The following is a 136,410-nucleotide window of genomic DNA, read 5'->3' as shown; positions in this document are numbered from 1 at the left end:
GGGAGGCGCGGCAGGTGTGTTTCGCCAAAAGGGTGTGAACCCTAGGGCGCCCCCACCCCTCTATTTATAGAGGTTCCTGACGGGCCTCTAGGTCCGAGGCCCATTAGTACTTCTAAACCTAATCCAACTCGGATCAGATCCGAATTGGGCTTCCAGCCCCTTAAGTGTGTGACCCTATGGGTTCGGATACATACAGACATGGCCCGAGTACTCCTACTCGGCCCAATAGTCAGTAGCGGCCTCTAGCAAGACGTGCCAACTCCTATACGTACACGAAGATCATATCAGACGAACCATCACAACATAATATACATTCTATTCCCTTTGCCTCATGATATTTGGTCTAGCTTCACGCCGACCGCTCTTTCTCGATCCTGTGATTCGGAATCCCTTTGTAGGTTAACTCTTAACCGTACGTAGCATGGCCATGCATTTTCGGATCCGATCACTCGAGGGGCCCAGAGATATCACTCTCAATCAGAGAGGGGCAAATCCCATCTTGATTGACCATGTCTCATAGCATGCTTCTTGACAAACCCGAAAGCTACCTTTATAACTACCCTGTTACGGCGTAGCGTTTGATAGCCCCTAAGTAGGTCGATCCACATCTAGAATACATGCGACAATCTCAGGTCTAAGGACAAAGCGTATATGTTGTTTAAAGAGAGAACTACTTCTCGTGTTGGGTCAGTCCTAGCACATGTCTCCACATGTGTCCACATTATTAGTTCAACATCTCCATGTCCATGACTTGTGAAACATAGTCATCAACTAATACATGTGCTAGTCTAATATTCATGTGTGCCCTCACATGAACTCCGACTAGGGACAACTTTAGAATAACCATACAAGTAAAGAGTTTCACATACAATTCACATAATTGCAAATCAATTCAAGTAGCCTTTAATGGATATTCAATGAACACAATATACAAATCATGGATACAAATGGAATATCATCATCTCTATGATTGCCTCTAGGGCATACCTCCAACACTTTCTTCTCTAGGAATGCATCTTCTCAACACTTCGTCTACTCCATACCTATATAGAAAAGGAGTAGACCAATAGCATTTCTTACTTTCAGCAATAACTTTTCTTCTTTTCATTACTATCCAAGTGATACAAAGGCGCCCTTTTGATTGCTCTTATGATGTCATGCATCCAATCATCCTTGTCAAGTATTATGTATAAATGGTTATCTCTCATTCGGTCTTCAATCAGCTCCTTCCCATCATATTGTTGGTACATCCTTGATAAGTGGTCAGCTACCAAATTTTCTGACCCCTTTTTATCTCTAATTTCCATATCAAACTCTTGTAGTAACCATATCCAACGAATCAGATGTGGTTTAGAATCTTTCTTGGATAAAAGATATTTAATTGCAGCATGGTCGGTGTACACAATCACTTTAGAATTCACAATATATTATCTGAATTTTTCAAAAGCAAATACTACATCAAGCGATTCCTTCTCTGTAGTTGCATAATTCATTTGAGCCTCATTTAAAGTCTTGCTAGCATAGTAAATTATGTGTACCTTTCCTTCTTTTCTTTGTCCAAGGGCTGCTCCAACAGCGTAATCACTCACATCACACATTATCTCAAAAGGTAGATTCCAATCCGAAGGTTGAATGATGGGTGCGCTGATAAGTGATTGATTTAAAGTTCCGAAAGCATGGAGGCAGTCTTCATTAAATTTAAAGCCCACGTCTTTCTGCAGAAGTTGTGTTAATGGTTTTGTTATCTTCAAGAAATCCTAAATAAATCTTCTGTAGAATCCGACGTGTTCGAGAAAGCTTCTCAATGACTTGATATCTATTGGAGGAGGTAACTTTTCCACAGTTTCAATCTTCGTTTTATCAACTTGTATCCCCCTTTCTAAGATGACATGCACTAGCACTATTCCTTGCTTCACCATAAAGTGGCACTTCTCCTAGTTTAGGACTATATCAACTTCTCCACATCGTTAAGAACTTTATCAAGATTCTCCAAGCAATTATCAAAACTAGTGCCGTGTACAGAGAAGTCATCCATAAATACCTCCATAATGTTTTCAATAAAATCCGAGAATATAGCCATCATGCAGCGTTGAAATGATGCCGGCTCATTGTATAGACCAAAAGGTATTCTTCTATAAGCGAAAGTTCCATAGAGACAGGTGAACATGATCTTATTTTGATCATACGGATGTATAGGAATTTGAAAGAACCTGGAATATCCATCAAGATAGCAAAAGTGAGAATGTTTTACTAACCTTTCAAACATTTCATCAATGAAAGGTAAAGGGAAGTGATCCTTCCTAGTTGCCTTGTTCAACTTCCAATAGTCAATACACATCCTCCATCCCGTCACTGTCCTCTGGGGAATTAGCTCATTCTTATCATTTGTCACAACGGTTAATCCTTCTTTATTTGGCATGCAATGCACTAGGCTCACCCATTCACTATGTGGTACTGGATAGATTATTCCATCATTAAGCAATTTGATCACCTCCTTCTTTACTACATCACGCATAACATGGCTCAATCTTCTCTGCTTCTCCATAACTAGTTTGTATTGATCTTCTAATTGTATACGATGAGTGTAGAAGGCTGGACTGATTCCTTTCAATTCTTTGATCGTATATTCAATCACTTTCTGATGCTTTCTTAATAAAAATTCAGCAGCTTCTCAGTTTCTTGCTTGCTCAACTCGTCGCTAACAATGACTGGATACGTCTTATTGTTCCCCAAATATTTATATTTTAATCCCTTGGGTAATGTCTTCTACTCAACATTTGGTGCTTCAGGCTCTTGCTACTCTAAATCTCCAATGTCTTCAAATTTTTTTCTTCTAAAGTTCCACATTGCGGTGATAATGCTTCAATTGCTTCTCCCAGTTCATTATCCTAACCATCCTTGTTGTTTTCCATCGCTCTTAGTAGAGAATCCCTAAAAGTTTTAGCAAAACATACACTTTCTACTTCCTCGTTATGAGGAAGTAGAGGCAAGATTTGTCAAGAAGCAGGTAGAAAATTATAAGTGTAGTTGGCACCATCAAGATTAATCGTTACTTTGCCCTTCCCAGCATCAAGCACAACATTAACCAACTCAAGTAAAGGTCTACCATGGATAATATCATCATGTTCCTCATGGCAACCATCAATAACAAAGAAGTCGGTTGGTATTAGTTTTCACGAGATAGCAACATCTAGATTTCTAAGCACACCTAGAGGTTTGATTGTTCTACCATCTCCTATGATAAAATTTACCGGGGTTGGAGCAAGCTGTAAAGTTTTACTATAAAGCTCAGGACAAAGTTTCGAAGACATAACACTAACATGTGCTCTGATGTCGCAAAACGCTTTGTATATGATCTTCCTATTAATCATGCAATTGATATGTGGTGTAAGCAAAGATTCTCCTTAATCTTGATCAGCCCCAATCGTGTATACTTTTCCCAGTCTAGCAAATGGTGAGGTCTCCAGCTTCACTCCCATGATTCTCTTCACTTCGGTGACATAGTATGGGTCTACTTATTATTCAGAGTTTTTGAATTATCTCTCCAGTTATCTCCTTATCAAGCACATAGCCAGTGTTTCTCTCCGGTGGAAAATCTATTTCAATAGCTCTAGCCTAGCCTTTTTTATTTGGATATGGTCTATGCTTATCAAATATTTCACTGAAGTCAATAGGAATACAATCCATTTGTTCAAACTCCCGCAAGGGCTTTGCATTCGCCACGCTTCGATCTTCTGATGTTTCTTGTTTGTCATATTTGACGCACCGAGTAGGTTCCTCTTTTATGTGTGTCGGTTCTTCTTCTTTTTGCACCACAAGTTCTTCTTTTGCATCATCATGGAGTTCTTTTATAAAAATCCCAGCAAGCTTATGTTCTTGATTTTCTTCCTCCTGCGCTCCAGGTTGATAACTATCCCATTCTCTGTTTATGGCTGCTCCTTTCCTGATCTTCTGTAACAATTGAGCTGCCTCCTTAAGTGTTTTCTCCATAAGATCTCTTTCTGTGCACATGTGAACAAACTCCCGGCATTTTTGAGTTAGTGAAAAATAGAATGTATGCAACAACACATCACCTGAGAATACAAGCTTAGGTCCTTGTTCAAGTAGTCTATTAAATCTATTCCAAGCTTGATCTATTCCTTCATCATCTTCTTACACGAACATGATCACTTCCTTCCGAACGTTTCGAACTTTGCTCACAGAGAAAAATCTTCCACATAACTTTTTCCTTAACATCTCCCAATTCCCCTTCGCATCAAAAAAAAAGCTTCTGCATACCATCGTTTTGCTTTACCTGCAACTGAAAACGGGAACACATTCTACCTAAACCAAGCTGGTGGAATTCTTTCTTGTTGCAGTGTGTTGCAAAGCGTCGTGAATCGCTCAATGTGTCTGTTTGGATTATCAATCTCTACTCCTTGGAAAGGACTGCTCTTAACCATGTCGATTATTCCTTTATTCGGATCGTACTCCTTAGCTGCAAGCCCTGAATTGGATTTCTGCATGTCGAATCGATTGGTTAATGGAATTGCATAGTCCCTCAGTGACTTTTCTCCTTCCTCCTTGTAGTGATTGATCAAATCCATCTAGACACTAAAAACAAAAACAAAGATTTTCTTTTCTAGAGAAAAAGTTAGATATTAGAGGTTAACAAAAATTAAGTCGAAGTTAAATGTAGCAAAACTGACTTGTTCCCCGGCAATGGCGCCAGAAAAGCTTGTTGAGAGCAGTTAGCACACCAAATTATGAATCGCAAGTGCACGGATCGGTTGTAGCTTTTCCCTTAAAGATTCCCCCAAGGTTTATCAATCCACGGAACAAGGGATTTGCACGCTTAACTAAGCACTAATTGATGTAACCGAAAGTTCTTTGAATAGGATATGATTATGCTAACAAAAGAACTAAGCAATCTAGATTAAGATGAATAGAGAGTAAAGGTTGTGAACAAGATAGATTAAACGCTTGTCCTAGTGATCTAGAATCACTTGTAGATGCAATCGTCATGCATGAACGAATTAGATCTAGGTGTTATCGTGAGTGGTTGTGAACCATGCCCAACACTTTCCCACCCAGAATAATGTCACTACACAGGGATACTCAACTATCAAAACATAAGAACACATCAAGATAATCATTCTAGGTAAGCAAATAAGCAACCCAAAGTAGTATTGGCCAACCTTTTCATGAAAGAGCATCATCAAGATAAGATTGATAACAAAATAGATCTCAACCAAAGGTTTGGCGATTACAAATCAAGATCTCCATACAACCCCGAGGACAAACAGAGGTATTACCCCATGATTTTACACATGTTGACGAATTTTGGGGTAAAGACGCCATGTAGATCAACTGGACCGAAGATGATGACGAACGGGGGCAGGGAAGACCTAGACTGATCGGCCCGGGCACCTCTGAGCCGATCGGCTCAGGGGGTTTCCTCCTCCCCTAATGCTCCTCTTCGCATGGCCTCCTTTGGATCCAATCTTCTCTCCGTTTTTCCTACTTGTAGCGGTAGTGGATGGTGTTTGCGTGGTGATTTCCTCTTCTCTCCAACTCTTCTTCCTTGAAGTCCATGAGGGGTATTTATAGTCTCCAATAGGCGGTGGCTCTGGGTCAATGTCGGTGAAAAAATTCTAGAGATCATCGTAGAATTCATGCTGAAGAAATTGAAGGTCAAACGGGCCCTTGAATGGGCCAGGCTGATCGGCCCAAAGGGTCCCAGGCCGATTGGCATGGGCCCTTCCTGGTCCTTCTGGTTCTCTCCTTCCTCGTGTTAGCTTCCCTTGATGACCCATGTCCAAATATGTATTAAGATCTTTATACAAACCTCCTTGATTATGTCATATTTTCTGCCAAAATACAACACATGCAAAAATAGGGTTATTTCAGGTGCCAAGTGGCGGGTTAGTATAAGAATAAGCATGAAAACACTAGTTAAATAGCACAAAAAGTGTCAATAATGAGTGTCAACAGCTACCCACCGCTAATGCCTATGTACGTGCTTGAGGGGAAAAAACGTGTGGATCTGGTCTGGCGCGGGCGCTCCTATACATCGCACAGAAGGTGTGAATCTTTACCTCACATAGCCCATCAGGGCCACGATGGAGGGTGGACCTTTCTTCTTCCTCTTGATGCTGCTTTTCTCCATAGGCAGAGCAAAGTCCCATTCCTTCCTCGTTCATCTTCGGCCACAAGCCCCTGCCTCATTCACTGTCCCACCCGGATTCGACGTCGCTGCCGTCGCCGGAGCCACCGGCCACAACCAGCACCTCCCCTAGCCTCAAGAGAACATGATGCCCCCTCCAACCCTTCCCAACCGGACTGCACCACCACCGCGGCAGGCAGCACCCTCACCGCCCCGACATCCCACCCCCACACCGCCACCACCGCCTAGCTGGCGGCCTCCCCAAGCCATGATTTTAATCCCGACACACCTAAACCTCCCAAATAATAAACCCTAACCCAAACCCCAACCTGTAACCTGAACCTTGTAGGAATAGCTCTGATCTCGTCGAACTTTGTCTGCCTGAATGCAAAGCAGTGGAATGACAGTCGGAAGGAGCGGCGGCAGCGTGACGACGAGCAAGAGTATCTGCACCGCATGTTGATGATAGGTGGAGGAGAAGGCTCAGCAGCAGTCAAATTTAACTGCTAAGATGAATCTTAAAGTGAAAGTTATCTAGCATTCCCACCATCCCGAAGATGCATAGGATTTCAAGTCTGGCACCTCCATCTCATGTTCAAAACGATAGGGTAATCTGGCCCATGACCGATTTCCGCACGGGCTTCTTGCCTAGGTGAAAGGCTGGGATGGCCCCATGGCCTGTGGGGAGGTTTCTGTACTAGCCTAACTCGATGCTTCTGCCTAGCCTAAATCCTGTCCATCCTGTACTGATCCCGGTGGATGCGATTTGCTCATAGCATGGCAGCCCCTAGTAGCACTGGATATTGTTGTCCGTTGTCGTCCCCTTCTCCTCTGCTGAACATTGACAGATCAATCGTGCATGTACACAAATGTAAAGTAGTGGTACAAAACCAAGGATGAAATTGACATACGTAGGTACATGGTCCAACATTCAGAGATGGGAGTGAATTCATGGTCCAACAGAAGTTACTCTCTCTCTCTCTCTCTATCTCTCTCTCATAGCCGGGCGTTCTCACTATGATTTTTGCGCCGCCTTGCCCTACCCCTCACGTGATTCCCCTCTTCACGATGACGCCGACTCCCGCTGCTTCCACCGCACCTAGCCAGTGACCATCCATGACTCTCTCCCTCTCCTCCCCCCTCTCCCGCTCGCATTCAGCTCCACCCAACCTTTCCCCCGAACCCTAACCATGTCTTTGTGTTCTTGATTTTGATAGGATTCTCGGTGCAAGGCAGGACCGAGGGCGAAGACGACCTGCATCTGTCGGATCGGAAAGGAGACTCCCGCTGCTTCGGCTGTATCTCGCTGGTCACCATCCACCCCTCTCCCTCTCCCGCATGTTTGATTTGCAATTGTCATTTTTCAGTTCTGTTTTATCCTATAAAAAAAACTTTGTCAAATCGTCCAGCCTGGGAAATATACAGTTTCTTTTAATTTCCGCAAACTGGTTTTAATTTCCATTGATGTGATGTATCTGTTTGCCTAGAATTTTCAAACAGCTTAATGTTTGCACGCATCACTTCAAGATTATATGTGTTTAAGTGCCTTCATTTTTATTTGCACGAGTATATGATGTCATGATTTTTATGTTACATCGATAATCCTTTCATGTTTCCTCTAGTGCTTTCCATTGTAATCAATTTCTTTTAAACAAAATGATATTCGGCATAGTTGCAATCAGAGGCAAATATCATGGGATTAGTCGAGACCCTTGATGCCTAAAAATAATGGAAATGCATTGATAACGTGGTGGTAAGTCAACTAGTTGTGGACTTGTACTGCCGGTTGCTCGAAACCCTGGTTTAAGAGATATACATTCTTAATCGTGATTACGTCTATATATCCTCGAACTCAAGCCCTTATGATTGCATTGTCCTGTGGGACATCTCTTCCAATAGGTTGAATTTTGTATGCTAAACATATTAATAATATAATATTGTGCAGAACTTTCATACTCCTTCTGTTTGGTGGTTTATATTTGTCGAGAAAGAGCTCTAGCTTCTCCCCTACTGGTTGACATTACTAATGCATTCAAATGGTGCGCATGAAAGGGCATCCAACACATTAGTAGCTCATGATAAAGCTAGAAAATCCGTGGTGGTTGTATCGAACAAGAGAAATGGAGAAGGTGATGCGTACTGTAGCGACTAGGTTATAGTCAAGAGCAGGAATCACCCAGGATCATAAAGAAAATAACACTGGTGATATCTTCATCTAACTTTGTGAGGGGGCGAGAGGATGGGTTTTTCTGACAAGAGAGTCAAATACTACTGTTCTTGCTGTATATGATGGATTCTATTTAGTGCGTACTAATTTCAACAGTATCTGCGAGACTAGAGAATTGTTGGAAGATGAAGTTAACTTGACTCGTTCGCGCACGTTCATGCTGACTCCACTATCTCAGACCACTAGCAAATTAACAGACACTTATAATACTGTAGAGTCAGTTGAGTCCTATCTAATGTTTGATCCGGCAGTTATGGTACCTAATTCAAGTAACTATTAAGTTGTTGCTCCTTTGAGAAGACGAACAGTGGAGAGAATAAATTGACTAGTGCACCTGTTTTTTCTTTATGGGAGGTGTTTTTTCTTTATGGGAGGTAGGACAATGGAATGTCTTGCAGGATTGTCGGTATTTATTATATACTAATATTTTTCTTTATTTTTTTACCCTCACCAATATTATTGCTCAATAAAAAATTTTACGCACACCAACTTTTTTTTTTGCATTCACCAACTTTTTTTTACTTAAAAATATGTTGAGATAGTTTATCTAAAATGTTGATTTTTAAAAATATAACAAAACATAATCATATTGCATCTCATTTCTTTGTAATAGTAATTCCAGCAAAGATCACGGTTAATCGGATTTTAAATTGGATGCAGGATTTAAGAGAAAAAAGATCATTCAAAGATTAGAGTTTGCTTAGATTTTCATCCTCCTCCCTCCACTCACGTCGTGACACATGTCCTCATCATGTGCTATTGGCTCCTCCATGGGGGTGCGGCTGCCGATCCAATTATTATCCAGATACAATATCAACGTAGTGTTGCACGAATCTCAAACGGTGCAAGGTGGGTAAGAAAAATAAATAGGATTTCCATGGTGTTCTGGGCCTGTAGGTAAGCCGCGGCGCCTACAGAAAGAAGAAGCCCACAGCGCTGCCACGGCCCGCGTCGTCTCTTGTTCGTCCGGCCCGTGTGCCCGAGTCCTGCGCAGACACTGCCATCCGTGTTCATCACGCGCCTCTGCCACTCGTACTCGGTACTCGTCACCGGCTGCCCAAGCCAGTTTCGACAATTATTGGGTTCCGTTAGTACGAAGACCATGAACAGAAAGTGTTGAAGCTTTTGAACTACCTGTACCCTTCAGGTCGTCAGGTGCGTGCTCACGGCTCCGCTCAGGCATCTTTTTGTGCAGCCATGCACGGTTTCACACAATCACATGGCAATGAACAAGAGAGGGAGAAGGCCGCGTGCTACGATCTTGGTGCGAAATCACGCGCCATGCATGCTGCTAGCTGCTCCAATCCAAGCACAGCGCCGCCTCCGCTCGAGCTCTGCTGTAGTGCCATATATCACGCTCGCCACGGGTTGCGCAACGGCGGGCAGAGCGGATCAAGGCCAAGGCAATGTCGCCGCGCATGTCGCTTCCCCTGCTCATCCTCCTCCTGCTGTCGGGCTACACCGCCCCCTCCCACGCCGTGATGGCCTGCCACCCCGCCGATCGCGCGGCGCTGCTGCGGGTCAGGGCGCAGCTGGGCGACCCGGCCCGGCTCTCCGCGTGGCGGCCCTCCGCCGCCAACTGCTGCGCGTGGGACCCCGCCGTGGTCTGCGGTGCGGCGGGCCGCGTCGTGTCGCTGTCCCTCTGCTCCCTCTCCGACGTCTCGGCGCGCGTGCCGCCAGCGCTCGGCGACCTCGCGGCACTCGAGATCCTCCAGGTCGTCTCCGTCCCGGGCATGTCGGGCCCCGTCCCGGCGTCCTTCGCCAACCTCACGCGCCTCCGCGACCTCGACATCAACGGCACCTCCATCTCCGGTCCCGTCCCGGCCACCCTCCTCGCCGGCGCCGCCAACCTCAGCACGCTCGCCATCGCCAACAGCAAGCTCGCGGGGCCCATCCCGGCGTCCCTCGCCGCGCTACCCAACCTCAGGTACCTGGACCTCAGCGGCAACCTGCTCACCGGCGCCATCCCGCCGGGGCTCCTGCACGGGAGCTTCCGGTTCCTGCTCCTCTCCAACAACCGGCTCACGGGGGAGGTACCCAGCGGCTACGGCGACGGCATTGACACCATCGACCTCTCGCGCAACCAGCTCACCGGCGACCCGTCGCCGTTCCTGTCCGGCATCACGAAGCCGGCGGCCAAGATCGACCTGTCGTGGAACGGGCTGGAGTTCGACATGACGGGGGTCAGGTTCCCGCACCACCTCCGGTTCCTGGACCTGAGCCACAACAGGATCACGGGTAGGGTGGCCAAGTCGCTCATGGACGTGAGGCTGGAGCACTTCGACGTCAGCTACAACGAACTCTGCGGCGAGATCCCCGCGGGGAGGTTCATGTCGGGGCACGGGGCCGAGTGCTACGCGCACAACAAGTGCCTGTGCGGCACGCCGCTGCCTCCCTGCAATACGAGTATGTAGGGGTGATAGTTCGTAGTTCAGCTTTCTGCACGGATGATCATAGTCATAGCAGTGATCATCTACGTCTTTCTCTCTTTTCCTTCGCGACGAAGTGACCGTCGTTATCTCTGAATCATGAATTCCTAGTTTCCTACAGCGATCAGTTGGAAAGATCATCACGAGCGGCTTGGGGTGTGTGGAGTGGCATACTACCTTTGGCTGAAAGTGAAAGTGAAACTGCTGTCAGCTAGTACCTCCAGTTTTTTTTTTTTTTTGAAAAGGAGAAACCTCCAGGTTTTTCGTCAGTGGAATCCACTGTTTGTTACCGACTGACATTTTGACCGAAGAAATTGGTCGCACATCTTTCCCTGGATGGGCTTTTATTACTTGCTGGCTGCAACGGACCAACGATAACCCAATAAGTGGGCTTTCTCTCATTTTGAGTATACGATCCGGTCCATGGGCTTTTCTGCGGTATACAAGATGGGCCTATAGCTCAAAGCGCACTACGACGTAGTCCAGAAAAAATTCAAACAGACGAGAAATCTAGCGATGCATCCTCTAAAAGAAATCAAATAAACATGTACATTATTTTAAGTTCCGTCTTTATCCCAAATAATAAAAAACACAAGGAAAAATAGGCGCCTCTCTCTCTCTCTCTGTCAAGAAAAGGGAGGGGAAAAATAAAATAAAGAGAGGTCATCAAGGCAGCAACACGGCAGCACGCTTCTGGCTTCCCCTGAGTTGCCCCTCCCCTGCATCGCGTCGTGGCGACCAAGGGATCATTGGAGCCTTGACCCCGCGCGCGTGTGTGCACGCGCGACGCGTCTGCCTGCCCGGCTGGCGTCTCCCGTTCTCCCTCCCTCTCCTGTTTGAACACGGACGGGCACGGGTCTGAAGTCTGAACCCGGCAAACGGGGCGCGGGAGCGGGGCAGGCGGGGCACGAGCGCTGCTGCAGGGCTTGGCACGAGGCTGTCGGCCAGCGCGCGCACCCGCGGGCCGCGGCCGGCAGACACCACCAACGCCGCTGCTGCCGTGCTGCGCCCACTCGCCGTACTCCCTTGTCTCCCGATCAACGCCAGCCGCCCGCTACCGTGTCCTGAGTCCTGACCAAAGAGATAAGAAAAGGCAAAAAAAAATCACACGAATTCCTCTCACCAAAGAATACCACACCGACGGCGAGCTGTGACTTTCGCTGCTTCCATGATGCGGTAGGCGACGGGCGGATACCGGACAGGTAGAGTGACGGGGAAGCCGCCGGCGCGCGGCTTTTCGTGTGCCGGACGCGACCGCCGCCGCGGCCGCGCGCGTGGCGCCTTCCGTTCCACGGCTCCCTCCGGGCTTCCTTTTCACGAGATCTCGACTTGTCCGAGTGCGCGCGTTTGGTCGGACGTACGTCGCTCGCCGGGATTTGCCGCCCAAAAGACAGTAGCATCACGCATGACACGATCAGAACACCGATGCCCGCCGTCGTGCGTTGCAAGCTTCGTCCAGCACGGCGGCGGCGGCCTCCGTCCTCAACGCCGGCGCTGCTCCCGCCGCAGCTAGCCCTGCTGCACCACACACAGGACCGCCGCCGTCTCGCGACGTACACGCCATCGCCCCCGTCTCGCACAGGATAACAGAAGGCAGAGGCAGAGACCCGGCCGGTCCTGTCCGAGCAATCAGATTGGAACGCGTGGCCCCGATCCGCGAGCCGATCGATACGGCCGGTTTCGTGGGCACACGGTTTTGGCTCAAACCCGTCGACGGAGCCCAGCCGGCTGATTATTCGCCCGCCGTGCTGCAGTGCCGGAGAGGTGGGGGGAGGAGGTCCCGTTCCCCTTCCCGTGTCTGGTGTCTCTTCGCCAGCCGTTTAGTGGGGTGTGCCCTGCTCGCTTCCTTCCTCCTCCGTTTCGTCTCGTCGCCTCCCTCCGTACGGGGAGGAGCAGTGCGCGTACTGAGACAGCAAGGGGACATTGCACATTGGCGTGTCGCAGGTTACGACCGATCGAGCTCCCAGGTCCCCGTCGCGTTTCCTTTGGCTCTCTGTGTTACCACGGCCGGCTGCAAGAGCGGGAGCAGTGCGCGGAACGGCTTTTACTGTGACGCTTGTCGATGGGGCCCCTGGTACGTTCGTCCGCCGCGTTGGTGCTCGTACGGGTCAGGGAGTAGTGTATTTCTGGCGGCCAAGCCAAGCATCCTCCGTCCCCTCCCCTCTATCTTTCTGTCTGCAGAACAGTGTGACCAGTCAGCTCTTCCTTCTTCCGGCCTCCTCCTCTGCTCAGATAAGCCCGTGGAAGTCTTGCGGCGGGCGAAACCTCGATCGGACGCTCGCCGGTCGCCGCTCTCTACAATCCGTCGCCATCTGCAGCATCTTCGCGTGCGTCCTCCGTGCTTCGCCTTGTTCTTGCCCCCCGGTTGGTTGCTAGTTTCGTTTGCTCAACCTTGAAGATCTCTCATGATTTTTGTAGTGCTATGATATGCAGGTAGAAATCTCTTATCCACGGATTCTCTTGATCACGGGCTTCTATTCAGAGAGAAGTCGACAGATCGCCGGCCTCTCTGCATGATACCGCGGGCCCACAGCAGGTCAGTTCCGTGCGTGTTCTTGCTAGCTCTCCTCATGTCTGTGTTCTTCTTCAGTATACGTATCGATCTTGTGCCTCGGAGCTTATTGTGTTGGTCAATGTCTTGGAGAGGTCGATGCAGGCGATGTGAGACTAGCTCCGGACACATTTCTTGCCTTTGTTTCAGGTTTTTTCCATTGGATGGTAGTATGGTACAGTCTCAGTTGTACTTGGTTCTACTTCGGTGTTCATCGCTTCATCAGTAATAGATTTATGGTTGCAATCTTCCTCCCCCAATATCTGAATGTCATTATTTCAAAAAAAATATCTGAATGTCATTTTCAACAGCATATCACAAATAATCACAGAATAGTTGATTGTCTCCTATTAACCACTTCTAGCTTCAGATTCTTCCTGTTACCTCTTCCCCACTGTTTTTCCTTCCCACCTTTTCAAAAACATATTGAAAATGCGTGTGAATGAAAACGGCCTGAACCAGTTCTTTTCTATTCCGTGCCTATTTGCAGGTGTGGGATCGACCGAGTAGTGGCACCAGGGCAACAAGCTCGCAACTCCCTTGTTGGTTGAGGGCGCGGTTTGAGGGTGTTTCTCCATTCCTAGATGGGCAGGCCTAGAGGAGGAAAGGTTAAACGGCCGACGCCCCAAGCTACCAAGAGCGAGGACACCGACGCCGCCAGCGGCGACGAGGAGACCGTGATGCCAGCGTACAAGAGGAGGGGGCGGCCGCAGAAGCACCTCAAGGCTGACGACACCGACGAGGAGGAGCAAGACAGTGCCAAGGTCGAGCCCATGGAGGACAGTGACGGCGTCAAACCGGCCGTGCCGGGCAAGGGCTCGGCTGAGAACGGAGGGAAGAAGCGGAGGCGTCGGCAACCGAGGAAGCGAGGCTGCGACCCGGCGGCGGAGGAGAAGGACGAGGCCGTCAAGCAGAGCGGGTTCCGGCACCACGGGAGCCGGCGGAAGAGCACCCCGCGGCGAGCAGCCGAGGCAGGGGTGGAGTGCAAGTGAGGCTCCTGATTGGATTGGATTAGCCATGCCACTATGCGAGCCATGACGGATTGCATTTTCGTTTCCTTTTCATTTTTGTCATGCTTCCTGTTGTATAGATCAAGCGTCAAGGAGTTGCTGATTCGGCATGAGCATGCTGTGACTCTGCTTCCATCTTATTGTCCAGGACTCTGCTTGGATCATTAGTTGTGCCATTCCTTGATGTTTGGATATGTGGTGCTAAACTTTAGCAAGGTCACCTCGGATGTTCAGTAATCATTTGCTAATGATGGATTAATTAGTCTTAATAGATTTGTCTCGCGAATCAGACTCCATCGGTGCAATTAATTTTATAATTAGATTATTTAATACTTGTAATTAGTATTCAAACATCTGATGTGAGTATAACTAAAAAAGTTTAGCGAGGGGTGTACCCTAAGGTCCTGTTTGTTTCCACCCTCCTAAAATTTTAGCTCCTAAAAAGTGACTAAAAGGGAGCTAAAGAGTCAAACACTATGACTAAAAGTGACTAAAAAACTTTTAGGAGGCTTCAATTTCTTTAGAAGCTCCACCCCTTCTAAAACCTCCTAAACCTCATCCTAGACCCCCCACTGCCCCTCATTTATTGCCCTCCCTCTCTCTCTCACCCTCCCTCCCGCCCAGCCCCTCGCCGCCATTCCGCCCGCCGCCGGCGTCCCTCTCCGCGCCGGGCCCCACCGGCGGCGTCCTTCCCGCCGCCCGCCACCGCCGCACGGCAACCCCACCCCCGCGCGCCCCGCTCCCTTGCGCCGCCGCACGGGCCGGCTGGGCGCTTCCCCACCGAATCCCCACCGCCGCCGGATCCGAGCGAGGCAGGACCGGGAGGGGGGCGGCGGTGCCGGGGAAGAAGAGGAGGGGAGGGGTGCGGCGGCCGGGATTCGAGGGGAGGGGGTGGCGTCGCCAGGAGGAGGGCGCCGGTTGCGGCCGGCGGGGGCAGCGAGAGGGAGGGGCGCTGGCGGGAGGAGGGTGCGTGTGTGCGGGGAAGTGGAAGGAGGGGAGATGCGGGCAAAGAATGAGCAGGGGCATGAGGGCAGTATGGTCATTTTGCCATAATATTTATTGCTTTTAGTCAGTTTTAGGAGGTGGAACTAAGGGCCTGTTTGGCTCCAACATGTTAAAGTTTAACATCCGTCACATCGGATGTTTGGATGCTAATTAGAAGTATTAAATATAGACTAATTACAAAACTAATTGCACAGTTGGAGTGTAATTCGCGAGACGAATCTATTAAGCCTAATTAGTCCATGATTTGACAATGTGGTGCTACAGTAACCATTTGCTAATGGTGGATTAAATAGGCTTAATAGATTCGTCTCGCGAATTAGCACAGGGTTCTGCAATTAATTTTATAATTAGCTCATGTTTAGTTCTCCTAATTAGCATCCAAACATCCGATATGACACTGTTAAAGTTTAGCACCTCGTATCCAAACACCCCCTAAACATGCATGCTTTAGATCATGGACTAAAAACTGACTAAAACTTTTTATAGAAGTTAAAATTTTAGGAGGTGGCCTAAGCTTTCGGTTCCCACAACTGGGGCTTTACTTGGCTAGCGTCCGATTCTCGGAAGGACGCTCTCCTAAACATCGCACGGAAAGGTGGATAGCGTTTACACCGCACGGTCCACCAGACCCACGACGAAACTACTTCCTCCTCCCTATCGTCCCGTGCCGCCACGCCGCCGCACTTTTTTCTTTCTTGCTACAGATTAGGGAATTTTCTTTCTTGCTACAGAAAAAATTTACAATCCATGTACACCGATGTATCTATGGCATGTGAGACCCCATAGTCATTGACGGCAGCATAGGAGGGATTTAGAGTTTAACCCGCGGCGTGTAAGGAATTATTCCTTTTCTTTTTCATCTCCATCCAGAGTTCACATCCTCCACCGCCACCAGAGCTGCCGCCTGCAACTATGGCCATCTCTGGGCCTGTTCGCTTCAGCTTATAAGCCGGCTGAAAAGTTGAAACGGCTGATTTGTTGTGAGAGGAAAATACTGTTTGGTGGCTGATAAGCCGGCTGAATAAGCTGAAGCGAACAGACCTAACTATTGTGAGTATCACGTCCTCCGTCTCCTGCTCTGCACAACCGCCCTCCCCCTCCACCACCATCACGCCTGGAGGTGCCCTCGCCACCTCACCATCCCTCCCACCCACTGCCAGACCGACGACCATCCCCGGCCATCCTTTTTATATATCTGAGGACATGGACCCACCGAGCAGCCTAACCCGAACCCTGACAGGTTGCACGGCAACGCAAGGGGTGGCGGCTCATCAGGAGAGGCGATGCTCGCATGACGCGGCGGCAGCAGCTCCCAAGGTGGAGCGGCGCGAGCGGAGTCAGACGGGCCGCGGCGGCAGCGACGACATCGTCAGAAGGTCGTGCGGGTAGAAGATAGGAGGAAAGACATAATCTGCACCTTCGGTTGCGAGCTCTTGCAGAAATCTTATATCTTAAAGTGGAAGGTAAATAAGATCTTATATTTCGGAAGATAACAAGCAACCTGGCGGTGATAACAACCCTTTATATTTCGGTTTATACAGACATCACTTGTTTTTTTGGGACACCACCACCCTTTAGTAATCAACTCGGGGTACAGAGTTACAGATGCCTTCTCGCGGTGATAACAAGCAAACTTGTCTACAGACATCACTTGTGGCTTCATACGCTTGTGGCCCTTTACATTGTTGAAGCCCAAATGGACCAAAATCAATCCAAACACATTGCGACAGATATGATAAATGGGCCTTTGAGATTTTCTAGTAATTATTAATGGGCCAAAATTGGTAAGAAACATAATGGACCGTGTAACTCAGGGCCTAGTGGGTTTGTTCGAACTTCGATGGGTGATGCAATATCATCCAAAACTCTCTTTGGGTACTCTGTTTCCGACGACTAATTACACGAAGGATTTGTATTCTCGTCGACCCACAGCTTCCAGATCACGATCCTCCTCCTGTCCTCCACCTCTCAACGTGTGAGTGACTGTCTTCGTTCCTGTTGACGCTTTTTTTTTCCCAACACACAAACGCACACGACCGTACGGCGTGTCGAGGGACTCGCTGTAGCACCTCGGCGTTGGCCGGTCTGACCGGTTGTCGGGCAAGCCAGCGGTAGACCTTCGAACACTTGCTTGGAAAGGATTCCATCACGGCAGGCGCACGCAGGGTTGCTATAGGATCGGCAGGTCACCTAGAGTGCCTTCAAACGTTGTCGAGATGAAGGAAGAACAAGTAGTAGATTGGAAAAGCTTGAGCAAAAAATAAAGGAAAAGATACAAAATAGTAGATTGGTTTTTGTCGATTGGGTTCTCCCTTCAATCGTCGAATCCCTTCATGATTATAGGGAGGGAAGATCTTCCCCAAGTAGGAGTCGAAACCCTAATACAAACTGTGCTAAATTACAACTTCTACTCGTATTACACAGAGCCATACCGGTCAAACCAGCCAGGGCAACCAGTCTGACCGGTCTGCCCGGGTGCAGATCTTGCAAAAGGTCGTATCTCCCTCATCGGAACTCCAAATCGGATGTTCTATATTTGAATCTTGATCTACTCAACGAGATCTACGCAAGGGTGAAGTCCAATATTCATTTGAAGCACTTTTATCCAACCGGTGGGGTCAGCCGGTCTGACGTGTCTGCACGGGGTGCTGATCTTCCCGATGGCATAACTCTCTCATCCGAAGTTCAAATCGGATGTTCCATATATACATTTCTATCGTCTCAACGAGAACTACGCCATGGTGCAATCCAATTTGCACTTTGGGAACTTTTCCCAAACTGATCTGACCAGTTGAAAAACCGGTCTAAACAGGACTGACTATATTTTCCCAGACCTGTCACTTTTGAGCTCCAACAGTTTCAAAGAAAAAGGAGATGTGACTGACCGATGAATTGTGATTCGTAGGCTGATAGAACCATATATTGCGTTTGGGGCAGTGACTCGGCCAGCGAGGTAGCATCAGCTGTTTTTGCGTCGAACTTCTACATTCTGTAGCCTGTAGGCACATCTGGTCAGGCACATGCTGAATTCTTGGAAGATCATCATCTATAGCGCATTTGCCTTATACTTTCATGTACTGGTATGCGTAAAAAAGTGAAGAGAAGGGAATGTAGGTGGGCGCTAGATGTTTCGTCTGCCGACGATTCGATGGCGACGGTGGACATCCGTTCTTTCAAGCAGCGCAAAATCTGTGAAGAAGTATGGACGTGCTTGGTGCTTTTGATGCCAACAGCAATGCAGGTTCCAGGGGAGCACGCCACATCACTCGAGCGCTTTGCTGCCGTTGTTGCACCCATGGGGAAGGCAACAGTAAAGATCACGTCGGGAAAAGGGCCGCAGTGTCGCAGCAGGCAAGCACGTCGAATCGAGCCAGAAAGGCGTCTCGTCCTCGGCGGCGGGCAGCGGCTCAGGCTTTTTTCTGGTGTGCGTACGCTACTGGCTCTCCCCCGTGCCGTCCAATCCGAGGTGTACCGCCGCCTCGCGCTCCCGGGCCGCTGCGTCGGGGAGAACGAACCTGCGCCGGGTACGCGTACGGGACTCTGCGAGTTCGGGTTGGGGCTTGCTGGCGGCACGCAAGATGGGATGGCAATGGCATGGCAGCAGTGATGAGTGTCGCGGTCGGACTCCCGCACGGGCTGCTCCACCGTCGGGCCAGCCCAATCAGACGGGGGCGCCCGAGCGAGCGACAGAGAGACAAAGCCGAAAGCGACCTCTCCTTCCTCTCGGCGCGCAGCTATCGCACGCAGCCCACGCGCTGGTCGCCTGTTCCCCGTCCGGCCGGGCTGGCTGAGCGACATGATGCACAGCGCGGGGCCAATCCGCGGGCCTGTCCGCCTGGATCCGCATCGCGCTCTGCCTGTACGTATGGCACGGGCCGGGAAGCGGTGGCACCGCTTAATCCAAAATCACACCGCCAACACATGCCATACCTCGCGAATTTCCATGACTGTTGAGCCCTGCACGACGGAGCCATGCTGACGTCGAAGGTTGGCTCATCCCTCTTGCGTGTACGTACTTTTTTGCCAAGAGAACTGCACCTGGATTGTATTTTTCTACAGCTAGCTCGTACAAGGGGTTGGACCGCACCCGCCTGCAAATATTGGACCGTAGCTCAGTAGCTGGCCACTCCTGCGACGCAATACGCATCCGGACGGGACGGATAGGCTCCGGCGCGGCCAATAGCCACACCACTACCAGATCACCAAGCAAGCAGGCGGACTGGCGGAGCGCCATCGCTGCGCCGGCCCATCCCGCGCGACACGCGCCGCACAGTTCACAGGCACACAGTGACCAACCCCGCCCAAGCGCGCCGGGGCCCGGCACGGCGCCCGGAGGCGAGGCGGCCCACGTGCGCCAGCGACCCGGCGCCCCGCCGCGCAGTCACCGGTACGCGTCAGCAACAGTGCCGGCGCCAGCGGCCAGCGGTAGCAGCTAGCCAGCATCGGCCCGGCCGGCCGTCCGGCCCCTCTCCCGCCTCGTGCCACGGCCGCGCGCGCGCCACTGGCCTGATGGCTCTCTCTGTTGATCCGGATCCCCCCCGCGCGCGCACCATCACCGTCGGGTCTCTGTAGCTGAGGCAAAGGCGTCCAGCGCGCGCGGCCGCGGCCGCTGCCGGCCGGGTACCCGCGGCAGCTAGGCATCCGGCCGCAAGATTCGGTGTTTGCTTTGCTTGCTTGCTGGCTGCCCGTGGCGGTGTAGACGACGTCACGCCGATGGGAAAGGAAACCCGGGCACTTGCCGAATGCGACGCGCGCATGGGCGCTCGTGAAGCCATCGCCGTGCGATCGAGACGGCAGCCGAGACTCGACGGTGACAGTGAGAAAGCAAACGGCATTAAGCCATGGTCAAGGAGTAGGGGCACATCAGGTTAACGTTGTACGACGTGTTGTACCATGGCGTCCACCTACCGTAGCCGAATTCACCACCGAATAACACTCGAGTCGTTCTCACGCTAAACTGGGGGACGACGACGTACTGTGGATCTCCAAGTTCTAAAAGGATTTGCTGCTGGCTCGAGCACGATCCTAACTTGTACGGGCAGGCAAGCAACAAACCGGCTCAGCGCCGGTCGCCGGAAACAAAAACGACCGACCCGAGGGACAAAAGGCGAAGGACGACGCCACTGCCAAAGAACCGTGTTTGTTGTGTCGCCAATCCATAGACACGATGCCGGCCGGGCGAGTACTACCGCTGCTTTTCTCTTCTGCTCCTGATTGAGAATCATTTCTTTCCGGAAAATCATCGCAGCGCGCTGCCGCCGAGCACGCACATGGCCAGTACTTGCTCGGATAAAAAGCTGGATAAGGCTCCATGACTTGCGTGCTCCTGTATTTTACAGAGAACTCAACTGATGGTAACTGATAGTCTGATACACTCTCGGCTTTGCACGGGCAGGGGACCTAGCTCTCACTAACAGTACAAGGCAATGGCTTTTTCAAGAAACCCAGCAGATTCCAGCAGCTAAGCAAGGACAGCCACCGTTACTACTTACTAGCTAGCTGTGCAAGCAGCAAGCATACAGTCATTGCGCCGAGTGGCTCCGATCTTAGTCCTGAGACTGTACTTCCATCCAATAATATTAATCATTAATCTACCATGCATTCCCGTCCTAGTTAAATACAATCCCCTAACCCCTCCTACTGTTCTAATTCTTCCTTCTGTGCATATGGTCCCTGCACTTTTGTTTAGCTGCACGAGTGCACTCATCATGTGTACTTGGCAGCTCTTAGTATATACTCGGGGCGTGCTCCTGTGCATGAATACCCCCTGTTGCCAACTCCAGTCTTCAGAAAGGTGGCATGCATGGGCACCAGCAGCAGCTAGCGGTTCAGGCTTTCAAAGAGGCAAGCAAGTTGCATAAAATAGTGCCCCCGCCTACTGCCGCTACGGGAGAGTAGTGAGCGAGCACGGAGCCCCATGCCAATCAGTTGGGGCATTTTGAGGCAAATCCAAAGCTCCCTGCTGCGAGCTTTTGAGCCCTAAAAAAAGGAGCTCGCGCGGGCGCTCAGAGAGAGATTCTCCACCAATCCGAACACGCCAAGGCACGCCCTGACCCGGGGGCTAGACCAGCGGTTAAACTATGGCAAGAGACGTCTTGTCGAGCTCAAAAGCGGGGGGAGGCTAGAGGCCAAGAACGTCCATCGACCCATGCCCCCATGTAACCCTTCCGTTTTGTTATGTCTCGCCGAAGACTGTGCTAATGGTACCTGCTCCTTTATATTTTTGTGGACGAGGCTGCGTGCACATGATATGAAAAACCAACGGCATGCATGGATGAAGGGGACGGAATTGGGGACTTTTGTATTGCCATCGGACAAATTCGAATTCATAAGTTTTCAGTTGAACGAACTCCAAATCCGAATCAAGGTTCAAAAGCTACCAGTGACATGTTGCCAGTGAAATATACAAGATTTTCACGTCCATGATATGAGGAATACAAACAAGTAACTACTTGACAAAAAATAGAGATTTTTTTTAAAAACAAGTTGGAAATTTTCTAATCGAAAATGTATCAGATCACAGTAGGCTTCATCTCATCTTTCCTCTGTTCGCATCATGTGATGCGGCAGTCTGCGGTCACTGTTACGTGTAAATAGTTTGTGGATGTGTCTTCTAGACCACTAAGCTAGAACAGTTGTATTAGATACGGTTACACCAATGCTACACTAAAAGGAGTAATGCTTGTATTCGAAGTCCAAATAGGTATTTTACCACGTTTGAAGAAAAAGAACTCGCATGTGAAAAGTGTATATCACAATATAAGATAACATATGTAGACATATGCAAGATATAGTTTTATATGTGATCGTGAGGTGGTAGATGACACATACTTTCTACCCTTTTAAGAAAAAAATATATATACTTGCGAAGTACTGTTATAAGAAAAAAAAATTAGCAACGTTAGTACAACGGACAATCATGTGATGCGATCTTTAAGGAAGGTACCCTCATACAAATTAAATAAAAAGTTGTGACAAATCCTATATCTAGGTCTTACAATAAGAACGACGAGCATAGTACTTGATGCCATTGAATCCTGTACTAGCCCTCTAGCCAGAATAAAAAGGTTGTACTCTACCTCTCCACGTTAGACCAAATCGAAAGCCCCCTGAGGCCTGATCTAAACCGTAAAATATCCAGCGGTTGAGCGAGCAGCCTCACCTCCTCAATTATAGGAGCCACCGTCGTTCGCCGGCCGGACCCGCCACCACCACCATCCGCCATCAATAGTCCACCACGCCCGCTGCGAGAGTGAGCAGTGGCAGCTGCTGGCGCCGGCCAATGGCCACGCGCGCACGAGCGCGCCTGCCTCTGCCGCCCTGTTCATTCGTCGGCCCGGTTTGATGGACTTGACCCTGATCGCACGTACGCCGCCGTGCGGTGCGGTGCGGCCGGTGTGGACGTAGCAAACTAGCAAGCGAGGCGGGCGAGCGGTGGGGGAGGGGAGGGGAGGGCAGGGCCCCGACGCAGGAGACGCAGTACGGGCTCAGCGGGCAGGCACACGGCTGGCTACCTCTACATCGACGGGTCCGTCAGCCAGCCACTGTAGCGCGCACAGCGCTGCCGCGGCACAGTGCTGGCGCGCGCTAGCTGCCGGTGCCTGTTCATGTCACAGGCCGGAGGCCCCGTGTGGCCGGCCGGCCGGCCGGGGCGCCCTGTTCGCGCGCCCCGGCCCGCGTCACCGTCGACGGCACACTTGACGGGCCCTCCCGTCCGGCCCCCCTGCGCGCGCGCGTGATGGGATCGCCGGAGGCAGCCACTGTGCGCCGAATAGGGGGTGTTTGGGAAACACCTGTTAAAGTTTAACACCTGTCACATCGGATGTTTGGATGCTAATTAGGAGTACTAAACATAAGCTAATTACAAAACTAATTGCACAGATGGAGTATAATTCGCGAGACGAATCTATTAAGCCTAATTAGTCCATGATTTGACAATGTGGTGCTACAGTAACCATTTGCTAATGATGGATTAATTAGGCTTAATAGATTCGTCTCGCGAATTAGCACAAGGTTCTGCAATTAGTTTTATAATTAGCTCATGTTTAGTCCTCCTAATTAGCATCCAAACATCCGATGTGACACTGTTAAAGTTTAGCACCTCGTATCCAAACAGCCGGATCGGGGGGCCGGACTTTACCACCACTCCAACATGCGCGCGCTATATAAGGCGCGGCGGCCGGCAAGGGAGACCGAGCAAGTAGGGGAGGCGCGTAGCGTAGCCGCGTGGAACAGTGGCCTCGGCGCGAGGAAAGAGGAGCGTGGCGTGGTGGTGCGGTAGTGGAGCTAGGGTGTAGCAGCTGCTCCGGCTGGGAGCCTGGGACTTCTGGCCTCTGGGGACTGGGGACTGGGAGGGAGCCGAGTGGGAGTGCGTGTACGCTGGCGAGCTGGAGCGGGAGCGGGAGGAAAGGAAAGGGACGGCAGCACACCACACAGGCGCACACGCGCGCACACTGCACCACACACGCGAAAGCGTTATTTTAAGGGCGGCGCCACCACTGTTGTCGCCTGCTTCTCCCTCCCTCCCTCCTCGCGCTGAGCTTTCTTTCCCTCTCCCTCACTCGGCCCCTCCCTCTCCTCTCGCACTTCCTCCCTCTAGTAGCTAGAGAGGGGGAGGGTCAGAGGAGGGCGGGCTTAGGATAGGGAGCCACGCCGCCGCAAACGGGAACCGAAACCGTAGGGCGCAGCACGGCAGCGGGTGGCAATGGAGACCGGCGGCAGCGGCAGCGGCAACGGCGGCGGGAGCGACGATGTCCACGGGCTCAAGTTCGGCAAGAAGATCTACTTCGAGCAGGACGCGGCTGCCGGTGGGAGCGGGACGGCGGCGGCGGCGGCGGCGGGCGGCAGGAAGGGGAAGGGCGTGGCCTCCGGCGGCCCGCCCCCCGCCGCGCCGCCGAGGTGCCAGGTGGAGGGGTGCGGCGTGGATCTGAGCGGCGCCAAGCCGTACCACTGCCGCCACAAGGTGTGCTCCATGCACACGAAGACGCCGCGCGTCGTCGTCGCCGGCATCGAGCAGCGCTTCTGCCAGCAGTGCAGCAGGTAAACAAAATTTCGAACTCCTTACTCCTTCCGTCTCCCAGTACCACCCCAAATTGGGTTCGAAAAATTGTTCATTCCTGTCACCAGTGGGGTTGCTGCTTCGGCCTATTCTTCCGCTCGTGATACCTTGGGAGCTAGGATCCTCAGTGGCTGGATGTGCCACATGTAGCTTTTGGGAATTTTTTCTTTGGGAAGCCAATCTCTGCAATTGGCTCATCTAGCTCTCTCTAAACCGAAAGACAACGGTTTTCTGAAGATTTCCACACATCTAAACCACTTTAACAGTGTTTACTGACAAGTTCACAAAATTTCTGCTGCTGTGCTCATGTGTTCGTGGAATTGTGGTAACATGACATCCATAGGGTAGGATGTGCTGGGAGTACCGTTGCTGCGCAATTGTTTGGTGGCGTCAAGTTGATGTAAAATTTGAGCAAGTGGAATCTGACCAGAATAGTAAGGGACATAGATGTGAACATTCAGAGTATCTTGTCTGAGCAGCACATATATAGGAAGCCTAGATTTCTCTTTTTCTTATTCTACTGTAGGTAGCCTACTTGAATGGCTATTGGCTAGCCACAGTACTGTAGAACCTGTACGACACTATTTAATGCCCAAATGAAATGGAACAGAAGTTGGGAACAGGGCTGGGACAGGTGAAAATGCAATGGATCAGAGTACTATCTTTGTTGATGCCGAAATTAATCTTAAGTTCATCCGTTACCACATCTAGTTCTTGCTTGTACTAGGTCAATAATGTTGTTTACGTTTGTTTAATCCAAATCTGTATAAAGTGTAAGGTCACGCGCGCATCATAGTCCTAAATGCTGCTGTTTTTGCTGAACATTGATGAACTCTTTGGAGAGGGAAAAAGATTGTGCAACGGCCCTACTCATACTGTCTGTAGCCTTTTGCATCGCCGGAAAAGAGAAGGTTCTGACCGTTGATTGATATATAAACCTGTTGTTTCATTGATAAACACATCACTTTACTAAAGGCTTTACGCGTGTCCGCTCCCCGTGAATGATTGCAGGTGCTCTTCCCACATGGTAACCTTTTAAATCTTTTTCATGGGGGCCCTGATGTATGGATCTAATCATGGAAGGGCGTGTCTTTGGTTAATGTCGCTATATATAGTTAGTATACTTGGAATAAAAATGCTAGTTCAGGAGGATTAGAAAACACACACGCCCTGCTTGTATGGAATCGACGCAGCTTTTCACATGACATGTGGCTTGCTTTGTATGTTTATTCATTTGATGCAAGTTGGTATTAATTTACAGGTTAGTAGCAGAGTCTTGGTTGTTGAGTTAACAATTCCTCTCTTTCCATGTGCTTGCAAATTTTCTTTTTCCTAAATTGCGGTTGATCCTCGGATATTCCTTAGCCTGCTTTTGTTATGTAAAAATTAGGGATGTTGTGCATTGTGGCCATAATGTATACATCGAAGCGAACTATGAGTTCCTGACATTGTTCCAGTCTAGATTATAACTCGGCTGATTTATAGATGCTATAATTATTTTATCGACAATTCTTTTCTTGGTGATGCTACCCTGGTAGTTGATATGCTATATAGGTTGTCTTGTGACCCTGCTTCAGTAAATTCACTTGTTGAGTTTGTACCGTGAGTAAACCTATACTGTTCACTCTCATCGCAGGTTCCACGAGTTACCTGAATTCGACCAAGGAAAACGCAGCTGCCGCCGGCGCCTCATTGGTCACAACGAGCGCCGGAGGAAGCCACCACCTGGACCTCTCACTTCACGCTATGGCCGGCTCGCTGCATCATTTCAAGGTATAAAGTGCCCCAACTTGTTATGAACTCATACTCTTTCTTTTTCTCAAATGCGTATGCTAATCTGCTGTTTCTGCAATCTCTTGTTTCTTCAGAGCCTGGCAGGTTCAGAAGCTTCCTGCTGGACTTCTCGTACCCAAGGGTTCCGAGCAGCGTGAGGGATGCGTGGCCAGCGATCCAGCCCGGGGGCGACCGGATGCCGGGCACCATCCAGTGGCAAGGGAACCAGGGAATTCACCCACACCGCAGTACAGTTGCGGGCTACGGCAACCACGCGTACATCGGCCATGGCGGCTCGGTGGCGGGGCCTTCTTCGGTGCTCCCCGCAGCCTTCGAGCTCCCGCCAGGCGGATGTGTCGCCGGAGTTGCCACCGACTCCAGCTGTGCTCTCTCTCTTCTGTCAACAACTCAGCCATGGGATGCCACTACCGAAAGTGCCAGCCACAACCGGTCCCCAACAATGTCTGCGGCGAGCGCCTTCGAGGGCACCCCGGTGGCGCCCTCCGTCATGGCGAGCAGCTACGCGACGGCGGCCAGCTCCTGGGCTACTGGCCCCCGCGGCCACGTGGAGGGCTCATCCAGGAACGTGCAGCATCACGAGGACGCCCTGCACCTGGTCGGGCACGGCCACTTCTCCGGCGAGCTCGAGCTCGCGCTGCAGGGGAGCGGGCCGTCGAACCCGCCGCACGTCCACCACGGCAGCTCCAGCGGCACCTTCGGCCATTCCAGCAACGCCATGAACTGGTCCCTGTAGGGACGGAAGCACGGAGCCTTCTTCCCCCAGCAGTCCAGCACTGCCTGCCTCTCCGGTCGCCACGCCACGAGACATGGAGCACTGTGTGGGCGCCCTGGTTTTGCGCGCCTTACCTTGCCGACTCTGTTTTCAGGGCGGAACGGGGATTCCTAGCCGGTAGATCGTCGTGAGTCCCCTTCCCGTGTAGCCCATTTGCGTCCATGAACTCGGTCGAACACCTGATGAGCCTATGATTCTAGAACTCCGTAGCCAACTGAATTATTCAGTTATGACGAAGCTTGTCATTGTCAAGTGTCCTGTTGCTATTTCTCGTGTTGTTGCTTACTACTAGTCTGGAAGACTGGAACTCAATATCTACGGTGAATTTTATCTACTTCAATGAACCATCATAAATTCATGTCTGCTTTGTACTAGCACTTGATATTTGACTGGAGATCCGAATTAATTTGTGATTCCGCATTTCGAACGGGCTGAAGATGAGTCCGAATCCCCATCGGAGAAAGGTAGCGGCGTGACAGAACCAGAATTAGAAGTGTACTAGCTCGGTCTATAAAAGATTTCCAAACTTAAACCCTGCGCCGCCGGCTGCTCCGTACCTACCAAACTCTACTCGTTTGTATGCGATACCACGTCGACCTCTCGGCACGATCCAGCAACTCGATGTCTCGATCGCAGCTCCATAAAAAGTTTATTGTAACTGGTCACGGAGAGTCGGCACGATCGAAACCTCGGCGAGTCGGTTCGCCTGCGATGTGTCTGGCGGAGGAGGATGACACGACGGGTGACGAACGCCACGACCGGGACGTCCTTGACGCCGGCGACGAGGCGTTCGTGCGGGCGCCGCCGTCGGACGACCCGGCGTGCTCCCGGCCCGCGGACGACAAGGTGCGCGCGCTCATGGAGACGTGGGTGGAAGGCGTCCGCGCGGACGCCGGGCTGCCCGCGGTCTCGGCGGCGATGTACCGCCGCCGGCGCGCCACCAACCACCGGGACATGGCGCTCGAGTTCGCCCAGCGGCGCAAGGTGGCGGTGGGCCTGGAGGACGACGAGCTGTGCCGCTCCGTGCGGGCCGCGATGGACGCCCGGGTCATCGGCTCCTGCGCCTACTGCGGCTGCAACTTCAGCGTCGTGGCCGCGGTGGACGTGCCGGGAGTGGGCGGCGCCTGCGGCGTCTGTGGCCGGCGGGTCCAAGTGTACGACCCGGCGCCGTCGCTGGTGCGCGATCCTCCGGCGAACGCGGAGGAGAGATGGAAGGGCTGGCTGCCATGGTAGTTGGCGCGTGTAGTACCGCGGACGGACTCGGCTGACGCGACTAGGCCCCACGTGCCCGTGACCCGAGCCCCATTGCATTACCACAAAGGAGGCTCATTTTTGATCGAGGGTGCGTACGCGATTTGAGGAGCCGCATTGTTGTAATTGTGATAACACTTCTAGTCTTTCCTACTCTTTCACCATTTTATTCTCGGTTCCTATCGAAAGACTTCATCGACATGAGTAGCTGCACACGGTACGCCTGACACATATGCTTCTGATTAGGTGGTATTTGTGTGTTGTAATTGTTGGAAGAAGACAGTATAGCATGTAGAAACAGTGTAAATATGGAGGGAGTGGTCGGAGGCTAGAGTAGCCCCTGCCCCGCTTGCGTTATGAGAAACGCTAGGCACGGGTTACCCTGGTCGGACCGTCTTCCACTCCAGCGAAGATGCGTCTGACAGGATTTGAATTTAGGCTGCTTACTTCACGGATGGAGCAGCTAGCCAACCAGGCTTCCTCCGCTCCCAGTATAAATATGTATATACCTTGCGATTGTGATCTTATTTAAAGTCTTAAACAAATTTAATCTGATTTAAAATATACTTTCGATAACCTTTGGCTTATATCTTTGTGTTACTCGTGATGGAGATATTTGTTGGACATGGGTAGATATTTAATAAAGTTTGGGTATTTAATTTTTTTTAAGTCTTTGCAGTGGTAAGTGATAAATGCACCCTCGGTTTGTAGAGGATGTGATAGTTTAAAAAAACATATATTATTGTACAAAGACTTAAAAAACTTGCAAGTAGGCTTTGGCAGAAAAGAATGTTAACGCAAGTCTTCAGGCAGGGCTCCTCTTTTAAGTTGCAAAACTTGCAAGTAGGCTTTGGACTTAATAGTGTGGAAGCCCACTAAAATTTGGCCAGAACGCCCACCGAGCCCACCCAGAAAAATGTTCGAGGCTTTGAGTTTGAGGGGCATGCAGCGCACTCGTGAACTCACCCCCCTTGGGCTACCGACGTGGGCCTGTCTGTTTCCTAGTAAAATACAGTTGCACATACGTGTAGCTTCTGAACCAACCAGGGTGTTGCACTTAGTTTGTCGATCCACTTGTTTTTCTTGATGTAAAACTTGAACTCCGTGAATGAATGGATTATCGTAAAACACATGAACAGATACTGTATTTCTCATCGTATTTCAGTTTGTCCATCATAATTAGTAAAGTATAAATAATGCCCGTTAATCTCACCTAACATTGTCTAAAAAAATCACACCCAACTGCGACGATACGATTATTAACACCTTAACCATATGCTTTTTTAACATGCATAATTAACGAACAATTACAAGTCTAGGGACCCTAAGCGCTCGTAGATGGCCCACTAATTGAATTGCCCATGTTTCATGATGGTCCGGTATTATCCATCCATTGTTCTGTCCACTCCTTACTATCTGAGTCCCCTATTTTTCTTTTTGTCCTTTCCTTTTATCTCCTCATCCGTAACGAAGCAACAACAACATTAGAAAGGGAATATGCTCATATGAATGATGGCTCTATGTTTTATAATATGTGGATGAGCGTCATTGCTAAGGTTTGCCTATAGAGGATTGTTATAGATGGAAGGACTAGAGGACGGAAGGGGTACAAATACAAAGTAAAAATGTGGGAATTGTTGTGATTTGGCCATGCTGTGGTGTCAATCATCAGTCATACATAATTCAAGCTTAATGGGCTAATTGCCATGATTTACATTTCTTTTGATATAATTACCAAATCGAAACACTTACAAAAATACAACCACCATTCATTTTTTACGCCTACATTTGACCACTCCAAAAAAAATTTCTTTTCGATTGGGACCGTACGTTTCGGGTGTTTGAACAATTCCACCGACTCCAAGAGTTGCTCAAAAAATTCTTCCCTAAAACAAGGTATTGGGGACTATGCTAAAAATTTTTCCTCCAAAAATATATCAAGGCCACAGCAGGGCTAAAACCTACTCCCTAATAATTTAAAAAAAGACCACGTTATCATAATTAGGCCCATTTACATTTACTTGGCCTGCCCACCTCCCACCCATGACACCAGACACCTTCCTTTCCCTCTCAGAGCACTCCAGGCACTTGGTCAGCACCACCTCAACCGCCGGCGCCGCCTTTCTGCCGCCGTCTTTCTGCCCGAACCCGATGCCGAGGTTGAGGCCTAGCCCGAGACCGTTGTTGCCGTCGCCGTCCGCCTCTGCGGCAAGGTTGCCTGCCGAGCGCCAGGCCGATGTGCTCGCCCCGCCACTGCTGCCGCTACGGATCACGAAAAAATATGGCATGATGAATTGGTGTCGAATGGAACAAGACACACAGTTTGTACTGATGCTCCGATTACAACCTGATGCTTAGAGGTATGTGCCGGGCAAGGGCAAAGCCCTCCACTTCCTCTTCATCAAGTCGGAGACGACGACCTCTACGACCCATACCACGACTACACCAGCCCGATGGCCGCCATCCTTTGCGCCGACATGTTCTAGAGCATGTACGCGCAGATGGCCTGCAGGCTATGCCAGCGCCACGACGTGCTCCGCGTGGGCGCCATCTTCGCATCGGGCCTCCTCCGCACCATCCGCTTCCTGCAGCTCCACTGGGATCAGCTCGCCGATGACATCGAGGTCGGGTCGCTGACCCCACGCGTCACCGACTCATTCGTCCGCGAGGCCGTGGCCGGCATCCTCCTCCCGGACCAGGAGCTCGCCCGGTTCCTGGGCAGGCATCATCACCCGTTCTCTCACCAATTTCCCCCGTTCTTATTTGCAGACTATGCAGAGCTGAGAAGCCCTCCCAAAATTCAAGTAGACGCCAAGAATTCAGGCACATGCGCGCAACAAGCCAACAACAGAGCTACTGATAAAGAAGCAGAGGAGGGAGCGCATCCGAGGGTGGCAAGACGACGCTGTCGGGTTTCGGCGGCGGCGCCGGCGCCGGCGTGGACACCAAGGTGCTGCACGCGTTCCAGACGAGCTTCGTGCAGAGCCTGCAGGACCAGAACCGCGTCCTCATCAACGAGATCAACCAGAACCACGAGTCCAAGGTGCCCAGCAACCTCTCCTACAACATCGGCCTCATCCGGGAGCTGAACAATAACCAACCTGTTCGCTTCAGCTTATTTAGTCGACTTATCAGCCATCAAACAGTATTTTCCTCTCACAACAAATCAGCCGTTTTAGCTTTTCAGCCGGCTTGTAAGCTGAAGCGAACAGGCCACATCCGCCACGTCGTTGATCTCTACGCCGACCTCTCCTCACTCTTAGCCGCCGCCGGCGGCGGCTACGTGGCCTTCGAGGGCGGATCCGTCGGCACCGTCCGGCTCGGAAAGAAACGCGGGGGGGGGGGCATGGATTGGGGAAAGACGGGGGTCTTGAATATTTGCGGGAGGAGGGGTGTTTTTTTCGCGTCACCAATTTTTTTAGTTTTAGATGGACTCTTGAAGTTCGTTTTTCTTTTTTCCTAAAAAAGATATTGGGATAAGATTAGCAGCCTTTTGGAGTTACTCTAACCCATTCCATAACTTCTATTATCATCTGTCTCAGATCAGCATTATCGGAACCATGATCATTGTCCTTTCCAGCTTTTTGAAGTTGCTTATCATCTGTCTCAGATCAGCATCATCGGACCATGATCATTGTCCTTTCCATTCCAAACCTTAACTCCCCGACGCGCACATCTGAACCCCCCAAGAATCCACTGTACCCGAGACATGACCGATCTCTCGCCCACCAATCATTCACCGCCAGTGATCCGCGACGCCGGGGCCGGGCGGGCGAGCAATCAGTCATCACCGCAGGCCAGCCAGCGCGCGCGATGCCGGAGCAGGTCGCGGGTAGCCTTCGCGGGGGCCGGGAGGCGGAGCCGGATCACGAAAACGTGCCCGCGACGGGCGTAAACAATTTGTTTAGAGCGCCAGCGTGGACCTCATGGTGGATTAAAAAAAACCTTGCCGCCGCGTCCATTTCATCCATCGCGTCCGTCGCCGCACGGGTCATCGAGGATCACCGGATCGGATCGGTGACTTCCGGGGCTGTCCCTTCCGGTGTCCCCAGGTCCGGCGATCGATGTCGACCTGCAGTGCGCACACGTGTTCCCTCCCAATAACGATAATGCAGGTGTGCCGTGACGGTATCCAGATAGCAAAAAATCGTTTGGGGCAGGGACCTCCAGCTCGTCCCGTCTATAAATGGCGGCCGGGACTGGAAGTGCTGCAGCAATTCAGCTCCAGCTCCACCTCCAGCTTCAGCAGTAGGAGCCAGCAGCCGTTCCGGTGCCACAGCTCCGGGGATGGGTGTCGGGACCGGAATGGCGAAGGGGCTCCTCGCCGCTGTGCTCCTCGCCGTGCTCGCCTGCGGCGGCGCTCACGCCAAGTTCAGCAGGTACAGCTTCCCCAAGGACTTCGTTTTCGGCACCGGCTCCGCCGCGTACCAGGTGAGATGCCCGCAGCGCATTTCCACTCTACATTCCTAACTGTCAAGCTATTTGCAAAGCCTGCAAGTTCTTGTTACCTGAAGAAGTTGGTGCCTTGCATCTTTTTGTGGCTTGCAGTACGAGGGCGCCTACAATGAAGGAGGCAAAGGGCTTAGCGTATGGGACAACTTCACCCACATCCCAGGTCTGCACAAGTCCCTCCTCCCGGTCTCTGCCAGGAGAACAGCTCTGCACTGAACCGGCCACTTTCTGACCACTAGAAAAAACTTGTGAACGATTGCAGGAAAAATCAAGAACAACGATACCGGCGACGTGGCACTTGACATGTACCATCGGTACAAGGTGACTGACACTGACCTATCTTTCGGTCGGAGCATTTCGAAAACGATGTGTCGAACAGTGACTCAGTGAGACTGACCGAACTGTTTGCAGGGCGATGTGCAACTCCTCAAGGACATGAACATGGACGCCTTCCGGTTCTCCATTGCCTGGAGCAGGATCCTGCCAAGTGAGCACTGACCACTAAGCACTTGCTGAACTCCCAACACATACCATATCATACACCCGGTCGCGAATAACTGTCGTATGTAACAGAGATTTGTCATTTGTGTTATGTATCGTCATTTGCTTTCTGCAGCTGGTTCCCTGAGTGGAGGAATCAACAAAGAAGGTGTGGCCTTCTACAACAACCTCATCAACGAGGTCATAGCCAAAGGTACTTTTAAAGTGGCTAATCACCCTATTTATCTTCATCCATGCATGCAGGAGCTTACATATATAAGTCCATTGTCAACGATAATAAGTCGATAACATTAACAAAAGGATCTCCTTTTCATCACCAGGGATGAGGCCATTTGTCACCATCTTCCACTGGGACACGCCCCTAGCCCTGGAGGAAAAGTACGAAGGCTTCCTCAGTGAAAACATCGTGTGCGTGCAGTTCTACTAACACCTGTCATCGACCATCGGTTATAAGTTCCTAATTGCCCATCGATTATAAAACAATTTTGGTGCGTGCGTGCAGCAAAGACTACGTGGACTTCGCGGAGGTGTGCTTCAAGGAGTTCGGCGACCGCGTCAAGGACTGGACGACATTCAATGAGCCGTGGACGTACGCGCAGCGCGGCTACGCCGTGGGCCTGTTCGCGCCGGGCCGGTGCTCCCCCTACGTCTCCAAGTCGTGCTTCCCCGGCGACTCTGCCCGGGAGCCCTACATCGTGACGCACAACATCATCCTCGCCCACGCGCAGGCCGTGGCGCTCTACCGCGCCAAGTACCAGCCTTCCCAGCGCGGGCAGATCGGCATCACCGTGGTGACCAACTGGTACGTGCCCAACACCGACTCCGCCGAAGACCGCAAGGCAGTGCAGCGCAGCCTCGACTACATATACGGGTGGTTCCTCGACACCATCGTGCACGGCTCGTACCCGGGCACCATGACCAGCTACCTCGGTGATCGGCTGCCGCGGTTCACGCCGGAGCAGATGGCACTCGTCAAGGGCTCCTACGACTTCATCGGCGTCAACTACTACACCGGCTACTACACCTCGGCGGCGGCGCCGCCCAACGGGCTCGAGCAGACCTACGACGGCGACATCCGCGCCAACACCTCGGGATACCGCGACGGCGTGCCCATCGGCCCGCCCGAGTTCGTGTCCATCTTCTTCAACTACCCCGCGGGGCTCCGCGAGCTCCTGCTCTACACCGCCCGCCGCTACAACAACCCCGTCATCTACGTCATGGAGAACGGCATCGCCGAGGAGAACAACGCCTCCATCCCGCTCGAGGAGGCGCTCAAGGACGGGCACCGGATCGAGTTCCACTCCAAGCACCTGCAGTTCGTGAACCACGCCATCAGGAACGGCGTCAAGGTCAAGGGCTACTTCACCTGGACATTCATGGACTGCTTCGAGTGGGGCGACGGCTACCTGGATCGCTTCGGCCTCATCTTCATCGACCGCCTCAATGGCCTCAAGCGCTACCGCAAGCAGTCAAGCTACTGGATAGAGAACTTCCTGAAGCGGTATTAGATGGAACGAAGATCGCCGCGCCCACTGGTCACGAGGTCCATCCACATCGTCGATCGATCCCCTGTTCTTTCAGCAACTACAGCTGGTGCCGCCGCGTCGTTGTTGCCAATGGCACTTAATCTGTTCGCGGTCTTGCGGATGGGCCGGGTGTGTTTGCTTGCAGAGAGTGATTGCTGCTGTGTGGGCCTGTAGTCTATGGGGTCGCTGTTGCTGTCGTGGAGTGTGCTGGCAGGAAAGGGAATAAGAGCAACTCCAAGAGACTGCTAATCTTACCCCTAATACTTTTTTCTAGAAAAAAAGAGAAAAAACGAACTCCAACAGTCCACTCAAACATTCCCCAATTTTTTAGCAACGCTAAAAAATAGCCTACCACCGCGTATATTTTAGCGTTGGCATTCCTCCCCCAATCCTGATTCCTGCACGCTCGTGCGTCCCTTTCGATGGGCCCAATACGATGACGTGGCCTGTTTTAAAATATTGGGGACTATTTATTAGCGATCTGCTGTGGATTAATATGTTTTTTGGGGAATTTTTTTGGAATAACCCCCAATATATAGTTTTGGGGAAGACTTTTTTAGAGTACTCATGGGGTGTTTGGATATGAGGTACTAAACTTTAGCAGGGTCACATCGAATGTTCGGATACTAATTAGAAGGACTAAACATGAGCTAATTACAAAACTAATTGCACAGATGGAGTCTAATTCGCGAGACAAATCTATTAAGACTAATTAATCCATCATTATCAAATGGTTACTGTAGCACCACATTGTCAAATCATGGACTAATTAGGCTTAATAGATTCATCTCGCGAATTAAACTCCATCTGTGCAATTAGTTTTGTAATCGGACTATGTTTAATACTTTTAATTAGTATCCAAATATTCGATGTGACGGGTGCTAAAGTTTAACACGGTGAGCCAAACAGGCCACTTAGCTCGCTGCTGAGCTATCTGTCAGTCGGACGTGTGCATTGTAGTTCCATTCCTCTCAATCAGAATGAACAAAGTGAAGATGTGACCAGGATATATTTGATCTCGATTGATTTAGACTCTGTTTGGTACTTACTGTTGCGGTGAGTGGCTATTTCAAAGTTCAAAGATGCCTACTGATTTCTAAGCAAGTTTGAATGTGAAAGTTTGTTATCAATATTTTTGTTCTCTTTTGCAAAATAGTTTACAATGTTTTTATGAGAACATGCTATTTTCAATAGGTGAACTTCCAAATGAAATCTAATTGCAACAAAAAGGTTAGAAAGAAACCCTTACTCACTATCTTACTATTACTAATTGAAGGCTCATTTTGAAGCCTCAAGGTGAAGCCACCTAGGATTCCTAGGTGGACACTCTAGAAAAAGAGAGACCCTAGAAATTCTCACAAAAAAAAACATCTAACCATCAATCGATAGATTAAAATCATCATAGCCATTGGATCTATTATATTTTCTAAAAAATTACCCACCTATGCCATTATGAAATAGCCTAAAGTAACCCCCTAAATCTATATATAAATTACCCACCTCTGCCATTATATAAAATAAACTAAAGTAACCCCCTAATCTTCATCAAAATTACCCACTTATCCTATTATAAACAATATTTAAAATAACCCCCTAATTTGCAACTGAATTGCCTACCACTATTACTTAAAAAACTTAAAGTAACCCCTTAAATTTGCATCTATATTACCCACACATGCTATTATTAAAAATAACATGAGGTAACTCTATGTTTGAATCAAATAACCTTAATTTAAAATATACAGCAATATATGATTCTAAATCGTTTATATCTTGCACTATTGTTATACGATATAATAATTAAGGTCTATACGCATGATGTGTGTCACCATTTATAAGATATAAAGTGATGAGAATATAGATTTCTATGCTAAAATTGTATCTCAAACTTAATGTTCATTAAACAAATTCAAGCGCATACCTGCGATGCAAAGTGAAAGTTAAAGATTATAAATGTGGATGAAAATATTATAGAGTAATTACTAACTAAAATATATCATAATTGGATGAAGATATTAAGTATATATCTACATAAGCCTTGTGTGTTCGAATATTTAACAAACGAGAGCTATCTTATGGTAATAGTTTTTTAGCAGTGTAGTCTCATTTTTTTTCCATCGGAGTGTGGCGGATCCACTTCGTATCTACTTGGTTAAACATGATTTAGCCGCATGATACGCGACGCTCATGCCTAAACCGAGTAAACACGAAGTGCCGTCGGATTTCATCCGATTTAACCACTTGAACAGGACCATTTAGCAAACCCACACGAAGGTGAGCGATTCCAGCGAATACAACAAGTGCACCGAGTTGACAGAATTACCCATTTAGTTTGGCCACAAAACACATCAGAGTTTACAAGGTTCAAAAGAAAAACAACAGAAGGTAAAACACTAGCGGAAGCGAACTCGTCGGGTCAGACATCCCTGGTGAGGCCAGCCAGGACGTCAGCGATCCCTCTCCTCACCGTCCGAGGAGGGATCCCACTCAACCGTCAAACCCGGAGGGAGTTGGGGTGGCCAAGTGCCAGCAGAAGGGGGCTCGGGAACAGCAACTTCGCCTGAAAAAGAAAAGCTACAATAAGGCTGAGCTACTAAGCTCAACAAGACTTAACCGACAGGAAGCGCGCTAAACTACCTCTTCTAGACATGCAAGGCTTCTTGGCTGAGGGGTTTGTTTGCCAAAAGCGTTAGGTGTAACCCTACTTTCAAGTTTTAGCTCCGGTTCTAAGTTCATTAACCGGTCTAAGTTTGCAACCTATTCTAAGCAATCATAGAACCAACCAACGGTATATATATCATCAACAAAACCATGTCATCATCAGATTCCTTATTTACTTAGGGTGACATAGCGATCAAGCAGTCTCAAACTGTGAGAGGCAGACGAATCGATTCGAGTTTCTTAACCATGCATGGCGAACCTAATCTCACGACATCCGCGCACCACAAGGGCCGCTTCCTGTGTCGGCCGTCCCCATCAATTCCCAGGCGCGTGTCAGGTCCAAACTTCCCTTGGCATGCAATGCTCCACAGTCCCGGCCTCTACCGTACTGTGACCGCACTTGCACCCACATGATGCACCATGGGAACCTCGTTCCAGGGACAATAGGGGTATAAGCCACGCCCTAGTTCAATCAGGTACTAGGCTTCCCCATCCCATACTAGGTATGAGATTAGTACCTTCAAACACTTGATCACGAACACCACCACTGTCGGGCCTTAGCAAGTTTCATAAACAGACGGGGCGATCAACCGACCACCAAAGAGTTACCCAAAAACCCTACCCCGTCCATCGTCCTTACAGTTGTAACAGAAGAGAACTCAACCAACTCCTATAAACTCGCGAGTGACAGGAAATCACTCGGCTTTTACCGCTTCCTACTTGAGCAAAGCATCTACCCGATCCAACAGCTAGTGTTCAGATCAAGGGAGCTAGGTTATGCATCTATGGTTCCAAACAACTCCTATACGTAAATGCACAAGCATGTTTAAAGAAGGCATGCGCAAGTTTAGCAAAACATAGGGGATTCATGCATCCGGGGCTTTCCTTCAAGCGAGAAAGGAGGAAGCTGCTCTTCTGCTTGGGCGGCTTCGGCTTCTGGGGGCAGGAGCTCAGCTACACCGTCGTCTTCTGGCGCCGGGTGCAGCTCGTAGGAGCCGTCGGCGAGACGCAGCTCTACACGAAAATGCAATGCAAGAGTTAGCATTTAGACGGTTATTTCGACAACAACACTTGCAAGTCTGAGCCCAGAAACTTGCGACAAGTTACAGGAGGGTGGGGAGGTTCAAGGGAGTTGGTGGAGATCAAGAGGTAAGGGTCGGAGGAAAGGAACTTATGATCGGATCCTTAGACTAGAGGAATAGTTGTGCTAGGGGTCCTCAGACTCAACGCTGAAAGGTCCCCAAGTTTTACACATACACCCTCGGTTCAAAGAAAAAGATACAGCCGAGCCCTCGGGCGAGGCGGAGAAGGGTCGGCGGAACAGATAGGGTCGGGCGAGATGGAACCGGGGTCGGGCGGATAAGAGGGGTCGGGCGAAGCGGACAAGGGTCGGCAGAACAGATAGGGTCGGGCGAGACGGAAAAGGGGTCGGACGAACAGAAGGGTCGGACGAGGCGGAAAAAGGGGTCGGCAGCTTACCTTTATCTTATAAGGAAAGCTTGGGGTCGGGGAAGAGCAGGTTCGGACGGAGGAACTGGAACACTAAGACTTGCGGCGGAGATGTCCGGCGGTGCTCCGGCGGCGGCGGTGCTTCTTGTGGATCACAAGTAATCTCCTACGCAGCACGGAGAAGCAAGCGGCTGGGTGGATTGGGGAAGGCGGTGTGGAGCGGAGAGGAGAGTTCCTCAGGGACTTAGTGTGGTGGCGCTGGGAGCTCGAACAGGGAGCAAGAGAAATGGCGGGAGGGTAGCGATGGCAAAGGGGACTCCGGCGGTGCTCGCGTATTCCCTTTTATAGCGGTGCGGGAGTGAGAAGGGGAGCGGCGCGAAGGCCGGGGAAGAAGCAATGGAGTGCTCTGCCCGGGCGGCGATTGAGCGACGAGGGCGGTGGAGCAGGACTTCGGGGATGACGCCGGCGGTCATTGGGCTCTGGCGTCAGGGCGGCGCAGGCGCGGGTTTGTCGGTGGTTGAGATTTGGCGGATGCGGGCGTCGTCGTGCGGTGGAGCTGATGGAAGTGACCGGGAAAACGGCGCTAGGATCGAGGGCGCACAGGTGAGAAGATAGGCGGCTGCGGGCGCGCGGGCGAGCGCGGAGCAACAGATTATCGAGCGGCTTCTGACAGGGCGGGAAAAGGAGCTATCGCTACCGTGGTCGGGGTTGGCGGAGGAGGAATCGTCGTGTAGCGAAGACCGGGCGGCGCGACTGTGGCGGGGTGACGGAAAAGATGGGCGACATCGGGCTCTGCGGCCGGGATCTGGCGATGTGATGATGGGCGCGGGCGGCGAGGTGCTGCAGAAAGGTTGCAGAGGGGCTTCCGCTGCGATTGGGGAGGAGGGCGCGAGAATCCATTTGGTCGCGGGCCGAAGACGAGGCGGAGCGGCGGACGTCGGAGGAGTTGAGCCACGCGGCGGGGGAACTCTGAAGCGAGCATGCAACTCGAGTGCGCCTGTCGTGGGGGATCTGGGAGAAAAGATCTCGTGGGCCCACCAGTCAGATTGAAGGGAGGTGTTGGGGGATGACTCAGAAAGATCCGGCGAGTGAGTTGGGGTCGGCGGGGTCGGAACTGGATGCCAGTGGAGAGGGGTCGGGCCTTAGGGGTCAGGACCGGACTGGAGGTTGGTTCACTTAGGCTTGGAAAACTAAGACAGGTGATCAGGGCTCGGATTAAGATTAACTCGGAAGATTTCGGGGTCGGTCGCCACACGGAGGCTCCACATTAGTTCCCATGAGACAAACCAGAAAAAAGAGACAAATTCTCATAAAAATTTAAAACGTCAAATGCCAATCCTGTAAACTCTAATAACCATAGCCATTAATATATTATATTTTCTAAAAAGTTACCCACCACTATTATTATGAAAATATTCAAAAATGAGCTCTAAACCTATATTTCAATTACCTAGCTCAACTATTATAAAAAATAATCTAAAATAATCCCATAACCTTCATCCAATTTACTGATACACATCATTATAAAGCATAACTTAAAATGTAATTCTAAAATTTTATCTATTTTATCCACGTATGTCGTTATTAAAAATAACCTAAAGTAAAGCACCTAAATCTTAATCTAATTATCTTCATGTGCATCATACAGAAATATCACAAAGTAAATTAATATATGATTGTAAATTACCTATTTATGTCATTGTTAATATAGAAATACTAATTTAAAGTATATACATATGATGAGTGCCATCATTTAGACCATTGATACATGCATGTGAGGAATCACTGAAAAATATTGATTTATATGCTAAACATAATGTATGGAGGATTGGAGGTGTGATACAAAGTGGAAAAAATATGAATATGGATGAAAAAGTGCATTGAGTAATTATTAATTAAAAATCAATCACATACATATCTATATAAGTATTATGTTGAAGTATTGAAAAATAAGAGAGTAGTAGATAAACAATTTTGATTATTAGTTAGGAGTTTAATTTCTAAATAATTTTTAAATATAATATTTTCTAAAAATATTAACCCGTGCAGGAGCACGGGTTCATGGAGTAGTAATCCAAATCAGAATTCAGAAGTGGGTTGTCTACCGTATGTTTTGCCGATACCTAGCCGCGTGCAGGACTGCAACCACTCCGATCCACCCAAAAGGCCAAAACCGATTGGCACCCTGGCGGTGAATTGAAAGGTCCCTGACTGAGCCCATGCAATGCGAGGCAAGAGGAGAGCCGGGCCTCAATCCGGGGCTTCCTATCATGCCACATGTCACTAATTGAGCCCATTTGTTGATAACTCCGTGCATCATGGTCATTTTCATCATCAGAACCTTGTAAATTGAAAGTAGTAATTCAGAGGATCAATAAGGATCATGTATGAAGACTTGATTGTTCACTTCTAACAAGCAAGATCACTGCATCCGATTGTCTTGTTACCGCTCCCTTGATTTTTCATGACTCCTTTCCTGGTCTAACTTCGCTTTGTCAATTGAAACATCAAGATGGTGATGACACTAATTAGCTACTTTTAAGTTTTAAATACAAAAATTATTTTTTTTGAAAAGTATAAATACACAAATTATTCTATGCAAACATTGGAGTTCACAGAAGATGAAGCAGACTCGATACTGGAGGTTGGTTGGACGGGCTTTCAGGAGAGATGGGCATGCGTCCTGGAAACTGGAATGGAGATTTCTTTTGGAATAGTGACTGTATTTTAGCTCCAAGTCGGCACGAATGCTTGTACAGATTCTTATGTTTGTTTGGTAGTTTGCTCGTTCCTTCTCATCTCATGCCGAATAAACATTCCATAAAAATCAGACATCTAGGCTATAGATCATGGAGCACACACAAATTGATCTGACTTCTAAGCAAGGCTTGATGCATATATAAATCTGTTCTTTTTTCCTTTGCTCGTAATACCAATGGGCTTAAACTAACGACAACTAACAAAACGAATCCTTTTTGGGCAGCCCGCTGTGTTCTGGTACAGAATCATTAAACATCCAAACTGCCTGTTCATTCCACGTATCCACACAAGCTGGTTGGGCAAGCTAAAGCATCAGGAACGAACTGGCATATTATGAGCATGAATTGAACCCCCAAGCTAGAAGCAAAAGTACTCGGGTGGTTTGATGCACCTTGTGTGGATGACTCGATGTCGGCAATGTCGAGGGCTCGAGGCTAAGGAGCTGACGTGAGAGAGGGCATCTCGGCGGCCAGGATCCTCGTGGGCCTGTGAGAATCTGTGCTGCGCAGTCACGCCTCATTGTGCGTGTGCGTGTACAGATCAAATCCACGACTCCTACGGTCATACGCCTCGTTCAGATCAAATCCTAGTAATTTTATAATTAACTAGCAAATGTTTGCGGTTGGGATGGGCATGTCCATTGATCAATATACATAGCTAAAACCTCAGCTGACTTCGCCACCACGAAAGCCATCAAAACTTTTTGGTGCTGCCAGACCCAAAGGGTGAGCGCTGCCGTTCCCAATCACCAACTCTCTCTCTTATCCCTCCACTCGTGGACTATTGGCTGTCGCCTATAGCCTGCACGCCATCTCCGCTTGAAGCCTACCATGCTCCAAGTTGTGCATAGCTCTGGAGTCCCCCAAACTATGGCATATACTGCCCCACCGCATTAATCGACTGCTAGCCCGACTCTACATCTGGTTCTTCAAGCACCTCCCTAGCAACAACGTTCATCATCCAGATAGACTCTGCGACTCTTTCCTTATGCACCGCTTGAAGCCTATTGCGCTTCTAATTGTGCGTGGTCCTGGAGTTCCCCTAAATTCAGATTAAGATTAGGGATGAATTAAATTTTCAACCCGAAATGAACTGATCTTTTTTCTTAAAGAACAAGACCAACCCGATTTGAAAAATACTCAGGTCTATTCAAGCCGAGGCCTTCCAAACAGGTCTTACGGTACCCTGTCTATGATGCTGGTGACCTAGTCTACGAGTACAAGTCTGTGCTAAAAAGCGAACGGAGTGTAGCTTAGCTGGTTAGGTTCGTTGTGGTGGAACCCGACCACCAGACTTCAAGTTCTCGACTCAGCACTGATGCTTATATTTTTCTGAATTTATTCCATGATTTAACTGGTGTAGGCGACGTGCCCGTCGACAGCGAGATGTCAGTGATGATTTTGTCAATCTTGAGGATTTGCCGGCTCAGTATTTCGGAGGTGCTTATAGGGTAGGGTTGCTGTTGGGGGGAAATATTAACGATCTCCTAATACCCCTCAAAACAACAATCACGGAGGCCCAGGCCCACCTATGGTAATAACGATTACCATCGGCCCAGCATGGGCAGGGAACATCCCGCTTCGCTAGGGTACTCATGGCATGCGCCGCCCGGCACAGGGGGGAGCTCCGCCCGTTCTTGCGCCCCGCGTATCCGGCGGCAGGGACGCGACGTCCGTGTTCCACGGGCCATAAGCAAGGCAACAGGGGTCAGCCGTCTCCCCCACATGCACAGTTGCCACGACCGAACGCCATCATCGTGCTTGACGGCAGCGGTCGCCAGGAAGATCGTCGACAGGATCCGAAGACAGCCGCCCTCCTCCGGTGGACGTGCTGACAAGAGCCGGAAGACGGAGCGGGAGGCGGCGACCCGGGGACTTGGTCCTTCCCCTTGCACTTTACTTTACTTTATTTAGCTTATCTCTTTTACTTCTCCACACACCCGGTTCACCAGTAACCCTGGGTCTTCCTTGCGCTATAAAAGGAGAACCAGGGGCTCCAGTACCGGGAGGACTCAGAAGCCAACAGAACCCACATACTCACCTCTAGAGCATCAGTGCACACCCAAGAGACTTGGGATCGGCTCCCTCTCTCGCCCGTTTGCAACCCCTACTACAGACCTTGCGTGAGTAACACGAGCTACTCCCCATACTCGACGTAAGGCTTTCCTTGCCCGAACCAGTCTAATCCCGTGTCCTCTCACGCCACCATCCGAAACCTTACATGCATAAAAGAAATTTACTAGCCTTGGTCTTAATCTGCTAATCTTGACAACGACAGTTGCGTGCGTATGTTCGTAGGAGCGAGTGTGCGTACGTGTATCCGTATGATTCTCTAAAAAAAAGAGTACAGTACTACAGTATACTCACCTAATACATTCCAATTTATCAATCGTTTGGCTGCAATTTGGGCGTGAGTTCAACTCTCTCTGATCCGCATATCTCAACTCTCCACGATCCGCATTATCAGATCCACGATCATCGTCCTTTCCGATTAAAGCTCAACTCTTCCATCGATGCGCACATCTGAACCTCCGCCGCATCCGCAATATTCGAGTCAACCTGGCCATGAAATCAAGAGCGAAGACCAAATCGAGCATACAAATTGGCGTCCCAATGAGAAACTGTTACGGTGTCAGCGTCACAGCGTGCACCGATCATCCAACTAAACAATCCTATCTGTCAACTTGGACAGCCCAGATCCGCATGTACACACCTCCCGGCACTGAGATCGAGCTGTCTCGTTCATGAAGTCCTGTCCCCTCTAGAAAAAAAAATCTAGGGCCTTGTTTAGTTGGGGAATTTGGGAGGTGCCAAATTACTGTTACAGCACTGTAGCACACTGTAGCGTTTCGTTTGTATTTGTGAATTATTGTCCAAATATTGACTAATTAGGCTCAAAAGATTCGTCTCGCAAAGTACAACAAAACTGTGCAATTAGTTTTTAATTTCATCTACATTTAGTACTCCATGCATGTACCGCAAGTTTGATGTGATGGGGAATCTTCTTTTTGCATAGTGTCAAAGTTGGGAGTTGGGAGTAACTAAACATGGCCTAGATGTGGTAGATGTAAGGAATCGTTTAGGACAGCTAGGGAGTAGGGACTTTGCAAATGCTGCGGTTCCCTCTATAAATAGCGCTTGGAACTGACAGTGCTGCACCACCGATTCATCGCCATTTCCGGTTCCCAGTTCTTCCGAGAACGATGGGTCCTGGAACTGGGATGGCGCCGAAGCGGGTGCTCTCCGCTCTGCTCCTCGCAGCTCTCGCGTGCAACGTCGCCCACGCGAAGTTCAGCAGGTACAGCTTCCCGGAGGGCTTCGTCTTCGGCACCGGCTCCGCGTCGTATCAGGTGATGATGACGCTCATCTCTGGCTGCACATTCTGGACGACCCCCGTCTCCTGTCTGCCTTTGCACAAGCTGCATTTGTGGTGTATTCACCATCCAGCAGGGGCGGAGCTTAGTGTAGTGTAAAGGGGGCCATGGCCACCCCTGGCTATTGGAAATCTCCACTATATGAATAGTGAATCAGCTACTGTTCATTGATTTTCAGAGCAAATTAGCATAGCTGGCCCCCTGATTAATTGTTCAAGCTCCGCCACTGCCATCCAGCCATGCATGTGTTCGTTGCCACGTACTACGTTCTTCATTCCTTGCTGCATTCATGGATCATCGCGCCATGGTGATCTGAGGCTCTGAACATGTGTTGTTTTTTGATCGGTTGCAGTACGAGGGCGCCTACAAGGAAGGAGGCAAAGGTCCCAGCATCTGGGACACCTTCAGTCACATCCCAGGTTTGCTTGAACGAACTTTTCATGCGTCTCTCTCTATGAAGTTGTCCCTAGTCTGAAGATGAGCTGCAGAGATCGAGTGGTAGTCACTGACATGCCCACGATCTGCGAATGAATGCAGGTAAAATTAAGAACAATGATACTGGCGATGTAGCAGAAGACTTTTACCATCGATACAAGGTGACTGGATGACTTATCATTAGCTCCAATCCAATGTGCTTAGCATTTTCAAACCACTGAGTCGAGCTGTATATGTATGTGCTAATCGTTGATAAATGGAATGTGACCAATTTGCAGGAGGATGTGAAGCTCCTGAAGGACATGAACATGGATGCCTTCCGGTTCTCCATTGCCTGGACCAGGATCCTGCCAAGTGAGTACTGGTCACAAGCTCCACCTGACCATCCAGATCACTGAATTTCTTTGCTTTGAGTTGTGTGTCACCACGTGCTTTGCTGCTGCAGCTGGCTCCCTGAGCGGTGGAGTCAACAAGGAAGGGGTGGCCTTCTACAACAACCTCATCAACGAGGTCATAGCGAATGGTAGGTAGTTGATCATCAATTAAATAATCGTCCTTGGCATCCACGAGGCATATATAAAAATCCATCTTCAACGATGACACTGACATAAAAAAAAAATCTCGTGACAGGGCTGAAGCCGTTCGTCACCCTCTTCCACTGGGACACACCCCAGGCCCTGGAGACCAAGTACCAGGGCTTCCTCAGCGAGAACATCATGTATGCATCTGCCACAACATGCCATCGACCAATTCCTTTCTGTTTTTTTTTAATTAAGGAATATCATCCGGCCTCGATCATCCACATTTGGATGCCTATAGCCAAACATACATGACCTTGACAGAAAACTCAGCACATTATCATCATCGATCAGTTGCCTGACAGGCTGATCACAACTAACTCGCAACTGTGCAGCAAGGACTACGTGGACTTCGCGGAGGTGTGCTTCCGGGAGTTCGGCGACCGCGTCAAGTTCTGGACAACGTTCAACGAGCCGTGGACGTACGCGTCGCAGGGGTACGGCACGGGCGCCCACGCCCCGGGCCGGTGCTCCCCGTTCATCTCCAGGTCCTGCACCCCCGGTGACTCCGGCCGCGAGCCCTACGTGGTGACGCACCACATCCTCCTCGCCCACGCCAGGGCCGTGCGCCTCTACCAGGCCAAGTACCAGCCTTCCCAGCGCGGGCAGATCGGCCTCACCGCGGTGTCGCACTGGTTCGTGCCCACCACCGACTCCGCCGCCGACAAGCGCGCCGTCCAGCGCAGCCTCGACTTCATGTACGGCTGGTTCCTGGACCCCATCGTGCGCGGCGAGTACCCGGGCACCATGCGCGCCTACCTCGGCGGCCGGCTGCCGAGGTTTACGGCGGAGGAGGCGGTGATGGTGAAGGGGTCGTACGACTTCATCGGCGTCAACTACTACACCTCCTACTTCACGTCGGACAGGCCGGCTCCCGCCAACGCGCTCGCGCAGTCCTACGACGGCGACATCCGCGCCAACACCTCCGGGTTCCGCGACGGCGTGTCCGTCGGCGAGCCGGAGTTCGTGCCCATCTTCTTCAACTCCCCTGCGGGGCTCCGCGAGCTCCTGCTCTACACCGCCCGCCGCTACAACAACCCCGTCATCTACGTCACGGAGAACGGCATCGCCGAGGAGAACAGCCCGCGGATCCCGCTCAGTGAGGCGCTCAAGGACGGGCACCGGATCAAGTTCCACTCCCAGCACCTGCAGTTCGTGAACCACGCCATCAAGAACGGCGTCAACGTCAAGGGATACTTCACCTGGACCTTCATGGACTGCTTCGAGTGGGGGGATGGATACCTGGATCGCTTCGGCCTCATCTTCATCGATCGCCTCAATGGCCTCAAGCGCTACCGCAAGCAGTCCAGCAAGTGGGTCGAGAGCTTCCTCAGGAGGAAGAAGACGCATTACTGATCATGAGCTCCATGACCAGCTGGTGCTACGTCATTGCTCCGGTCGGCCGGGATGGCCGGCCATATCTCCCACCGTGTTTTTATTTGCAGGGTGATTGTTGCCGAGGTGCCGGGAATTCCATTTTCAGAGAGTGATTGCTGTCTGCTGCCTGCATTTGCCTCTCGTTGCTGTCGTTGAGTGCGCAGTGAGGGGGAAATAAAGCTCACGGCTGATGAGCTATTTTACCAGTTCAATTGTTTAATGTAATTCAATTCTTCTCGAGCAAAATAAAGCAACACGTTCTGCGAATGTTCCACTCAGAAGCACATGTTCCTCACATTTCTTATGCTGCAAGTGCCTGAAATTTTGAATCTTAGAGTCGATCCTGTCAACAGGTGCGAAAGCATCACATTTTGGGTACCGGGCTTCAAATGAGTTTTTTGTTTCAACAAGGGATTTGACCATATGGGCCTACTGTTTTAACTTTTCGGTAGCCAGGTGCTTTTTCATGGGCTCCCGATTGGATCTCGCCCATCAAGATAGCGTGAAGGCCCATACCCGTTGTGGCCTTTATGTCAGAGATAAGCTGGGCCCGCAACAGAATCACTCCCCGACGATTCGGCAAGCAACGCACACCCTTCCATTTCGTTTGGTGCACGGTACCTTGAATCTGGACGCCCTTTCCGGCGTTGACGGGGCGGTCCACGTTCAATGAACCTGCCCGTTCAGAGAACCTGGCGGTGGCCGAGCACCTGCACCGCTAGCTTACACGGCTGCATGAACACTACAAGCAGCAACTGTAGCAGTAGCACCCATGCCATGGCCCCTCCACGCTGGCTCTTCGCTGCAGGGTTGGGCCGCTCAATCAGGCCTTGGATTACCATCTTAAAACCTGTGCCACCATGTGCTTGACCTTGAGCAAGCTTTTTCCCAGCTCGTGTGGAGAAGAGAGGGAGAGAGAAGAGCACGAGAGTTCACTACGCTGAACTGCTGAACCCCTTCCGTCACAAATTGGAGATTGTTTTATCTGAACATAATATTTATGGACGATATCAGGAGGGTAAGCTGGGCCCCGCGTAACATAAGGCCGCCTCCTCTTGGGTTTAAGACCGAACCGGCCTTTAGAGCTAAGGTCCCGCACAGTTTCAAAAAAAAAAAGAGCTAGGTCCCGCAGTTAAATGAAAAATTCCTCAATCCCATTGCCTACCGCTCATCTTCCTCCCCTGTTCGGCTGTTCCGCCGCCGCCCAGCCCACTCGAGCCAGCGCGCTGCCGCCGGATGCCGGCCAGGCGACAACGCCTCCACGCCGAGCCTCTTGGCTCCCTTCCCCGGCTCCTTTTCGCCTACGCAGGGCCGCGCCCCTGCGGATCTTCGGTTGTTCTCTGTGCGCGCCTTCTTCCCCTCCCTTCTCACTCCGATTTTTTTATTCCTTGCGAGCGGGTCTCATCAAGCTTGAGGCCGGTCCTCAATCTTTTTGGCTTAGGACCTTTCATAAGACCGGCTGCACTATGTATGAGGTCGACCTCAAGAGCCTAAAGACCCTCTTATTTCACCACACACTCCGGATGCAATAAATAAAAAAAGAGAGGCTAAAATGACTTGCAATTTGGAACGTATTTTGCTTCTTGAGAAAAAGTTAATATATATGTATAACATGCATAATTGACATTGCTATACTGAAGTCTCGTAATCTTTTGCCATACTGAATTATTCTTCAATTCGGCAAAACATTCAGTTCTGAAAACAAGAACATCACAAACTTCATTGGTCTAATATTCTGAGTTTACAAAATAATCATTTAGAAAATGTCAATCACAATCATTCAGCATCGATTCACAATCACCATACACAAAATAATTGGTCTCAGTCTCCATCCATTCAGAATCGTAAACTCCAACCGTCTGAACCAGTTCGGCCACCGGATTTACTGCCTCGCGCCCCTTGGACATCTGGCCACGATGCTCCAGACCTCCTGACGCGGCACTCCTAAGACTCCGGCGTCAGTCACAAGGGAACACCCTTCCTCCACGGCGTGGTTTGGGCCTTGGGCGGCGCGGCAGTCGCCCTGCCTCTCACGGAAGCGCCAACTCGGTGGCGCGTGGATCGACTTCCGCTAGCGACGGCGCTGGGTTGGGCGCGATGGTCGACCTTGAAGCGGCGACGCCGCGACGGCATGTCGGACCAGGGAGCGGCCGGAAGAGAGGGAAGAAGCGAGTGGAGGAACTTGGGCCGAAAATGCCGCGTTTCTGGGAAGACCCTCGTCATTTCACGGATGCCTCCGTCGGATGCTCAACGAACGGCGATGCGGCTCGGACGTCCGTCTGAGGTAGTTTCAACTACAGGAGAGGATCCGGTTCCGCCACACTGCTACTGATCACCAGCGACATCGCGCCGCGGCGTACGAAGAATGTGCGGCGGCGCTGAAAGTTCAGTGGTCCGTGGTTGTGGTCTGTGGAGCAGTGGGACGCACGCACCGGGCGCGTAGTAGGTGCTGCGGGCAGAAAAGGAAAGGCTCGGCGCGCGCACTTCGGGAGGACGGGGATTGGCACGGGGCAGAAAGCGCAGCCGGGATGCCGCTCGTGAGGGCATCGGTGCATCATTGCTGACCCGGGGAACCGGATCCTTCTGCGGGGAGGGGTGGAAGGGGCACACTTGCTGCGGCCCTGCGGAGAGATGCTCTGCTGCGGGCTTATCTGAACGATTGTGATCGGTGGCCCTGTATATGAGAAGTTGAGAACTGACGAGGAGAACTGTAAATTAACAAAAGTCAGAGCATATATCCTTCCCGATTTGTAAAAAGGGGACAGAAGTCAGAATATTTGTAGAAGAATGCAAGTGTGTTCTGAAGATTTCCCCTTTTTTTTATACAGATGCTGCAGCAAATTCTGCACCACCTTTTTTTTTTCCGAGTAGCTCAACACCATTTTTTGACGCGGTTTGAAATATTTGCAGCCTATTCTTTCCATTTTCTGAAAATAAAAGAAAATATATACTGTTATATTAGTTTTACGTAAGGCTGTACAAACCAACATTTTATTAGGACTTGAATTTGTCTTCCTATGTCTCAACCCTTTAACAAGCTGATCCTTGTTAAAATATAGAAAAATAAAACAAAAAGTAAGCATTTGACTTTACTCATAGTATATACTAACATATTGTTGTCGCTTTGATACACGTCATTTCTCACCAGCAAAACATAAATCTATGGAATAGTCAATAAACAGGTAGGATCTGTAATTATATACCTATATAGGCTACGATGTATTACAAAGTGTATGACTACTAGGGTTGAACTAATAATAATATAGCCAGCTTAACAATGATGCTTGGAGGGATTTCTAATAAAATTTCAACATGATAATGCAAATTAGTATGACACAATATACTAGAGTAGTGAATTATTTTTTTTATTTTTTCCATGTAAACCGGCTTCGTTTGGTAATTTGCTATGCAATTTTGGGAGCCCGATTTGGAGCCAACCCATTTGGCGGCTTTCCCATCCATAAAAAAAATGGCGGCTTTCCCACACGGTACCGTACAGGACAAAACGGGGCAGAGGATCCACCGAACTACCCAACGGAGGCCTCGTGTTGGCTTTCGTCCATTCCTGCTTGCCCCGTTTCCCCTCCTCCTCCTTCCTTCCTTTTTTTCTCACTTTCCATTCGACTCCCAAATCCGACCGAAATAAATAGCCAGAAGAAAAGCGAATCTTCTCCTCCATCTCCCCGAGCAAATCCCTCGTTCACTCGGGCGAGATCAAATCCATTCGACGAGAAGTTCTCATTCATCGCCTCCGCTTCGCCCTCCCTGTTCGCCGCCAGGTACGAAGCACTAGCCCCTCCAGTTTGGTGATTGCTGCTCTGATTAGTGTTCTTACTCCGTGTGCGCGGGGATTAGCGGGAGTGGGTGGACGAATTTCGCGATTAATCGTCTCCTCTCGTCGCCGTTTTTAGGGTTGTTATACGGATTGGTCCTCAATAGCGAGGGTAGGGTCAACGTGGGAGGTGCGGATTCCTGTTTCGGGGTGCAAAATTAGTAAATGGCTGGCGCAGTGGATAGAATTGGAGTGCTTCACCATTTCGGTCTGTTTTGGCCCGTTGTACTGACACGCATTTTTTGGGGTTTGATTGATAGTACCCAGGTTTCGGGTCGACAGGTTGCAGTGATCCTTGCTGAATGCGCAGCTAGCCTTTCCTGGGTTTGATGTAATCCGGCTGCCAGAGTGGTAGTTCTTATGGATCAACTCGCCATTATTGCGACGGAGTTGGGCGACTCCTCAGATTTCGAGGTTGAGGGCATCCAGAACCTCACTGAGAATGACGTCAGTGATGAGGAGATCGAGCCTGAGGACCTGGCGCGGCGGATGTGGAAGGACAGGGTCAGGCTGAGGAGGATCAAGGAGCGGCAGCAGAAGCTCGCGCTGCAGCAGGCCGAGCTGGAGAAGTCGAGGCCGAAGCCGATATCCGACCAGGCCATGCGCAAGAAGATGTCGAGGGCACAGGATGGGATCCTCAAGTACATGCTCAAGCTGATGGAGGTGTGCAATGCGCGCGGGTTCGTGTACGGGATCATCCCGGACAAGGGGAAGCCTGTCAGCGGCGCTTCGGATAATATCAGAGCTTGGTGGAAGGAGAAGGTGAAGTTCGATAAGAATGGGCCTGCGGCGATCGAGAAGTATGAGTCTGAGAACTTGGTGACTTCTAATGCCCAGAGCGGTGGGATTAAGAACCAGCACAGCTTGATGGATCTCCAAGATGCCACTCTGGGTTCTCTGCTTTCGTCTCTGATGCAGCATTGTGATCCACCACAGCGCAAGTACCCTCTGGAGAAGGGCACTCCGCCCCCATGGTGGCCTTCAGGGAATGAGGAATGGTGGATTGCCTCAGGCCTTCCCAGCGGCCAAATACCTCCTTATAAGAAACCACATGATCTTAAGAAAGTTTGGAAGGTTGGTGTGCTTACAGGTGTGATCAAGCACATGTCCCCTAACTTTGATAAGATCAGAAATCATGTACGCAAATCAAAATGCTTGCAGGATAAAATGACCGCAAAAGAGAGTCTAATTTGGCTGGGAGTTCTGCAGAGAGAAGAAAGGCTTGCTCACAGAACTGACAATGGTGTATTGGCGACGCACCACAGTTTGCTAGAAGACAGACATGGGGAAACAAACAGCAGCAGTAATGAGTATGATGTTGATGGTTTTGAGGATGCTCCTCTTTCTACATCATCTAAAGACGATGAACAAGATCCGTCTCCTGTTGCACAGTCCGCTGAGAACCATGTCCTGAAAAAAGGGAGGGAAAGGGCCTACAATAAACGCTCTAGTCAGGTTGTTCCTAGTAAGGCAGGAACAAAAGAACCACCAAAGAGGAAAAGAGCACGTCACAGCTCTACTGTTGAGCCTGATGTACAAAGAGTTGATGCACCAGAAAACTCAAGAAATTTGATTCCTGATATGAATCGGCTGGATCAAGTAGAAGTCCAAGGCATGGCTACCCAGATTGTCAGCTTCAACCATGGGGGCACCACAAGTGTATCTTTACAACACAGAGGAGACACTCAAGTACAGGTCCATCTTCCTGATGCTGAGGCTAATAGCTTCGATAGCGCCCCAGCTGCAAATGCTACTCCTACAATCATATACATGGGAGGCCAGCATTTACCTTATCAAAATAGTGACAGTGCCAGGTCAATATCTGAAAATAATTTTGTAGCGGATGATGATCCTGGTTTAAATAATCTGCCCAGCGGTTATCAGACCTTACCTCCAAAACAATCACTACCACTATCTATGATGGATCAACATGTGGTTCCCATGGGTATCAAGGCACCTACTGATAACATTCCTTATGGTGATCATATGCTAGGTGGAAATTCTACTTCTGTTCCTGGAGACATGCAGCAGCTTATAGATTTTCCTTTCTATGGTGAACAAGATAAGTTTGCTGGCAGTTCCTTTGAGGGGTTACCTTTAGACTATATCAGTATCAGTAGCCCAATCCCAGATATTGATGACTTGCTGCATGATGATGATTTAATGGAATACTTGGGGACATAACCTTAGGTAATTTCATTACATATCCACCATTTCCTTTGTTAGTACATCTCTCTCTTTGATTATTTGGTTTATTTTTTCCATTTCGTTTTCAGGTTAGGATGAGGTCGATACTCAATAACATTTGTTCTCATCCATTTTGTCTCACCAGAATCACCATCCTAACTTGAGTATGGAAGGCTAAACTTCTCATTTTGTTGCTGGTCTTGTTATTTGAGACCAACCATCTGTAGCGTGCTGAGTGATGACTTGCATTTTTTTGGCAATAATGTATCACATAGTGACAGAATCGTACATCTGGAAGGCGAACATGGCCTAAATTTGATATGATATCTTTCTGGGGATAATGTCTGGTGAAGAAAGGAAAGTTTTTGTATTTTAGAATTGTAAGATATGAGATATGAGCGTTTTGCTCTTCTGCATCCTCTCTTTCTCTATGGCCTGTTGCCATCTACATAAACTTCGGGAATCCAACATTGTATATATGCAATAAAGGAATGAAAAATTTTCAGTTGAGGCACCCCTCTATATATCTTTATTTTGTGTTTGAAATTTGATTTCAGTTTACTAAACAAAAGGTGTTGTAGCATAATAATACAGCTGGAATTGTTGATATTACACTTGTAAAAGAATAAAAATTGAAACAACCGCCTCTGCATATTAAAGTTCAGAGGTGTCCCAATGTAGTAGCAATAGGTTATTATAAGTAAATTACAAGTGACAGCAGCACTGTTAAATCCAGATCATGGCCAATATAACCCTGAAAGTATGTACAGTAGGCTGTTTTACAGATCGTTTGGTTTGACAGGTGGTACAGATTCAGTCTTTGCAATTGTTTTCCACGCTTGTGTTTTTTCAAAATTACACATGCGACAAAGCATCAAATGTTTAAGTAGGAATTTAGGACAAATAGTTTCTTGTGTTAGAGACCTATATGGTGTAGTAGAGGTCTTTGAAATAGTTCCGTTTGTAGATTTGTGATGTCAGGCACTCAGGCTTTCAGCATAAAAGTTTGCCATCTTACTCTCTTAGGCTTATGCTCTGTCTCTATGCACTGTTTTTTTCTCGTATAAATTCTCTAATGACAAACAACATATGGTTCACCTTTTTTCCGCTATTTGGCAAATCTTTTTGGGAAATTATGCGACAGGACCTTAAAATGTGTGGCCTTATGCCTCTTACTTCCTAAAGGTTGGTGCTCTGTATCTAGGCATCTTTTTTCTCCTATAAATTTTCTTTCGTGACAAACAACATATAGTTCACATTTTTTTCTCTCTCTACTTGGCGAATCTTATTTTTGGGAAATTTTGCCACTGGACAATCAAAATGTGTGATCTTTGCTGAATTCACCAATCTGGTATCCCTACCAACAGCTTCTCTTTCATATGATGGGTCTGCAAACTATCTCCAACTCACTAATAATTCCTCCCTCCATTTCTTTTTGTTAGGCATAATAGCACTCAGCACAAAGATAACAAACAGCAAGTGAAAGGACAATGCCAACCTTGCTATTCTATCGCAGAAAAAAAAATCAGGAATCAATGCTGCCTATTCGGTTGTGTGCATGAACCTGCATGCTCTTTCAATTCCTTTGCATTTTATGCAGCCTGGCTAGCAGCAGACGAGGTGAGGGTATAATGTGAAGCAAGAGGTAAATACTTGTTTGGTAAACTGAAATGCCTTAAAAATGAAGTTTCTTCTCGATTTTAACATGCCCAACAGCAGGAAATGGAAGAAGCAAATGTCAGACACTTTCACATAAGAATTTGGTGCTCTTTTTTTATTTATCTAAAATCTTCAGCTCTTGTTACAGGGTTACTTAGCTGGTTTAGATTTAAGATGAGAGATCCTCAAGCTTGAGCTGGTAGCCCTAAGACGATGCTCTTGTTATAAAAGTACATCGTTTTGGGTACCTATATACTCCCTCCGTCCCAAATTACTATTCGTTTTGACTTTTCTAGATACATAGCTTTTGCTATGCACCTAGATATATATATTATGTCTAGGTACGTAGCAAAAGTTATGCACCTAGAAAAGCCAAAACGAATAGTAATTTGGAACGGAGGGAGTATGCTTTTACTGACCAGCCATTTAATTTCTTGTGTCACACTGATGAACTTCCTGTATCTGTATGTGTATTTGGATAACGTTCAGTTTGCATGCACCATTGATGATGTGGAATTCTAGATTCTTGTGATATTGATTATCATGGCATCATCCCATTAATTAATTTGTATGGACTGTGTGTTCAATCACTCATGAGTTGTCTCAATTTGCACATAAATATAGTCCTTAAGAAATTCAAAACATCAGTTCCAGTGTCGTTTTACTTAATAAGGAACTATGCATCTTGGCTTCCTTGCGTGATGTAAGTATAAGCATTATTCGGCACTTTGGTCTCCTCTGAAGCTTATCTCTAAGTTTCTTAACCATTGGTCTCGCCGACAGAGTTAATGCTTATCTGTATGCACCCCAGGTCTGTGGAATCTACTATGCAGGTTATGGATCGTCTTAGCTGTTCTGCTTAAACTAGAGTTAAGTCACTTAATTTTGTTATTGTTATTTGGTCATACTTCATAACCTTCTGTCATATCCTCTCCTGCAGATGAAAAGGGACATAATACAACGTTTGCTAACATGTTATGGTGTTAATGGAAGCTCCATATATACTATGAAATTAACAACTATTGGAAAAAGGTAACTATCAACAGTGGTGAAACTAAGATATGTATTTGTTTGACAACATTCTCTACAATTGACAAGCTTAATCTAGCTTGTCTAACTATTAACTACGCTGCAAGTGGCAAATCAGACTACCATAAGCAAGCATTATTGCATTAATTATGGACAACTGACTTGTCGAAACATGGTAGCAATAACATCTTAAATTGTAGGGCTAAAAATAGGCAAACAGACATCCTGGGTAAAATATACCATTTCAAGTCAGATATGTACCCATTTAATTGGTGCTGCTTGAAATGGTACATACCGACTTGAAATGGTATATTTTACCTTTCCATTTTTCTTTCTTATATATTGTAGACAAGAACTTATTAACTGTGTTGCTTCAAGTCTTCAGCTTTTTGGGTGCATGTACCTAATCCAATAATAACCACTAGATTGGACCAAGTAGGTGTTTCTTCAGTTTTGATATACATTAGTCCAAACATAAGCAGATAGCACTTAACAACTTTGATTGTGACAGTAGAATAAAATAGGGGCACTTAAGTTGGGAGCAGTTGTTTGAAGTTGGAATGATTGTGATAAATATTTTGTAAAGAAATGCTGGGTCACATAGCAGCCTGCAACTGTGCTTTCTTGTCAAGTAAATAAAATAAATATGTTGCTTGATTTATATTTACTACTGAAACTTTACCATCATCAGCAGCTAAGGTTGAACTCTTATAGTCTCTTAAGAGAATCAGGCATTTTGGGTTTTGAAATGCTTGATTTTCCTGCTTACCTCTGTCCAGTGACTAAGTTGGCATAGCTTTGTTATTGTTCAATATCAATAATAAAGGTAGAGATCGACTGCTCTTTTGAAACCCCAAATGGTGGAGTGTTGAGATAGAGGCATTGTCTTTCTAGACTGTTCTGCTTGCTTTCATGAAACTAATTCTTTGGCCATGCTGGAGCAGTCATTGCCAGAAGATATTTTCTGTACTTGTGAAGCCAATGATATATGTTTTCCACAACTTATAAATTTCTAAGTCTCAGCACATGTATCTCACCGTGGAGCCTTGGGTTTGTTCTCTGATTTTATTTTTACTCTTACTGCTGCCTTCACTTGTTATTTGGGATCAGTCTGATTTGGGTGTTTTTGTCTCTGTTCTTTTTGCTATGTTCTTTTGCGTGAAAGATACAAGATTCATATCTCTTGGCATGGGGGTTGTTGGACTGCGGGCTGCCTCCTTGTGCACAAATTGGCAGGAGCCAAACACTTGTGGGGTCCTCTAATCATAATCCCTTCGCAGCAATTCTGTCACATGCATGGCAGGCCTGGAGCATCTCGAGCGATCAGAGATTCAGCATTCAGAAAGACTGGACCAGAAAAAGGAGCCCTCTGGCGAGCAGAATATCGAGCCGTGAAACGGGATGTCAGGTAACCGTTTGACTTTTACCGGGAAATGCAGTACTGTGCTGGCTTGCGTCGACAGCCGTGGCTTCACGCATGGCCTTTTTTACCTTGCAGAAAACAGGTTGACCCATGGACGGTGGATGCAGGGAAAACCAGAGGAGCAGAGCCTTTTCATCTCCACTTTCTCCAGTGACGAAAGGGCATCTCCCTCCCACACCCTAGCAAGGCGAGTTTCTTGGCAATTGCAGAAATGCTAGTATGTGGGGTATCTCTTAGAAGAGTAATGTTAGTATATATGAGCATTCTTCAACAAACTCTTTATTCCAATCCTTGTTTGTTTGAAAGGTCTTTCTTCATTCTTCCAATCCTTACAAAAATCGGTTTGGACATTGAACATTCAGGCTAAGGCGTCAACGCTTCTTCTGATCTCTTGTACGTCAGCTAAAGAAATAACCGATGAACTAGTCTGCACAATCCCTGTAACTGCTCCATTTTTCACTGAATAATCTATTCTCGCTGCTTTCTCCGATCTGATTGAATAAACTTTGTAGCGGACATGACCTTTTTTATAAAAAAAAAATCCAGACATGAACAGACTATCGTTAGACAAGCTACTGCTGCAAACTTTACAAAACGATTATCTCACTGGACAGAACTTCATCATGCACCATGCACACACGATGTTTTTGTTGCGAGCTGACGAAATTCCCCTGCTTCCTCGGCGCCGGGCAGCCGCTTGAGGCTTGACGTACGGCTGCTCTAACCCGGGGTCACATGTTGCGAGTTGCGGAGCCTGTTCGTGACCGCACCCCCCGGACTGACGACGGCGCTCTGCTGCGAGTCTCCAGCTGACATGGGCACCAACTATTCTTCTGTACACCGACTGAGAAAGGTTCAAGTCTCTACACACGCACCAGGGCGAAGAATAGTTATTCGTCGCAGGGGGGAGAGTTGGCATCTCGAGATCGCCAATGTCAAGATGTCACGCGCCCATTCAATTCCCTTCAGAATTCCGATCCCCGCTCCTCTCGCCCATCAGTTCTGAATTCCCATTTGGCTCCATCCATGCCAGGGGAGGGGAATACTTTTCTTTAACCATAGCTCTTTCCATTCGCTTCTACTCGTGTAATTAGACAGTAGAAGCGCTCTGTTTTTTTTTCCTGGAGGAAGCGTCGAACATGGGAATCATTTCCAAATCCTCGAGGGATTCGAAGTGATTCTTGCGAAATCCTACACTTGTACTTCAAAAATCACACCTTCTGCTTGCATTAGCACAGTATATATCAGTATATATCTATGTGGAAAATGCGAAACAATATTTACATGTGACTACATGACTTATCTCAACTGTTGATTCATCTTTATCTAACCATTGATCCGTTACCTACACTCTTGCCTATTCATAATTCATCTCACCATTGATTCAAAAAATGAATGATTTGGATAGCTCGTGTGGTCACATATATATATAAGTGAAAAATTCATTGTTCATATTTATATTTATGCGTGCGTGCATGCGAAATGTGTGTGTGGGTCTGTAATGTGTTTTGAAAATATCACAGCTTTCCGGAGGATTTGGAGCGCGACGGGAGAGCGGTGGTGGGTGACCGGGGGAGAACGGAGGAGATGCGGCCACGTAAATTGTGGGGGAGGGTTCACCTCAACGGACTGATGATTTTGGGAGGTGGGACGGGTATGCGTGCCTCGAAAGCCGCAACCGCGCTGCACGCAACAGGAGCATTCACATACAAACTCCTCACCGATCTCTCTCTCTCTCTCTCTGGGGGCCTGCGTGCCTGAGATGTGTGCATGCGGCTCGCTCTCGGTTCTGGACCAGACCCATGGCCAGGCAGGCGGTTCTTGTCGTGGCCCGTCGGCATGCAGCTCGATCCGGTCAAGCTTGCCGAGACCAGTTTAATCACACCGCCTTGTCCTGCTCTTTTACTTCTCACCGTGTCTTCTTGCTAGGTGCCTTCTCTGACTAGCTTTCCAGGCACCTTTTTGCAACTGCCGGCTTGAAAAAACTGTTCTGCTGCGTGGAAACACAGGTTGACTTTCACCAGGAGTGAAAAAAAAAGGACCGGACTGCAACTGTCCCCTTCTAAACAAATCGATCTGATATCTTCAAGGACAATAGATAATACGTTAACCCTTCTCTCTACAGTAGTACATGCTCTGTAGAATTTCTAAATTCCAACAAGTCGGACCTTCTTTTTTTTTTTAAAAAAAAAAGAATGCACTGGATATGCTTCTGGAGAGGGTGTAAAATGCAAATGAGGGAAATAACTGGGTTTCGGTGCAAAAGGGAGAGAGGAAATTAAAGGCGGCAACGTCTTCTTCACCTGCTCTCCCCCTCTCCCTCTCTCTAAAGCGAAGAACGGCGAGGAAGACGGGAGAAAAGCCGGGGCTGTTTGCATCGCCCTCATTAGATGCAGCGAGCATGGCGCCAAACCGAAAGTCTGTTTCGCCATTAATGGCTCATCACCTTCCTTCCTGGAATCCATAGGCACATCTGCAGCCCAGGCGGCCAGAGATACATGCACATCGACCAGCAAAAGCTAGAGAGCTTTAGAGAGAGAGGGAGAGAGGGGGGGGGGGGGTGAGGAAGAGCACTAGAACACAACAACTAGTTAGTGGTTTGTTAGTATTAGATAGCTAGGCTCCAAAGGGCCATCACAAATGACTAGCGTCCTAGAAAGATTGGGTCATGAGGTGGTTCGCTAGTGTGGAGGGATAGAGGTGTTGCCTTGGCCGCTAGCCCTTCTCCCCCGGCCCGGCCCCTAGAGTCAAACCGTATTCCTAGGTCTCTCTGCGGCCGGCCCGGGGATATATACGCACGTACGCCGCCTGCGCCCAGGCCGTGTCGGCGTGCGCCTGCGGCCGCAGCAGCAGCCTTGCTTGCAGTGATCGATCGGTCGACCGGTCTCCGTCCTCCGATCCATATCATCCATGGCGAGCGGCGGCGGCAGCATGAGGGAGCAGCAGCAGGAGATGAACATCTCCTTCGGGATGATGAGCCACCACGGCCACCACCACCACCAGCCGCCGTCCTCCTCGTCGTCGTCCTCCATGCATGCGGCCGCCGCGAGCTTCATGTAAAGTTCCCTTTCTTCCTCCGGCTCGTTGATTTCTTCGATTCAGCTCTCTGCTGGTTTGTGTTGTGCTGCTTCTGAATTCTGATGGCTGCTTGTTCCTGATTTCTCGATCGATCGATCGATGATCGGTTTCTCGAGGTTTGATTTGATCCGGTTGCTTGTGGCTTGTTTGATCTTCTTTCTTTGCTGATTGATTGATTGTTTCGGTCTTGCCCTGGTTCTGAGCTTGCTTTCCTGTCTTTTCTTCTCATGATTTTTTCTGGGCAAATCCAGTAACCCGTTCTACCTAGCTAGCTGGCTAGGAAGGGTAGGGTACCGGCCGTCTTGCAGTCTCTTGCACCACTGAATTTTGCATGTTGGTGATTTTTTCCTTTGCTATAAGGTATAAGCTGATGCAAATTTTATTCTTGTGCTTCTGCTTCATGCCTTCGCACTGAATTTTGCGCCTACTACTTATCACCTTTGCACCAATCTTGTTTTTCCCCACCTTTCTGAAACCTTGCAGTTCTTTTGATTCTGCAACAAAACCATATAGCAGTGCTGTCCTGCTATTCCTTAAAAAAATTGTTTTGAGTGTGATTGTTGGGCTATTTAATTTGTGATTTTGATATGCCAGACCGGATTTGATTCCCCGATTTCTTCCTCCTTCCTTCTCCCAATAGGATAAAAGTGTGGTAGATGGTTACTAAACCAACTATCGATTTAAAATCCGGTGCGCTCATTTGTTATTGGAGCCAGATAGTTGAATTGCTGTGTGAATTGATTAACAAATCACTGACCAGTCTTTCTTTTGGATCTTGGATCCAAGGGCTCTAATTATTGCATGTTTTCAGAACAAGGACAAGAATATTAATTTACATTAGGACATGCATGGCAACTGTGATGTTTTGCTTGCTTTGTCTCTCTCCCTCTCTCTTTTATTTCCTCTTTCAATGAGTATAGCTTGCACACATGAAATTTCGAGGCTACACACAGGTAGCCATATTTTTCTGGGTTGCCAGATAAATGCTACAGGCTAGAGAAGATTCCATATTATTCTCCTGTTCCCATCCTGCAGAGGTTGGTTGGACCAGAGATAATGACTAGTACCATGCAGTCACACACACATACACACACAGACACATAGGCTAAGCTTTATAGCTGCATGATTTCATGATGATGTATGCCTGTGCCTTTCAGAGTTTCATCAGTCCTCAAATCCCTGTGCAAACGCATCATCTGCAGCATAAATGCTACGGCATCATCACTTACTCACATATTTACATGTATGCATCTTTGTGTTGCGCGAGCAGGAGCGGCAAGGAGGCGTCAGGGGCGTATGACCATCTGGGCGAGCTGGACCAGGCCTTGTTCATGTACCTGGATCACGGCAGCAGCCATGGCGGCGCCACGCACCAAGAACAAAGGCGTAAGTATCGTTGTGTACGCATGCACATGCTGTACTCCTCCGACCGGAATTCTACTGCAGTTGCCATGTTTTTGCATGCCTGTTTTGCTTTGCAGGAAGTCAGATGCAAACTGATCATCAGTAGTAACGGTAGTAGACTAAGACTAGTGCAGTCCTATCAGTTACTAGTAGTTTTTTATAATTTTTTTGGCTGCATTTAGTAGTGGTAGTAATAGAAAGCATAGCTAGGCCCAGAAATGTATGTGATCGATGGAGATAGGCGATAGCTGCAGGGATTCCTCCGATACGATGCTGCTCGATGGGTGCAGTGCAGTCAGAGATGCAGCGCAGGAACGCGCATCCTTTTCCGGGGTCAGGCATGTGAGATCAAGAACGGCGATACGGCCTGCAGCAGATTCTCAGGTACCCCATTTTGACCAGGATCTGCTGCAAATCCGCAGCGCTTTGGAGGACCAGGCCAGGGGAATCGGCGAGAAACATACATGCATGGAGCCAAGAAGACTTCTCTCCCTCTCTAGCTTTTTGCCTTTTTGTTTCTTGCTTCCTCTCCTTTCTCTCTCTTAGCTTCCCGTCGTCTTCCTCGCTCTCTCTCTCTTCCCCTACCTCCGGCCGGTCGGACTGTGACATGTAACGGACTGCTCAATGATTTCGCCGGGATCGAGCTGCATGTGCCCGCGGCAGAATAGTACACGCAGAGGGGATGATCGATCTCTTCCAGTACGCCAGTGGCCGCCTAGTGGCTGCTGATCTCCCTCCCTCCCTCCCTCCCTCACTCTCTCCCTCCCTCCCTCACTCTCTCTCTCTCTCTCTCTCTCTCTCTCATGCATGCCCTTCTCTCTCTCCTCCCCCCTCTCTCTCTTGCAGTGCAAGCAGTGTCTGTACATGCATGCAGGTTTGAGTTTGACTCGATCCTATCCACTTCCCTTTCGGTTTCAGTACAAGCACGCCTTACCTGTGGCTGCTGCGCGAATCCCTGCTGTCCCGTATCTCCAGCTTTCTCGTGCCACTGCCCTGTTGTACTGCACACTGGCACTGCCCCGGCGCCCAGCGAGTACCGCCATGATTGAACACTGCAACTCCTGCTGCGTGCCATACAGCGCCACAGCCTCTCAAGCTCTTGTCTTCAGAGCTCAGTAGATATATATATGTGATATCTGATGAGTACATGGTTGCCCCTCTTCTCCCACTCTCCAGCTAGCCACAGACTCTCATCAGGCCATTGCTTTGTCTTGTTCATGGATGCAGAGACACTCAACATCTTCCCTTCCCAGCCCATGCATGTGGAGCCATCGCCGAAGGTAAAGCAGCCACACATCTCAGATTTCTTGAAGCACTCATTGTCTTTTCAGATGCAGCTGCTGCTGCCATCCATGGATGATTGCAAGTTGCAGCTCATTATTTGGTTGTTTAGCTGACCAATGTTGTCTCGATCTGGTGCGATTGGTAGGGGGAGATTAGTTTAGTCCTGTCCCCGGCGCCGGTGGGATCCAAGCAGCCAAGGTCACCGCAGGACCATCACCATCACCAGCAGGCCGCCATGGAGGAGTTGGCGGGGAGCAGGAGGCTGCAGCAGGAGCACCACCACCTGCAGCACCAACCCTTCGCTGCCGCCGGTGCTGAGCCTGCAGCGCCCGGGATGATCAAGGATGTGAAGCCGCTGGCCAAGGTGAGTGGTTAACTGGTGCTCCACTTGAATATTAATTTGGTAGCTTGCTCCATGCTCATTTTCGTTGTGTAGCTGTTTTCCATGGGTTTTGTTTCATTTGTTTCTCGATTTTTTTGGTGATTGTAGAAGGATCACAGGAGGGGTGCATCGACTGCTGAACGCGACCCGAAAGTAATGGTTGATAGCCTCAAGTTCTCAATTCTTGATGAATTAGTTACCTGTGGAAACTGTCAAAGGACACTAGTAGTGGTCAAATTTTTCACTAATTCTGTTTCCTGTATATGCACCACGCTGCAATTAACACGTGCAGACACTGAGAAGGCTGGCCCAGAACAGGGAGGCAGCAAGGAAAAGCAGGCTAAGGAAGAAGGTGAGTGAATTGACAGCTGACTAACACCAAGATGGAACCAAAAAAGACAAGGAAAAAATACGCCAGTGTGAATGCAGAATCATTTAACCTCTCTCTTGGTTGCAACAGGCTTACATCCAGCAGCTGGAGTCCAGCAGGATCAGGCTAGCTCAGCTCGAACAAGAACTGCACACTGCAAGAGCTCAGGTAATTGGATTGCTGATTTCACGCAATGCATGCAGCCATGGACCCTTTTCTGAAGCCTGAAGTACTGATCTCTGCACAAACATGTACAAATCTGCAGGGAGTCTTCTTCCCCAACAGCGGCCTCCTCGCCGACCAAGGCGTCGCCGGCAAAGGCGTCCCCATCGGCGGCATCGACGGCCTCAGCTCAGGTACGCTACGCATACCATCGATCGCATTCCATAGACAAGTTCGGAAATATTTTATCTTTTGCTGATTAAGCCGTCGTCGGTAATGGATCCCATCAATCAGAGGCGGCGATGTTCGACGTGGAGTACGGGCGGTGGCAGGAGGAGCACTACCGGCTGATGTACGAGCTGCGGGCGGCGCTGCAGCAGCACCTGCCGGAGGGGGAGCTGCAGATGTACGTGGAGAGCTGCCTGGCCCACCACGACGAGATGGTGGGTATCAAGGAGAGCGCCATCAAGGGCGACGTCTTCCACCTCATCTCCGGCGTCTGGCGGAGCCCCGCCGAGCGCTGCTTCCTCTGGCTCGGCGGCTTCCGCCCCTCCGAGGTCATCAAGGTGCGCCCACGGACACGTGTCCCTCCCTTACTAGCGCTGCACTCATCATGTCATCTCTCCAGGCCTTCGTGGCCTGGGAGTCCGCGCGAATTAGCCCTAACCCTAGAGAGTCAGTAGCTGCCGTCAGTAATTGACGGGCACCTCTCGATGGCACTTACAGCGACGTCAGTAGGACATCATCGTTGACGAAAATTGTGGCTTCTAGAAACTGAAACATACGCCTGTAAACCCCCTGGAATTTTTGGTATAGCAATTTCAGTCCGCGCAAAAATACAAGGACTACATGTACAACTTATTAGACTACTAAAAAATTGATTAGACCAAGTCACTTTGGAATAGTTAGAAGGATGAACACTCCAGATGGATTGGGTTTAATTGCTAGTTATTCGAGACACGAAATTAGTCATAACAAATACCTAATTTTTTTTTATCAAACACTAGCTTTCTTTTTCATATATGTGCTATGTGATGACTGGTCAAGGTAGATATGTTTACTAAAATGGCAAAATATATATATATAAATGCCGTTATATAATTAGAATATATTTTAAAAACAACTAAATACGCAAGGAGAGGCAAATGTAAACTGATCGTGGAAAAAAAATTGCACTGCATTTATGACGTACCATTATTTTATATGGCAAATTGGTATGGATGGATTCATGAATATCTTTGTATATCAATAATTATCCCTGTTATATATTTTGTAAGTTTATAATGCCTGCTAGTAGATGGATAAAAATAATATAATTATATATTGAAATTAGAGATGCATCACCATTTCTCTCAAATATTTTGTTGTCTGAAAATATTAAAAAAGAAAAAAATAGAACTGTAAAAACTATTTTTATTATGCAGTTTCTATGATAATTTCTTATTTTAAGTACACCTTAGCAGTTACATGCATTAAACGTTAGGTTCCTTTCCTACTGCCCCCATTAAAAAAATATACAGCCCTAAAAACTAAGTTCCTAACTTTTTTATCAGTAAAATATATATAACTTTAGATTAGCAATAACTTTTACACGATTGAGACACTTACACATGCACAAAAAAAATCCCACACGTCTAGAACTTGATCTTAGCTAGTCATGTCAGGCATGCAGCAGCATTTAACAAGCCATGCACGAGGAGTTGCTATGCATACCTCCCCGTAGAAACGTGCAGCCAAAATCCTCCGCTACGGTGGTCGCCGGAAATGGGTAGGGGCAGCCTCGCCTTCGACGGCCGCTCTCCATGAAAGCTTCCCATGGAAATGGGAGGCCGGCCGGCCGGGCGATCTCTGCGGCATTGAAGGGCCGGGACCCTCGTCATCGATCTCTCTGTCGATCGATCGCCGTGCAGGCATGCTCCGCCATGTTCGCGGCGCACCCACGAGATGGGCGATGATCTAGCATTTCTAGCTAGGTTTGAATTCCGCGGGCACATTGAAGACGAAGATGAGAAACTGCCGCTCTGTCTTTCTCCTACTTGAGGAAACGGGGGCGGGGGCCATGGCTGCTGAAACCTGAACGTATGAAGCAGCAGCATATAGGCATTAATTTCAGTGGTTGATGGTTTTTATTAACATGCTAAAAAATTCATGAAGTTTGATACATTAACACACACCTTTGAGTTAAACAAAAGTGCACGGCATTTACAGTCCAAGGAGGCATAAGATAAGAGGGAGCAATGAAGTACAAAAAAAATTGAAAATATATTTTTCTTTGAGTTTTCTATTATCCCTACTGGGAAAATACACCTATGTATTAGAACTTTGAATTTTTTTTCCATTACCTGTTGATATTGATAAAACCTTACTAGTTAACTTCATGGACTTACGTGTGATTATAGCTATGTTTATGGACCTAAGCATAAACTGGACATGAATGTGCTCCTTGCATTATATTCGATGATCTCGTCATCGTTCCCGTCACATCTGCATAAGCATGCGTGTTCCCGGTCACGTATATATGAACTGCTGCGTCTTCATGTTTCTTAATTATTCTTTACATGGATGGATACATGCAGATGCTGCTGAGCCACGTGGAGCCCCTGACGGAGCAGCAGATCGTGGGCGTGTACGGGCTGCAGCAGTCGGCGCTGGAGACGGAGGAGGCGCTGAGCCAGGGCCTGGACGCGCTCTACCAGTCGCTCTCCGACACCGTCGTCTCCGACGCGCTCAGCTGCCCCTCCAACGTCGCCAACTACATGGGCCAGATGGCCGCCGCCATGAACAAGCTCTCCACCCTCGAGGGCTTCGTCCGACAGGTAACCGATAAGCCTACTGCTCGATCACTTCATCCATCATCGACTAGCAGCTGCTTTATTAATTTGATTCAGTATCACTACTCCTCCTAATATGCTAATTCTTGGCTGTCGCTGTAATGGGTTAGTTAGAGCTGCAACCAACACAACGAGATCGATCAAGCACTTACACATATTCTTACACTAATTAGTTGAAGCAAGGTACATTGGATCGCTTGGATGGTTCACCTAATTAATCTGAGATCGACAGTGCAGTTGATTAGTCAGACTAAACAAATGGTTTGGATATGTTTAGCACGCACGCCAGGTGCAGGCCGGCAGAGCAGACGCATGGATTAGGTTCAGAGTTAACATTGCTAAAAAGCACCCAACTGTCGCCATCCCAGAAATGGGCAGCCAGTATTCTATACCATTTTTCCATGGCTAACAGATCGATCTAGACAGTTTTGTTTAGCATGATAGGAATAGGACAGTGCCAAATTAAACCCTTGCTTGCCCGTTCAGCTTTCCATGTTGGGCAGGTAACCTTGCTGCCGGCATTCTTTTAGGCCGCCTTCACCTGCCCATGGCTGCCACAAACAGAGTTCATCCATGGATATCATTGGATATATATACATGTTTATTTCCATGGACCAACCCTCATACAAGTTGCGTGCGTGGACTTGTTGTTAATTAGGCAAAGTGCAAATAGTGCTGGCTGATTCTGGTGTGACGATGGCAAAACGTCAGACAGTGTACTGACGACAGTGATATAGTAGATGTGATCGATCGGTCCCTAATTTAATTTGTTCTAGCATGTGTTTGGTGGTTTTTGTTTGTTTTAGTTATGAGCTTCTGATGAACACATAATGGATGCATGATATATGCAGGCAGAGAACCTTCGGCAGCAGACGCTGCACCGGCTGCACCAGATCCTGACGACGCGGCAGATGGCGCGGTCGCTGCTGGCGGTGTCCGACTACTTCCACCGCCTCCGCACGCTGAGCTCGCTCTGGGTCACCCGCCCCAGGGCCACGCAGGAGCAGCAGCAGGGCCACAGCTAGCCAGTGGCAGCGGCGGCGGCGGCCTCGTCGGCGCGGCGGCTGATCTGATCTGGTCACCACCGCAACGGCCGGCGGCGCACGCATGCGTCCATGCATGCATACATGGGGCATGCATGGACGCATGCAAGCTGTGTTCGTTCATCGTCAGTATCAAGGAACTAAAAACAAGACCCAGACTTTGCAGGTAGCAGTATGTAGAGCTTGCTAGCTAGGGGGAGAGAGTGAGGTCGAGGAATCAAGAATCATCAACCAAAAGGATGGATGTTAATCATCATCTTAGCGACTGTTTGTTGGCTGCTAGTAGAGCTAGCTGTAGCTAGGTGTGATCGATGGGTCGGCGAGTCGTCGGCTGCTCGTCAGTCGACGCGGCTGATTGTTGCATTGATCTTTTAATCAGTTATTATATGTTATGGTCACCGGATGCATATGCGTGCATCGTCGACTTTGGAGATTAGGCGCTTTAATTAACTGCAAGGCAATGTCCATATTGTCATCGATTGATGCATGTTGAAATTTACGAATTAACGAGCATTTAATTAGTGAGGCAACACTGCGCAGCATGTGTGTAGTTTATATAGCTCGAGACTAGATAAGGAGAGTTGAGATTTCTTTTTTATCACTCGCTAGTAAACCTAAATCCTAACTTAGTCCCCCTTGAAGAAAAAAAGTGGAGAAATGTACTCCCTTTGTTCCAAATTGTAGGTCGTTTTAGCTTTTTTAGGTAGCGTCTAGGTGCATAATAAAATCTATGAATCTAGAAAAGCCAAAACGACCTACAATTTGGAACAGAGAGAGTATCTGCCAAACCAAACCCTAATCTTGAGGGATCAATTATAGCATGCAAAATTATGATGGGATAAGAACAGTATCACACCCTCTTCATCCGAGATGTATGTGGCTAACATATTAACGGATGGGGATTTTCAGAGGTAAACTAAATAGAGCCAATATTAGAACAATAGAGGGAACCGGGCAAGTTAGATCATGCAAGTTTTTAGATGTCGCATGACCAGGCAATACATGTTTGGACTATTTTCTATGCAAATTATGCATTTATAGTGCAATTTTTGAGCTACGTTTGGAGAGGGGGGGAGGGGCTGCTAACCCGTTTTTGTTTCCTTATAATAGATGACATGTACCTCCACGCTCTTTTACAAGGATGCACCAGACCGTAATTATTACGGAAAGTAGCCACCACTGCAAATGTTAGGCACGTGTTGTAAGAATATGCAGCGAAGACATCAGAAATTCTAGGTACAATAGAAAAAAAAACTAAAAAAAAGATGAAGAAGAGATTCAAAATCTCCAATACATCAACTCCAAATGAACCAACTTCGCCACAACCTGCATGAATGCAGAATCGGAGCATAAGCCAAATCCAACATAGCGGAAAATAAGCAACTCCATATGCTGTGCTTGAAGCTATGAGCACCAAATAAAGACCGTTGCATCAACATCGTTAGGTCCACCCTTAGGGCGACCACAATTAAAGGTAAAAGCAGTCCCTAGCAAATAAACAATTACTACTAGTTCAAATACATTGTGAAACTAGTCCATATAACAGTCCATTGTTCTAGGTACCCATATGGCTATGAGCTTCCTATAAGAGCTAAAATAGCAATTTATTTATCTCATTTTCCCCTTTCTCTTCATCTCTATGCTTCCTCCCCTCTCTGCATGCTCCACTACTAATGCCTACTTTCTGTAATGGTCATTGTGAAGTTTGCAATATCTATAGATCACTATCACATGATCTCCATCACTAAGGACTACTTGATCCAAATACATTGAGCCTACCGCATTGAGAACATGTAAGATACCACCGGAAAATTCCGAATTAGACAACCTTGGTACCTATACGAATAACGAGTTGCACGCCTCCACCGAAGAACTCCACGTAAATGAGTTGGAAAATAAAAAGAGAGAAGACTTAAACGGGCCTCGTTTTTTTAAGGACTTAAACGGGCCTCGTTTTTATGAGAGGACTTAAACGGGCCTTGTTGTGTGACATGACACGTCACACGTGTATCCCCAAATGGGCCTCAAATCATTCACGCCTTGTCCCCTGGGCCTTTTTATCCCTTCCCAACACTTGCATCATCAGCCCAAGCATCAAGCCCATCGTTGGCTGCCAAGGTGTCCCCGGGCTCCCGGCCCATCTATTCATCACAAGTTGTCAAACGCGGTCTCCAGCGGGGGAAATGGAATCACGGTTACGCCAAATGGGGAAGGTTGCGGCGTTTCGCCCGCATCATCGCGACCCAATGAGGCAAAGCCGCACGCATCCGGAGGAAGGCAACCAGAGCCAGAAATATCTCCTCCGCCTCTCCTGCGCTTTTGCGCTTTTCCTCCTCCCCCCGCACACCCAGCACACGCCGTCGTCCCCTCCTCCCCGATGGCCTCCGCCGGCGTCGAGGGCGAGGCGGACCGGGTGGCGGCGCTGCTGCGGGAGATAACGGGTGAGGGCGGGTTCGCGTTCGTCGCCTCGGCGGAGAAGGCGGCGGCGGGGGCCGGGGACCTCCGCGCGGCGGAGGCGGCGCGGGAGATGGCGTGGGAGCAGCTCCACTCGGGCCCCTGGAACGAGGTGGGCGCCGCCTGGCGGGACGCATACGCGCTCGCCTGCCTCCACGTCGCCCGGCTCCGCGCTGGCGGCGACCGCCCCGCCGCGGTCAAGGCGCTCGACATGGGGCTCATCATGGGGGGCAACCTGCTCCGCGCCGACCTCGAGGCCGCCCTGGCACGCATCTCCTCCGCCGAGCCGTGCGGCTGCGGCGGCGGCGGCCGCGAAGAGGGCGCGGGGGCCGTCGATGAGGAGGACCGGAGGTGGAGGGAGGGGCTCGACAGGAACCGAGACATCGCTGATGTGAGATCGCTATTGCCTTTGTAAGATTTCGTGTTTGTGTATGGGCTTATTTCAGAGGCTTGTTGTACTACTATGAACCGTTTTTTACATTTCTAACACTGGAACTACAGTGCTGGGAGCTTGGGATGAAACTGGGCTTGGGAACTACAGTGCTGGGAACTACAATTAGAATACTTGATTGGATTATTCACTGATTCTTTAGAACTCAGTGTAACTAGATCAGGCACGTGACAATTTTAGAACTGTTGGAAATGAGAGGTTACATCTATGTTCTGGTAGTTTAGACAAAGCTACAGTGAATCCTGTTATACTGTTTTGGGGGTTAAGGTACCTAGGATCATTCATATTTTGTGAGGCTATTTTTCAGGAAAGGTTAATTGCAGGCTATATTGTATGGAAATATCTCCTCTAGTTAACTGAATTGGAACGCATAGTTGTTCCTGAATTTGTTGTGGCTGATAGAAAGATTTCTAATTCAACTCTTGTTCCGCATCTTGTAATGCTGTTAACAGTAATTTGTTTCAGGCACTCAAAATTCTCCCAGCAAAGTCTTTATCCAGTAAGAAAGTCGAGAGGCGATCACACATTTCCTTGGAGGAGTTTATATGTAATTACTTTTTATGTGAGTCCCCTGTCATAATCGGTGGCACCATTGACCATTGGCCTGCAAGGACAAAATGGAAGGACATTAAATACCTCAAGAAAATTGCTGGAGATCGGACTGTTCCTGTTGAAGTAAATGCTTCTCTTATACTAAATGCTGAAAGACTTTGGAAGCAGACTAATTTTATTCCATTAACTTAATTCAGTGTCACTGAGTATGCATTTGCCATTTTTCTGCTTGACAAATCACAAATGCATTTAAAGGTATTTGGGAAAACAAATGCATTTAAAAGAACAAGGAAACAAACTGTACAAGTAGAACTCATTTCAATGCCCTTTTAAGCAATGTGGTATAAATAAGTGTATTAAACATGGTGCTCGATATTTGTTTGTACTGTTTAAGTCGGACCTTTTATCTCAATCAGCCTTGTCATCAAGTAGCATTAACTAACAGTGAAACAGAGTCTATCCCCGTATATGTGTAACGTTGATCTTTTGACATGGCAGTCAATGAGTCAAAACACTTGGTAAATTGCACCTCTTTTAAACTGTCTCTACATAACGTAATATCCGACTGAAAATACTAATAGCTCCGGTAAAAATACCTAACACAATGTTGACTTTTCACGGTCTGTCTTTGAGATGCAACTTTGACCAGTGTTTGCTATTAGAATATAGCTAATGATAGATGTCTTGAGGCTATAAAAGTACTTTTTCATTCAAATCTAGTAATCTACACATGGTTTTTCCCAACCTAAATGTTTCAGAAGCTATTGGTGGTCAAAATTCCAAAAGTTTGACCAGATCTTGGCCAAATAGTCAAGTATTTGTGACCGGAGAAAGTATCTCAAACTGCAATGTACTGAGATATTCGAACTCACAAGAAACTCATGTTTTCATGAATCTTATAACATTTGCTTGCTTCTTACTGATTTAGGACTGCTGGTTAGCTGAAGAAATTACAGCCAAAACATTTTTCATTTTCATTGTATGTAATGATTATTTTTTGGTCCACTTATGAAGTTGATTCTCGTCAGGTTGGAAAAAATTATGTGTGTAGTGATTGGAAGCAGGAGCTTATCACATTTTCTCAGTTCCTTGAGAGGATGTGGTCAACTGGTTGTCCATCAAACTTGACATATCTAGCTCAGCATCCATTGTTTGAGCAGGTATCCAATCTGTCACTGTTGATCTCTAGTAGATTGGCTTTGTTCAGTTGTGGATTTTACTTCATTGGATTGGGCTTGGGCAGATAAAAGAGCTTAGTGAAGACTTAATGGTTCCTGACTACTGTTATGCTGGCGGAGGTGAACTACAATCACTCAATGCTTGGTTTGGCCCACATGGGACAGTAACACCATTGCACCATGACCCGCACCACAACATCTTAGCTCAGGTAAAGCACATGCTTCTTTTCCCTTGTTGTTTTCCAGCGTCAGTTTATAACTGATGTACCTGTGATTCCAAAATTGTGTAATGAACAAATGTCAACTTTTTAAGCTGTAGTTTGAAAGGATATATCTCCAATTATTTGCTTGGCTATGTTGAAAAATATCTTGTAATAATATGGCAGTATTCTGTTATGTTACTATGCTAACAAGTGAACCATGTTCTGTTTTAGTTATCAGTTAGCTATGCCCACTTCATCTTTCATGTATTGGAATGTAGATGCTATCTCAATGTGACATCTTTGAGTGCTCATAATGAATACATCATTAAGTTGGTCATAACCACTGGTTATGTTCACTTAAATACCTGGTAAAGATCTTGGCAAGTGTCTTTTGCTTGCAACTGCCTGTTTGAGTGGTTCAAGATGTTTGTACCTTAACATTTTCTCAAAATTGTATCTGTTCCATTAGGTAAATTTTATCAGCAATGGCTAACACATGTTTTTACAGGTCTTGGGCAGGAAGTACATTAGACTTTATCCTGCTTCCATATCTGAGGACTTGTATCCACACACAGAAACTATGCTAAGCAACACCAGTCAGGTACTACCTAGTATCTATGATTCTATTCAAAGATATGTATTTTGAGGACAGACAGAGATACCATTGCAGATCGTCGTTATCTTACATATAGTTGTGGCAGCTATAAGTTTGAAATACTGAATTTCTAGATTTTCATTGTTATTACTCTTTTCATGACTCTAAAATCTAAAATGATGGTATTACAAAATGGACCAACATGCTAATGCTGTTTGATATCTTTGCATAAAAAAGGCTTCCACTTTCCAATCTCTAGGCCATTATTTTTCTCTTTGTGCTTATTAGCATTCTGACATTTTTTTCGTTCAGGTAGTTATTGTAGGTTACTAGAAACATGGTATGTTTGGCTGCCACCAGTGATAAGTGATTACTTTCTGGGACTGCTCATTCTAATTCTTCTGTATTGTCCAATTAACTACATAAATTCTTGTTTCCAGATCTCGTTGGGCTTTGCTCAATGTAGTTAGAATGCAGTGCTATTGTGCTAATAATTGTCTATGCAGGTAGATCTTGACAACATGGATTTGAAGGAGTTCCCTAGGGCTGAAAACCTGGAATTCATGGATTGTGTACTGGAGGAGGGTGAGCTGCTTTACATCCCACCAAAATGGTGGCACTACGTTCGATCTCTCTCCACAAGTTTCTCGGTTAGCTTTTGGTGGCGTGCCACGGTTGAACCTTCAGGCGGTTCATAGCATCAATTCTTTCTCTCCCATATTATTGGAATCAGATTGCAGAAGACTAAAGAAACCTGACAGGACCCTTCGATTCAGGTGACATCCGCTTTTGAATGGATGTAGGCACACCATCACAGCTGTGCATTGTTAGTTTTACCACAGTGATTCAGATATTGAAATTGTTGCCTGTATGCCACTTGTAACAATGCGACGTTCGTCGCGCTACCCGCTACCATCTGATTCATGAAAGTTGAGGTCGAAGGGGTGCAGTAGTCCCCACTCCCCGCGTCATTTCTTCAAACTAGTAGTCAGTACCGCTACCTACCACATACCGTTTCTGACTTTCTGTACGAAGAGCTGTCTTTTTGTTTTTGAAAAAGAAACGAAGAGCTCTGTCCGTTGCCTGTAATTACAACCACTGCTTGTACACGGTGGCCTGACCTGTTCCTGAAGTTTTTTTTAATGAAACAGGAGGATTTTATCCCTGCTGGTTATATATTAAAAGGAAAGGAGATGAATACAAAGCAGTTTGTAACTAAGAGACAAAAAAGGTTAAGAAGAAAATCATGAAGATTACAACATAAGCTCTAGCCATTCCACCATTGATTGTTTCCATACCTCATTAACTCTATGCAGAACTAAAGAATAAATAGTCTTAAAGCGTGCGATGGCCCCTTGAGTTGTTGGTGGTATGTCATGAAAGATTGAATCATTTCTTACCATCCATATGCACCAGCTCATAATTATGATAATTTCCATGAAGAAGGGAACTTGAAGCTGAGTTTTGAAGGTATTCATAATGGAAAAAGGATCCAGTTGTAAATCTGCATAAAGGCCTAAATGGATCCAACAGTCTTGAGCAAACGGGCATTCCAATAGAAGATGGAAGAGTGTCTCAATTTTATTGTAGTGACAAAGGACATAGTTATATGAGGGCAGAGCCATATGTTTTCGACGCATGATATCTCTTGTACTAAGTCTATCTTTCAAAACCAACCAAAAGAAGACTTTATGTTTATTTTGACATCTCAACTTCCATAGCCAATCATACACTGGATGAATGTCTCTATGCCCAATGAGGGACTTATATGCCTTTGATGAAGAGAAGTTTGCATTACCCCAGATATATACCCAAATGTCCGGATCAGGCGAAAGGTCCAATCTTTCTAGTTCTTCAGCAAGATGGATCAATTGATTATACACTTGTGCCGGCAAGGGCAAAAAGAAGAGTTGCTGTAGTTCTGTGATCAAGTAAGCCCGCTTCAAAGATAAATTTTTATCCCGAACAAATGAAAAGAGATGCGGGTATACTTGCGCTGGCACCTGATTATTCCATAAGTCATGCCATAAGAAGCAAGTACTGCCATCTTTTACTGACACTAAAGCTATTCCTTTGAATTTGTCCAAAAGTTTAATGATGTCTCTCCAATAGAAGGATCCTTTAGATACAGTGCCTAGCAGTTTACCATTCCCATAGTATTTTTTCCATACAGTTTACCATTCCCATAGTATTTTTTCCATATAAGATGAACCCACGGGATGTCTGCTCTATTATAGAATTTATGTAGGAATTTAAGCAACAAAGCTTCATTTTGTGTCTGCAGATTCAGGACACCTAGGCTACCTTCCTTTTTTTTTTTTGGCAAAATCACCATGTCCCATGCTGCTTTAGGCGGTTTTTTGTTATTGATGTCTGATCCTCTCCAAAAGCAGTGCTTTTTGTATTTATCCACTTGTTTATATACTGACTTAGGTAGCAGAAAGGTACTCATGTGAAACATCGGCAGGGCAGTGAATATTGAGTTTGTTAATTGTAATCTCCCTGCTTCAGATAGGAGGTTTGAGGTGGACAGCAATCTTCTTTCACACCGAGTCACCATAGGGAGAAATTCCTCAATTCTTGGCTTAGTCAATCCCAGTGGTAGTCCCAAGTATGTGAAGGGCATTTTTCCTATTGAACAGCCAAAAGTCTAAGCTAGCTGTTGTATCCTTTCCTCGAGATATTAATAGCACCATCATGGATTTGCTAAAGTTTACCTTCAGCCCAGTTGAGTTGGCAAAGGACTGTAAAAGGTTTTTTAGGTGGAGCAGTTGCAATGGGTATCCTTCCATAATAATAAGTGTGTCATCAGCATATTGTATTATTGGAAAGTTTTGATTGTGATTAATCTGAATTGGCAGTTGCAAGTGGCCCTGCTCCTTTGCATTATTTAGTATTGACTGTAGCAAATCAGCCCCAAGGACAAAAACAAGGGGGGATAGAGGATCTCCCTGCCTTACTCCCCTTTTACAAGTGAATTGTTTTCCTGGAACTCCATTTAGTAAGATGGATGATGTCCCTGAGCTGAAAATTTGTTTCATCCATTTGATCCACCGTGGTCCAAAGCCTTTATGCCTCATAATGTCTAACATGGTAGTGTGCTCAATTCGATCAAAAGCCTTTTCAAAGTCCAATTTTAGGATAACAATTTCTTTTCTTGACTTATGGCATAAGTGAAGGTATTCAAAAGCCCAAGCAAGGCAGTCCTGGATAGTTCTTGTTTTAATAAAACCATACTGATTGGTATGCACTAACCTTGTTATTGCCCCCCGCAGTCTATTGGCAAGTAATTTTGTGAGCAATTTGATTGAAGTATTCAACAGAGATATGGGCCTATGATCTGAAACAGTGCAGCTCCATCAACTTTAGCAATTAGTGTAATGTAGGAGCCATTGATACTTTGTAGGCATAAATCTTCTTCATGGAAGGCTTGGCAGAGAGCATAGAAATCTTGCTTGATAACAGGCCATGCTTTTTTGATAAAGTCAGTATTGAACCCATCAGGCCCTGGGGACTTGTCATTTGGCATATTGGTAATGACTGCATCAATTTCTTCCATAGAGAAAGGTACTTCCAGACAGGATAAGTCATCATCCACATGCAATAACTGGTTTAGATCAAAATCCATTGGTTGAGGATTAGAAGTTCCCAATCTTTCTTTATAAGCCTCGCAGAGAATGGATTATTTGTTCTTGTGACTGGTTTGGGGAGTACCGTTATTATCCTCAATGGATCTGATAAAGTTTTTTTTGTGCTTAATTGTTGCATTGACATGAAAGAATTTTGTAGATTCATCCCCAAATTTTACCCACTTGATGGCTCCACGCTGCTTCCAATATGTGTTTTGCTGTCTTAGAAGGAATTGTAAATGTTGTTGTAGAATGTCTTTGAAATTCCATTCAATTAACAGCAGATCCCTGCATTCCTCTATTCGTTCCAAGAAAGATAAAATAAGCTTCACATTGGAGATGACTGTTTTCAGGCTGGAGAGTTGAGCTTGCCAAGCTCTGAGCACCCTTCTAAGGTTTTTGAACTTGCCAGTAATAATCTTAGCTTTATCTGTTGCCTGTACAGGGATCGACCAGCCATGTTTGATAATGTCCATAACCTGTTCATGCTGAAGCCAATGATTTTCAAAGCGAAAAACTTTCCCTCTCGGTATGTCTGTTCCAATGGTTATAATACATGGCGAGTGGTCAGAAGTCTCCATCACAAGAGGGTAAGCAAAAGTGTTAGGGTAGGATAAAGACCAGGATGGGGTGGAGAAAAACCAATCTAGCCTCTCCAGCAAGGGTGATTGTTGTTTATTTGACCAGGTGAATTTTTTAGATTTGAAAGGGATCTCAACAAGACCAAGGCAGCTAATAGCTTCATTGAACAAAAGCATATCTGCAACCTTTCCTCCTGGTTTATTTCTATCATCTGGACTTCTCATAAGATTAAAGTCCCCTAAAATTAACCAATCAACATTATCAGGTATCTGAATATGTTTTAGCCAGTGGACAAAGTCACATTTCCCTTCAGTCGTACATGGACTATAAACATTTGTAAGTACCCATTCATTCTCAGACAGGGTGGACAGAAATTTCACTGACAAAGCATACTCATTAGAGAAAACTAGTTCCCCATCAAAAAGTTTGGATTTCCATAGGATTGCTATACCCCCTGAAGCTCCCATAGAAGACCGGTATTCAAACTTATCAAATGCTCGGGGGCAAAATTTTCTGATATAATTATTGTCAAGATGCTCTCTCTTAGTTTCTTGCAAGCATATAACATCACAGTTGCTTTCAATAATTTTATCCCTAATTGAATTCCACTTCTTGTCAGAGTTAATACCTCTGACATTCCGGCACATGACATTTCATAATCTTGTATTAGCAGTATGGTTCATAGTAAATTATGGAAAGAGAGCAACCATAAAAGTAGGCAAACATTGCCTGTACCACTTCTGAGCAAACAGAGATAAAAGAAGTATCTGAAGATAGACACAAGTTCCAAACATAACCAAGGTAAGCTAGACATATAACAAAAGAAGGTGCCTGTGCATAAGAGATCAGGAGCAAAAAAGAGTTCCACAAGCCCCAGACAAAACTACTGCTTCTTGGGCTTCTTCTTGTTACTTCTTGGCGCCTCTTGTGCATCATCAGCATCTGCAGCAGATTTCTTCTTTACCAGCTTCCTTGTAACCGGAGCTGTGGGCTTCTTCTTGACTAAAGCAACAGAAGTTAGCTTGGAGGCATCCACCTTACAGAATGATTCACCCAAGTTACGGATAACCTCTTTTGAGAAGGTAGGAGGAGCTGCTGAACAACCAATGCAATTCTTATCTTTACAACCAGAACTTTTGAATCCCTGATTGTAGTTTAAATTCCTACTGCTCATGCGAAGTTCCTCATCATTAACAGTGCAGCCCATATGAACCCTGTCTAACACATTCATGTGATGTGCTTTCTTGAGCAGGGCTTTGGACCAAGGACCAGAGTTGAAGAGACCTTTTGTATGATCTTTTCTAGTGGTGTAGAAGGTGAGTTTGTGATCTCAGGGCTGATGGAGTCATGATCAGATATGGTCTGCTCCAAACCTTCAGGGATGAAAGGAGCAGCTGAAGAACTTGCAATATCACCATGAAGATTCCCTTCAAACATGATATCCTTGACTTTTAGCCCCTTGCCCTGATTAGAGGAATCCTTAGAAGGGCAGACAAGACGTCTGTCATTGGGACATTTATTGGGTAGACTGAGTTGTAGAGCCGGCTCAGACTGGAGGAACTGCATGGCTGGTGAAGATAAAAAGCTCTTGGCCCAGACAAAGCTCATAGGGTTCATAAGTTGAGCCATAAAAAAATGAGACCATGCCAGTGGGACTTGTACCTGAGAATCCGGATTTCCTGAAGAAAAGTGCTTTGCCCACTGATTATAGATTTCTGCAGATGGCTGAAAGACTTGTGTTTGTTTAACCCTCTCCATCTGAAGGAAGACAGGATCCTGGCAGGGCCCAAAAGTTTGTACAAAGCCCAAATGCATTGGGTTGTTTTGAAGCCCATGATGTCCTTCCTGAGCTTGATTTTCTCCCAGAAGCTCGTTTTCATTGATATCATCTTGGACCATGTGTAGGGGCTGACCATCATTCTGGGGAATGCACACGTCAACCTGCACGGGTTCATTGTTAAAGTTATGAGGAGGAATGTCATCACTACCTGAAGAGTCTGTCCCATCAATAATTTGCATATTATCCTCCATTGGATGTTCGGCACCCTGATTATCAGCTGCCTATATTAAATTGCCAATGCCTCCTAAATCATCATCCACAGCCATGTTTAGATCAAAATCCAAGCCATTAGGATTAGCATCCTGACCCAAACCATCTAGATTAGCGTCTTGTGGTGGAACATTCTGCTCTTGATTAGCTGGGAGAGCTTGCACAACAGGTACTTCTGGGGGCGGCTGGGGCCCAATAAAAGGGGCATTATTTTATCCTTGTGGCCCCTCGAGCCAGAGACCCCATTGTTGAGCCGGTCCATGCTCAGCCACTGCACCATTACCAGCACCTTGAGCATTGTGTCCAACAGCATTGGAAGGCTGACCATACCCAAAGAAATCAAACATATGTGGGTCAACTTCATCAGATGGTTGACTTTCATCTTCATGGCCCACACCTAACAATCTGTATTGCAGAATTTCACATTGAACAGTCCACGAATTACCTTCAAAGTCTTCACCCTCTGAACATACTAAGAACCAGGGGATCTCAGTTAAGTCCACTACTCTGACTTTAACAATAACACGAGCCAAATTATTTGGATCTTCTTCCCAGACTAGCAATCTACCAAAAACCGCCACTGCCTTTTCTATATCTGATTTTGTCCAATAATCAATATTGAGGCCCAAAAGCATAACCCAAGCCTCACAATTCATAGTGGTGAGTCTATTATTCCAACCCCTATTGTGATCCGAAAAAGAAATCCGGTATTGACCATATTGATGCTGACCACCCCCAATAAGAAAATCTTTATCATGCACAAAGTGAAATCGAACATATGCTTGACCATAGGGACAGGGTTGAATTGAGTGAATAGCAAGACCCTTATGGTTTCTCAGAAAATCATCTAGAAGCTCCCGTATAGACTGAAAGGATACCTGAAGTTGAGGGAGAGGTTCAATCTTTGCAATGGCCACATCACTTTGATTCCGACGCGCTCCACCAAGAACCACCCGTGATATTGGTTTGCGGAATCCCACCATCTGACGTTGACACCCCCGCGGCATAAAGGATGCTGGATTAACGAACTTGTAAGCCATAAATGCTTCTTGGAGGTCAGCCAAAACCAGCGATGGTCCAAATGAAGGCGAAAGATTCTCTTCTGTGCAGTTTTGGGGACAATGCGGGAGGGTAGGGTGAGTGAGGGATGCACTGTTTGCGAAAGGCAGCGGAGGCGGCGGAGCTTTTTGCGAAGGCTCCGAGGCCGGGAAGGAAGACGAAGGGACGCCACCTGGAACCACGCCACTGAGAGGACGTTTCCAAAAAATTGTTTCCGTAGGAGCAGTTGCCGGTATACCCAACAGAGAGAGACCCAACTCTTGAAAAGTACCAACTGTCACATCTTTGGCATTGGAGTACCCACTAGTCATAGGAGCCACATTCCGAAACCAGGTGCTCACCGGAAAAGATGACCAGTCATCTGGGCGGGGTGGCAGAAAGGAGGCTGTATCTTTGGAGAGCCCAGGAAATCGTGGATGATATCTGCAAGTTGCCGCAAAATGGCCTAAGCAAAAACATGAGCCACAACGAATGGGCCTCAAACAAGAAGCTCTGGAATGGGTAGTAGATAGACATCTTGAGCACTGATTTCGGCCCAGTCTCACTCCCCAATTTGCAACCGAAGGAGCCGTTGCCAAAGGACCAGGGCTACCAATTAAGACAGACTTAAAAGACTAGCCTGCTTGACCCAAATTAAGGTCTAAATTAATGCCAAGAGAAGACCGATTTAAATTTCGAATCTCAGGGGTTCTCTGTTCATGAGCCCTGGTACGCAAATCAAGAGAATTGATCCGGTTCCAACGATTACCAGAAAGATCCGAAGCCGAAATGTGAGCACCATGAAAACCTTGTGATGATGAAGAGCGCTGACGGAACATAGATCGTCCAAGAGGCAAAGAATTGGCTCCAGTTAAAGGTGAAGGAGTCTTCTTAGAAGAGACAGAGATCCAGGGGAAGTGAGTTCCTTGAGAATTTGCTATAACCAATTTGGCAAAGTGCAAACCACGATCATTAAACAAGTTGAAATCCACTTTAAAAATATCACATTGAGAAGACCCCATCTGATAGATCAAGAGCCCAACTTCTTTGCAAGAAACGCAAAACTTGAAGATCCAATCTTCCACTTCAGAAACTTCAAAAGAGGTCCGCTGATCCTCCAATGACCGATTGGAGCAGGAAGCCCACATTGGTTACAGAAAGTTTGATCTTTGAACGATAGAAGGAAGCCAAGAGCCAAAAACTCGGAGAAGTAGAAGAAGGACGAGTCGAAATTCGAGCACCCAAAAGGGACCGTACCTTGCTTGAAAAATTGAGCCCTGGATGAAGATCCACATTGGAGATGTCCATGGAGACGACCAGGGAGAGGAGAGAAGAAGCTCACCGTCAAGGGGGTGGACGCCGGGACCGGATGGTCACCGGCGGGGAGCCGCCTCAGCTCTCATTTTCCCTTTTTACCCACTGTGCACCATTTGCGGGCAGCATTAAAACCTGTTTGGTTTGAGTTGCTTATTACCTGTGCCTGAAGTTACTTGTGTGCCGTACAGGATCGCCTATGAGTTCGTGGCATGGCTAGCATGGGGTAAAGGAAACTGCGTAACATATGTCCAAAATTTTGAGCTAGATAATGCCGGTTTTCTTGAGGTAGGTCAGGAGCAAATCTTGGTTGGTGACCTCTAAGCCTGGGAAGCAGCAGCAGTCAACGCCTCAACGGCAAGACAGACATTCCGGCGTTACCCGCCTCACCTCACCGCTCTCAATAAAGCACTGAACCTTCGTCCTTGAGACACGCAACCACTGCGAGAGAGAAGACGGAGGGAGATGCTGTGTCAGTGTGTGGGCCGCGCACACATGGAATCGAGGTCCATACCATATACCAAAACAAAAGGCTAGCAGTACTTTGCACGCAGCGCAATAGCGGCAGCTTAGGCTTTATGTAGCTGCAAAAAGACAGGCACCTACGTCAAATTCTTTTGGCGTCAGATTCTCCCAGCAACTTCCCGCGGGTGTGCGCTCTGCGTCGGTCGCTGGCTCGCCGCTGCATCCGCTGGACCAGCCAGCCGCGGATGGCGCCACGGAAAAGAAGCTGCGTGCCCACCTGACCATGGCACGGTACCGCACGGCGCGGCGCCACCGTCCTGGTCGGTCTGATGCACCTGCTGCGGCGGCGATGCCGATGCCTGTGTCCGTGTGCCGTAGGGCGTTGTTGTGCTTGTCACCTGCGGGCTGCGGCCGGCTTGGCTTCGCACGCGCCACCGCAGCTTTCGCTTCTTCGACTGCATGCGCAACAGTGCACTGTGTGTGGCTGCGTGGAGCAGTGTCTGCAGCGGCTGCTCAGGTTCAGGTCACGCTGCTCGGCAAGTTTTCAACTCTTGTGCGAGAGTGGCTTGCCGAGCGTGGCGATTCCGTAGGGTTCCCTGTGAGATCGAGCCGAGCTGTATTCGGTCCTGCTAAACTTCTGCAAAACTCGCACGTTCCAACACATGTTGTTGCCTATTCTTTTTGAAATAAAATTGTTTTGCCCATTCGGTTTTGGACAAAAGTACCCATTCGTTGGTACCATTTCTTGCAGTATTAGCACTAGGCTTTGTTCCATCTGGTCCAACCCAGCCGTGCAGCGTTACAAGTTTCTGCTATGACAGGCCGCTCAGCACTTGGTTTGGTTCCTAGCTTGTTTTGTGTGACTCATGCAATATGGAGGCTGATTTCTTATTTACCCCTTCATTAGCAGTTGTAGCTTCAGCAGCAGCAACACTGATGAATGATGATTGGTACTTGAAGGAAGGAGCAGGTTAACGTAACCTAACCTAACCCAACCGGCAGTAGACAGAAAGTACTAGGAGTTCACATGTTTCTGTTGACATGCTCAATTAATTTAAGGGGCTAATCAGCTTTCTAATACCACCTTTGTGATCCTGAACAACAGCCTAGAATAAAATTATCATTCTAGGCATACATGTCCCTGTTGTGATTTGGTAAAAGACTAGCAAAAGCATCACCACCCCTAGCTGCATGCATCCAAGACAAGGGATTCAAACACAGGACCCAATAAGTGTGTAGTGGATGGGTTAGACGGTGGTATAACAGGATCGGAGGCCAATTGGATTGTATTAAACAAGCGTGCATCGTCCTATAAGGCTTAGAACAGACGGACATCCTCCCAGCCAGGGTATATGAAGGCTCTGAACATTCTGCAGCCCTGCATGGCTCTGCCTGATGCTCTCCAAGCTGTTATTTTGTTCCTTGCCTTGTGCCGAGACAAAGGCATCCTTGGGGGTGCCTACCTGGTTTCGTTTTCTTGCACATTGGCCTCTTTGCACATACCTTTAAAAAAAGAGCAAAATGGAGAATAGAAAAGGGACGTAAAGACAAAGAAAAAGGTACATACCAAAGTTTAAAGTGAGGAGGATTCGCTCAAAGGTCTTTGGTTAGGCCCCTAAGGCTTATATCTTTTTGCCAAAGAAGAATTATCTACCCATTTTGGCACTTACAATGATATGTAAACATATTTCACTTAATCTTTAATTTGCCGGAGCAAAATTTTAAGATGGTATATACGTGTAACTTTTTAAAAATCTTCATATATAAAAACAGGTGTAACTGTTACTTACTACACGATGTGAATTGCGTTTCAAGATATGCTCAAATAATTGTAAGTGTTTGGTTAAGGACCGTATCTAGGCTTTACCAGTGCCAGAGCCCTACGGGCTGTGGCTTGGCAAAGAGACGTCCCATCCTGTTCTCCCCATGCACGCTAGTAAGATCCATCTAGCTAGGCGCCATTGGAAAAGCTCTCAAAGTTGCAAAGCGAAAGCGAAAGGATAGATCGCCTTTTTGTTGGTTGTGCCGTCTCTAACCGAGCCTTTTTCCCAAATCGCTGATCTCTGATAATGTTGCCTAGTAGAACTGCCCAGAGTTTTCCAAATGGCTGGTAAAGGACCAAAGGCATGCATGATTAACCTACCCCTTTAACTTATCCTGACTTGTGATCCGTGAAACTTCTTTGCATTATTGGCCGCGCCATGTATGTAGCTAGGACCTTGAGCTCTGCATCTGCTACGAACTAACCTTGTTCCAAGGTTCTAATTTAACTTACTGGCTTGGGATCTTGTTAACTTTCCGCGGTAACCTTTTTGACTAATTCACTAGGCTCAAGAAAGTGTCAGGAAGAACAGGCTCCTAGAGATCCTCCCCTGCATTAGATAACCAAGAAAAAAAAAGGAACTTTGGACCTCTTTTCGATTGATGAGGAACAATAAGAATGTTTTTGTGCAGTGGACCTCTTTTTGTGCAGTGGAGTATTGTAGTGTGGCAGGTGATTGCAATTTGCAGGGGCGTCTCAAATACTAGTGAACACACCATCGGCGGTGAGCTTCTCCAGGTGCCAAATTTGAAGCAAACGGCTTGCAAGTTCTCTAAGCAAGAGTATGTTGGACCTTAATCTAGGCCTTTTAAAATGATGTCCAGAACTTCTGAGGCTTCGGCAACCGTAACTGGCCGACGCCCTGCATCAGCAAAACAGGCCAGCCAGGCAGGCAGCAACGCAGGAAAGCCTGCAGGGCATCACTACAGCAGGTTCATTAACCAATGGGGAAGAGAGAGCATGACCATTGTTTGGCCCACCCCAACTGCCAACTACTCCAAAAGTTATGGAAATGGTAACCCTCGATATATGGCTAGTAGTTTGTAATGATGACATTTCATTTAAAAGAAGTTGGATTTCCACAGATTCAGGTAGCAGCTTTGTGGTGTTTCGGTTTTTTAAACTTCCTGCCACTAACCAAAAGTAAAGTGTCCGAGACCAGAGTTTACAATTCTAGCAACAGCAGGTCGTAGCACAAAAGGTAAACGAATAGAAAATACACAAAAGGCGCTGCGGGCACTGTCAATCTCTTCAAATGTGCTGTTCCCTCCACTACTTCAACACCCACCTCTCTCCTCTCGCAAGAATTCTCTCCTACTGCTCTTCGCCCATTCCTTCTCCTCACTCCTACCCGTGCCTCTGCTGCCTCCACTCCGCCTCCCACAGTTTCCAGAATCCCAAGGCCTCCCTTCCGGACCTCCAGCAGCAGCGGCAGCCTTGGAGGGAGCCAAAAGGGTCAGCCTTTGACCCGCCACCGCCGGCATGGCCGTGGCCGCCGCCGGCGCCGCACAGCGCTTCGACCCCGCGGCGCCGTCCCCGTCCCGCGCCCCGGCCTCGCGCCAGGACGTCCAGGCGGCCATCGCCAAGGCCGTCGAGCTGCGCCAGCTCCACGCCACCCTCCTCCAGCGCGGTGCGCCCAATGCCCGCGCCGGGGCCGGGACCGGCGCCAGCCGCAGCCCGGCCGTCATCGGCCTCCCGCCGGTCGCGTCCCCCGCGCGCTCCAGGACGGCAGACGAGGAGTACCCCGTGTTTACCCCGGTGAGCTACATTCTTGCCACGCACTGACTACTCTCAAGCTCACCGTCACTGACAATGGCGTCTCTTATTGCTTGGTTGCCGTGCTCTCGGCCAGGCCTACGACGACGACGAGTGCGTGGCCGCGGCAGCGCTGAACCACATTTGCCAGGACAACCGGAGCCGGTCGGAGAACTGGGCCGGCGTCGCCCTGGACCACGGCGGCTGCGACGACGCCGCCCTGTCCGACTACGACGGCCTCAACGCCTTCTCCTCCTCCAACAGCGAGGTGCTCTTCCCTTCCTCCAACGACCCCTGCCCACGAAACAGGGGCGCGGCGTACAAGATCCACCCCGCCTTCATGCACTCGGCCCCCTCCGCCGACCGCTTCCTCCTCTCCGTCGGCCGGGCGGGCTACACGACGTCGGAGCTCAAGCTGCCGCCGGCGACATGCAACAACGCGATCCGGCCCGCGACGACGATCGGCAGCACCAGCAGGGTGCCGCCGCCGTCGGCGCACTCCCGGTCGAAGACCAGGGCGCCGCAGATCCTCTCGTGGCTCTTCCCCAAGTCGAGGAAGAAAGCGAGGCCGCCGGAGACGGCGACGTCGCCGACCGCCATCGAGCGCGGCAACGTGTCGCAGCTCCTGACAGAATGGGGCGCGCTGTCCCTCGACTCCCTCAAGAGAGAGCTCGCGGAGGCCAACGCCCACCGTGACGCCGCGCTCCGGGAAGCCGCGGAGGTGAGGTCGTCGCTGGGGGAGCTGGCCACCAAGCTTGTGAGCGTGGAGGCCTACTGCTCGGAGCTCAAGAAGGCGCTCCGGCAGGCGACCACCTCGCCGTCCGTCTCCCGGAGATCGACGAGGTCGATCGAAGCAAGCCGGGGGCTCCCGATGCCGGTGAGCCACGACGTCATGGTGGAAGGCTTCCTGCAGATCGCGTCGGAGGCCCGGCTCTCGGTGAAGCAGCTCTGCAAGGCTCTGGTCCAGCAGGCGAACGAAGAAGCCGGCGGCGACGGCCTCTCCGACAAGCTGAACCTGCTCCTGCGGCCGTACCAGCTCGCGCTCACCGGCAGCAATGGCAATGGCAAGCACTGCTCGAAGGCTGTCCTCTACCATCTCGAGGCGATCATGAACCAAGCCATGTACCAGGACTTCGAGAACCCGGCGTTCCAGCGGAGCGGCTCACCGAGGTGCCTCGACCCGGCGGAGGGCCGCCGGCAGAGCTTCGCGGCCTTCGTGGCGCTGCGCAACCTGAGCTGGAACGAGGTGCTGAGGAAGGGCACCAAGTACTACAGCGAGGACTTTAGCCGGTTCTGCGACCGGAAGATGAGCGGCGTCGTGGCGACGATGGGCTGGTCCCGGCCGTGGCCCGAGCAGCTGCTGCAGTGCTTCTTCGTCGCTGCCAAGTGCGTCTGGCTGCTCCACCTGCTGGCCTTCTCCTTCGGCCCGCCGCTGACGATCATGCGCGTCGAAGACGGCCGCGCGTTCGATCAGATGTACATGGAGGACATCCTGCAAGACAGGCAACAGGTGCAGGGTCCTTGTCAAGTGAAGATCATGGTGATGCCAGGGTTTTATGTCCAAGATAGGGTTCTTAAGTGCAGGGTCCTCACAACCAGATCAGCAGCATAATTGTGTCTCAAATCTTAGCTTTCTTTGACCAACAGCTTGTGTGGTGTCAACTTCCCAAGTGTAACTTCTTTTTGTCTTGAGCCCAAGGTACAGTACTTTCAGATATGCTGAACCATATGTTTGCCGTAGATTTGCAGTAAACAACTAACAAAGTGAAGTTGTGAGATTCCCCAGAGAAATGTGAAAGTGATTGATTACTCCATTGTTATGTTATGATCAACAAAAAATGTTCCATCACAACATAATTTTCAGATGCTATGAAAGCCTTATCCCTGATTCGGCCAGAAACCCGGAAAGGTTCTGAACATTTTCAAGGAGGCGTCTGCATTCCTGCAGCACAAAACTGAGCATGCCGCTCCAGAGAACTAGAGAAGACCAAAATATACATATGCACATCAGATGCCTGTATGACAAAACTGAAACCTGGAATCACACCCAACTGCTCTCAAATGAGATATCATCGAGCCGAAAAGACAGATCCCCCACATAGTCTTGTTCAGCATCTACTCTAGGCTCAACGCTCTCCGTCACGACGTTTTGGTGTGGCTGAGGGAGCAGCGTTGAAGGCAGGGGCAGCTTCGGCGAGTGGAAGATCCTCCCCACTGGACCAGCTGGCTTCTCCCACGCGAGCAGATGCAGCTCGATGGGGCGCACCGCGAGGCGGTGCAAGGAGAGCTTCTGGCTGAGGGAGATGGTGTCGAAGCAACGAACTGACCCTGAGCTGGAGATCATCCAGGGGAGGACTTTTTCATTGGACACTCTTGAGATGACCAGCAGCTTGGACGCCTCTTTGGCCCGGTTGAACAGATCACGGAGCCCTGATCGCGATGACGGACCCTTGCATTCTTCGTCATCAACCACTGAGGATATGTAGATAAAACCCTGACAGAGAGAAATATGCCAGCAGGCTCGAATGATAGTTCTAATGGCTCAAGTAGAACGTAATTGCAGAGCATTGTGCAGAGTTGCTAGTGAAAAGGGACCTCTTCAGTTCGGCTGATGGCAAAGCCAAGCCTCGTGTCACCTTCTTCAAGTGGGATCTCCAGCAGCAGTTCTCCTATGGAGCTGTACCAAAGCCGTGCTGCCTTTACCACACCAATGTCCACCCCATGGTAATCCTCGAAACCGTAGAGCGTCGCATTAGTGACGTTCGACAGATCAGATAACGAACCTGAATTGACAGTTGCAGACGCTGTCTCGCCGGATATCTGCACATTTCAGAATGTGACAATGTGAAGGGAAACTTTTAGTAGGATCTTTCAGAATGAAGTACAACAAACTGAATGTCCATTTTCTAGGCTTAGGTTTGTAGGTAAAGTCAAACTAACTGAAGGTTCATTCTAGTAATTGGCATCCTACACTGTGACATGTTTGAATTAGAGAGCTTGTATCTGCACCTTGGTGAGAAGAGCTTCACTCTGCACATTCCTGTAATCAACGGGGATGCCCGAGGCCTGCGCTGAGCAGATCCATGCATTGGCACGCGCCAGTGTGTCGTCAAAGGACTCGTAGCGACAAGCGTTCGAGTCCAGAGCCTTGGGAAGGACGAGCATCGAGAGGTAGCAGCTAGAGTTGGGCATGCGCAGAGTGTCGCGCATCTTCTTCTCCCATGGATATGCCACGTATCCGTCTTGGAGTTGTGCCTTGCTCAATGCTGATGCAACTCTTGTGCTCCTCGTGCCTAAACGCAGATACAGACATACAGATGCCACGTTGTGTTCATGTAGAAAGTTCAGAGCTGATAAAAGAAACAACGTGCTCATACCATACTGTACGTGAAAATAACATTCAGAAATAAGCCTCATCATCTGTGATCAGAAGCATGGCCAAAAGACTGAAATACATGACTTCAATTGTGTGAGGCGAACAGTTCATGCACACAAGTTTTAGGATTGCAGAAGAAAGTTCAGACAAAATTGGAGCAATGCATGATGTTTCTAGCTTCCGTTGGGTGAGGTCAATAGTCTACCAAACTAAACAACGCCATATTCCCCAGGAAAGACAAGAAAACGAGTGAACATCCCTATGTGTGGAAGAAATGAAGAATTGACCGCCAGTTTCTGTGACAGCAATGCACTTGGCATTGTTACGGAGATGTCTTTCTATTCTCCCTAGTTTATGAATGTTTCCATTCCTTTGCTACCTTTAAATTTCGTTATGTACCTGTCAGCCTGACAACTGATAACCATAAGCTACTTAGTTTTCTCAGGGTGTAGACAAAAAAGAAATAAGCATATATGCGGAAACTAGCTATGAATGATGGCCTGCGATCACGCATTGAGACATCAGGTTATCAGAATATTCTCATTGTAATTTGAACATCAGATTTGACAGGAAACTTTCCTTTTCACATGTGGAATAGGACATGCGTAGAGGCATGCATAAGCCAGCTGAAAAGCTAAAACGGCTGATTTGTTGTGAGAGAAAAACACTGTTGGGTAGCTGATAAGCCGGTTAAATAAGCTGAAGCAGGAGTCTGTCTGCCTCTTTCATACAGTCGTACTAAAACGCGTGCCCTCAGGACGGTCAGCCTCCCAGAGGCCACCACGGCATGGCAACGCGGCCAAGAGCCCCCGAATCCCTCTCGCTTCTCTGGCTCACTGCGGCCTCTCCCTCTCCACACTCGTCATCACCGTAGACCTCGACTCCTCAGCATCCGCCTCGACGCTCGGCTCGGTCTCCGACCGCGCAGCCACCGCCCGGAGCATTCGATTCGAATCAGAAGGTGAGAAAAAGATGGACATGGCCGAGGCCGAGGCGCCCCTCCTTTCATGCGGATGCAGCAACAATGAAGAAGCAATTGTTCAGAGTGGTGGACAGAGCAGGCCGTGCTTGGTTACCTTGCAAGACGAGGCACTCGCTCTCGAGGCGGTCGACGAATCCGAGCACGTAGTTGGGGTCGTGCATCGACCGCAGCACGTACTGCTTCCTCCCCCCTCCTCCTCCTCCGCCCCCGCCGGGGCTGGCATGGTGCGGCACGATGCAGGCCTGCAACTCCCTGCCTCCCCGCACGCGCACCTCGACGGAGGTGTCCCCGCGCTTGAACGCCGCGTGCAGCGCCTTGTGCAGCCCCGCGCGCCCGCCCTTGAACGGCGCCTCCAGCTCCAGCGCGGCCGCGGTGCCCCCGCCACGGGAGCCGCGGCCCACGCGGACGGCCTCCACCACGTCCCCCTCCTGCACGACGCCCCCGCCGCCGCCCCACTCCTCCGCCTTGGAGCTCCCCGCCACGCACTCCAGCGCCACGACCGGCGCCTCGACCTCCCGCCGCCTCCTGTTCCCGTCCTCCTGCTCCGCCATGGCTCCCTCCCAGTCCCAGCGGCCCAGGATCACCCTCTCGTGGTGGCTCGCTTTATCGAGTGGCCTGGGCGGCGGCCGGGGAACGCGCCCCCACCCCACGTGCCGCTCGTGACACCGCGGAGGAGACGCGCGGGGATCCGCGTGCCGGCTGGAGACTCCGCTCGTGACGGGGATCTCGGACGCGCCGCGGCGGGGGGCGAATTAGAAAAACGGCGCGGCGGATTCGACTTCGAGCCGAGCCCCCGATCGATCGGCACCACGTTCTGAGCTTCCTCGGCCTCCTCTCCTCGTACTCTATTCTCCTCGGTTCACGGCGCTGGCAAATGGCTGGAGAGCCTCGCTTCCTCGCTGCACGGAGCGGGAGGTTTAAAGAAGGGGGGGCGGCGGGCAAGTCGCCGTCGCGGTGGACGAAGCCGGCCAATCGCGTGGGGTCCAGTGCGCGGCTACCAGCCGAGCCGAACCGCGCGCGCGGCGTCCGGCTGCCATGCGGGCCCCGCCTGTGGACGGCAACCTGCAGTTACGTGCGCGGTGAATGGATTTTTCACGATCTTGGGTCCTTTTCAGGTCGGTCGCGCAAATCGTGCTCGTACAAGGGACTTACCAAGCAATTAGTAAAAACAAAAAAATTTCTCGAATTCAAAAGGAAAGAACTGTTTTTCATTAGAACCAGAATCGTTTCTCCAAAAACACGTTGCTTTCATTGACAAAACGTATCCCTACCAAACAGGACTTTAAGTCACCTTTTTTTTTTGTCAAGGAAAGATAAATTTGGTTCAGATGAACACTGTAGAGTGAATCGAGAAAAATAAAACCTTCCAAACATTTCAGCAAAAACACACAGTTTGCTGGTCTTAAAAATGAAGGTCGCTTTGTACTTGCCGCGGACACAGCGTCCTGTTTGGAACTTGAAAATTTTTGGAATAGCTTTGGCCGGCAGAGCGCTGGTCAAACAGTTCCATTTCCACCTTGCATTGATTCTTATTTATTCAGGACCGTACAGGTGTATCACTGATCCTATCTTTTAGTTTCCAGGCACCAGGCTTCCAGCGCCGGCATGCGGCAACCATCCGTACAAACTGCAAACAGGTGTTGACTCTTGAAGCTCCTATGAAAGGTCCCATGAAAAATTTGCTGCGTTCAAAAGAATCCCTCCCAACTTCACACAACGGTTCTGGTTCTGGACAACCTCAACTTCACGCTGGCCTGGGCTCGGGTAAACAAGGGTGGATGAACTGCAGATTCGGTGCCCCCTCATCGTGAATCCGAGGAGACCCGAAAGTTTCTCCAGTCACCATCAGACAGTAACAGCTTGAACCTCACGATGAATCGAGAGACAAATTAGATGCTTTGGTCTCCACTGTGCCCAACTGGTTAATGTCTGTAAGATGGTGATCTCCTGGACAGAGAAGCAGAAACCCTGCAGGGCGGCAGTTCAGAGGTGGTTCTGGACAGCTGATAAGCAGATGATTTCACCATGGGAAATTTTCTACGGGAACGGAAGCAGGCGGGACCATGCTAGGTCATCAAAAAATAAACGAAAGGAATGCTTAACTATTTCAGAAGTATGAACTCCGAGATTCCACCGGATAAATTAGTCCACTGATTAAATATAACCGATAGATTCAAGGGAGGGGAGACGCTGACTGTTCAGATCCAAATGACATACTATACAACGGAGAAGATACCAACGATGAAGCTAGGTACCACGACATGGTCCATCTCATGAGTCATGACAGACATAACTTAAAGACTAATGAAGTATGTAACAGCCTACAGCCATGCTGTTTTACCAGAAAGAGCCAGAAGCCAGGAAGCATCATTCGGACAGTTCATCGATCAAGATCGATAACATCTATCAGCTCCATCTCTTCCAACCTGAAATGTCAAGAGAATAGTTTGGTCGTTACTCATTATTGCGAGCCATTTTTTAAAAAAAAACAGAAGATAGAGCTGTTGCAGCAAGGGGGGAAATGAAGCTTCTGACTGTCGCAACATATATTTTTTTATAAGGAAAAATATCAGTATCAATTACTAGCAAACAACTGAAATATGATTGATCACTAATAACTAGCAAACAAAATAGCTGTGTGCATTGATGCACACTAGATGTTTCCTAATATGTTCCATAAAAGTTTTTGGGAAACATGGGATGGGTTTGGGGATGGGGATGGGGGGAGACATCAGGGACGAACAAAGATCGATAGCACATCAGGGAACTGAATCTCAGCACATAGTTTGCTCTTATTTCAGATTCCTACAAGTCAAAAAATCTCCAGATATTAGCTTCTGTTTATCATGTTCCTTTTTCTTTTAAAAAGAAGTTTATGTTGATTAAACTTGTGGTGAATATTAGCAGCAATGTCAATGATGAAGGAAGCCTAGCAGAAAAATCTTAATAAATAGGTAGAGTAGTTCCACCAAGATTAACTGAAGCGAACAGCCAACGTGATTGATTGCTTTGCTAGGACAAGAACAGCAGATAAGTTTAATGATGCAAGAAGTGTATGGTGTACCTATCAAGTAATGACTTCTTGATGGCTAAACTCTACACCCATCTCCTTGTAGCTTTATTCCTTGAATCTTGCTGGCTTTGTCGTCTAATCTTTTTAAAATCTCCAATAGAGGATGTAGGTTGCTTCTGTCCACCAAATGCATTTGTTTCAGCTTTTGGATTAATCCGGATCTCTTTCAAAGGGCTAGTTGAGCGCAGCTTGTGAGGGAACGGCTTTTTTGATGGAAGAGATGTTTTTGCTATAGACTCCTTGGAATCGTCATCTCCTGGAACGCTATCAACAAGACGCTCATCAAGGTATCTTGGTGTAACAGGAGATTCAGAATCTGATGATGATGGGCTAGAACTGCTCATATCATACAGAACATTGTTTGACATCACTGGCAAATCAGTGCAGATTGGACTTATGGCAGAAGATGCTCTCTTAGCCCTTGATAATTCAACAACCTACCAAAGAACATAAGAAGTTAATTAGCACTTCACCTGACCACAAACAATCAGCAATGACTTGGAAAGAACTGCTTACCATCTGCTTCAGAGCAGCCATATCTTTCTTCAATTTAGAGATAACCATGTTTTTCCTTTTAAGAACATCCTGCAACTCTGCAATTCTCTACATACAAACAAGGAACAAGGAATTTAATAATACTCTAATAGTATATTACATTATTACCTGAAATAATGGCAAGCAACTAGAGTCTATTTACCTTGGCATCAGCAGTACTAGATGCATGTGCAGCTGCAGCTAGTTCCTTGATGGTTGCATCCTTCTCTTCACATTCCTTCTGAAGATTGTACAGTTGTTGATCTGCTGCCAGGAAACTTAGCTGGAAACAATGTAATATGGTGTCACCACACAACACAATTGAAGGTAAGAAAAAGAGTGTCTAAACTTTGGTCAAATAATTCCTTGTAACTTAAAAGAAGGCATAAAAGGAATGCATTGTCAAGAATTATGATATGGATACAATCAGGTATATGCAAACAATAGATGCTTGGAAACAAAATTTCACAGATAAAAAAAAGATGCTTTAGCCACAGAAAAGTGCAGGCTTATCTACCTGATTATCCCCATTTATGTGGTTATCAACTGATGATGCAACACTCCAGCAGAAGTCTGAGAGGTCTGACATACGGCGCTCTTCATGATCCACGAAAGAAAGACTAGGCCTACCAACCACATCACTCCTAGCATCATCCATTCCACAGAGATCCTGCACAGTGGGTGCATACTCTTCATTAACCATGTACTCCTTTTTAATAGGAATATGTAAACAGGTTTTACCTTTGCCTTCTGAGGAGTGGCAGCAGCATCTGGCCTCACGCACATACAGCATCCAGATTCCTCTTCATCTCCTATCTTCTTGCTGCCTGCAATCTCATCCTTCTCCCTTTCGGTGGAAATGTAACTGTCACACTTAACGTGCTGTTGCAAGCAGTTCATCTCGACGAGCAGATCATCCAGCTTCTGCTGCATGCCTTCCAGCACCTCATCCTGCACACCAAAAACATTATTCGCGGGGAGTGGTCACCAAATATTCAATCAAAACATAGACAAAATCGAGGAGATCAATAGAGGCAAACCCTAAGATTAATCGATCGTTGTAGCTGCTCGATGCGGCGGGCGGCGTGGGAGCGGGAGGATGCGGCAGCGACGGTAGCGACGAGAAGAACGCGGTGGAGTGGGCTGAAGAGCTCCCACGCTACCGCCTCGTCCGGGGGAAGGCCCGGTGCGGCCGAAGCGGCAGACGACGCCTCCTCCGCCCCGACGAGGCGGCCTTGGAGGGAGACCCACGCGTGCCGCCGCGGGGCCGCCGGCTCCCGGAAGCGGCTCGCGAGGGCGCAGCGGCGGCGGGAGTAGGGAGAGGGCGAGGAGACGGACACGCGGGAGGGTGGGAGTTCCGGGGGCGGGGTCGCCTCGCCGGCGGCGGCGACGGCGACCATGGCGACGACCGACGAGACTGGCTGACTGCAGATTGCAGAGGGTTTGGCCGTTTGGAGATTGGAATTTTGAGTTGGGGATTTTTGTGCGTTTGGGCGGGGTTCCGAATTTCTTATTTTTTAGGCGTTCAAAAAAATGAAAATTGTTTTATTTTAACTGTTGATTTTGGATCTCATCCGCAACGTCTCGGCCCATTTGAAAATCGTGCGATCTGCTGGCCCATCTAATTATTGGATACTCCGATCCGTCAGGCCCATCACTCCACGGATACACACATGGAAGAGTCACCACACGCTCCCGTCGCGGCGGAGGCCGGCGCCGGCGCCGGCGCGGAGGCCGCCGGCGACTCCTACATTATCCGGCCGCTCGATCTCGCCGACCTCTCCAAGGGCTTCTTCGACCTTCTCGCGCAGCTTTCCCCATCCCCGCCGCTCTCAGAGGAAGCCTTCCGCGCGCGCTTCGCGGAGCTCGCAGCGCTGGGTGCCGACCACCTGGTTCTCGTCGCGGAGGAAGCCGCGACGGGCCGCCTCGCCGCCGCGGGGGCGATGCTGGTGGAGCGCAAGTTCATCCGGCGCTGCGGCCTCGTGGGCCACCTCGAAGACGTGGTGGTGGACGCTGCTGCGAGGGGGCGGGGGCTCGGGGAGCGACTCGTGCGCCGCCTCGTGGAACACGCAAGAGGGAGGGGGTGCTACAAGGTCATACTGAACTGCACGACCGAGCTGAAGGGGTTCTACGCCAAGTGCGGCTTCGAGGAGAAGAATGTCCAGATGGGGCTCTACTTCTGATCTAGGTTCCACTTTATCGGATCACACTCCCTGTTTATGTTTTCTTCAATTGATTACTGAATTCATGAAGTGCGATGGGGAAGATCTGTATGTTTGCCTGTTTCTTGGAATAACTGTTTGTAGTTGCCTGTGAGCTAGTGATCAATGCTGCTTGTAACACATTGCCTCAACATAATTATTTGATGTGTGGCACGTTTATTCAATCCAATTATAATAGAATGTTATCAGAAGTTATTGTAGATCTCTTACCAGTTACCAGGCTTGCAAAATGATTTCCTTGACAAAGTAATACTGATCTTCAAGATGCAGATGGGTTATAAACGATTTTGTGTATTTACTACTGCTAAAGCTATGTTAAGCAGACCTAACCAGCTAATGTGGGATTAAAAGCGAATAGTGCATTAAGCTAATGTTCCTTTTAGGATCACTTTTACATTTCAGCAATTCTTTAACAGAAATGTACTTGTCCAACCTTGTGTGTTATAAGCAGTATGTTTAGATTAGAGGTATGCTAGAGTGGTTGTGCAGAAAAATCCAGCTGCTGCAAAATGAGCACTCCTTAATCCTTATTCTCTTATAAATAGATTATCATGTCATATGGAGAGAGTTCCAACTATCAACTATTCATTGAAACAAAATATCTGACGTGTTCAAGGGGAAAACGAGCTTACCCTTGCTTAGATTTAGTCTTCATTTACGTGACTCACCTTGGCAAAATTTGAAACTTAGCAAGATTCAATCATCAAGTAGGACATTTCATAATGAATAGCAATCTTTACTATAATCATGTCCTTTTTGTTTGTGAATGTGCCTCTAGCTGAGTTGGTTAGGTGGCTCTAGTAGCACTTCTCAGGTCCTGGGTTTGACTCCCCGTGGGAGCGAATTTCAGGCTGGGTTAAAAAAATCCTCTCGTTTGACCCACGCCAAAGCATAGGTCTAAGGCCCGGCCCAGGTCGTTGGTCGTCTCACACGGGCTACGGTGCCGCTATGTAAGGGTGGGGTAGGGGTTCGGGGGTTTTCTCAACCTGCGTGAGAAGGTCTTCTTCTTCTTAGCAAAATGCCCGGGCGCTGTCTAACCCCCCGCAGGTCGAGTTTTTTTTTTTTTTTGAACAATTGAGCATGGCTTTGAATATTGTGCATGTTTTAGACCATTGCTCGCAGGCCTTGTGAACAAAGTAAGTTATTTAATCACAGAAAACAAACTATACCTCCTAGAAAATCCTCTAGTTCAGCTATCTCATCATCTTAGCATTCACTACCTATGAAACAGTCTGTCCACCCACTCACAGAAAAGAAGGTCCAGTAGGATGAGTAATCAATATTCCCAGGAACAGATCATATCCCGAGTTCTCCCAATGCATATTATTACTGCAAAGGCAAGTAACATTAACATAGGCTTGGGCGATTTCCCAGCCCATGCAGCATGAAGTTGTAGAGCTTACTGCTCCAATGCATAGGTCTAATCAAAGCCCAAAAGATAGCAAGCTGCAATCCACATTAAAAAAAAACAAAAGGACCAATACTTTCTGCCCCATTGCAAATGAATACATCTCATTGAAATGCCAGTTTGGCAGCTAGCTGTCTCTTACGTAACGGTTTTCTAGGAAATTGTTGGCTGCAGATTTTGATAATGATCTAAATTTGCAAAATTCAGCACTCAGCCCTGCAGAGTAGTTCACCCACACTCAGAAAAGAGCAATATATGGATTGATTGTAAGAGCTTCTCAAAGTTCTGTAACCTTTATAGATGCTAGTACCAGAATTTTGAAAGACTTCTCATATGATTCGCCAAAGTATAACCTGAATACCTGATTTTACCTTATATTGCTTGAGACACACTTTGATATCTCCTTTTCCTCCAGCCTTTGGTCAATGGATATTATTCATGTGTCACATGGCTCAGAACTGCAGTATTATCTAGTAACCTCTTGGATTTCGTGTGCACTATGCCAATTGTCATTCAAATAAGGTAGCCATCTATTGTCAGATCAGGACAAAAAAATGGTTATTTTCTGATTGTCAGTAGGCAATTTTTACGAAGTCCTCTTGATGGATGAATATTCCGTGATTGACTCGCACTGTACTCGACCAGTGGGTAGTGGAAGTGGAAAGAACAGGTTGAGAGCTGTCCTATTCCTACAGAAGTGCAAGGTGAAATGATGTCTGAATAGTGCCTGAAGGTCATACAGCTCAAATGCAGGATGGTAGTGGATCCTTGAATCAGCTTGTGCTGGACTGCATATTTTCCCCTATCTTACTCTTGCAGTCTTGCCTAGTTCTCTGCCAGGTTTCTGAAATTCGGTTGATCGGATTCTTTTTCACTATTTTGTCACAATACTATCAGCTGATATAGTCTTGTTTCTGAATATGCTTTCTGCAACCTAAGACTTCAGAGAGCCCAATGGATAAGAAGCAGCCTACTGTTTCGAAATCTGCTAACGGACAGCTTCATTTCATCTTCTTTTTTAATAAAGGTCATTTTTCATCATTTGCCCGGTGTCCCTGTTACTGTGTTACAGTAGAATTTAGCTGCCTTTCATGCTTTGCTCATAAAGGGTCTATCTTTATCCTGGAAGATGCTTCTTTGGCTCTTTCATGACACAGGTGCAAGTGCAGGAGCAGCCAGTGGTGCCGCATCTGAATGGAATTTTCCCTCATTTTACAGACTTCAGTGCACTAAAGGCCTGAAACTTAGGTCCTTTTTTTCACATTCAGATTTCAGAATCCCATTTTTTCTTTCACTTGTTCTGATTTCTGAGGTAAACTGAAAAGGGACGCTGCTATTTTCCCTCAAACCATCTTCCAAACAACGGGGGAGCGCGCGTTTGCTTGACCGGTCACGTGGGACAGGGGTCGCGCCTTATCTCCCTATCGCGTGAGCCAGGTGCCCAAGCGGATAAGAAATCACTCACTAATAAGCTGCCGCAGCAGCTGCCCCCAGGCTCCAAGAGAAGCGAAGCGAAGCGAGGAGAGCAATGGCGTCGCCGTCGTGCGCCTCCACGCTGCCTCTGACGTCCGCCTTCCCCTCCCGCTCTTCCTCTCGGCCGCTAGCGGGGCGCCTCCTCACGGCGTCTCGCCGGGCTCCGTCTCTGGTCATCGTCGCCCAGGGAAAGGTCAAGAAGTACCGCCAGGTCGGCTCCCCGAACCCTCCCCTGACCCCTCTTGTAACTTCTGCGCACAGTTGCTTCCGATCGCGCCATCAATTAGTGCGTGCAGATTGCCGAGTGCATGAAATCGAGTCCCCAATCTTTTTCTAACAATTTCAGCATTCATGTTAGATGAGTGCCACCAACCTAATAGGTCCAGATCCGTTACATTTTGATTTTCTTCTCCAAAGTGATGCATTTTTAGCTGATCGGTAGATAAAAAGGTATTAGAGGAAACTTTTGGCTGCCTCAGTGGCAACCGGCAAGATACATTACTGGTTCACACAACTAAGACACGTAGTTGTATTCTAATCAGACTTTTAGGTGAGGGATTTAGATACTGGGAATTAATCTTCGCAGGAGGAAAGCTAGTGCCTCAATTTGGAGTTCCTAGTGACTGCCTGATTGTACAAGAATGCAACATGGTTGCATCCAGTTAAATTGACGATGTGGTACCGCACACCGTCGTGTTTCACCTGGTCATTTTGTTGTCTTTTGTCACTACCCTTGGCATTACATGCAATTTACTTTTCTTGAAATTTTTCTTCCCCAAAGGTCATACTGACAGACGACATAGAAGAGGTGGGGAGGAAAGGGGATACATTGAAGGTGCGAGCTGGATTCTACCGCAATTTCCTCCTTCCCAAGGGCAAGGCTACGCTTCTAACCCCAGAAGTCCTCAAGTAACACTCTCGCTGCATTGTAGCCCTTTCTTTTTCTCTCACTCCTGATGAACTCTGCTTCTTACTGATAGGCATTGCCAAGAAAATCAATTGATGTTTACTTATGATATTTGTTTGTTTTTTTCACGTATTTTTCCTTATCTGCAAATTCCACTCCCCATCAAATGGTTCAGTGGCTGGTAACATTGTAGGCACCTTATGAACTTCTTTGTGGTATGCTTGTTTTGATTCTCTGAGGGTTTAGTTCGGGCCCAGGGTTCTTGATTGAGATAGGAATCCATGCACCTTTATCACTAGAATTCTGGTAACATATGTTAAGTGGTCGAATGTTTGATTGGATGTGTAAGTGAAAAAAACTTCTTTATTCTACTTCTCTCTGCAGGGAAATGCAACTAGAACAGGAAAGAATAGAAGCTGAGAAGAAGCGGGTAAGAAAAATATTTCACTCAGTAAAAAATGCAGTTGCAGTTAAACTCAGTGTCCTTTGTTGTGTGAAGGCTAAACTTTAGTTGCAGTTTAGCCTTACTGTCCTTATTGTCTGAAAAAGAAAATTCGAAAAGTTAATTCCTGAGCATGTCCCTGAGGCAGTGACCTTATGGATAGCTGTGGGTGGTCAGTGGCCACTCCTTGGCCGGCTTCCTACCTGTGGTGTGGTAATTGTTGCCAGCAAACTCGCCGACAATAAGAGGATAAGGAAACAGAGAACTTGGGATGAGAAAACTAGATTGATTGTATTTGCTTGATCTCAAACTTAAGAGAACAATTTGCATATATAGCCAGCCATTTTACAATCAGACTCACACAAATTTGGAAATTGTAATCTAAACAAACTCTAAAGTATATACTTCTAGCAAAAACTGGACTCGGACTGCACTCTAACTCAGACTCAACACTGGCTCCAGCTTCTTGTGAACCTGACACCTACTTCTGAGCTTTCCGTTTCTGTTATTTCTGTCCGACCATAACAGAAATATTATGAGTGCCATTTGCGAATGAGTATACTTAACTACTTATCCTTTTGATATTTATAGTCTTCAAAATTTCTCTACTTACATTAGGTTAAAGAAGAGGCGCAACAACTTGCTCAAGTTTTTGAAACCATTGGGGCTTTCAAGATTCCACGCAAAGGTGGAAAAGGAAAACAAATCTTTGGGAGGCAAGTTCTTAGTTGATAATCCTCTATCTATCTTGTCTTCTCTTACTTTCATTTTTCTGACAAAATCCTTTAATGTGCACAGCGTCACGGCACAAGATATTGTTGACATAATAAAGTCGCAACTTAACAGGTAGTGTGTCCTTCTAACTGGTAGTCTGCTAAACAGGCTTAATAGTGCTTCTCATATTGTTATGGCTTTGCTTACTGCTGACAAGCTGTATCATGTAGGGATGTGGACAAGAGGCTTGTGACAGTTCCAGAAATCCGTGAAATCGGAGAGTATGTTGCGGAGATTAAGCTTCACCCGGACGTGACAGCTCGAGTAAGGCTGAACGTCTACGCGAAATGAGGTGCAGTTACAGAAGCTTTTGAGTGGATGGTGGGCTCTGGTGTAGCCTGATTCCGCCGGTCTGTGAGCACAGATGCAATCGCCATGTCTGTGAGTTTTGGCTATTGGAGTCATCGTGGTCTTCTCTTAAATAGTTGCCTTTGTTTCGTGCAGAGATTTTGCTGAAACTGACAGGCGCTGTGGTAGACAATGGAGGCCTGGGATGGTTCTTTATTCTTATCCATAATCAAGTGCCCATCCTACCTGTAAAGTCAATTTTCTACAATTTTCTGTGCGTTTTGTTTCGTGGGGTAAAAAATAGAAAACGTTGTAAAGCACAATTGGTTTGAAAGCTAGAGCACTACTTGCAGGGGCGGATCCAAAGGGTAGTCCAGGCAGCCCCTGGATTTGGTCCCTTTTTTGGAATTTTAACTAGCATGTTATTTTGAACATGGCCTTCATATAGAGATTAAGAAAATTCATGACCGCCTACCCAAAATTCGCCTGAGACGTGAGTCATTCACAGTGGTCGGATGTGTATCCGCACTGGCGCCGAATCCGAATACACCTTCAGAACAGACGTGTTTTCTTAGAGCAATTTCAGTTGAACTCCCGAGGTCGATGTCAAAGAGGATCCGGGGACCCAGAAGGAGCAGTGGGCGCGGGACAACAAGTTTCTCGTCAACCCGGAGTGGATCAAGGCGCCAAGTTTTCTGGTGGTGCCGGCAGGACGAGCAGGACTTCCCGGTGACCCGTGCAAGGTGCCAAGGTGAACAAACTTGTGTGACTTCCTACTGTGGGAATGGTATAGCAAAATCTTCGAGAATTGCGTGCTTCGGATCGCTGGGGTTGCCCTGATTGTTGAGAGCTCTGTGGCGCATTGATTCACTCGGCCAAAGTTTTGTTGGGAGCATCGGTATTAACCGTAGTTCCTGGAGAACGTCTCGCTTCGGTTCGGTTGAGTTTATTGTTCAGTCTATGAAGTGCTCAGAATTAGAATTTTGAAACTCTGAATCAGCATATTTCTTCAGATGCCTGCATGTTTTTCTCGACTTTGGATACCGATGTGCTCCAAGTAAATGGGTGTTCTCGTGTTCATGTTCCCATACGTGATTGAAGTTGAACTTGCAAATAGAAACCTGGAAGTATATTTTGCTCTGTTAAGCTTTGGACTTCAGTCACTTTGCATTTTAACCCAACTGTGCTAACATTAGTCACATCTCTACAGCTAAAAAAACCAAAACTGAGATTAAAACGTCGTACGTTTTCACCTTCCGCCCACATCTTCCCGCGCTCCATGGATTCTCAGAACCCTCCGTGCCCAGCAGTGCGGCATCGGAGGTCTGTGCACCATGCGATAGAAGGTCTCCCCTCCGCACGCACCCTCGAACGTCCCTCCGCGCCCAGGAACTCCCTCTGCCCTACGATCCATCTGTGCCTCTCGCCTCTCTCCTTCCCCGCCGCCACCGCGCCTCGCATCCTTCCCCTCCGCCGCCGCCCCTCACGTCCCACCGACCGCGTTCGTGATCCATCGCCACACCGTCGCGTCCTCCATCGCACCGTCGGCCCATCCTCCGCTCCATCCCCTCCCGCATTGACACGCCCGACGCGTGCGCCTCCGCCTCCGCCGCCGCGCTCGGGGGCCCTGGCGGGATCCCCAGGGCGCCGCCGCGGCGATCCTCTCTGCCGGCGCCTTCATCTCCGCGTTCGTCATTAGCACCGTCGCGCTCATCGCTGCGCCGTGTGCCGTGCTCCGGCATCGTTCGTGCGGGACATGTTCTTCTACCTCCTCACAGCGTTCGAGCTCTTCTACATCTACCTCAACGCCGAGATAGAGAAGGGGTGCCGAGGATGAGGTCCACCCGCGCATCGCCCGCACTAGGGCAGTGTCCCCCACTGTCATCGACCCGAGGAGGTTGGATTCGCGGCATCCGCGGCGGAGGATAGATCCAAAGAGGTGCTGGCCGAATGCGCCACCATGAGCTCCATCCGCTGCACCCTCGTTCCCATCGTTCCTGCTGTAGCTGTCGGCATCATCTGCAGAGCCTCATGTGATCCACGGACATGCCGGCAAGGTCTGCACGCCCTTTCTTGATCTCTCATCAATCACGCGCTGGGGCTCCACCTCCTACCTCCCATCCCTTTCCAATCGTGAGTGCCCCTGCACTATTTAATTTTATTTGACAGTGTTTAATTTGGTGGCACTTGCAGCTCTACCCCTGGCCGTGATTGCTCAAGTGCACCAAGAGGATTTGCACAAGTGAATGCTTGACATTGCTCTTGCTCTTGGTTCAGTTGGGAGGCTTGCAGATATGTTTTTTGGGCTGCATAGATCACTACATAATGTCTTTTTGTTTCTTGTGTCGCCTGAGTATGGATTTACTTTGATTCAGTGTCTTTGTTCTGCATCCAGAGCATGTCCTGAACTCCTGATCATCACACTGCATAGCTCTTCTGCAATGCTTAAATATTTTAGTGTGAAAGATATCCCTTTGGCGCTTTGTGTTTTGGAATAACAGCAAGCACTTGAACTGATATATCTACTCTTATATTGGCATCGTACTACTCTTGTTTTTCTTTACTTTCTGCACGTGCTTATTAATTTTGAAAAGTCAGTTTAGTTTAACATGTATATTTGTGATCTCAATATGCTAGGAATGCTCGGTGCTATGCATACCCAAGAAGCTACTCCCTAACTGGGCTGAGAAATAAGTTAGCAGGAGAGTGAGAGATTGCTACAACCACTGAGCACAAGGAGTGACCATCGATCTGCACCTTTTATTTCCCCTTATCATGCTAATGTAGTATCAAGATAAATATAGATATTTAGAGTACAAATGGCAGAGGTCCTAGCTACTTTGACTAGAGTTGGGAGGCTGTGAGTCTGATTGATAGCTCCAAATGCTTTTGGCTTTTCAGAAGCACGAGAGCACAAAGGCCTAAATTCTGAGTTGTGGCATGTGCCCGCCCTCATGTGTTTGTTTTTTTGGTAGTGGTGTATTTTTCCTCATCACATGGCATTTCCATTTGCTCTGGATTGGAACAGACCAGCAGAATGGTGAGGCTCTGCATTATCATTTTATCTTTGAAATCTTCGGATGGAGCCATTTCCCCTACTACTCCATGTCTCCATCATTTTAAAATGCTTCTTTTTGTAAATAATTGCATTGATATCAAAACCAAAGCAGATTTTTGGTAGTATATGCCTAATCAATAGTTGTGTACAAAAGTGATATACCGTTATTTTGGCAAGGCACCTGATGAAATAGTGATTCTATTGTGCAACAGACTATTTTGCATGCTTAGGAAGGCTAAATTTTACTGTGGATAAAGGCACAGGCATTTATTTAGGGCATGTGTTAAAAGTATAAAATTAGAGAGCCCTGAAATTGTTCGTGTATTATACATATTATAAGGCATTAGTAATCAAGAACAATATCTGAACCATATATAGAGTCGACCATAGTTTAGAAAAAAAACCTATTGTTTCCTTTCAGAAATAGCAGATTTTGGGAAAAAACATTGAGTGTTGTTCCTTCTGGAAATCAAGTGCATACAGACCAAGGAACTGTTCTTCGCTGCTGCCATTCAGCGTGTGCTGAAGACTTTCTTGTGTAAGTAGTGTTCTGAACTTTGTGTCTTTGTTGGCACTCTACGAAATTTTCTTGGTTATACATAAATAGTTAATTTGCTGCATATTAATATTTTTTTATTTTTGTTGAGCAATATTCTCACATTTCAGATTGTGTGTTAGTTTGCAGCTAATTGTAGGTTGCAGGTTGTTTTACTAATTTCAATAATTTGCAACCTGTTGCCTTGCAGCAACTCTGAATCTGAAGTAAACAAGCTAAACCTATGTTGCTAGGTTTCTTTTTTCTATAAGAATGTGTATTGTAAATTTTTAAGAAACCAATATTTACCAAAGTATTTTGTCTTCTGCCGAAAGCTTTGTGAAGCTGCACAATTTTCATTCGAAAACAAACAAGGTTTATATATAAATTTTTTGGTTTTCTCATGGGATGATGACTTTAACACTACAAAAGGCATGATTTCTGTACTTGCCAATTCTTTGCTACTGGTCATTCTCCTCTGTCTTATTTCATTCTTCTCTACTGGCTAGGTTGAGGACTCTGAGATTACCAGCCGTTGCTTGCTTGTGGTCTGCAAAATTGCATGTCATGCCATTCTCTGCTTCTTCTCTGTTGTTCTGATTCTCTGAAATGACTGAGCTGTATAGCTTGTTGCTTGCTTGTGGTCTGCAAAATTGCATGTCATGCCATTCTCTACTTTTTATCTGCTGTTCTGATTCTCTGAAATGACTGACGTGCACTATTATGGTCAGCGTATGTAGAGGTTCGTGCTAAGAGGGCTCAATGTGCTAGGAGGAGGACGACCCCAACGTTGATGTTCCCCACCGGTTGCTACCTCCAGGTATGTGTTATGCGCTGTCCGCCGCTGTCGCTTTTCTTGCCTGCTAAATACTAATGTCGTTTCATCTCATTGGCTTGGGTTCATTGTCAATTAACAGGGTGCTGCTCTCTGTTCTCGTTCGTCATTATATCCTGTGTTGTGAATTCATCTAAAAAATTGCTTTTTCCTGGTCTCTGCAATTTCGTGTGTGCATTGTGCAGTACAAGGAGATTGTGGGCGCAGGGGCTTTCAAGACATCTCTCGATCTCCTCCTCCCATCAGCTGTTCAGTAGGAGTAATTCAGTAGCAAATGACTTTAATTTCTTTTGGAAGTTTGGATTGGTACGAACTTCTGTACTGTATTCTAAATTTTCAATGTGCTCTTGATTTAATCTTGCACTGCTAGCTCACCATTTTATTTCACTTTGAACTACCTCTCCATTTTGTTTCACTTTGAACTAGCTCTCCATTTGTTAACAAATTATCTTTGATGCAGAGTTAGCTATGTGCTTCTTATTGTCATGCTAAATAATCTTTTTGCAATTTACGTGTAGAAGAAAATAGTGGGCGATGAAAGCAAGGGATTTGTGAAGTTTGTGAAGTACATACGACAGAGAAAGGATCAAGAGAAGCAGGAAGTGGAAGTTCACTTGGGCTCCAGTAACCAATCATGATAAGCATGGAAAACTGACATAGTGCATACTTCTTACTTCTTAGAGAAAATTGACATTAGAGAACTGAATTGTATTGGCTAAAAAAGGGGAGGATTATGCTACTCATGGTGCTAACCGTAAGAATCAAAAAGAAACAATGCAGTGCTTCTGTTGCCAATAGCATTGCAAGTTTTGTAAATTGCAGGTATTAAATAAACCTGATGAAAAAAAATCCACGGTGTAGTAGCTTAATTTAGTATTTGTTTGCTTAATTAGTTCTACTTTCCCTATTTGAGTTTGTTAATTTCTTTCATAGGTTGTGCTAACGTTGCAAATATTTCATAGCATGAAAATTTATGCTCAATGAGGAAATTTGTTTGCTACGAGGGAATTTGTTTGCCCCGTAGCAACGCATGGGCACGGACCTAGTTAGCCTCTTAAGTACAGTAAGTAGTAGCCTCTTAAGTACAGTAAGTATGCATTCAACAAGTATCTTAATTGACTAGTGCAATCTTAACTAAAGTATAAATAAAAATTCAAGCTCCTAAGAAAATAGCAAGATCAAAAAACCTAAAACAAAGCACTAAGATGCAAATTGAACTTCCTATTCGCTAACAACAGCGACATAGGGTAGTTCCACAGAACCCATGTATAGCTTGCCTCCTTCCCTCTCCACCACCTCGGTCGGCCTCACGCTCTTAGGACCTCTCATCACTTGGACCACTTTCCCATAGGCATTGATCCTCACGGCGAGCAGGTGACTATCTGGACCAAATGGAAGTTCCATCTTTTCCCGATGTAGCGCTACCCAAAATCCACCTTTGCCATCGGCTCTCACGTTGTCAGGATAACCCGGCACATCAGCGAGCGGCTCTGATGTACCCGCCTTGGGACCCTTGATCCAGTATCTTAGTAACTTACACGGCCCAGTCAAAGCGACGAAGAGGTGCGTCCGATCGGTGCTGATGGCAAGGCCGTTAGGGTATGTGATGCCGGATTGCAGCACGGTGACACGATTCGTTTTTGGAACGTACTTCATGAGGCGCCTCCGTCGAGTCTCCGGTGGCCGTGACTCTCTCGTGCTTTGACCGCGGATAGTTCATGCTACTGTCTGTGAAGAACACCTCTCCGGTGATCTGGTCGACGTCGACGCCGTTGGTAAAGCGGAGCGGCACGCCGTCGGCCTTCGTGGCCAGCACCGTCGCCTCGCCGCCGCCGGGCCCGACACGCATCAGCCCCTTGTACGCGTCGGCGATGTAGAGGTTGCCGGACCCGTAGTGGAAGCACAGGCCCAGCGGGCGGCCGCACCTGCTCTCGGTGACTTCCGCCGGCCGGATCCTCGACGCGGTGCAGCCCTTGACGTCGTAGCCCGGGCTGTACGCGTAGGTCGACCAGCCGCGCGCCTGCCCGTTCCACCTCAGGACGCGGCCGTCGGAGACGCCGCTGTAGGGGCCGGCGCCGTCGCCGTCGAACGCGACGCTCTCCGGGCCGCGCAGCAGCGGTCCGCGGAGCGGCAGGTGCAGGTTCCGGCTGCCGTCGATGCTAGCTGTCTCGGTGACGGGGCGCGCGGCGGCGCACGGCAGGAGCACGGCGAGCAACGAGATCGCCAGCGTAAGAGAGCCTTCTTCCCCGTGATGATCCCCATGATCGCTGTCTGATGAATCGTTTGGCGAACGCGTCGATCGCTAGCTCTGGCTTTGGTGGAGAGCACCGCAGGTTGCCTCTGCTCTGGCTGCTGCCTGCTTTCCGAGTCGGTGGCCTGCCCCCGAACCATCGGAGTCTCCGTCGGAGATGTGTTGTCGCGTAAAAACGGATCCGCCAGGTGGTAATCGCCGACCGAGCAGCTTAGAATCGGATGCCTCGGAATCGGTGGTCTGAGACCTTCTCCCGATTTCGATTAGGCGATTACTACTGGACCTCTTCCGATTGAAATACGGATTAGACGATGCTGGTATGAACACATACGTGGTATACTGGTATGTAATCTTTTCTTACTGGTCCCACGCTCATGCTAAGCCTCTCGCGACCAGATTGATGAGACATAAAATGTACTCTGGTCCAGGAAAGACCTAATGTAATCTTTTCTTACTGGAAAAACATTTCAGGCATCAATCATACAAGAGAAGCATATTGCACAAAATACTGGTCCGGGAGAATAATGTAAAGGAGGGCATATGCTCCTAAGACCCCAAAATAGAACCTCGACCTTATCCAAACAATACTTGAACTAAGACTATTCTTCCATCCTAAATCCTAGAAACAGCATGTGGCTTCACACCAGACTCTAACCAGCCAAAGTGTATTTCCTGAATAATATCCTCACAAGTATGAAACTGAATCTATAGTTGCACCATGTGGCTACCCTTACCATTCCTGATTCAAGCCTTCCCATTTCTCCTCTTCTCCAAGCATACACCTAAAAACAGTAGAAATGCAGATAAATGTCCATTTGAGATGGATTAGTGGAACTCAAACGAACCTTGAGTCCGTAGATCTTTAAAAATGTCAACCTTTTGTGCATGAGAGAAGCATGAAGAGTTGCTGATGGTACCAAGAGTTTTGGTCACAATCCCATCAAAGAAAAGAACAAAGAGATCGAGCAAAGCAACTCATCGCTCAACTGTTTCTTTATCGCCACACCTACGTAAAATAAAATCATATGTTTCGTGAATTTCATGAATATGCTGCCACTGTTTGCGCAACTCCCATGGGAATAGGTGCAGATAATGAAAATCAATTAATCAAGTCATCAGATTAATTGACAATCATGTGGCAAGGTCCAGTGCAGGTTCATCCAAAATATAAGTTTATAATTGTTATATAGCCAATTAACTACAGCCACACTGAGAGATTGCAAAAGGAATTAACAAATTAATTCATCTGAAAATTAAGGGGATTCCAGCTGCTGAAAATTACCTATAGAACGTTACTTGCAGACATATTTCGACTAAGTTCTACAACCACCGTCAGTGTTAATTAAATCCGTTCTCATCCCACATAACATGATATACTAAGTAGGGTGGGTTGTTCCCTGCTAGGACTCTAAATCAGGAATCAGAAAATTTCATCATATAGGGTGCATTTGGCAGAGCTCTCAGAGCTGATTCTCTGTTGATTCTAGCAGGAGTTCTGCCAAACAGTTTTTTCAGAGAGAAGTGATTCTCTGCTGATTCTATGAAGTGATTCTCTGAAATGAACTAAGAGGCTAGGAGCTGAAAAAAGTAGCTTCTTCTGATTCTCTGAAGCGATTCTCCATCCTGATTTTACGAGTTTATGCTAGATAATCGAAGAGAATCACTCAGCCACAGAATCACTTCTCTCAGAGAATCAGCTTCCATAGAGAATCAGAATTAGATGGAACTCTACCAAACAGACCCATAGTTTAGTAGTAAAAATGTAATAAACAGGGTTCAGTAATTGGATAGGGACACCCAACCTGAATGTCAGTATAGGTACACATGTAGAATCAAACTCAGTGTCTTGGCAAGCAATTTTGTGAATCCACCACGGTTCCTATACTCAGAATCACAATAAAACAGTTTAAGGACATCCTGATTAGACAAGATAGCCTATCCCAAAAGAAGAAGAAGAAAAGATAATTGCTCAAACAAACAAACAAAAAACTACTTTGATGACCCTTCTAGACCACTACAAGATAGAAGAAAAAGGTGAAGAACATCAGCAAGCAAATGAACTCAAATATGGAACCAAGTAAATATGATCCTTGTAAATGTACTAATAATTCCTTACTTGTATAGAAGCAATTGCTTCTATTCCACCAGCTGCCCCTGTGTACATTCTTAGTAAAACAAACTACTTGTCACCATCCTTTTTTTAGAGTAAATACCAAAGTTTCATTCATCACGGCAGGCATTACAATCTTGATCAATAATCTCCTTATAATCCATTCACGAGTGTAACCGATCCAAGAACATTCTGGGTTTACAATGGAGGCCCTCCTTGCACAGCCATGAGCTGAAGAGTTGGCATCTGTTATTACAAAATAAATTAAGAAACTAGCAAAGCATCTAATGCTGCGAGTTCCTGCCAGTTCTTAGTGACCATACTCTGCATATGAACAGAGCTTCTTCATTCATTGAGCAAAAATCACCTGACAACAAAGTCTGTAGCCCATGTTGTCAGGTGGAGAGCAGGGAGTTTCTTCCCAATCACTTTCTTCACCGCCTCCCAAAAACACTTGGCTCCATTACTACATGGTACAAATCCTCCACGGGCTCTCTTGGATAACATGCCTTCTCCGAAGTTCCGTTTTCGTCAGCATAAAGTTGTTTATAACCCACCACCAAAAGATTTGAGTTTCCGGTGGAACCTTCATTTTCGAGAGGACTCTCCACCATACACAACCATTTGATGAGCAAGCCACTCTACTAGTTCTTGATGTCAGTTTAATTAAGCTGTTGTTCCTCCTTCAATAATGTGTAGGCTGACTTCACAAAATATTATCCACCGTTTTCAAATGGTCATGCAACTACATCCTCCATCCTTTTTTTTTTGAGAATGAGAGCTTCATTCAATCAAACAGCAGGATTACAATCTTTGGCTGCTGCTTCTGAAGCCACTGCGGAATGCAGACCAGCCAATTCAAAACGGGGGAGTCATCCGACACCTCCTTCACACACCTATCTGCTATAGAGTTTGCCTCTCTTCTAACTAAACAAACTTTAAAATACCTAAACGGCCTGCAGAGCTCTCTAATATCATGCCATAAACTAGCAATGAACGACCTATCCATCGTTGTGGACGTCAGAGCATTCACTAAAATGGAGCTATTTGATTATAGGATGACCTTTGGGACCCTCAGTTGTGATGCCAGCACCAATCCATCCAGCGTTGTCGTTGCCGCCGCCACTAGAGCTTCCTACACCAGGCCAAGCCATCTCGCCTGTGCTGCGATAACCTGACCAAGATGGTCCCGTAGCACCGCCACGCCTGCACCATTCCCCATCCGACCATCAAGGGATCGATCTGAGTTCACCTTCACCCACCCTTCCTCCGGCGGCTACCACCTCTCCACCGGCCTCCGTTGCACTGTCTCCTCATGAAGCCCCAAGCACATCAACTCTTCCACCATATGCGCAATATGCTTTACAGCCGCCATTGGGTTCCATCTATTCCTACCATGCATGCGTCCGTTGCGGCTCGACTATAGTGACCATCCCCCACAAAACGAACACAGCTGCATCTTCTTAGAGCACACCGTACCCAACAGCAGGTTCGTCGCCCACATCAGCGGATGTAAATTTGGTAACTTCCTCTAAGTGATTTCCTTCACCACCTCCCAGAATCGCCTTGCCCATGGACAATCCACTATCACATGGTATAAGCTCTCCGACTGGTTACCGCAGGCATGACAATGGCTCTCTTCCTGTATATGACGCCTTTTTTAGTTCAACATTGGGTGGAAGAAAGCCAAGAATCACTCGCCACCAGAAAATCTACACTTTCAGCGGGATCTTCAACTTCTGCAGAACTTTCCACAAATTACTACCCTCCAACGTCGCACCACCTCCTTCTTTCTCTAGGGTGTGTCTCACTTGCTCCTCTTTCAGCAGCCTGTACGCTGAACATACAGAGTACATGCCTCCCTTCTCATGCGCCCATGCCACCACATCTTCATTCATAGTCCGGCTCAGCTGAATTTTCAGGATTTCATCGACATCAATCCCAATGAAAACCTGACAGATGAGTTCCACATTCCATCTCTGATCGTCCCCATCAAATAACTCATCCACGGTATGCACCGTATCTTCCAGCAGCCGGACTCGAGGTTTAAAAGATTGTATCCTAGGAATCCAATTATCTTCCCAAATGTTCACCGATGACACTGGGCCAATGTGGTATATCAACCCTTTTTTTCAGCACATCTCGCCCATACAAAATAGCCCGCATGTCTCCGAGCTCCTCCTCCGCCTTGTAGCTCCGTGGAATTCAGTACTTACCCTTCAACACTCTTGAGCACAGTGCATGCGGATGAATCAAGAGCCGCCATCCCTGCTTCCCTAGCATTGCCTGATTAAAAAGAGACATATCTCGAAAGCCCATACCCCTCCCCCTCCGTTTTAGGGTCTATGAGCTTGTTCCATTTCAACCAATGAATTTTGTAATTGTCCACTAAGCTACCTACCAGTAATTTGAGATGTAAGTTGCCATCCTCTTACAAATATTGGCTGGCAACTTGAAATAACTCATAGGATAGGCTGGCACCGCCTGCGCATTTGCCTTTATGAACCTCCTGACCAGCGCAATTCAGTAAGTTCTCACTCCAGCAACAAATTAAATTCTTGATCCTGCCTGGAATATATTCAAAAACACCATCTGAAACTTTCCCAACCGAGGTTAGTAATCCCAAGTACTTCTTCCCCAAAGCTTCCACTGTTCTGTAAACTGGCGTAGACTGCTTCCTTGTCTCCCTGCTCACAATTTGCACTATAGAAAATTGCTGAGTTTTGTTTATTAACTAGCTGACCTAAGCTGCAGTGGTACTCCTCTAGGATCTGCGACACCCAATCAGCACTTCTTTTTGTTGCTTGTGTAAAGATCATGCAATCATCCGCGAACATTAGATGTGAAATCCATGGCGCATGTATGCCCACTCTAACTCCACGCGCAATAAATCTTGGACGAATTTCCTTCAGCATGCATGATAAGTCTTCAGCGCATAACACGAAGAGATACGAAGAGATAGGGTCTCCCTGTCGAATCCCTCACGAAGGCTTAAAATTGGAGAAAACTGTCCATTAACTCGCATCAACAAGGACTCCGTTGTCACACACTTCATCACCAGTTTCCTCCATCTTGTGGAGAAGCCAAGAGCAGCCATGATAGCTTGTAGATACTCCCACTCACTATCATAAGCCTTTGCCATATCTAGTTTGATTGCACACGCTCCCGTCTTCCCCTTCTTATTCCTGAGATAATGAATGCACTCATATGCAATGAGCACATTATCGGTAATTAATCCTCCATGAACAAAAGCGCTTTGCTCCTCATATATAATTTCATCAAGAAATCCCCCCCCCCATCCTATTATCCATTGGCTTTGAGCAAATCTTGTACAACACATTGCACAGCAAAATTGGTTGATACTACGTTAATTCTTGTGGATTGGCCACTTTAGGAATTAAGACTAGGAGTGTCCAGTTGATCTCCTCCGGCATCTCCCCTCCATTGAGGAATCCAAGCACTGCTGATGTGACACTACTCTTCAGTGAATTCCAGTGTCATTGAAAGAAACCCGCATTAAAACCATCCGCTCGAGGGGCCTTCGCTGGATGCATGTGAAACAAAGTCGTCTTAACTTCCTCCGACGAGAACGGCCTAGCTAGCAAGCCGTTCATTTGATCAGTTACCTTATGAGGAACATGGCGACACACCAACTCCGGCTCCAAGTTTTCCTATGCCGAAAACAATTGTTAATAAAATTCAGTAGCTAATTGTTCTAGATCCTCCTGGTCCGTCACCTCCGTGCCGTCCCCTCACTTCAACGCATGGATTCGGTTTGTGCGTCCTCTCGCACGCGCCTTGGCTTGGAAGAAACCAGTGTTTTGGTCACCCTCCCGCAGCTATGAGACACGTGACCGTTGCCACTCTATCGCTTCCTCCCTCGCCAAGACCTCTGAGAGCCGGTCAACCAACTCCCGTTCTCGTGGTGTCAGCCCACAATACAACGTGTTGCTTCTTTCTGCTTCAATCTCCTCCTAGGCCTCCCTCACCTACTTCCGAACTGACCCGAAGACATTCTGCTCCCATCCTCGCAATGCCCCTTGCATAGCCCGAAAGGAAGCACCCACCTCCTCCAAATTATGTGCCTCCTACCCGGGGTCTCAAGTCTACTTTACAAACTCTTTATACCCCTCATGACAAAACCACATATCCTCACACCAAAAGGGTTTAGCCCTGCGCCACCTTCCCTGCCTCCCAAAATTAGCACCCGCTGGTCTGGCAGCCACCAATAGGCCACAGTGATCAGATTTAGCCAACTGAATGTTCTGCACAGTAGTATCACCCAGGGCATTCAAGAATCGACCATCTCCAAAAGCCCTATCCAACCGGGCCTTAACATTATGGCCACCCTCTTGTCTATTGCCCCATGTATAAGGTAGGCATGTGAACCCAAGATTAGTGAAATCGCAATCGGTGACCACAACCTAGAAGACATTTGTCTGCCATGCCTTCCTATCATTAGTACCAAAATTCTCCCCTCCATTCAGCACCTCATTAAAAGCTCCCACACACAGTCATGGAGTTGCCGATTGTGCATAGAGAAACCTTAACAGGTACCAGCTCTCCTTCCATAGCTCCCATCCTGGCTCTCCATAAAAACTAGTAAACCTCCATTGATGCACATTCACCCTCGCACACGAGAGAAGGACATCAATGTGCGATTTTGACATACTCTGGATTAACACTGTTACATCACCATGCCCAGTTTAGCACCACACCACCACTTTGTCCTACTGACCCGACTGCTTGGCCATTAGCTAATCCAAGATGATATCTCAGGCTAGCACACGATCCTTGTCCAACTAAGTCTCCGACAAAAAAACTATCGCAGGCTTATGCTGCTCCACAACTTCGTGGAGCTCTTGAACTGCCTGGGGCTGCCCGCAGCCTCAGCAGTTCACACATAGCAGATTCATTGTGCCCGGTGGGGGTCGTCCTCCACGATCTGTGTTGATCTTGCATGAAGTTTGGTTGTAGTTCTTTGCTTCTTCTGCACCTCAACATTCTCCTCATCCTGGTTCGAGGCACTCCCAAGCTGAGCGATACGTTCAGTCACCAGGCCGCGCGTGGCACCGCAGCAGCCTCTAACATCGGTAAGTTGAGGTCTAGTGCCAGCCCGGATTTACCACCAGACTTCCTCTTGCGTGGCGCATGTAAGTCCATATTCTCTTCCTTTTCCTTGAACAAAGGTTTAGCATCCGGTCAAAATCTCCATCCGGTCAAAATTGACATCCATCAGCTTGAGGGTCTCATCATATTCCTGCAGCACCACAGCATGGCGCCCCACCATCTATGGCGATCCCTCTAGTGCCTTCTTCTTGTCATCAGGGCCTCCAAACTCCGCAATGAACAGATTCTATGGTTTATGACTAACGGACCATAACTTGAGGCCAAAAGGATTACCCCACACCGGTCTCATTGCACTCCTGATAGTCGAAATATGTAGGGTTGACGGTCACAGAACCTTGCCAATCACCGCCCACTGCACACCTCCATTGCCCTCCTCATCTTCATCATCACTAAGAGCATCAACATCAGCCTCATCACGCGTGATATTGAGCTTTTCCAGGAGGTCCGCAACATGCACCTCATCCACCCTCACCCCCACCCCCAGGATTGGGCCGCCCTAGACCCCGATCCCCTGCCACCATTAGCCGCCATGGAAATGGCCGGAGGTAACAGGAAATAGCGAAACGTGACCCCAACCAACGACGATTGGTCACACAAATGATCCAACTAGGGTCCTAAGCAACGCTATAACCCAAGAGGAAATTAGGGTTTATGTGGACGTCGGCGGGGTTTATGTGGACGTCGGCGCAGGGAACAGGCTAACCGACGGTTTACTAGTGGCCACAATGATAGGATCGTCACCAGCGGGGCTTGGACGTTGTAGACTGGAGTGTCCATGTTGGAGCGCTAGGAGACCTTGTTGGAGATGACGAGATCTAGGTCAGGATCGCGGTCGCCTTCGCCGTCGCGTGGAAGTTCACGGAAAAAACGGAGCCGCGGTCTCCTACGAAGTTTCAGGCGGTGGGGGCCGGGCATCATGGTAGACACATCCTCCATCCTTCTGTTGCTATAGATTGAGCTGACCAACTCGTTTCATTTTTACTCTATATAAATTAGCAAAGAACACTATCTGTCCAATGAAGTACCTGGACAAACCTAGGCAAGATGGGAGGGATGGAGAGGGCGCTGCCGTGTACAAGGCTAGCGGATCGAGGATAAAATTTCACCTATGGCGGACTTTCACCTGCTAATTTGTGTGATGCACGTAGAGAACGAGATGTAATAACGTGATGGCCTGTGTTTCAGAATAGCAATTCATGTATACAATGACACAATCTGCACTTACATTCTTAATGTAATGATTCCTTTGCACCAACAGACTAACCTTTTCTTTTCTTCCCCTCTTCAGCTAACCCGTGGTCGTGGACGCCGGTGTTGGCATTGTAGCGGTGCCGGCGATTAGACAACAACTCGCAGGCGTGTGGCGTCGCCGTCGGCCGTTAGCCATAGCGGCTTAGCGCAGGGCTGTGCCGCGGGCATCGCCATTTATTTTGCGGTGTTGCTGCAATATCGCGCGATCCACGAGACCGCGATCGATCAGAGAGTGCGGCGCCTGGGAAACCAATCAGCGAGACAGCGACTCAGCGTGGCAACTGACTGTTTGCATGGCCAGTTGTGGGCCACCTTTCACACGCAGAGCAGGCCAGTTGCGTGGCTCATTTTAGGTAATGTGGGCCAATGGTGTCCAGGAAATACGTCAGGTTCCAATTCAATCACGGTGTGTTTCCTTTGTTCGTCGCTTCGGACGTCATCTACGTCGAGTCTGTTAGCACCGCAAAGGGCGTAATTAAGGCGTCAGGCATGGGCAGTCCGCCAGGGGATGACAGAGGTCTCCATCTTGACAATTATCGCTGGATCAAACATTTGCAGTTTGCCCAGAAATTGATACCTGATTCAACTCAAAAAGAGATGGCTACATCAACATTTCAATAGAAAAAACTTTCTGTAACGCCTGTGCAGGTAGTACTTCAGAGATGTGATATAAGCCATCTTTAGTCTCCACTCGATAAGATAACTGAATGTTATATATGTAACCTTCTGCCACCAATTCACCCGACCCGATAAGCAAAATCATCAGAACATAAGCATAAATAAGAAAACAGCATGTAATATCAAAATAGTCGCAAATAGATATCAAATATTGGAGCGAATACATAGTCCTCACTCCCATGACACAAACAAGTCTCAGAGTTTCTGACAGATACTTAAATCAAAAGGCTACAACAAAATATAGCAAACAACGACCTGAGTTTAGAACTGCAAGTTTCTAAATTATGGAAAAAGCAGTGCTTCAAAACTGGAGACCTTGATGGAAGACCTTCAGGCGAGAAACCTTGAGCTGAAATTTATCACTACTAAACTCTACCAGCCCTGTTAAGGCTCACCATGCGTGCACCACCATCACCACCTCTTGCCGAGGAACCAGACTGGTTGCGACCCCTTCCATCCTGGTACCGTGAACCGCCACCGTAGCCACCACGGGAACCCTGGTTTCCCCTGTCCCTCTGATATCCACCACCCTGACCTCCACCTCTGCCAGCATATCCAGACCGGTTGCCACCACCCTGCCTCCCTTGTGACGACACAAAGTTATCCTGCCACCTCCCCAAATTGGATGAGTCCTGACCGTCACCCCTGCGCCTGGGCGGTATACCCTCAAGAGTACCACCAGTTCTTGCTTCATATGCCCTCTCATTGCTCTCCACCAGGACCGAGAGCTTATCTGCCATCTGGAAGAGTAGCCCCTGAAGCCTAGTTTGATCCACACTGTGGAAAACGATACACTTTGTTGGTTGGTCCCAGCTAGCATGAAGCTCTTCATGCATCATCATCTTGCTAACGATGCTGTGAGCATGCTGCTCACTAAGATCAAACATGGTGATGAGCTGGTTAAGGCTCAAGGACTCGTAGCAAGAGGAGTATGAGAAGAGATAGGTTCTAAGGGCTTCCTCCTTTATCTTAAGCTCCAGCATCTCAAGTACATGCTCCCTGTTCCTCAGAAGCTTCCAGGTCTCCAGCGAACTTATGACACTGAACGCCCTTTGGTGGTCACCCTTGTTGAGGGCTCTTGTGGCAGCCATTACATGGTCCCTCACATTTTCTGGAGGCCCAACAAAAGTCTGCCTTTCACTCACATCGAGAAGCCTGCGAAATGTTTTGCTCATAGGCCTCCGCTTGTCATACGTACTAGCAGCCATATTGGGAACTTCAATCAGCATCGCACAAATCAAGTGAGTGGCTTCCAGAAGCTCCAGGTTTATATGCATATGGTAAGGCATCTGCCTTCTCCTCTCAAGTCTTTCCTGCAGGAATTAGAGTGGCTGCATCATTAGCACCAGTAATCAAAATGTTTAATTGTTGTATTAAATATCCCAATTAAGCTCTACAATTAAATGAATGTGCAGAACATAGATGAAAGTGAGGTTTACTCTAAATATTAGTAAAGCAAAAAGTTACTGCACCGTATTTCAAAAAAAAGTTACTGCACCGAAAGCAACTACATCTGTGTTTTAAAATATATAAACACAGCCCAATATGGGAAAACCACCAAAGGTTCGAAACAACTAGAGAATTACTGTGTAAAACAGGATTAAGTATTATATTAACATATTAAAGAGCAACAGAAACATAGATAGTTAGCAAATGCAAGATATTGAAATACTGTTGTGTGAGTAATTAGCAACTGAAAATATTTAAAACTTTTCCACATAAGTGTTCTGCATGTGTGAATTGGCCATGTGCTCAGCAATTACGGACAAGCAGGGCAAGTTGCGAGCAGGGTTCAGATTTACCTGTTCAGGAGTTTTTTCATGGTATCGGCTTTGTTGCACACCTTGTGCAAGCAATTCTTTCACTCTTCCAGTAGAGTAGAGCTCAGTCAAGCAACCATGAGCTTCATTTATCAAACCAGCCCTGAAAGCACACAACCCTAGCTGTGCCATGACTCTATTGAATAAAATCTGCGATGATATGTCCATAAGCTGAACACCATCTTGCAAATGACTCATCAAAAGCAAGTCACGAGCCACTGAAAATTCATCAGAAATTGCATGGTGATATATGTCACATAACATTGCACGGGCTTTGGTCCTTTCGTCTCCATACTTGTAAATTAAGGACATCAATCCATCCATCAGAGCTCTGCCACTCTCTGGAAAAGTCGACTTCCTGGGCACGATCTCTGGAACCACAACAAATGGCGGTGGTCCCCTATTATCATCCAATGCTTGATGCTCATCACCAGCCTCGGCATCACCCTCCTCCACACTGTCCTCAGGCTGCTCTGCCAGTTTCCTCATTGCATCATAAACTTCTTGGGGTTTGTAGTACACTAGCTCAACTCGACGCAGTGCAACCTTGGCAGCAGCTTTGAGGTTCCCAACCCTTTCCAGGTAATCTTGGACATTCTGTGCAACAACCAAGAATAGGGGCTCCTCTCTAAGCCTCTGAACATAATCTTTTGTGTACGGATCTGTGCACTGTAAGGTCTTGAAAAATTCAGTGTCCAGTCTCTCCAGGAATGCAACCAGGTCACCAGTAACATGTATTGTTCCATTGTAGTCTGCACCCTTCTGAGTTTCTTTCTCATCAGGCTCCACTGAGGTATCTACTACAATGTTCGGATACTGCTGGAGTATATCGAGAACAAGAAGCATGTTATTGACACACTTCTTCCACACATTGACTGGCATATGCCCAAGTAAGCTAGGGTTGACATCAAACTGTGCAGAAATCACATGGAAGAGGATTTCAAGCTTCTGAGCAGGTGTTTTGGCCACACGGGTCAAAAAAGTAAGCTGCTCAACACGCTCGATCCTTCCAGTACCTTTCTTTCCCCTTGAAGCCACAATCTCCTTGAGTTTCTTATCAACAATATCCCATGTGATTTCACTTGGATTTTTCAAGAACTGCTTGTCCATCATCTTATCTTTCTTGGTCTGCTTCCTCACCCAACCATCACCCTTGTCAGGATCATCTTCTGAATTTTCCCCTTCTGATTCCGACATAACTATCTTCTCAGGATCTTCAATCTCTGCGTCACTATCCCCATCTTCATCATCCGTCTCATCATCATCCTTGTCATCCGCAGCTTCATCTTCAAAGCTCTCTGGATGCTCCCTGCACTTCTGGATCTGCTCTTCGTACTGCTTGTTGTTCTTCTTGAGCTTTTGTTTCATCGCATTGAGTGCCTTTGCATTGCTGCTGCTCATCTTCTTCTTAGCCTCCTTGTTTGCAAGGGCTTCAGCAAGAAAGTCCTCCAGTAACACAAGAGCCTTGATATACATCTTTGGAATCTCAGTAGATTCATTGACGCGCACAACCTTCTCAAGATGTTTGTTGAGCTTCTCAAAGCTCTCCTGCAGGCTAACCCAGTCATTGATCTTCATGGCATTACGCATCTGATCAACAATAGATCTCATCTCCTCATTGCGTTTGTCCCTCAAAGAGCGAATCACGCGGTGGCCTGAATCAGACTCATCACTATCATCTTCTTGGGTCTTCAAATAGCGGTTTTGGGTTCCACGTCCCCCAGTACCACGACCTCCATCATCTTCACTATCACTGCCCTGTTCTGATTCGACTTCTTCCTCCTCCTCCTCGGATTCACTGTCCCCCTGAAGTTGCAAAGAACCAAGCAGTGAATATTGCAATAAGTAACAACACAGTAAGTATCAAATACTGTAGCATTGACACAACGAATATGCCCTCATGCTGGGGTCATTGCAGGCGAGAAAGCAAGTACCTGTCCCCAGAAACGGGATGACTGCATGGCGCCGGCGGCTGCTGCTGCTGTTACTTCTACTTCGCTCAAGCTCTGCAAAGTGTACAATGAGGAATATGGCAAATGCATTTAAACTTGAGGCAGGGTTAACAGGAAAGCAAAACAATTCTTAAGTACAAACTTTGTAGTAAGACCCCATATAAGGAATTAAGGATTCTTTAAAAAAAAGTCCAGAGAAGCAATAACTACAAAACAGAAGATAACCTCAGCACTAGACACTTCACAATTAACTGCGGGCTTGCTCAACTGAAAAACCATATCGATCTGTTAAGAATGCTGCAATTTTCGCTAGCCAATCTCCATAAAGGCAATAAAAATATGCCCTTAGCCCTAATAACACTGCGAGATATTCGCAGAATTAAATGGAACGACAGATTCGTAGCCCAAAATCAATCCCAACAAGTTACGAACGAGAACAGCAAACCGAGCTCCCGATCTCACGTCCGGCCAGAACCAACACGAATCAATTCTCCCTAGAAGCTCTAACATGTCACACGACACACGAGCCCGGGACTTGCGGATCCAAGTCTAACCTAAGAATCTACCGGCAATCGCACAGATAAGAATAGCACATACAACCACATGGCCCAGGAACGAAGGAATTACTCGCCCCAATCGAGGAGAAACCGAGATGCGGGAACGGGAACGGCTCGCTGGACGCAAGGCACCAGGAACAACCGATCCGGCCGGGACGATTCCCGACGAGGGAGACGAATTCTGGAAGGAGGGATTGGACGAGAGGGAGGGCGACTGCTCACCGGCAGTTCGGGAGCGGCAGCGGCGGCGGCGGCGACGTCGCGGGACGGGAGGGGATACCGAAGAAACCCTAGAGCGGATGGCGATGTCGCGTCGCGTGGGTTGGATTCGAGGGGCGCAGAGCCCCTTTTAGCGGATCGAGGGCCGAGAGGCGGTGAGGCAGGCTATTTGGGCCAGGCCTAAAGAAAATATGGCTGGGCCAGATACATGATTTTCGGCCGACATCATGGTTAGCTGTTAGAGATTTTGTCTTGTCTTTTTTGCTGCTTGCACCCCATATGGTTAGTGTGCTTCAGGCTATCTTATCAATTATCATTGTAATCAAGACTCTTGTTTAGTGACCTGGCTGATGCGCAGGCGGAATAAAGAGCGATCAAAGCAACCATGAGTTTCATAAGAAAAAAGAGGCTGCCTTATCGTCTGTCACAAAGTTTGGAGTGATAGGTCCGAACATCTAAGATTTTCGTTGTCATGTTTCAAGTTGCAAGCTAAGTCTGTACGCTTCAAGCTAAGTCATATTTCAGAAAATTCGGGGACTCCAAAACGCATCTTCAAACAAGGTTAGTGTTTGCAGCTCCAAGAGAAAAAAGTAGTCATCATCACAGAAGAAACAAACCTGAGCCAGCCCAGACCGAATAAGGGGCCTAGAAACATCGCCGGCGCCTCTGGGCCCGCCGCGCACAAGCAAAGGCCTGATTTGCTGCTGGGCCCAAGAGCAGAGACGGCGCTATGCACGGGAAACCTATATAACTTCCACAAGTTTTTTTACATGGCTTCCGGTGTTTGAAATCAGTGCTATAGCATATATATGGCTAAGAAAATATGGGAAGCAATCCAACCATAAATAATACCTCGTCCCCTAAGCCAACTATAAATAATATCTGACCCGTGACATGTTGAATTAGCATATTAGAAATATTGTATTAGGGTTTGCGGATTGTTGAATCAGTTATAACTTAAGAAAATGTTGAATCGTGTATCACACATCGGAAAATCAATGTGAGGTGGGAGCAAGTCAAAATAATATCTGATCTCCGTGCAATGTTGAGTTAGCCTATTCAAAATTTTGACATGAGATTTACGGATTGTTTAATCAAGTGTAAGAAAATGTTGAATAGTATTCGTGGAGAAAGATTGATGGGCTGCAACGATTGTGCTAGATAGGCCTATGGCTTAACTGGCTTCCGCAAGCCACATAAGAGCCCCGCTCTCCCTCCCCCCTAAAAACATAGGAGCCCTGCGCTACGCATCTTACTATTACTAAGTGGAGGCTCCTTTTGAAACCTCTAGGTGAAGCCACATAGGATCCTAGGTGGATACTCTAGAAAAAAGAGAAAAAAACATCTGGCCATCAATCGGTAGACTCGAATCATTACAGCCATTGGATCTATTATGTTTTCTAAAATAATTATCCACCTATGTCATCATGAAAATAAACTAAAATATACATCAATATATGATTCTAAATTATCTATTGGTATATGATATAATAATTAAGGTATATAGACATGATGTGTGTTGCCATTTATAAAGATATAGAGGAAGTGGTGAGAATATGTATTTCTATGTTAAAATTATAACTCAAACTTAGGGTCCATTAAACAAATTCGAGCGCAAATCTGCGCTGCAAAGTGAAAAGTTAAAGATTATAAATATGGATGAAAATGTTATAGACTAATTACTAATTAAAATTTATCACAATCGAATATAAATAATAAGTATATATATATGTATTGAGTTCGAATATAAAATAATAAGTATATATATATAAGTATTGAGTTCGAACCGTTAACGAATAAGAAGTTTCTCAAAGTAATAGTTTTTTAGTAATGTGGTCTCATTTTTTTCCATTGGAGACTCCACATTAGTTCTTACGAGACACGCTAGAAAGAAATACAAATCCTAGAAATTCTCAAAAAATCAGAAACATCAAACATCAATCCTGTAAACTCTAATAATCATAGTCAATGGTCTATTATATTTCTAAAAACTTACCCACCACCCCACCACTGTCGTTATGAAAATATTCTAAAAGAAACCCTAAACCTATATCTAAATTACCAAGCTCTGCCATTATAAAAAGTAATCTAAAGTAACACCATAATCTTCATCCAATTTACTCATACATACGATTATAAAACATAACTTAAAATATTATTTTAAATTTGTATCTAAGTTACTCACGTATGTCGTTATTAAAAATAATCTAAAGTAAATACCTAAATCTTGATCTAATTATTTTCACGTGCATCATACTGGAATGTCTAAAGATAACTAATATATGATTTTAAATTACTTATGTATGTTATTGTTAATATAGAAATATTAAGTTAAGGTATATAGGCATGATGAGTGTCACCATGTAGAACGTTTATACATGTATGTGAGTAAGTGATAAAAAATAATGATTTTTATGCTAAACATAATGTATGGAGGTGCGATACAAAATGAAAAAGTGTGAACGTGGATGAAAAGGTGTATAGAGTAATTATTAATTAAAAATCAATCACAAATGGACAAAGGTAAGTATAGATCTATGAGTATTTTGTTGAAGTATCGAAAAAATTAGAGCATAGTAGGTAAACAATTTTGATTATTAGGTAGGAGTTTAATTTCTCAATGATTTTCAAATACAATGGCTTTTAAAGATATTGGCCCGTGCTCCCGCACGGGTTGATGGAAGTACCTCTAAATCAAATATTCTTCAAGTGTCGCTATGTATTGTCAGAAAAATCAATATTTTCTGATTGTCAGGCAATTTTTTAAAAGTCCTCATCTGGGTGAATATCCGCGACCAGCGGGTAGTGGGGAGAACACGCTGAGAGTTGGCCTTCACTTAGAGAAGGGTAAGGTGAAATTATCTCTGAATGATACGTGAAAGTCAAACTACTCGAATGGTGCCATGGTGGGTGCCTGGGTGGTAGTGATCTAGTGGATCCCTGAATCAGCTTGTGCTGGACTCTGCATCTTTTGCCTTCTTGTACTCTTACCTGGTGCTCTTCCAGGTCCCCCAAATTCATTTCTTCCATCAACAGCTCTGGTTGCTGCTGCCTGTCTCTGCTCTTTCATGTCTTACTTGCAAAGATCGGTGCCATTCCGAAAGATAGCCTCGCCTCTGTCACGACGTAGGTGCGAGTGCGGTGTGTCGTGGCATCAAAGGTGGCTTCTTTTCTTCAGATTTCATCTCCCTAGCGGCCTGGAACCTCGACCTTTTCACATGCAGAAATTCTGCAGCAGAATCCCCCATGGTGGAGGACTGGAGAGTGGAGGCATTATTGGTGGTATTGCAGGCACTGCATCGCGCTCGTGCTACCCGCATCACCGCCGCATCGTCCCTTTCCCCGATCAGGGCGGGCAAGCCTGACTGCCTGAGTCACCTTCCTGTTACCGGCTCTCGTGCTACTGCTGTTTAAGCTGTACACTGCATGCGCCTTGGTCTTGGAAGGTTGGTGGCGCCGTGGCCGTGGCAACTTTGCTGCCCGAAGTGCTGCAGAGATGTGAGACGAGTACTTTTTTCTGGCGTCCACTGCGGCGGTTGCAGTGGTTTTCTGGGTCATCTCTGCCCACTAGTGGCACGCCTGTGATCTCTTACCACGTCGTGCATTTCAACTCAGCCGAAGCTAGCACTATTCGTCTGCACCCGACCAAACCTATTCAACTGCTTGCCACACTTTCGTCAGGCTGGTGGCGGTAGGCAAGGTGAGATTCTTGTGCAGTTGTGCAAGTGCTTGTACACGGCAAAAGAGCAGCAAGGTCGTTGCGTACAGCACAATCTTGTAGTGATACGTTCATACGAAGAATCAGCCTCACAGTCTGACAAGCAAGCCGTTCGAGGGTAGGTCATCAGCTCGAGCTCGATGCTGTATTATTTCTCACCTTAGGAGACGCCCTCGCAAGATGCTTGCAAGTTGGACCCTCGATACGGTCCCTAGTACTGACACCGGTCACCGGGTCTCCCCGGTACGGCGTGGCTTCCAGCTAGCGAACGCTCAGTCTCGGGATCAGGTGGAGCCACCGGGCTCCGGCGCATCCGTAGCACGCCGTACCGAGCCCCAGAGCCGGTAGTCGCGGCTGGAAACCGGACCGGACCACCGGGGCGAAGCAAAAGCGGCGGCCCGAGCGCATCGATCGCATTTGGACGGGCACGCACTTCGGTCACGCGTACGACGACGACCCTCTCGCGCGCTCGTCTGCCGCGCGGTGGAAGCTCATGCCCGCCCGGCACCCCTTGCAGGCCTGCACTGCACGGCCGCGCGCTGTCGTGCCGTCGTGGTCCTGGAAGCAGGGGAACGGCAATGATTCGGAGCACTCCGCCGCGGCCCGCGGCATTGCGCACGAGGCTGGCGGCGTCCGCCCTCCACTCCCGAGTCCGATTACCCCACCGGCCACCGCGCGCACCTGCACGGCACACCGCATCTGTGGCTCCATCGTTCTGACGTGACGTGATATCAGCTCTGACCTCTGCGTCTCTCTCGCGCGCGCGCTCGCGCGCGGCGCGCCTGCATGGATGATTCTTCTGTCCGTCTCCTCACCACTCTTTCTCTATATAGGGCGAACCTAATTCGCTAGTAGAGCCAGGCGGTGCAGAAAAGAGGGCGATCGACGGCTGAGGTCGGCTGTCGCTGCACGAGCACGGGCGCACGGCCAACGGAAACCAACGGCATGACTGTGTTGCATTGCATGTAGCAACTAAAGCTAGCGAGACAAGTTGCAGGTTCCTACTGATCGCTTCACGGGCTTCACGCTGACATTGCTAGGTCCGAGATCATCTGAGGTAGCTACTCTGCCTGTAGTAAGCTGCACGGGGTTTTGGCCGTTCTGCTGACTCCTGTCATCCTGTGTGTGTTAACTTGCCTGGAAATTCAGTTCCACACGGGGGGAGAGACACGCCATCATTCGCTTACAAGATAGCGTCGATCTAAGCTTCAGATGCCTGCTGACCACACATGTAACGATGCTGATGAACAGTTGATACTTGATGGAGCACAGTTCGACAGGAACGAAGCACAAAATGAGCGAAAAGAAAAGCTTCTATCATGGTGTCTTTCGGTGTCCACAGCCCGTGACCTTTTGCCCTTCCCTTTGCACTTTGCTTTGCGTGATGATTACCAAAAGAAGTTACAGTTAAAGAAGCCGCGCATCCAGATCCCGTCCCAACATCGATCGAAAGACTCATGTTTTAGAGGAAAGGAGAAGGGAAACCGTTAGAGCATTGCCGGCGATACGGCCTAATTGGAGAAGAGGGTCCTTGGTTGAGATTTTGAACCTGCTATGGCTTCTTCAAAAGTTAAAAGCTAATAAAAAAAGTTGGCTTTCACTTAAAACCATAGCCAAAAGCAGCTTTCTTCTAATGTATTTTTGACAGCAGCTCAGACCTTACTTCCACCGGCTGCTACTTCTAACTTTTCAAGAAAATTACCCACGTTGCTACTCATAAGTCATGTACCCCTTCGTTTCTTTTCTTCCCTGTCAACTCTCGCTCGCTCGTTTCTCTCTCGTGGCGGCTCCCGCTGCCTCTCCAGCGGCTCCCGCTTCCCACTCCAGTGACGCCTGCCCCCCACTCCAGCGCCCCTCTCCGCCTCCCTCCACCCTCCTCCTCCCAAGTCGGCATCCACTCTCCTTCTCCTAGGCCGGCAGTGATGCAACTCCTCCGCCCTTTTCCTCCTCCTCTGTCATGTACCGGCACCCGCGGAGGAGAGGACGAGGAGGAGGGGGAGGGGGGAGGATACCGGCGCTGGTCGCCGCTGTAGGCACCACTTCGCCGTCAAGGTCCGCGGCGCCCGCTTCAAGGCCACCTTGCCGTGCGCCTCCCGGGCTCCGGTGGCGGTGTAGCTCCTGGCCGGCCGCCCCTCTCCAGCGACAACCCCGGAGCTCAGGTGGTGAGGTAACTTCGGGTGGCGACGTTTTGGTTTTGGTGGCCGGAGCCGACGGAATTTGGCCAACGGAGGAGCTCCAGGCGTGGGGCAATGGCGGCGGGGAAAACTCAAATCCTCGACAGGAAAGTGCTCAGTAGTGCCTCGGGTGGCGTCGAGGTAGTGGATGGTGAGGTGAAGGGGGTGTGGGCGTGGGTGTAGGCGATTTGATGATGGTGGAGTACGACTGGAGTATTTGTCCGGTGAGCGGAGCTTGCTCAGCTCGAGCAGGCCAAGCGGAGGAGCTGCGGCCAGGTAGCTGCCACAACGATGGATGGGCAGCGGCGCGGCAAAGCAGCAGCAGCAGTGGATATGTTGCAAGAGTGGCGGAGCAGCAGTGGATGCCTGGACGGGCAACTTTTTTCATTGCTCACAGCCCACAACAATTTTTTCACAACTCACGGTCCAACCAAACACACAGAATCTACCGCGTCCAACCAAACACACAGAATCTACCGCGTCCAACCAAACACACAGAATCTACCGTGTGGGTGTGGGCTCGTTTGGCTGTGTGCGAGGTCACTGTCGCTCCTTCTGCTGGCGGTGATGCTAGAGGCTGGAGCAGAGCAGGACTGACCCCGATGGTTCTGCACCGACTAGCCGGCCGAACTCGATGCTAGCTGACTTTGGAGTTTGGAGCTTGGACGACGCGCGCGCACGAACGGCTGATGCGGGATGCGGCCGGGTTGGGTTGGGTTGCCCCTTGGGCGAGACGAAAAAGGGCGGCCTGTCGGTCGACGGTCGGTGCCGCCGTGCCGGCGAGCTGCAGCGCAAACGCGGCGAAGGCCCGTCGTCGGTCTGCGGCAGCGTCTTTTAATTTCTGACGATCGACGTGATCCCACCCCTGACCTATCTACCGATCTCCTCTGTTGTCTCCTCTTATTCCTTGCAGTACATGTGTATAGAGCTGTACAAGCGCGGAACGGACACACCGATCAGCCATGTTCATGTTGAGCACAGTGTGGATCAATTTAAGCTTTGCGACCTCTATAGCTGCTGACAACCATCCATGCGTACGCCGCCCTCCTGAATCGAATTAAGCACTGTGGACAGCGCGCTGTTGTGTGCCATACACGGACGTGTACAAGAAAGCGATTAGTGCCGTGCCGTGCCGTGGAGTATCTGTCATGGTGTCTTTTGGTGTTCACGGTCGACACAGCCCCTTCCAAAAGTGAACCATCCTTTCGAAAAGCGCCCATACAAAATCTAAATAAAGAAAGCGAGCCCTTCCGCAAGCTCTAATGCCATACTTAGCTTTGCTTTGCACGATGATGAATTGATGATTAGCAAAGAAAGCTAGTAATCCAAAAGGCCGCGCATCCAGACCCCAAACTCGAAAGGGACGAGTCATAAAAGAGAAACTAGAAAAAAAAATCAAGAAAAGGAGATGAGGCGAGTCTCCGGTCAGCGGGAAGAAACCGTTACGGCACGGCCACGATCGACGACGCCAGCAGGGACGAACGGAAGCCACGAGAAGGCCGAGGCCGCCGCCGTTTTCCTACGACTTTCATCCATACTTCCGCCGCCGTTGTCAGAGAGGTCCTGTGGCCGCCGGGGGTCGACGACGTGGAAACAGGCTGGAGTCGCCACGCAAAGCGCCCGTGGTTTTTCCCCGGGTGCAGACGGATGGGCAGGCGGTTTACGGTTACTGCAGCAAGAGGCGCGACGGGGACAAGCTAGCTAGTGACAGCAGAGACGGGGCAGATCGTACGAGTCAGCTGCATATTGTAACACTGAACCTGTCCTGCAGGTCCATTCGACTCGGGAAAACTCGGAACAGCCCCCCCCTTTTTTTTCTACTTGTCCCGAAAATTGTAAAACAAAAAAGAGTTACGAACAACTTGGCCACATCGAAAGGAACAGGAGATGTTTCTGGTCCCTTGGAAATTCAATTTTGGCCGAGAGAGAGAGAGAGACTGAGGACGTTGGTCAGCACTCGAGTAGGTTGCTGTTAAATAACGCCGCAGGCAGGCGTTGCCATAACGGGAAATGCATTGGACGACACTCGCTGCCAGGCGGGCAGGCGGGCGGACGCTTGCATAGTTGCACTCATGCGCTGCATCTTGGTTGGGTGCATGCATCATGTACGTGCAGCGTAATAACAGAGACAAACGAAGAAGACGAGACAAGCGCCTGTACATTTCCCATTTCACCACCTTTATAGCAAGAACCAACTAACTGATGGGCCTGCAGCTACTATCTCTAACATGTGGGGGCCCTGCCTGTTAATGACCTTGCATGTACACACTAATCTCACTTCCCTTGTCAATTTTTTACGGCTTCACCTCTTCATATATGCTGACAAGTACAGTCTACACCTGTAGGACCGAAAGGAAGAGGATGAGCGAGCTGCCGGTGCAGAGGCTTCTCCTCCGGCCAGGCCTTTGCGGCCGCTGCATCTCACGCTGAATCCTGAAAGGCCGGTGTCTCTTTTCAGCTGGCGAACTGGTTCTGCAGCAGCTTGCCGGCGGAGCAGGTGCAGCTGATGCGGCCGTCGTTCAGCACCTGAAATGAACGAGAGATCACCATGAGCAAATCGAAAATTGAGCTTAATTAAGCTAACAAAGAATGTCCATGCCGATAGGAACACGGCTTCGATTGATCGTGATTCATCTAGGAGACTAGGAGTACGCATGTAGTTGGATAAGCCTTATCTAAGTTACCCCTGCCGTCGACCAGAGGGCAAATCTGCTTGATTGAAGCACCCTGATGGCTCAGGGCGACCCAGTGATCCAAGCGTGCATTCAAGTTACTATCAACAATCTTGGTTTGACAAGAACGGTTTCTGGCATATACCTTGACCTGCTTCTGAAGATCCTTGATGTAGTCCACGGCCAGATCCAACATGTCGGCAGTGTTGGTTTGCTGCATTCATCATGAACAAAGAACCAAATGCATAATAACTGGTCGTCAATTCATCTAGCACTGTTGTTTGTAGGCAAAAAGTCACGTTCACTGTTCCATCGATCTTTCTCGGGGTTTGGGACTTTGGGTTCGGTTTGGTTACCTTTTCCATGTTGGGCACGAGCTCCTGCAGCTTCCGTATCCGCTCGCTGATCTTCGTCCTCCTCACCTGACAACGACAACGACATGAATCTCTTTCCAAGCTTTTCTTTGTTTTTTGGGAAAACCAAGCGAGAACTCAAAGAGTTGCGGAGCCAGCTGGAATGCAGCTGGGCTGCCGCAGGGCACGCACCCTCTCGGCGATGCTGCGGGGGTGGGTGGCGCACCCGCGCTTGGCGCGGATCTTGCAGGGGACGGCGTCCTGGAACTGCAGGAACTTCTCGATCGCCGCCATCTCCGCCGACGCCGGCTTCCCGGTGCCGTTGCTGCCGCCGGGCACGCTGAGCTGCGGCGCCAGCGGCTGCCGCTGCCCGTTCTGCGGCGCGGGGCCGCCGGAGTCGCGGGGGCGCTTGGCGCCGGACGACGTCGGAGACGACTCGTCCGGCCAGGCGCCCATCGGGTACCCGCCTGGGATGCCGCTGTAGCTGCGCGGCGCGCCGTTGCTGCCGGCAGCCTCGGGGCTGCTGCCGCCGTCGAGCTCCTCGCTGCCCACCTCGGAGATCTGCGACATCACCGACCCCTGCCGGGACGAGAAGCTCAGCTGCCCCTTGAGCCGCGCGTCGCTGACGCCGTTCCTGAACCCGCCGGCGCCGGCCATGCCCGCCCGGAGCATGTTCCCGTACCCTGCGCGCCGCGGCGGCGCATTGATTGCTCACGATCAGTTCCGGAAACGGAAAGCTAGGCGCCTAGCTCATGATTGGAATGCTACTACTTCTGGAGAGACCAAGAAAATGTACGGGAAGAAGCAGAACTGCAGAAGCACCAATTACCGTTGTCCATGTTGAGATGGTTCAGGAAGCCGGCGGGGGAGCTGCTCTGGCGGAGCAGGCTGTTGCCGGCGCCCACGGTGGCGCCGGGCTCCGTGCAGCCGGAGCTGACGCTGCGATAGAGCCCCTCCATAGCGGCCATCTGCTGCTGCGACTGGTACATGAGCTGCTGCTGCTGCTGGGAGGCGGCCATGGACGCGGCGTCCTCCATGAAGTGGGCGGCCGCGACGGGGCGGGGAGGCTTGCAGTCCGGGATCTCGGGGTGGTGCCCGGCAAGAAAGCGGGCGAGGACGCTGTCCGCGGCCGCGTGGTCCGGGCCGTGCCCTGCCGCGCCGGGGAACTCCTGATCCCCGCACATCACCTCGCCGAGCAGCGTGCTCGGCGCCGACCTGTACCGCAGCAGGCCCGGGGAGCTCATCTGCGGCGGTGGCGGCGTCCTGGTCGGCTGCGGCTGGGCTGCTGGCAGGTTGAGGTCCTTGGGCACCGGCGAGCCGTACATCACCCACCCCGCCTCCCCAATTGCAATTAATCCCACCTCCTTCGCCTCTGTCTCTCCACCAGTACAATCCGCGTAACTCGGAGGAGCACGACGCAATCGTACTCACTGCGGCGGAGGGTGAATGGTGAAACCGATCGGGCGGGAGAAGGAAGAAGGGGGGAAGGGAAGCAGGGATCGGGGCGCGCGTCGTGGACGGTGTAGATAAGAGGAGTTAGCTAGCCGAGCTGAGCTGTTTGACTGGGGAGGCGTGTGGGTGTAGCAGTTTAACATGTGGGACTGTGGGAGTGAGAGCTCGGCGCTATTTATAACGGCGGGGAAGTTACCGGAAGAAAGCGAGGCGCGCCCTCGTGGCCGGGGCACTCGTCGTCGTCGACGCGGCCATGCGGGGAGGGGTACCTTTTGCGACGCTGCCATGGCCACCGCCGCGCACTGCTCTTTATTAATTTCTCTCTCAGTGCTCCTTTCCCTCAGCTGCGAGGGCTTATTAATTTCAGTGCTTACTGCGGATCTGTCTGTCTAAACTTCCATCTGCAGATAAGCTAAGCAGTCGTGGCGATAATGGAAATCTTTTCGGTTTGAGATTTCTTTTTCTCGCTGGGGCCACCGAAACGACTATATTTCATCAAAATGTAGTGAAGATGCTTTCGGGGAGTAATTTGACCAAATTTTGGACCTTTTGTTGAAATTCTTCTTTGAGTTTTTTTCCCTTTTTTTTTGGCAAAAACAATTCTGTAGTGGGGAAGAGGTATTGAGGTCCAACGCTACCCCAAGGCCCAAGCGGACATCCTGCGGCCCAGCCCGCTCCACACGACGACGTGGACCCTCCGCGGCCACAAGGCGCCGTGGGCCCCACGGAGACTATTAGAAAAAGAAATTGAAAAGAAGAAAAAAAAATCTCTGTTCACGAGGGCACGCACATGCGTGCGAGCGAGGGCGCGCGATCTGCCCTCGTGGAGCATCCGGGCGCAGCCTATCAGGTCCCTCTGTTGACTGACACCTGAAAAAAGATATGCTGCTGCTAAAATGTTTTTTTATGTGATGCGTAATGTTAAACTATATTGAAGTCATTGGCGCAGTGATAAGCTGTCCACCCGGTGTTTAATAACTGGGTTTGAGTTGCCAATGTTGATAAGACAGAGTTGCTGGGAAGTTTGAGCAGACGAACTTGACCAATGCGAGCAGGTAACGCGGCGGCTGAAAGATAGGGCAACCGAAGATCGTGCAACGCTGCAGAGAGGCCATCTGCACATCTCGAGTTGTTTATTTACTGCTGTTTACGCGAGCACGCGACAGATCGGTTAACTGGATCCATTTAGTACTCGAAAATTTTATAGATTATTTTGACTTTTCTAAATTTATAAATTTTGGTATGCACCTAGGTATATATTACGTCTGTATAGTAAAAGATACGTACCTAGAAAATCCAAAACGACCTATAATTTGGGACTGATGGAGTAATTTTTTCTGCTATCAGTGAGGCAATGATCACATCAGAATTCACAAAAGCCTGATAGTTGTTTCCACATAGTTTTGTGTTTTTCGATAAGTAGTTATATCATCCATAAAAAAAAAACGCTCAAGATCAGGAAATTCAAAATTCGCGAATTTTTTGCTTAACTTTTGAACCATGCAGCTCACTCTTTTAGTTATATTTTATAAGATTTTATTTGGAAAAAACAAAATCATATCTACATATTCGCTTTGGAAAATACTTTGATTTTCATATTACTGGGGTTTATGAATATGTTAATAAAAATGTCGCTCTAAAGTACACACAAAGAGATTCATTCATCGAACTACACGTCAATTACTATTTGTGATCGAAAGGAGTGCTGGTTCTGGTTGGATCATGGCTAAACCACTTTATCATAATGACAAGCAGAATCAAGTAATCAACCGGAAGTCAAGAACCAGTCTGCCACCCGTACTGTCATCATCTTCCTCGATGCTATAGCACAGATCAAGCCCTTGCAGTTTGATTCCATTAGAAGCAAGGAATCAGATGAAAGCCCCATCATTTTCGTGGGGCACATGTGACCCTGTGAACCCGATGGCTCCACATCCACGCCGGATCCTCTCCTCCAATGTCTGATGCTTTTTTTTTTAAGTAAAATGCCTGATGCTTCCCCGACATCATTTTGTGCTAAGCTTGCGCTTCACTGTTCCATCACCGATCCTTTATCCATGGCAGCAGTGAGGCACGAAAAGGCCAGCCAGGAAGAGGAAGCAGAAAAGCTGGTGTGGTGTGGTGTGGTGTGATCACCTTTTGGTGCTGATCCAGCAAGAGACAAGAGAACAAGGGCATGCAAATCTTTGGAGTTAAGGGCATAAAGTTCTATAAACAGTGTGGGAATAGAAGGTGATACGGTTGGGTTTGACAACGGCTGGCTGGTATAGCGGCGGCCACAGGTTCCATCAACAGTTTGACCTTGCAATTTGGGTGTGAGAAAAGAATAGGATATTTGTGCCTATTTTTTTCTCTCTTTCGAAGTAGGTTATTCACGTTGTTATTAGTTTCGGTAATAACAAATGAACTGTTTTTTCCTCCTCAAAGAGGAAGAGAAGGGGATTGTATTAAAGATGAATCATAGCACATCCAGGGGCGGAGCTAGGCCTAACCCATCGGTGTCAGCTACCGATGGTTTTCTTGAAAACCAGCGGCAAATCACTGTTATATATGACTCATGCATGGGGCTGACATCGGTCTTTAAAGGAGCTGACACCGGTGACTTCATTTGCTGGCGCTTCCCATTTTGTTCTCATATTTGGCCAACTCCACTACCCTTCACATTGCTAAGGTGAAAACCATATTCGAAGTCCCTCTGGACCGTATCTAGCTAACTCCATGATGGAGCATTGACATTTGCCCCGCTGGTTGAACATCAACCTCCTAAAAAATATCCAATTTAGATAATTTTGTAACACAATGTGCAATTGACCTAGAACCAAAGCTCCAAATGGAGATGACCCTCCATTGACAAACAGAAGGAGCGCATCAACCTCCGAAAGACCTGGGAGTTTAGTGAATCTCACTGCAGATTATCATATCCATCATCACCTCTGTTGCACACCGACTTGGGAAGCTATGGCATGACAAAACTCCATGGGCAAACAAAACCCATGGGGAGGTCATGGCGAATTTGAGGATCCAGCATCAATTGGAATGCTGAAGGAGAAGATTAGGAGCAACAGCCGGTCATCTTCATCATACTGGACATTTAAGGGAATGGTTCCCCACTAGCTCCTTCGTGCGGTGGTGGGGATCAATTTTGCTCTGTGTATTTTAAAGGTTAGGAACATATTAATTGATATACATAACTATATGTTACTAAAAAGGAATTTCAATTTTTCATCACTCGGTCTAATTAATTTCTTATAAATTTATATTTATAGTGATTTCTTTAGTGCAATGAGACCACTAAGTTATTGTCTTATTACATGATTTAGGTACATATGTATCGGTAGTAGCATAGAACATGTGATGGATCTTTTCTCGATAATATGCACATCAAGAATCGTGTGCCACGGGTTAAAGTGACGACTAATGAACCATATCCGGGGATGCTATTCCTCGAGAATCCAACGCCGTAAAATCAAGGCCCCCCATCCCTCACTGAGTGTTGTGTGCATAAGATGTCATAGTTATCGTGATAAGGATTTCTCGATGGCATAACAGCATAAGGTATCTTTGATCAAGGTTCAAGGAGAACGGCCACGCGATGCATGCGCGTATGGATACGAAGGTCGCAATGAATTGAAGAAATTCGCCAAGTATAATGCCATCGACGGATTAATACCAATGGGTTGCAAAGCGTGTGGAAAAAGATTCCACTTGAACCAAGCCGGCAGAACTCCTTGTTGCACCATGTTGCATATCATCGTGAATTGTTCAATGTATCTATATGGCTTGTCATCCTCCAATCCTTTGAAAGCGCAACGAACTTGATGATTCCATAATTCAATTCATAGAGGGTTGTAGCAAGCTTCAAATCTGATTTTTGCATCTCAAAGGCATTGCTAATTCCCTTAGTGACATTTCTTCATTGTCCAATGGTGTGACAAATAGATCCATCTAGGCACCGAAAAGAAAAATAAAAACAAAAAAATCTACACAAAATTTAAGTACTAGCGGGTTAGTAAAATCAATACAAAGATCAAACACAGCAA

At 48.0% G+C, this 136,410-nt stretch overlaps 16 protein-coding genes, 1 long non-coding RNA gene and 1 pseudogene across 32 annotated transcripts; 13 read left to right on the top strand and 5 right to left on the bottom strand.

The window, feature by feature from the left end:
- The first annotated feature begins 9,617 nt into the window (after positions 1-9,617).
- Positions 9,618-11,026, top strand: LOC101768611 (polygalacturonase inhibitor 1). Its single transcript, XM_004957148.2, has one exon. The coding sequence runs from the start codon at positions 9,779-9,781 to the stop codon at positions 10,784-10,786; it is 1,008 nt and encodes a 335-aa protein (XP_004957205.1). The 5' UTR covers positions 9,618-9,778; the 3' UTR covers positions 10,787-11,026.
- A 1,119-nt stretch (positions 11,027-12,145) lies between these two features.
- LOC101766572 lies at positions 12,146-14,631 on the top strand. Of its 10 annotated transcripts, XM_012843391.2 has the most exons (4): positions 12,243-13,128; positions 13,235-13,337; positions 13,458-13,591; positions 13,843-14,631. In XM_012843391.2, the coding sequence occupies exon 4, from the start codon at positions 13,937-13,939 to the stop codon at positions 14,342-14,344; it is 408 nt and encodes a 135-aa protein (XP_012698845.1). In that variant the 5' UTR covers positions 12,243-13,128; positions 13,235-13,337; positions 13,458-13,591; positions 13,843-13,936; the 3' UTR covers positions 14,345-14,631. The 10 variants fall into 10 exon arrangements, 6 of the variants coding, with proteins under 6 accessions (XP_012698845.1, XP_012698841.1, XP_022679483.1 ...); XR_002676192.1 differs by having other exon boundaries at positions 12,146-13,165; positions 13,448-13,941; XR_002676193.1 differs by having other exon boundaries at positions 12,149-13,165; positions 13,220-13,337; positions 13,458-13,941.
- An 8,938-nt stretch (positions 14,632-23,569) lies between these two features.
- Positions 23,570-27,353, top strand: LOC101766166 (squamosa promoter-binding-like protein 17). Its single transcript, XM_004957140.2, has 3 exons — positions 23,570-24,406; positions 26,062-26,198; positions 26,294-27,353. The coding sequence occupies exons 1-3, from the start codon at positions 24,072-24,074 to the stop codon at positions 26,950-26,952; spliced, it is 1,131 nt and encodes a 376-aa protein (XP_004957197.1). The 5' UTR covers positions 23,570-24,071; the 3' UTR covers positions 26,953-27,353.
- A 3,390-nt stretch (positions 27,354-30,743) lies between these two features.
- LOC101771041 lies at positions 30,744-31,873 on the top strand. The gene is made up of 4 exons (XM_004959512.1): positions 30,744-30,964; positions 31,114-31,345; positions 31,448-31,555; positions 31,823-31,873. The coding sequence occupies exons 1-4, from the start codon at positions 30,744-30,746 to the stop codon at positions 31,871-31,873; spliced, it is 612 nt and encodes a 203-aa protein (XP_004959569.1).
- Positions 31,874-32,424: 551 nt separating this feature from the next.
- LOC101765746 (beta-glucosidase 30) lies at positions 32,425-35,028 on the top strand. Its single transcript, XM_004957139.4, has 7 exons — positions 32,425-32,673; positions 32,791-32,857; positions 32,957-33,015; positions 33,106-33,181; positions 33,311-33,388; positions 33,516-33,603; positions 33,698-35,028. Exons 1-7 carry the CDS (start codon positions 32,530-32,532, stop codon positions 34,701-34,703), a joined length of 1,518 nt encoding a protein of 505 aa, XP_004957196.1. The 5' UTR covers positions 32,425-32,529; the 3' UTR covers positions 34,704-35,028.
- Positions 35,029-44,741: 9,713 nt separating this feature from the next.
- Positions 44,742-47,621, top strand: LOC101765089 (beta-glucosidase 29). Its single transcript, XM_004957137.2, has 7 exons — positions 44,742-44,940; positions 45,317-45,383; positions 45,502-45,560; positions 45,678-45,753; positions 45,845-45,922; positions 46,030-46,117; positions 46,313-47,621. Exons 1-7 carry the CDS (start codon positions 44,794-44,796, stop codon positions 47,331-47,333), a joined length of 1,536 nt encoding a protein of 511 aa, XP_004957194.1. The 5' UTR covers positions 44,742-44,793; the 3' UTR covers positions 47,334-47,621.
- Positions 47,622-50,883: 3,262 nt separating this feature from the next.
- Positions 50,884-53,899, top strand: LOC101764400 (ETHYLENE INSENSITIVE 3-like 3 protein). 2 transcript variants are annotated; one of them, XM_004957136.3, is made up of 3 exons: positions 50,884-51,133; positions 51,454-53,376; positions 53,463-53,899. In XM_004957136.3, the coding sequence occupies exon 2, from the start codon at positions 51,547-51,549 to the stop codon at positions 53,368-53,370; it is 1,824 nt and encodes a 607-aa protein (XP_004957193.1). In that variant the 5' UTR covers positions 50,884-51,133; positions 51,454-51,546; the 3' UTR covers positions 53,371-53,376; positions 53,463-53,899. The 2 variants fall into 2 exon arrangements, with proteins under 2 accessions (XP_004957193.1, XP_004957192.1); XM_004957135.3 differs by having other exon boundaries at positions 51,447-53,376.
- A 5,915-nt stretch (positions 53,900-59,814) lies between these two features.
- On the top strand, positions 59,815-68,525 carry LOC101763586 (transcription factor TGA2). Its single transcript, XM_014804640.2, has 11 exons — positions 59,815-60,540; positions 61,833-61,948; positions 63,194-63,246; positions 63,396-63,614; positions 63,741-63,785; positions 63,925-63,984; positions 64,093-64,170; positions 64,268-64,358; positions 64,459-64,730; positions 66,741-66,980; positions 67,847-68,525. The coding sequence occupies exons 1-11, from the start codon at positions 60,395-60,397 to the stop codon at positions 68,018-68,020; spliced, it is 1,494 nt and encodes a 497-aa protein (XP_014660126.2). The 5' UTR covers positions 59,815-60,394; the 3' UTR covers positions 68,021-68,525.
- A 1,763-nt stretch (positions 68,526-70,288) lies between these two features.
- LOC101763987 (lysine-specific demethylase JMJ30) lies at positions 70,289-74,580 on the top strand. Of its 2 annotated transcripts, none has more exons than XM_012843344.2 (6): positions 70,289-70,903; positions 71,396-71,618; positions 72,524-72,655; positions 72,739-72,882; positions 73,385-73,477; positions 73,978-74,580. In XM_012843344.2, the coding sequence occupies exons 1-6, from the start codon at positions 70,416-70,418 to the stop codon at positions 74,167-74,169; spliced, it is 1,272 nt and encodes a 423-aa protein (XP_012698798.1). In that variant the 5' UTR covers positions 70,289-70,415; the 3' UTR covers positions 74,170-74,580. The 2 variants fall into 2 exon arrangements, with proteins under 2 accessions (XP_012698798.1, XP_004957191.1); XM_004957134.3 differs by having other exon boundaries at positions 70,291-70,883; positions 71,409-71,618.
- Positions 74,581-85,449: 10,869 nt separating this feature from the next.
- On the top strand, positions 85,450-87,905 carry LOC101762514 (IRK-interacting protein). Its single transcript, XM_004957130.3, has 2 exons — positions 85,450-86,129; positions 86,224-87,905. Exons 1-2 carry the CDS (start codon positions 85,854-85,856, stop codon positions 87,736-87,738), a joined length of 1,791 nt encoding a protein of 596 aa, XP_004957187.1. The 5' UTR covers positions 85,450-85,853; the 3' UTR covers positions 87,739-87,905.
- An 8-nt stretch (positions 87,906-87,913) lies between these two features.
- LOC101762917 lies at positions 87,914-91,370 on the bottom strand. 2 transcript variants are annotated; one of them, XM_004957131.2, is made up of 4 exons: positions 90,579-91,370; positions 89,136-89,476; positions 88,722-88,946; positions 87,914-88,620 (listed from the first exon to the last, which is right to left on the bottom strand). In XM_004957131.2, the coding sequence occupies exons 1-4, from the start codon at positions 91,033-91,035 to the stop codon at positions 88,168-88,170; spliced, it is 1,476 nt and encodes a 491-aa protein (XP_004957188.1). In that variant the 5' UTR covers positions 91,036-91,370; the 3' UTR covers positions 87,914-88,167. The 2 variants fall into 2 exon arrangements, with proteins under 2 accessions (XP_004957188.1, XP_004957189.1); XM_004957132.2 differs by having other exon boundaries at positions 89,136-89,419.
- A 1,196-nt stretch (positions 91,371-92,566) lies between these two features.
- Positions 92,567-95,554, bottom strand: LOC101762101. The gene is made up of 7 exons (XM_004957129.3): positions 95,132-95,554; positions 94,833-95,042; positions 94,609-94,761; positions 94,255-94,374; positions 94,074-94,160; positions 93,549-93,994; positions 92,567-92,910 (listed from the first exon to the last, which is right to left on the bottom strand). Exons 1-6 carry the CDS (start codon positions 95,489-95,491, stop codon positions 93,581-93,583), a joined length of 1,344 nt encoding a protein of 447 aa, XP_004957186.1. The 5' UTR covers positions 95,492-95,554; the 3' UTR covers positions 92,567-92,910; positions 93,549-93,580.
- Positions 95,555-95,732: 178 nt separating this feature from the next.
- On the top strand, positions 95,733-96,513 carry LOC101761686 (glucosamine 6-phosphate N-acetyltransferase 1). The gene has a single exon (XM_004957128.2). It carries the CDS (start codon positions 95,765-95,767, stop codon positions 96,272-96,274), a length of 510 nt encoding a protein of 169 aa, XP_004957185.1. The 5' UTR covers positions 95,733-95,764; the 3' UTR covers positions 96,275-96,513.
- Positions 96,514-99,156: 2,643 nt separating this feature from the next.
- Positions 99,157-102,069, top strand: LOC101760766 (50S ribosomal protein L9, chloroplastic). Of its 3 annotated transcripts, none has more exons than XM_004957127.4 (7): positions 99,157-99,405; positions 99,976-100,103; positions 100,486-100,531; positions 101,162-101,259; positions 101,342-101,389; positions 101,488-101,609; positions 101,762-102,067. In XM_004957127.4, exons 1-6 carry the CDS (start codon positions 99,250-99,252, stop codon positions 101,606-101,608), a joined length of 597 nt encoding a protein of 198 aa, XP_004957184.1. In that variant the 5' UTR covers positions 99,157-99,249; the 3' UTR covers position 101,609; positions 101,762-102,067. The 3 variants fall into 3 exon arrangements, with proteins under 3 accessions (XP_004957184.1, XP_004957183.1, XP_004957182.1); XM_004957126.4 differs by having other exon boundaries at positions 101,488-101,694; XM_004957125.4 differs by having other exon boundaries at positions 99,158-99,405; positions 101,488-101,667; positions 101,762-102,069.
- Positions 102,070-102,929: 860 nt separating this feature from the next.
- Positions 102,930-106,877, top strand: LOC111256310. The gene is made up of 5 exons (XR_002676373.1): positions 102,930-103,662; positions 103,799-105,201; positions 105,930-106,018; positions 106,219-106,339; positions 106,552-106,877. It is a non-coding gene; the product is annotated as an uncharacterized LOC111256310 (long non-coding RNA).
- A 327-nt stretch (positions 106,878-107,204) lies between these two features.
- LOC101770637 lies at positions 107,205-111,548 on the bottom strand (annotated as a pseudogene).
- Positions 111,549-117,553: 6,005 nt separating this feature from the next.
- Positions 117,554-122,117, bottom strand: LOC101760068 (eukaryotic translation initiation factor 3 subunit C). The gene is made up of 4 exons (XM_004957123.2): positions 122,005-122,117; positions 121,208-121,279; positions 119,256-121,079; positions 117,554-118,766 (listed from the first exon to the last, which is right to left on the bottom strand). Exons 2-4 carry the CDS (start codon positions 121,232-121,234, stop codon positions 117,819-117,821), a joined length of 2,799 nt encoding a protein of 932 aa, XP_004957180.1. The 5' UTR covers positions 121,235-121,279; positions 122,005-122,117; the 3' UTR covers positions 117,554-117,818.
- Positions 122,118-130,031: 7,914 nt separating this feature from the next.
- LOC101759399 (transcription factor bHLH130) lies at positions 130,032-132,669 on the bottom strand. Of its 2 annotated transcripts, XM_004957122.2 has the most exons (5): positions 131,748-132,243; positions 131,111-131,601; positions 130,922-130,987; positions 130,711-130,779; positions 130,032-130,419 (listed from the first exon to the last, which is right to left on the bottom strand). In XM_004957122.2, exons 1-5 carry the CDS (start codon positions 132,241-132,243, stop codon positions 130,348-130,350), a joined length of 1,194 nt encoding a protein of 397 aa, XP_004957179.1. In that variant the 3' UTR covers positions 130,032-130,347. The 2 variants fall into 2 exon arrangements, with proteins under 2 accessions (XP_004957179.1, XP_004957178.1); XM_004957121.4 differs by having other exon boundaries at positions 130,711-130,987; positions 131,748-132,669.
- Between the last annotated feature and the right edge of the window lie 3,741 nt (positions 132,670-136,410).

The sequence above is a fragment of the Setaria italica genome, chromosome II (genome assembly GCF_000263155.2).
Source record: "Setaria italica strain Yugu1 chromosome II, Setaria_italica_v2.0, whole genome shotgun sequence".
NCBI classification, from domain to species: Eukaryota; Viridiplantae; Streptophyta; class Magnoliopsida; order Poales; family Poaceae; genus Setaria; species Setaria italica.
Note: the sequence above shows the minus strand (reverse complement) of the source record. Positions and strands in the feature narration are given on the sequence as shown.

What these genes read in the sequence shown, in the direction of transcription:
- LOC101765089 (XM_004957137.2), top strand. Translation starts at nt 44,794, where the DNA reads ATGGGTCCTGGAACTGGGATGGCGCCGAAGCGGGTGCTCTCCGCTCTG. An exon ending in ACTTTTACCATCGATACAAG is followed by an intron (nt 45,561 to 45,677) that starts GTGACTGGATGA and finishes ACCAATTTGCAG; the next exon opens with GAGGATGTGAAGCTCCTGAA. An exon ending in CAACGAGGTCATAGCGAATG is followed by an intron (nt 45,923 to 46,029) that starts GTAGGTAGTTGA and finishes ATCTCGTGACAG; the next exon opens with GGCTGAAGCCGTTCGTCACC.
- LOC101760068 (XM_004957123.2), bottom strand. Translation starts at nt 121,234, where the DNA reads ATGCAGTCATCCCGTTTCTGGGGACAG. An exon ending in CATCCCGTTTCTGGGGACAG is followed by an intron (nt 121,080 to 121,207) that starts GTACTTGCTTTC and finishes TTGCAACTTCAG; the next exon opens with GGGGACAGTGAATCCGAGGA. An exon ending in ATGAAAAAACTCCTGAACAG is followed by an intron (nt 118,767 to 119,255) that starts GTAAATCTGAAC and finishes TAATTCCTGCAG; the next exon opens with GAAAGACTTGAGAGGAGAAG.
- LOC101766166 (XM_004957140.2), top strand. Translation starts at nt 24,072, where the DNA reads ATGGAGACCGGCGGCAGCGGCAGCGGCAACGGCGGCGGGAGCGACGAT. An exon ending in TTCTGCCAGCAGTGCAGCAG is followed by an intron (nt 24,407 to 26,061) that starts GTAAACAAAATT and finishes CTCTCATCGCAG; the next exon opens with GTTCCACGAGTTACCTGAAT. An exon ending in GCTCGCTGCATCATTTCAAG is followed by an intron (nt 26,199 to 26,293) that starts GTATAAAGTGCC and finishes TTGTTTCTTCAG; the next exon opens with AGCCTGGCAGGTTCAGAAGC.
- LOC101768611 (XM_004957148.2), top strand. Translation starts at nt 9,779, where the DNA reads ATGTCGCCGCGCATGTCGCTTCCCCTGCTCATCCTCCTCCTGCTGTCG.
- LOC101762101 (XM_004957129.3), bottom strand. Translation starts at nt 95,491, where the DNA reads ATGGTCGCCGTCGCCGCCGCCGGCGAGGCGACCCCGCCCCCGGAACTC. An exon ending in CCACTCCTCAGAAGGCAAAG is followed by an intron (nt 94,762 to 94,832) that starts GTAAAACCTGTT and finishes CCCACTGTGCAG; the next exon opens with GATCTCTGTGGAATGGATGA. An exon ending in TGGCTGCTCTGAAGCAGATG is followed by an intron (nt 93,995 to 94,073) that starts GTAAGCAGTTCT and finishes GTTCTTTGGTAG; the next exon opens with GTTGTTGAATTATCAAGGGC.
- LOC101764400 (XM_004957136.3), top strand. Translation starts at nt 51,547, where the DNA reads ATGGATCAACTCGCCATTATTGCGACGGAGTTGGGCGACTCCTCAGAT.
- LOC101762514 (XM_004957130.3), top strand. Translation starts at nt 85,854, where the DNA reads ATGGCCGTGGCCGCCGCCGGCGCCGCACAGCGCTTCGACCCCGCGGCG. An exon ending in AGTACCCCGTGTTTACCCCG is followed by an intron (nt 86,130 to 86,223) that starts GTGAGCTACATT and finishes GCTCTCGGCCAG; the next exon opens with GCCTACGACGACGACGAGTG.
- LOC101759399 (XM_004957121.4), bottom strand. Translation starts at nt 132,243, where the DNA reads ATGTACGGCTCGCCGGTGCCCAAGGACCTCAACCTGCCAGCAGCCCAG. An exon ending in CCATCTCAACATGGACAACG is followed by an intron (nt 131,602 to 131,747) that starts GTAATTGGTGCT and finishes CGCGGCGCGCAG; the next exon opens with GGTACGGGAACATGCTCCGG. An exon ending in ATCTTCAGAAGCAGGTCAAG is followed by an intron (nt 130,420 to 130,710) that starts GTATATGCCAGA and finishes CGTTCATTTCAG; the next exon opens with GTGCTGAACGACGGCCGCAT.
- LOC101766572 (XM_012843391.2), top strand. Translation starts at nt 13,937, where the DNA reads ATGGGCAGGCCTAGAGGAGGAAAGGTTAAACGGCCGACGCCCCAAGCT.
- LOC101763586 (XM_014804640.2), top strand. Translation starts at nt 60,395, where the DNA reads ATGGCGAGCGGCGGCGGCAGCATGAGGGAGCAGCAGCAGGAGATGAAC. An exon ending in ATGTGAAGCCGCTGGCCAAG is followed by an intron (nt 63,615 to 63,740) that starts GTGAGTGGTTAA and finishes TGGTGATTGTAG; the next exon opens with AAGGATCACAGGAGGGGTGC. An exon ending in CTGCTGAACGCGACCCGAAA is followed by an intron (nt 63,786 to 63,924) that starts GTAATGGTTGAT and finishes TAACACGTGCAG; the next exon opens with ACACTGAGAAGGCTGGCCCA.
- LOC101760766 (XM_004957125.4), top strand. Translation starts at nt 99,250, where the DNA reads ATGGCGTCGCCGTCGTGCGCCTCCACGCTGCCTCTGACGTCCGCCTTC. An exon ending in AGGTCAAGAAGTACCGCCAG is followed by an intron (nt 99,406 to 99,975) that starts GTCGGCTCCCCG and finishes TCTTCCCCAAAG; the next exon opens with GTCATACTGACAGACGACAT. An exon ending in CTAACCCCAGAAGTCCTCAA is followed by an intron (nt 100,104 to 100,485) that starts GTAACACTCTCG and finishes TTCTCTCTGCAG; the next exon opens with GGAAATGCAACTAGAACAGG.
- LOC101771041 (XM_004959512.1), top strand. Translation starts at nt 30,744, where the DNA reads ATGGCCTGCAGGCTATGCCAGCGCCACGACGTGCTCCGCGTGGGCGCC. An exon ending in CTCGCCCGGTTCCTGGGCAG is followed by an intron (nt 30,965 to 31,113) that starts GCATCATCACCC and finishes ATAAAGAAGCAG; the next exon opens with AGGAGGGAGCGCATCCGAGG. An exon ending in AGGGCGGATCCGTCGGCACC is followed by an intron (nt 31,556 to 31,822) that starts GTCCGGCTCGGA and finishes TGTCCTTTCCAG; the next exon opens with CTTTTTGAAGTTGCTTATCA.
- LOC101762917 (XM_004957131.2), bottom strand. Translation starts at nt 91,035, where the DNA reads ATGGCGGAGCAGGAGGACGGGAACAGGAGGCGGCGGGAGGTCGAGGCG. An exon ending in GTGAAGCTCTTCTCACCAAG is followed by an intron (nt 88,947 to 89,135) that starts GTGCAGATACAA and finishes TGAAATGTGCAG; the next exon opens with ATATCCGGCGAGACAGCGTC. An exon ending in CCATCAGCCGAACTGAAGAG is followed by an intron (nt 88,621 to 88,721) that starts GTCCCTTTTCAC and finishes TCTCTCTGTCAG; the next exon opens with GGTTTTATCTACATATCCTC.
- LOC101761686 (XM_004957128.2), top strand. Translation starts at nt 95,765, where the DNA reads ATGGAAGAGTCACCACACGCTCCCGTCGCGGCGGAGGCCGGCGCCGGC.
- LOC101765746 (XM_004957139.4), top strand. Translation starts at nt 32,530, where the DNA reads ATGGGTGTCGGGACCGGAATGGCGAAGGGGCTCCTCGCCGCTGTGCTC. An exon ending in CAACTTCACCCACATCCCAG is followed by an intron (nt 32,858 to 32,956) that starts GTCTGCACAAGT and finishes GAACGATTGCAG; the next exon opens with GAAAAATCAAGAACAACGAT. An exon ending in CTGGAGCAGGATCCTGCCAA is followed by an intron (nt 33,182 to 33,310) that starts GTGAGCACTGAC and finishes TGCTTTCTGCAG; the next exon opens with CTGGTTCCCTGAGTGGAGGA.
- LOC101763987 (XM_012843344.2), top strand. Translation starts at nt 70,416, where the DNA reads ATGGCCTCCGCCGGCGTCGAGGGCGAGGCGGACCGGGTGGCGGCGCTG. An exon ending in ACCACAACATCTTAGCTCAG is followed by an intron (nt 72,883 to 73,384) that starts GTAAAGCACATG and finishes ATGTTTTTACAG; the next exon opens with GTCTTGGGCAGGAAGTACAT. An exon ending in TGCTAAGCAACACCAGTCAG is followed by an intron (nt 73,478 to 73,977) that starts GTACTACCTAGT and finishes TTGTCTATGCAG; the next exon opens with GTAGATCTTGACAACATGGA.